The sequence below is a fragment of the Maylandia zebra genome, linkage group LG22 (genome assembly GCF_041146795.1).
Source record: "Maylandia zebra isolate NMK-2024a linkage group LG22, Mzebra_GT3a, whole genome shotgun sequence".
Taxonomy (NCBI): domain Eukaryota; kingdom Metazoa; phylum Chordata; class Actinopteri; order Cichliformes; family Cichlidae; genus Maylandia; species Maylandia zebra.
Window position 1 is genome coordinate 3236968 of NC_135187.1, and position 144179 is coordinate 3381146.

The 144179-nt window shown below is 42.5% G+C and overlaps 6 pseudogenes and 1 gene segment (V, D, J or C); 1 reads left to right on the forward strand and 6 right to left on the reverse strand.

Annotated features, from left to right (window-relative positions):
* Positions 1–4092: 4092 nt before the first annotated feature.
* On the reverse strand, positions 4093–12680 carry LOC112430221 (Ig kappa-b4 chain C region pseudogene; annotated as a pseudogene). The gene is made up of 3 exons (XR_013095454.1): positions 12536–12680; positions 5263–5370; positions 4093–4578 (listed from the first exon to the last, which is right to left on the reverse strand). The product of XR_013095454.1 is annotated as an Ig kappa-b4 chain C region pseudogene (transcript).
* Positions 12681–19132: 6452 nt separating this feature from the next.
* LOC106676684 (Ig kappa-b4 chain C region pseudogene) lies at positions 19133–20374 on the reverse strand (annotated as a pseudogene). Its single transcript, XR_013095455.1, has 2 exons — positions 20281–20374; positions 19133–19561 (listed from the first exon to the last, which is right to left on the reverse strand). The product of XR_013095455.1 is annotated as an Ig kappa-b4 chain C region pseudogene (transcript).
* A 27661-nt stretch (positions 20375–48035) lies between these two features.
* Positions 48036–98407, reverse strand: LOC106676793 (Ig kappa-b4 chain C region pseudogene; annotated as a pseudogene). Its single transcript, XR_013095457.1, has 3 exons — positions 98300–98407; positions 94218–94299; positions 48036–48520 (listed from the first exon to the last, which is right to left on the reverse strand). The product of XR_013095457.1 is annotated as an Ig kappa-b4 chain C region pseudogene (transcript).
* On the forward strand, positions 67564–73381 carry LOC143414749 (Ig kappa chain V region 2717-like). The segment is given in 4 exon segments: positions 67564–67594; positions 71897–71977; positions 72085–72157; positions 73135–73381. Coding segments are annotated over 4 exon segments (432 nt in total).
* LOC112430283 (Ig kappa-b4 chain C region pseudogene) lies at positions 92592–93839 on the reverse strand (annotated as a pseudogene). The gene is made up of 2 exons (XR_013095346.1): positions 93823–93839; positions 92592–93139 (listed from the first exon to the last, which is right to left on the reverse strand). The product of XR_013095346.1 is annotated as an Ig kappa-b4 chain C region pseudogene (transcript).
* A 3191-nt stretch (positions 98408–101598) lies between the features above and the next one.
* On the reverse strand, positions 101599–112311 carry LOC112430284 (Ig kappa-b4 chain C region pseudogene; annotated as a pseudogene).
* Positions 112312–132039: 19728 nt separating this feature from the next.
* On the reverse strand, positions 132040–133679 carry LOC106674679 (Ig kappa-b4 chain C region pseudogene; annotated as a pseudogene). The gene is made up of 2 exons (XR_013095345.1): positions 133664–133679; positions 132040–132585 (listed from the first exon to the last, which is right to left on the reverse strand). The product of XR_013095345.1 is annotated as an Ig kappa-b4 chain C region pseudogene (transcript).
* Between the last annotated feature and the right edge of the window lie 10500 nt (positions 133680–144179).

Genomic DNA, 144179 nt, shown 5'->3' on the forward strand with positions numbered 1-144179 from the left:
GGAGAGAGGGGTGATGTGGCTGTCAGTCATCTGGTAGTTAAGAGCTCTCTGTCCATCCAGTTTTCCAGTTTGGGAACAGGAATCAGTCAACCCAACCACTCAGCAGGCACCTGTGAGGGACGAGAGAGAAACACCCACACATACATCCTCTGATGGGAAGAGTCTGTCACGGCGGGGTGCGCCAGTGTGAAGAATGAGGTAGACCCAGATGCAGACACAGTGGAGACAAAACGTAGTTTCAAAAATAAAGCGAGCCTCTATCTGATTCAAAGAAAAATACAATTTATAAAAACTATATAATAAAGATTATTCCTCAAGCATTTACATTATAGCCATATGATGAATAACTGATTATAGTGAGTGCTTCAGTAACAGCTCTGAGCAGCATGTGTGTGTAATACCACACACAGGCCACAAGAGAGCAGCACTGTTATACAGCTTTACAGACACGTCCACGGCTGATCAATTGAAAGGTTTATTGTAGTTTATTAATAAATTAAATGCTTTACATGTGACACATTTCACAGAAGTCGAGCTCAATAAAGATGCTTCAAGAAAAAAGCATAGAGTCAAACCAAGGACATTACTCCTGCAACATGAGCATTGTCTATGCAGCCAGAGGTATTTATCTTAATTTTAATTAAAATCATCAAAGGTTGCTGAGTTTTCTTCTGATTTTCAAGCATTTTAGTTTTATACAAATGCTATAACTGTATTTATGACTTAGCTCAGTTTAAAATGAGTTTTAACTGACAGATTTGCTTCATCATTTTAAGGGATGAAGGGTCCTGTCCTGGCAACGTCTGACTAGAAACTAGAGCAGCAGATGAGTCACAGAGTCCCTCCTTACTCAGTATTATGTTAACAGTCTTTACAGAAAGACGTTTAGACATTTAGAGAAATTAGGATTACAGGAAAAACTGATAATTTAATTCATTGTGATCTTCAACATATTTTGGTTGGCTCGTGTGATGGGGCACGCAATCAATGGTGGATCAATGTCCCTCTTAAGGGAAAATCTGGGACTTTCCACCATTTGCCTTTTAGAACCAAAGAAACTTCTCGGATGAAACATCCTCAAGAACTTACAGAGGTCCAGTCGCTTTATTTCCAGACTCCTAAGATAAATAACTAATAACACATTTTACATTGATTTATGAATACTAAAGTATAAGTCCACGGTCATTAAGTGTGATCTTTTACATTAATTTTAGCCAGACGTAATGAATCCTATGTGGAGTGTGTCCCTGTTGAATATGGTCCAGTGGGTTGTACCTTCACCAGAGATGGGCAGTAACGCGTTACCTGTAACGCGTTACTGTAATCTGATTACTTTTTTCAAGTAACGAGTAAAGTAAGGGATTACTATTGCAAAATCGGTAATTAGATTACCGTTACTTTCCCGTAGGAACGCTGCGTTACTGCGTTACTAAAACCGTGATTTTTTTTGCGAGAATGTCTCATGACAGTGACGTAAGCAAGTGCGACGTTGGTGACAGCAGCTGTGTGCAGATCAACAATGGATAATATATCGAGTGCGGGAGAGAGTATGAGCGTGCAGCGTTTAAAGTGTGGAAGTACTGACCTTACTTTGAGTTTGATTCCATAAAAAGTGACAAAAACATTAGTGTCTGCTGTGCGTGGGAAGAAAACTTCTTTTTACAGCGAAAAAAACCCCTAAACTTCCGAGCAAGCACCGAGTAGCTACGACGTGATGGGAAACTCACAGAGACACTCGCGCGGATTCTTCAACTGACCGCAGCACACCTACACCAGGGTAACCCTCCGCCTACCCTGCTCCTGCTTTACAGGTGAAAATAGAGCAAAAGGACCGCTGAGTCTTTGACTTTATTTATTTTCTGCTGTGTTTTACTTGCATCTGTTTGAAAGAGTGAGTGAAAACACAAAAAATATTTTATTTTATGTGCTGGAATGTGTAGAAAATAGGTTTAAATGTTAAACTAATTTATTCAAGTCAGAGAATGTTGCATATAATTAAATGTTTTGCTTGATGCATAAAGTTAAAAGATTAAAACTGATAAAACAAGTTAAAAAAAGAGACTTTTCCATTTGATTACATTTTGTATGATGGATTATGTAGAAAAAGTAGAATTGGGCTGAAAGATCTATCACTTTATCACCTCTTCAGGTTGTAAATCGTGTTTTTAAAAAGTAACTAAGTAACTAAGTAATTAATTACTTTTGAAAATAAGTAATCAGTAAAGTAACGGGATTACTTTTTGGGGGGAGTAATCAGTAATTAGTTACTGATTACTTTTTTCAAGTAACTTGACCAACACTGACCTTCACTTACTTTTAGTCTGCAGCAAATCTATTACTATATTTACATATAAAGATTGTGTTATTCTACCCCACGCATATTCAGCAATTATAGCAGAATTTTTTCTTAAATAGACAAATGTGCACAAATTCTAATTATTAAATTACAGAAATGAAAGATTAATAACTAATGATATTTTCTTGCTATCTGAAAAATTTACACTTGGTGAAGTATTAACATTTTTGCGTTTTTCATGCAAATTTTTGTATATGGATGGATTACTGTGCAAAAAAGGCATTTCCATAGAGAGGCACTTTGCATCAGCAGCACCATGCTCCAGTGCTCTGGGAGAGTTTATAGTCCTGAGAGTTGAACACTGGATGACTGACAGCTGTCCTTCATCACAACAGAAGCCACAGAAATCCTCCTCATCAAAAACATGACTTTGATCTGCGTCCTCATCTGGACTCTCCTCTGCTGCTGCTTCACAGGTAAAGTCCAGAGAATCAAACTCCTCTCCTCTATCAACATCTGTCCCTCTGAAATGAAGCCCACAAAACCATGAAGCTGCTTTATGTTTTTGTCTCTGTGTCCTCAGAGTCCAGAGGACAGATCACAGTGACTCAGCCTGGAGCAGTGAGCTCTGCTGTGGGAGGATCTGTGAGCATCAAGTGTACGACCAGTCAGAATGTTCATGTTTATAGCAACAATCACTGTTTAGCCTGGTACCAACAGAAAGATGGAGAAACTCCCAAACGTCTCATTTACTGGTCTAGCACTCGACAATCAGGGATTCCAGCTCGTTTTACAGGCAGTGGATCAAACTCTGACTTCACTCTGACCATCAGTGGAGTCCAGGCTGAAGATGCAGCAGTTTATTACTGTCAGAGTTTTCACTATCCTAACAGTCAGTATGTGTTCACACAGTGAAAAACAGTCGTACAAAAACCTCCCTCAGTCAGACTGAACAGAAACTGAAGTGACTGCTGCAGCTGGAAGATACTGCAGAGACTGATACAGTTCACTGAGGGGACACACACACACACACACACACACACACACACACACACACACACACACACACAGATTTTCTCTCAGCGACATTCAGCACAAATTTGTGCTTTATTAACTAAAGAACAAAGGTGGCCCAGTAACAGAAACCAAGGTCAATCTTAGTCATGACCTTTGACCTTAGCAGTGGAGCAAAGCCACAACATCTATAACAAGCAACAAAAATCTGAAAATGTTTATTATCAGCAAGGGTGAAAATAAAAACAATACACCTGCGAATTTAAGATTTTACTGTAAACATATCATCAAACATGAACATGAGTGAAAAAGCTGTTATTGAAACTTTGTACTTCAGATTCTTTCTAATCACTCCTTGTATTCGTTGACTCTCCTGTCTGTGAGTTCTCCTCAGAACAAACAGCTTATTAGAGACACTAAAGACTCTTTCTTCTTTAGACTTGCTTTGTAGTCTGGTGAGGCTGTTTCCGTGGTAACCAGGTCCCAGCATTGCTTCATGAACCAGTCTGTCTGGTTCAGGTGAGCAACACCACCAACAACCTACCACACACATTTAAATAAACATAAAAATAACCTGAACAACTTTAAAACTCCTTTTTCAGCTTTTGCCAAAATGCAGATCTCCTTAGTGGTTCTTTCAGCCTGTGTTTTATTTTACCAGTGTAAAATAAAGACATCATGTTGGAGTGCAGAGTTGGTCTGAATTCTTCTAAATGAAACATATATTCATCAAGTGCAGGTTTGTAGATTTGAATAAAATTAAATGTCTGATTCAACCAAAATTCACTTTGCAAAACATCTTTATTACCTAAAACATGAATGTTGTCATTATGAGAAAGAAAATAACAGTTTTAGTCTTTATTTGTTCTTCAAAAAGAAAGATGGAGAGACAGTTACAGAGTTGAGAATGAGAGCATTAAACCAGTATCAGGTTGAGTCAGGTCAGGACTGGGAACACTGGTCTCTCCTCAGTGGCTCTGAGACCAGAGCCTGGCAGCCCTGGGTGGCCTCACAGGTCACAGAGCCCACCTTCATCCAGCGGTCTGCAGGGAGCCTCAGGGTGCTGCTCCAGCTGTAGAGGCCGTCGTTCTGCAGCACCACGGGGCTCCTGCTCTCCTCCCAGCTGATGCTGCCACTGCCATCCACCTTCCAGGACAGACTCCAGTCTGAGGGGAAGCCCTTGTTGGCCAGACATGTGATTGTTGCAGTCCCCTGCTGTAGCTCCTCACTGGAGGGGGGCAACACTGTCAGGACGGGACGGGCATCACCTAGGAGACACCAATCAGCTTAGAGCACAGGGAGCACACAGCTGTCAATCAAACCACAGACAGTCGGACACCTTTACTGTAAGAGCTGATTTTCTCCGTTAAGAAGTTTCTGTCAGGTGTTTTTTCTGCTCCACCAGTCATTCACTCACACATTGTTTCACTTCCCTTTAAGAAACCTCTCATGCATATCAGCACAGAGAGAATCATCACACAGTTTGAGCTGAAATATGTTCAAACTACACTGGAAATAAAAGAAGCAGATGTGGAAACATTTACAAAACAAGTTTAAAATCATCAATATTGTACATGACTGACATTAATATTAACTGGAAACAAATAAATAGAATAAATTAATTAATTCAGCGAAACGAAATGCTCTTCCTGTATATCTAAAACAATTTTTAAAATTCACACAAACTCAAAGTAATTTCAAGCAATACTTGAAAGTTTTTCTTCTTTATATTATTGTTGGATTTTTTTTTCAGTTTAATTTGACTGAAATGTAGACATAATATTTTGACAGAGCAGATCTGAATTATCCTCCATGACACAAGAGGATGATAAAAAATTCCAGCATCAAACTTATTGTAAAGCTACGTGCTTTTCTCTTAAAATCAGAAGAGAAATTGTTAAATGCACTTTAATAAAAAGACAGTATTTGATAGTAAACCAGAATAAACTTACGTCCAACATCCAGTCTGGTTCCTCCACCAAAAGTCCACCACAGTGATACAAACTCATTGAGGCGCCGTACAAAAACCTCTGACTGTAGAGAGACACGGCTCTCTGACTCTGAGACAAACAAACTCAACTAAATCATTCACTGTTTGCACAGCAGCCATGACTCAGCTGATGTGACTTCTTCAAATATCATCATACAATGTTAGTTTAAATACAGTTCAATCCATGAGCTTTTGGACGATCACATTTTTTTGTCCTGTCCCGTTCGGCACTGAAGCAATCAGAATTATTGTCTGAAGGCCAAGAAAAATTCTCAACAGATTTATTTTCTCAAGTGAATCAGTGCCATACTGGTCCACTTGATTGATCTTCATTATTTTTTTATTTTTTTATTTTTTTAAATGATTACAATTGGAACAGATATAACCAGGGGATCGTAAAGAGAAAGACAGATAAGAGAAGTTTAAGAAAAGGAGAGGGAAAGAAAAACAGAGGGGAAGAGGGACAGTGAGAAAAGACAATGAAAACCCATGAGATCACCTGCTGGAAGAAAAAGAAGAAAACAAGCAAAAAGAGAACAACACAGTAGGGAGACCACAGCAACAACCTAGATAAGCATAAGTAAGAGTAAATAATAAAGACTGAATGCTACTGAGCAGCACAAAAGACCGACAGCAGACGATATGCTTAGAGGCAGCATCCAAGGAAGACGGTGAGTGTCTGTGCACACCTGTGTGCGTGAGTGCGCTTGTTTCCAAAAGGTTTCTCCATGTAACTATCTAATAGTAATTGTGGGGAGCCATAGCACTGCCCCCCAGGACATGGAGCAAGCACGGAGGACATCCAGGACCCAGACATCTAGATTCCCCCCAGAGCACAAGAGCCCAAGCAGGACCACTGGAGGGACAGCCGCCTCCCTCCTAGAAACAAGCTGGGGAGAGCCCCAGACGGGTGTGTGTGGGGGGGCGGTGAGATGGAGTCTAAGACCCAACCAGACATATAAACATAGACAAAGCTCTTCATAAAGCATGCCTCATCCACAGACATTCATATAAACACTAAATCCTATGCCTGAGTGCTTTCTATCTAGCATTGAGACAAATGTTCAGCATTTTACTCTCACCAGTCAGAGAGTCTAAAATATTTGAAACTGTAGCCTTTTGTGTTTGTCACTGATCAATATCTGAGTAATATTATTCATAATTAGGCACTAACACACATGGTGTCTTGATGCACGCTCAATCATCCAGGTAAGTAAAACCCACAAGGTTGATTCTGTTCATCTGGACGCAGCGTTTTCAGGGGGAGAAACGTTTCGTCACTCATCCAGGTGACTTCTTCAGTCTCAGCTGACTGCAGGTTTCTCCAACCTTAGAAACAGCACATTTGCATAATAACTGAAACCAGCCCACTGAAGGAACAATGAGCTGGGAGGTCAGTTCCTTGATCATTAATATGCAAATTCTCATGACCATTAATGAACAGACACTGATCAATGGCCATGAGTAACACACATGGTCTGGTGCAAAGATTCAGTATAAGTTCTGATGATGTGCTGCTTATGTTTTTATGCTGTAATCTTTATAGTGTAGTACAGAGCACGATGAAGAAATGATGACTTTTCTTCGTGCAAATATTTACCAACTGTATTACCAGATTTTAAGTACGTCACAGAATAGCCTGCCCAATCCTCACAACCAAAGCTTGCTCAGCATAAGATGCACAATGTAAAACTTTAAAAAAATGCTTTTAAAAATAATCAACAAAACACAAATTGCTGAGTTTATGAATAACTCAATGGATTAATTAAAAAGAGAAAGAGGAAAAAAAAGATGAAATTACAGCAGACAGAAATACCAAATCACTGATTCTTGAACACAGAGTAAACCTTTTATAATGGACAAGGGCATTTCCATGATTTCCATAGAGAGGCACTTTGCATCAGCAGCACCATGCTCCAGTGCTCTGGGAGAGTTTATAGTCCTGAGAGTTGAACACTGGATGACTGACAGCTGTCCTTCATCACAACAGAAGCCACAGAAATCCTCCTCATCAAAAACATGACTTTGATCTGCGTCCTCATCTGGACTCTCCTCTGCTGCTGCTTCACAGGTAAAGTCCAGAGAATCAAACTCCTCTCCTCTATCAACATCTGTCCCTCTGAAATGAAGCCCACAAAACCATGAAGCTGCTTTATGTTTTTGTCTCTGTGTCCTCAGAGTCCAGAGGACAGATCACAGTGACTCAGCCTGGAGCAGTGAGCTCTGCTGTGGGAGGAACTGTGAGCATCAAGTGTACGACCAGTCAGGATGTTTATGTTTATAGCAACAACCATATTTTAGCCTGGTACCAACAGAAAGATGGAGGAGTTCCCAAACGTCTCATTCACTCTGCTAGCACTCGAGAATCAGGGATTCCAGCTCGTTTTACAGGCAGTGGATCAAACTCTGACTTCAGTCTGATCATCAGTGGAGTCCAGGCTGAAGATGCAGCAGTTTATTACTGTCAGAGTTTTCACTATCCTAACAATCAGGATGTGTTCACACAGTGAAAAACAGTCGTACAAAAACCTCCCTCAGTCAGACTGAACAGAAACTGAAGTGACTGCTGCAGCTGGAAGATACTGCAGAGACTGATACAGTTCACTGAGGACACACACACACACACACACACACACACACACACACACACACACACACACACACACACACACACAAATAAATGCTTTTTATACCTTAGTGAGGACATCTAGTTGACTTAATGCTTTCCCCAGCCTCTTACCCTAACCTTAAAAATGAATCCTGAACTCTAACACCTAGCTGAAATCTTAAATTAACTGTATCCCTGACACTAAACCCACATTTTGAGCCTTGTGGCTATTTAATAATAGGAGACCAAAAAAAGGTGACTTGACCATTTCTTCACCTGAGAAAGTCTTGGGTTGTCAGTGTTCTTTGGGTCATTATCTATTTGCACTGTGAAGTGCTGTCCAATGACTTTCCAACTACTCCAATGAGTAACATTGGCTCCAACATCTTTGACAGATGATGTGATATGCTTCAGATCAGTTTTCCTTCTTCATCATTTTCTTTTCTAATTATGCTGATAAAACTTCATCTTGGAACTGTTCCTGATTGTTCTGTGTTTTTCTGGCAAAGTCTAATCCAGTCTTCCAGTTCTTGAGTGTAACCAGCAGTTTGTAACTGGTAAGAGTTTCCTTTCATGAAGATGACTCTTGATCTCTTGGTAGTAGACTTAGACTATGATACAGCCACCTGGGGCTACTGTAGCTCAGAAGCATCCATCCAATGCATCCATCTCAGTCTAAATGTGTTTGAATGTTGTATAGAAAGCATTCCAGTAGGAAAAGCATACAAATTGTTCTTGTATTTCTTTATGGGTGAATGAGCAGAAAAGCACTATAGAAAAACCAGTCCATTTCCCCCTTAGAGAGTATTTTAGACTAATGAATATGACGTGTAAAGTACTCAAAATTAAGCTGTGGTAGAGTTTTTTTCCTTAAACTATGAATTCTGTCCTCATTCGTTTCAGCTTTCTTCTGTGGTCTTTTAGGCCTTATTTTTGTTGTGCTGGCCAATACAATCATTCCTTTTAAAAATGAACCAGGTTGTTGATTTGGTTTTTTTTTTTTTTTTTTTTTTTTTTGCCTGTCCCATTTGGTTCTTTAGCCATCAGAATTGTTGTCTGAAGACCAACAAGGATACCCAATGGATTTACTTTGCCAAATGGATCTTCGTGGCATTGCTGTATTGGTCCATTTGGTCGATCTTTGTTTTTATTATTTATTATATTTTATTTTCAGATGTTACAGACGGGACAGACATCAGTGAGGGATAGGAAAGGGAGAAAGAAAGAGGAAGGAAAGGAAAAACAGAAGGGGAGAGGGACAGTGAGAAAGGGGGGGAGAAAAAAAATAAAAATCTCCTGGATCACCTGTTGAGAGAAGAATAGAAGACAAAAAAAAACAAAAAAAACAAAGCAACATACTAAACACAACACCATCGCATTAATCTAGCTAAGTGTAAACAGCAGTAAATACTAAATATTCAATGTTGTTGTGCAGCACGCAGGACAGATGTGCTTCGAAGTAGTAGCCAAGAAAGGTGTAATTTAAGTCTACGAGCAGTGAACACCCGTGTGCATACCTGTGTGGATCAGCGTGCTTGTATTCCAAAGGTTTCTCCATGTAACGATCTGCTAGCGAGTGTGGGGGGGGGGGGGCCACAGCCCCGTCCTCCAGGGTATGAAGCAGGTATGGAGGAGATCAAAACTCCAGACATCCAGAGGCCCCCAGAACACAAGAGACCATGGAAAACCAACAGAGGGGCAACCGCGCCACTGTCCCAGCAAGAGCTGAGGAGAGTCCCAGATGAGGGTTCACTCAGCAGCCGCGGAGCAGAAGCCAGGGGGAGTTGCAGTGACGCGCCCGTGAGCTCCGCCGGCAGCCAGCTGTGCCTGAGTGACCGAGCCCCAGGCCGAGAGGCCGGGGGCACCCCACCTCCGAAGTGGCCCGAGCGAGCCCCAGGCTCCAGGCCCCGATAAGCGGCCGCCAAGGAGTGAGCCGGTGTGTACCTGGACGCCCACCCCCAGACACAAAGAACCACCAACGCACCGACACCTGAGGGAGTCCGCCACCGGCAGGGGAAGTGGTGGTGGGTGGAGATAGGCCTCCAAACCTTGGAGGGCCTGAGATGTCCCCAGAGAGGTGGTGTCTGATACCCAGCCTGACATATAGACACAGACATACAGGCACACACAGACACAAACATCCATTCCCACCCTCATGCTCTCATATGCACTCACTCCACACTCAACCAACGTGGAGACAGACATAAAGAGACGCTGTACACACGATCACACTCCCCAAGCGTACTCTACAAACCGGGTCTAGGTACCCTTGCCCCTGGAGGGGGGAACTGCACCCAGACCCAGGTGGTGTTACCCTTTTCCCTGCGGTGGGGAGAGGCAGACCACCCCGACTCCGTAGCAGCAGGGAGGCCCCACACTCCAGACCGCAGTCGGACGGCCAACTCCTCCTAGCCCTCCCGCTCCAGCAGGCCGCAGAGAATGGGGGTGGGAGAAGACTCCAAACCTCCCTCCACCCGCTCATTGTAGTGTTGATGCATGTGTGTTCTAAGGTGCAATTAAAACCCAGGAGGGCATGGAGCTACCTGCCAGAGAGCAGCAGGTAAGCGCATAGTCCCTCCTGATAGCCCTCAATGTCTAAGTGTATTTAAAATGGAGAGGTGGGCAACGACGCCAGGGGTGAGGTGTACACCCTGATGGTAATATGGACTCCGTGATTGTGCCCACCCCCAAGATCCTATATGTATGTGTAATGAGAGTGTGAATAATGTGAATGTCTAAGTTGTGGGATAAAATTGAGGCAGAGGCAGCCGGAAGGGGACAGAGGGGGGGTTGGTGATTTTGATAGTTCATTTGACCTCATATGCAGGGATCTAATTAACAACCAATAAATGCAATCAGATAATTTGAAATCAACTCATCTGTTTAATTTGTCTTAGAAAAATGACAGGACAGGCTTTATCTGTTGATGAAATGGCTTGAAGACAATTGCTCAGTTATTTTTGAGCCTCTGAAATTAAATAAATAAAAAAAGGAGTATCCTTGTGGCACAGACGTCCACATGTTATCTGCTCCAATACAGGACCAAATTTAGAGAACTTACTTTGAATTTCAGTAAAATGTTAATTTGATCGATCCATTACTAAACAGCATTATTTGACTGATCCAAGTCTGTGCTGACTTAGAGCCACAGCAACCAAAACAAAACTAGACCAGGGGATGTTAAAATATACTTTTCTGAATAAGTATGACTCATATCATTTAGATGATTTTACAAATGACTCTCAAACCATGTTGACTGATCGGAATGACACCTGTGAATTCACAATGTGATGACTGCTCGCGATGTAATCCTGTTGAAGTCAGTCAGATGATTTCCATAGAGAGGCACTTTGCATCAGCAGCACCATGCTCCAGTGCTCTGGGAGAGTTTATAGTCCTGAGAGTTGAACACTGGATGACTGACAGCTGTCCTTCATCACAACAGAAGCCACAGAAATCCTCCTCATCAAAAACATGACTTTGATCTGCGTCCTCATCTGGACTCTCCTCTGCTGCTGCTTCACAGGTAAAGTCCAGAGAATCAAACTCCTCTCCTCTATCAACATCTGTCCCTCTGAGGATACAGAGACAAAAACATAAAGCAGCTTTATGGTTTTGTGGGCTTCATTTCAGAATCCAGAGGACATGTCCTTGTTACTCAGCCTGGAGCAGTGAGTTCTACTGTAGGAGGATCTGTCACCATCAGCTGTACGACAAGTCCAAACGTGTATTACAGCAGTCCAGATCATCGTTTAGCCTGGTACCAACAGAGATATGGAGAAATGGCCAAACGTATTATTCATTATGTAAGCAAAAGAGATCCTGGGACTGTGGGTCGTTTCACAGGCAGTGGATCAAACTCTGACTTCACTCTGACCATCAGTGGAGTCCAGGCTGAAGATGCAGCAGTTTATTACTGTCAGGGTGGTTTCAGTGTAAACAGTCAGTGGGTGTTCACACAGTGAAAAACCGTCATACAAAAACCCTGAGACTGAACTGAAACTCAACTGACGCATTTCAACAAGGAAACACACACACACACACCCACACACACAAACCTGTCATGCATATCAGCACAGTCAGAATCATCCCACATTTTTACCTGAAGAATGTTCAAATGACATTAAATAAAAACATGAGATGTAGTAACATTAACATTACAAAATCATCTCCATAATCACATCACATTCTGTATTTAGAGGAAACAAGTAGAGAAAATATACAGTGGTTAAAATAAGTACTGAAAATGTCTTTTTTTAATGAGTATACATATTTCGAAAGGTGATGCTGACATGAAATTCTCACCAGATGTTGGTAACAACCCATCTAATCCACACATGCAAAGAAATCAGTGCTTTATATCCATCAGCTCTGGGGTGGCTGCGAAAGTCCATAAAAAAGGCCAGAAAGGACCACAGGGACAAAGTGGAGTCCAGCTACCACAGCTTTGACACCAGGCCACTGTGGAATGGACTACGCTGCATCACTACGAGAAGGAAAACAAAGACAGGGTTCAGCCCACCGTATCTCTCGCAGACGAGCTTAACAACATCTATGCTTGTTTTGATGCAGACAACAGAGAGCAGATCCTGTATCCTCAGGAGCACAGGGAGGCTGTAACTCTAACTCTCAAAACAGAAGCTGTGAGATGGCCTTTCAAAAAGGTCCAGGAGCAGAGTGTGTGCAGACCAGCTGGCAGGGGTGTTCACCAACATCTTCAACCTCTCTTTGAGGCAGTCGGTGGTCCCCACATCCCTCAAAACATCCACCATCATTGCTGTTCCTAAGAAATCATTGGTCTCCTGTCTGAATGACTACCGTCCTGTTGCACTGACATCCCTCATCATGAAGTGACTTGAGCCGCTGTTCAAAGGTCAGATCTGTTCCTCCCTCCTTGACACACTGGACCCTCTTCAGTCTGCCAATTGGAGAAACAGAGTCACAGAGGATGCCATCACCCTGACGATGCACACCGCCCTCACTCATCTGGAAAAAGGGAATGCTCTTCATCGACTACAGCTCAGCTTTAACACCATCATCCCCTCAAACTTGCCTTGAAGCTCGTCAACCTTGGGTGACACCGATCTGCAGATGGATTCTAAACTTCCTCACAAACAGGCCCCAGGTGGTGAGAGTTGGTAAGACACCTCCTCATCACTCATCCTAAACACAGGAACGCCACAGGGTTGTGTGCTTAGCCCCCTCCTTTATTCCCTGTTCACACACGACTGTGTTGCTAAACATAAGTCCAACACCATGATCAAGTTTGTGGATGACACAACCATCATAGGCCTCATCACAGGCAACGATGAGACGGCCTATAGAGAGGAGGTGATGGTGCTGTACGAGTGGTGCCTGGAAAATAACCTGACACTCAACATCAGCAAAACTAGAGAAATGATAGTGGACTACCAGAAACGACCAGTCAGGGAACACCAGCCCATCCACATCAACGGTGTCAAGGTCGAAAGGGTCAGCAACTTCAAATTCCTTGGAGTCAACATCACTGAGGATCTCTCCTGGATCCATCACACAGACACTGCTATCAGGAAAGCTCGCCAGCGACTCTACTTCCTGAGGAGGCTGAGGAAGTTTGGCATGAATGCTAAGATCACCTCAAATTTCTACAGGTGTGCGATGAAGAGCTTGCTGACGAGCTGCATTACAGTTTGGTACGGAAGCTGCTCTGCCAGCAGCCGTAAATCACTACAGAGGGTGGTGAAGGCAGCAGAGCACATCACTGGCTTGAGTCTTCCTGCCATTCAGGACATTTATTTTCAACGGTGCCTCCGCAAAGCACACAGCATCATCAAGGACCACAGCCACCCAGCACATCAGCTGTTCTCCTTGTTACCATCTGGAAGACATCACAGGAGTCTGTCTGCTCGGACTACAAGACTTAAAAACAGTTTTTACCATCAAGCCATACGACACCTCAACCACAATACAAACACACCACATTTCACAGGATGCACTCAGAAGCTGTCCTAGAGTTTCACGAGTACATTGTACACTATGCACGGGTCACTTCACTCTTATTAGGATTTAAAACAAATAAAAAAACTTACTCTGTGCAATACTATACTAACTGCCACTCAGAATTTTGTACTGTTCAGTTTGTACTGCTGCTCACTCCTGTCACTTTATCTCATGTGCAATATCCCAATGGCTTCATGATGCCTCCTGTTTGGAGAAATTAAGCGCATGCATTGCTCAGATGTAAATTTTGGCAATTCTTTGACACAAACAGTCTTCAAATCCTGAAAGTTCTCTGGGCCCCTGCTATAAACTCTGACCTTTAGTTCTCTCCATAGATTTTCAGTTGGGTTCAGATAAGCTGTTTGGCTTGGTGACTCTGGCAGCTTCATTTTCTGTCTCAAAAGCCAGTTGAAAGTTTCCTTGGCTGTGTTTGGGATCACTGATTTGCTGAAAACCCACCCTTGTTTCATCTTCATCATCCTGGTCGATGACAGCAGATTATTATGAGGAATACCTCGGTACATTTTCCATTCATACTTCCTTTAATTAAATAAAGCGTGTATGTGCCATATGCCGAAAAGGCCAACAACAGGATTTTATCCCCTCCAAACGTCACTTTTGGTATGTTTCTCAGGTGATATGCAGTGCTTTTTGACCTCCAAACATGGTGTGTATTATTGCATCTAAATACGTTTTTGGTCTCCATCCCCCATAGATGTAAAACCAATCATAGGGTAGATTAAGATAATGATATGTTCTGCCACCAACAGAAAAATGGTGAAACTTCTGAAATGCTCATTTTTAATGCCGACACTCAACGTCAGGGATTCCAGCTCGTTTTACAGGCAGTGGATCAGAAACTGACTTTACTTTGATCATCCACATGACTTTATTGATTCTATATTGAAAAATTCAGTAATTTTGTAATTGAAAAGAAAAATACATCATCAGCATCTAGTGAACATTTTTATGCTTGGTCTGCCCCACTGTCATTCTATAAATAAATGACTGTGATCATGTAGCTACTGAAAGAAATTTTATAGATAGTGCTATCAGCATGAACAGCTCTGATAACAGCCTCGTTTAAAAGATCCAATCCAATTTTATTTATAGAGCACTTTAAAATACCCGGCACAGGACCAAAGTGCTGTACAGAAAATAAGTTAAAAACAATAGAATAACAGAAAACAGCAAAAATAAATAAATAAAACACATAATACATAAAAATTAAAACAGCCCTATATTAAAAAAGAAAACAAGATGAAACAGCATAGAATCAGCTACAAACAACTAAAAGAAAATAAAAAAAATAAAAACCAACATCTCACGTGGTGGCAAAGGTCAGGGTAAAGAGGTGGGTTTTCAGGAGTGTCTTAAAAACAGGTAGTGAAATGGCCTGTCTAATCTTTAAAGGCAGATTGTTCCACAGTTTTGGAGCTGCTACAGCAAAAGCACGATCTCCTCTAATTTTACGCCTGGTCTTGGGTACATTCAGGAGCAGCTGATCAGCTGACCTGAGAGAGCAGGTGGGTGTATAAGGCTGTAGCAGCTCAGAGAGATAAGATGGAGCTAGGCCATGGAGGGCTTTAACAGCAAATGAAAGAATTTTATGGATAGCCAGTGACGTGAAGCTAAAATAGGGGAAATGTGCTCAAACCTTCGAGTGCGAGTTAAAAGACGAGCTGCGGCATTTTGCACCCTCTGTACATGAGTAATATATAATGGGCTGACCCCTATATAAAGTGCATTACGGTAATCCAATGCTGAATGCTAAGAAAGTCCTGGATCACTGTCTCAAAGTGCTGCCGTGAAGGAATTGGCTTTATTTTTGCAGCTGCCTGAGCTGAAAGAAGCTAGATTTTACCACTGCCTTAATCTGATTATCAAACTTCAGATCACAGTCCACTTTGACCCCCAGGTTTGTGACAGTTGGCTTAACATACTGGGCCAAGGAATCTAAATACACATTGGGGGTCTCAGTGGGGCTACCCAAAACCATCACCTCTGTCTTTTTATCATTGAATTTTAAAAAGTTAACAGACATCCAAGCCTTAATGTCATCGAGACACTGAAGTAATGGCTGTGTGAGGTATCTGCCTTTTTTCTTTAGAAAAGTCATCAGCATAAAAGTGGAAAGCAATGTTGTGCTTTCTCAGCACAGAACCGAGGAAGCAGATATAAAGAGAAGAGGAGGGGGCCTAGAACTGAGCCCTGTGGGACACCACACAAGAGAGGGGCGGAGGACAACACATGTTCACAGAGACTGACACAGAAAGTTCACCCCGCCAAGTAGGGCCTGAACCACTCCAGTGCCGTGCCCCTAATGCCCACCCAGTGCTCCAAATGAGAGAGTAAAATGCTATGATCCACTGTATCAAACGCAGCTGTCAAATCTAAAAGCACCACAACAACACAGTCCACAGCATCAGTAGCTAAAATATGCCATTAAAAACTTTTAAAAGGGCTGATTCAGTGCTATGAAAAGGTTTAAAACCAGATTGGAAAACCTATAAAACAAAAGATATTTAAAAGAGATCAAAAAGGAGTCATGAAACAAAACATTCAAATAAAAGAAGACAAATTGAAATAAGATGTATTCTGAAGAAAAAACGTAGATTCTTCCTAAATTTATTATGAAATGTCTTTGTTCAGTATTATGATGAATTGGCTGATTCAGTTATAAACAACACCATGAGCTCATGCTGCACCATGAGCCTGATCTAGGTCTTTGATGGAATCGGTCAGATGATTTCCATAGAGAGGCACTTTGCATCAGCAGCACCATGCTCCAGTGCTCTGGGAGAGTTTATAGTCCTGAGAGTTGAACACTGGATGACTGACAGCTGTCCTTCATCACAACAGAAGCCACAGAAATCCTCCTCATCAAAAACATGACTTTGATCTGCGTCCTCATCTGGACTCTCCTCTGCTGCTGCTTCACAGGTAAAGTCCAGAGAATCAAACTCCTCTCCTCTATCAACATCTGTCCCTCTGAAATGAAGCCCACAAAACCATGAAGCTGCTTTATGTTTTTGTCTCTGTGTCCTCAGAGTCCAGAGGACAGATCACAGTGACTCAGCCTGGAGCAGTGAGCTCTGCTGTGGGAGGATCTGTGAGCATCAAGTGTACGACCAGTCAGAATGTTTATAGCAACTATTTACACTGGTACCAACAGAAAGATGGAGGAGTTCCTAAACTACTCATTTATGCTGCTAGCACTCGAGTATCAGGGATTCCAGCTCGTTTTACAGGCAGTGGATCAAACTCTGACTTCACTCTGACCATCAGTGGAGTCCAGGCTGAAGATGCAGCAGTTTATTACTGTCAGAGTTTTCACTATCCTAACAATCAGGATGTGTTCACACAGTGAAAAACAGTCGTACAAAAACCTCCCTCAGTCAGACTGAACAGAAACTGAAGTGACTGCTGCAGCTGGAAGATACTGCAGAGACTGATACAGTTCACTGAGGACACACACACACACACACACACACACACACACACACACACACACACACACACACAGTGATAGAGTGAAAATGTTATTGTTGTTATTGGAAGTCTATCTGTATCTCAGTCAATCAAATTTTGACCTTTGACCTCTGCTTCATAGCGGCTCAAATACATGTGAACCAATTCCTGAATATTGCTCATTATGAAAACATTTCTTAAAGAAAGAGAAAAACACAATAAATCACCAAAATCAGTGAGTCACAATTGTCTCCATAACTTATATAAATACTTCAAATAGAAACTTTAAGTCCAATTTTCTCAGGTTTGTAGATTTTTTTCTTTTTTGCTGTTCAATACTAGTCTGATAACTTTGTCTTTGACATTATGTTATAAATACCTATCTATATTACACCTGGCAAAATAGCACAATTAATATACAATGTGAAAACTACCACAGTACATACCAAAGTTCACTATCAGTCCATTTGCTGCACTCTTCATGTAATAATGCAAATATTTATTGTGATGCTTTCAGCAAGAAGGGAGAAACAAGTTAAACGTGACAGACAGTTTATGTTATGATTACAGTTGATTTGACATATATTAGGATTACAGTTGATTTTACAGTTGATGATTACAGATGATTACAGTTTATAATATTTACACATCACCTTGTTTTCATTTCAGTTTGACAGAAATATTAATATAAAATTAAAAATTTATGCAAACCTGGTTTAGTAAGTTTCCACTGGGAATATTCATATTACTATATGAATACAACATCTTTGTGATGTTAACATTCACCCTTATGCATATTTAATTTTTACAATCAGTGTAAACGTAATTTCAAATTCCAGTCTGTTTCCTGCACCAGTTATGTTGGTTACAGTGCTCCAGTACAAACAGTAACAAAAGCAGACAACACAAAAAGTAAGAAATAGCACAATATATAGAATCTATACATATATATAAGTCACCTACTATATATATATAAGTCATGATCACTGTTTACTCACTATTGTTTTGAACCAATAGTTCCATTATTTAACTGTAACACTGCAGCATATATTAAGAGGTACTTATTAAAGCACAAAGTAACTAAACATTATGCCGGTAACACAAGTTTGATTGCTTGCAAGCTTCTGCACAGACAGCATGCTAATGCTAAACTAATCAAGAATCCAGGGTGATGTTAAGCTAAGTGAATGGATAGGATAGGGATTTATATTGGCGTGAGGGACTGTAGCCTATAAGTTCTTATTGTTAAATGATAGTTATGAGATGGTGTGTTTCAGGTGATTTTACAGAAAAACACCAAAATAATGTACTGCATTACTTTAAAAAAGTACTTTGCATAATAGAATACTTTAAGATACCGCAACACTGATCATTTGACTCATTCTTATATTGTGCTTTTCTACTCCACCTGAGAACTCAAATTGCTTTATATAACAAGCTACAACATGCTGAAACATTCATTAAACAGCATGCAATGACTTTGCATGAATAACGGCGGTGTCGCTCAATATTCTCAGTAATAAAATCATAATCTCTAAGTTCTTATCAATTCCCCTTCGCACTTACTCTTTAACATAAACTTTGCTTTACTTCATGTATTCAAAGTGACTTAATTCTACTGACTCATATTGACTACAGATAGCACACTGGTTTCCAATAAGAATCCTGGAAATCATTATTTAGAGTTTAATATTGACATCACCACAAAAGTAAGACAAACACTCGATTCTTATTTAATGTAGATTTTTTTTATTCTTTAAAACTTTAAACAAACTTTAAACTTTAAACAAAGCAATGAAAAATGAGAGAAGAAATTGGAAAAAAAAAGCTACAGAATGCAGTGTGAAAGTAAGACCAGCATAAAAGTCACATATAGTTCAGGACTGGGGACACTGGTCTCTCATCAGTGGCTCTGAGACCAGAGTGTGGGAGCCCTGGGTGGCCTCACAGGTCACAGAGCCCACCTTCATCCAGTGGTCTGCAGGGAGCCTCAGGGTGCTGCTCCAGCTGTAGAGGCCGTCGTTCTCCTGCACCACGGGGCTCCTGCTCTCCTCCCAGCTGATGCTGCCACTGCCATCCACCTTCCAGGACAGACTCCAGTCTGAGGGGAAGCCCTTGTTGGCCACACACATGACTGTAGCCTTCCCCTGTTTCAGCTCCTCACTGGAGGGACCCAGCACCTTCAGGGCGGGGCGGGTATCACCTAGGAAACACCAATCAGCTTAGAGGACAGGAGCCACAATTTGAATTTCTCCGTTAAGAAGTTTCTGTCAGGTGTTTTTTCTGCTCCACCAGTCATTCACTCACACATTGTTTCACTTCCCTTTAAGAAACCTCTCATGCATATCAGCACAGAGAGAATCATCACACAGTTTGAGCTGAAATATGTTCAAACTACACTGGAAATAAAAGAACAAAACAAAACAAAGATGTGTCAACAATTTTAAAAGATGTTAAGCTTCAACATCATCAGTTCTTCATAATAAACAGCTTGTTCTGGATAAGAAACTCAATACCACTACTTACCTCATGTGGTTTTTTATTGCTTACATTGTTGTAAATGATATGATACAATAAGAACACCAGAGATCTTTATCTTCACTATGTGCAGTTTAACTTTTTTCAAAACCTCTGACTGTAGAGAGACACGGCTCTCTGACTCTGTCAGACTGGATTAAAACTAAAAGCTCTCGAGACTTAACCAGATATATGTATATGTAAAATATCCTCAAGTCCACTCTGATGTTTCATATTGTGTTTAATATTCATTTTAACATTTATTCTGAAGCTAACTTTATGTCTTCATGAAAATGTATCTAAAAACTATTTTCCTGAGGTTTTTTCTGGCACACTGAACAGAAAAGTTAAGATAACCACAAGAAAGAAATTTGCTAAAGTAAATGAGGTTTAAGTTCGACTTACTTCCAAATTCCAGTCTGGTTCCTCCACCAAAAGTCCACCACAGTGATACAAACTCATTGAGGCGCCGTACAAAAACCTCTGACTGCAGAGACATGGCTCTCTGACTCTGTTAGACTGAACTAAACCTACAAGCCCTGAAAATACAACTTTACCATCAGAACTAGAAATAATAATGAATAATATGAAACATCCCAGATTTTCATTGGAAATTGTCCTGAGTGTCTGAATATTCATTTCCAAAGCTGACTTTGTTTCTTAGGACAAAATTTATGAATAAAATAATTATTCAGTTACACAAAAAGTTTCCTAGCCTTTCATATTAAATGAAATTAAAGAAAAGAGAAGAAAATTACATTAAAAAAAAAAAGCTCTAAGGCTGACTTACTTCCAAATTCCAGTCTGGTTCCTCCACCAAAAGTCCACCACAGTGATACAAACTCATTGAGGCGCCGTACAAAAACCTCTGACTGTAGAGAGACACGGCTCTCTGACTCTGAAACAAACAAACTCCATCCATCCATCCATCCATCTTCATCCGCTTTATCCAATGCCGGGTCGCGGGGGCAGCAGCCTAAGCAAAGAGGCCCAGACCTCCCTCTCCCCAGCCACCTCCTCCAGCTTATCCGGGGGAATACCAAGGCGTTCCCAGGCCAGCCGAGAGATATAATCTCTCCAGCGTGTCCTGGGTCTGCCCCGGGGCCTCCTCCCGGTGGGACATGCCTGGAACACCTCACCCAGGAGGCACCCAGGGGGCATCCTTGTCAGATGCCCGAACCACCTCAGCTGGCTCCTTTCGATGTGGAGCAGCAGCTGCTCTACTCTGAGCCCCTCCCGGATGGCCGAACTTCTCACCCTATCTCTAAGGGAGAGGCCAGCCACCCTTCGGAGGAAGCTCATTTCTGCCGCTTGTATCCGCGATCTCGTTCTTTCGGTCACTACCCACAGCTCGTGGCCATAGGTGAGGGTAGGGACGTAGATCGACCGGTAAATTGAGAGCTTTGCTTTTACACTCAGCTCCCTCTTCACCACGACGGACCGGTGCAGCGTCCGCATTAATGCAGCTGCAGCCCCAATCCGTCTGTCGATCTCCGGTTCCCTTCTCCCATCACTCGCGAACAAGACCCCGAGATACTTGAACTCCTCCACTTGGGGCAGGAACTCATCCCTGACCCGGAGTGGGCACTCCAACCTTTTCCGGCTGAGAACCATGGCCTCAGATTTGGAGGTGCTGATACTCATTCCCGCTGCTTCACACTCGGCTGCGAACCGTTCCAGTGCGAGCTGGAGGCCCTCACCCGATGAAGCCAACAGAACCACATCATCCGCAAAAATCAGAGATGAGATTCTGAGGCCACCAAAGCGAAAGCCCTCCGCCACTTGGCTGCGCCTAGAAATCCTGTCCATAAAAATTATGAACAGAACCGGAGACAAAGGGCAGCCCTGGCGGAGCCCATCACCCACCGGGAACGAGTCCGACTTATTGCCGGCAATGCGAACCAAGCTCTTGCAACGGTTGTATAGGGATCGAATGGCCCGTAGCAAAGGGCCAGACACCCCATATTCCCGCAACACCTCCCACAGGACACCCCGAGGGACACGTTCGAATGCCTTCTCCAAGTCCACAAAACACATGTAGACTGGTTGGGCAAACTCCCATGCACCCTCAAGTATCCTGGAGAGGATAAAGAGCTGGTCCAGTGTTCCGCGACCAGGACAAAAACCGCATTGTTCCTCCTGTATCCGAGGTTCGACTAGCGGACGAACTCTCCTTTCCAGCACCCTGGCATAGACTTTCCCAGGGAGGCTGAGGAGTGTGATCCCCCTGTAGTTGGAACACACCCTCCAGTCCCCCTTCTTAAAGATGGGGACCACCACCCCGGTCTGCCAGTCCACAGGTACTGCTCCTGATCTCCACGCAACATTGCAGAGGCGTGTCAACCAGGACAGCCCTACAACGTCCAGAGCCTTCAGGAACTCGGGGCGGACCTCATCAACACCAGGGGCTCTGCCACCAAGGAGTTGTTTAACTGCCTCAGTGACCTCGCCTCCGGAAATTGGCGGGTCATTCAAGGTTCAAGGTTCAAGGTTCAAGGTTCTTTATTTGTCACATGCATAGTTATACAAGTATAACACACAGTGAAATGTAGCCTGACACGCTCCTCGATAGGGATGGGTACCGGTGTCCGGTGCCATGATGGCACCGGTTCTGACATAAACGGTAGTAACCAGACCGAAAAGCAGCGCACATTTCGGTGCTTTAGTTCGGTGCTTTTTTTTCCTGAGCTTTCCTGAGTACGTACGTTCTGTTAGAGCAGAGCTACAGATTAAAAATGCCCAAGGCGAAGCGGTCAAAAGTCTGGCTGTACTTCACAGCAAAATATGCAAACTCAGCAGCAACAAGTGCTTTAAGCTGATACTGTGATACTGTCAAAGAAGGTAACACCAAGAATCCGATTAAACAGCTGGCGACGCATAGCGTTTTTTTTAAAAGCCGAGAAATGCGCCGTATTTGATAGCTTGCTGCGAGACCTCACACCGTGCACGTCGGGTGGGTTGCCAGTTATCGGACCCGGAGCAACATCCCCCAAAAACCCGAAGAACAGAGTCCTGGCCCCTAGCCCTGCCAGTGTAGCAGAAATGATGACGGATGATGATGGCAGCAGCAGCAGTTCTTCTCTGCATGAGTAGCTTAATGTTGTTCGTGTGTAATTTACGTTGAGTGGGCTAACCACGTTATTACATTAATGCATGTAAGGTGAACTAGCAAACATCATCATAGCTACATGCGGCTGTCTTCTTGTTTGATGGCAGATACTCCCTTCACCCTGGCCAAAAAGGCTAAAATGACCAAAGAAAAAGTGGGAAACAGTTAAACATGAGAGGGTTTAAGTTTGTGTTTTTTCCATTGTTTAAGCACTGCTTCCAGCCAAGAGTGATGCCATTTATATGCCACATAGCTGCAGAAAAGGCTAATATTGATATCTTTTTACAAAAAAAAACAGCTGAACATGAGAGGTTTTTGGACAAAGTTTGTGTTCTCCAGTCTTTAAGCACCGGTTCGAGCACCGTTTAAGCACCGGCACCGTTTCAAAAGTACCGGTTTGGCACCGGTATCGGATAAAACCTAAACGATACCCATCCCTACTCCTCGACATGTGCAAAAAAATTGGGGGGGGGGGGGGTGTAGAGGAAAAACATTATATATATATATATATATGTAGTATATACATTGGGTGAATGTGCAGTAGTAGCAGCAAGCAGGTGAATTCTGTACATTAATATGAATAGACATCTGACTATTTTACAGGATAGACAATATAAACATATTTAAAATTAAAGGAATTGAAATGTACATTGTGCCTTGGTTTAGTGTCTGGAAGAGTCCTGACTCAGTCAATTATAGATGATGTGAGAGGGCGGGTGTGTGTGTTTAGAGCACGGATGGCTTGGGGATAGAAGCTCCTCTTTTTTTTTTTTTTTTTTTTTTTTTTTTGGCCTGTCCCGTTTGGCTCTTTTGCATCAGAATTGTTGTCTAAAGGCAAAGAAAGATGCCCAATGGATTTACTTCACCAAATTGACCATCCCAGCCTTGCCGTAATGGTCCATTTGATTCACCTTTTATTGTTTATTTTATTTTCACTTACTGAATATGGGACAGACTTTACTGGGGGAAAGAAGGGGAGAAAGAAAGAGGGAAAGAGAAACAGCTGAGAAGAGGGACGGGGGAGAAGGGCAAAAACCAAAAACCAACAGAGTGAGCAGAAAAAGAAAAGAAAAAAAAAATGCATATATCAGTCACCTGGGTCACCTGCTGAGAAAGAAAAAAGAAAACAAGCAGAAGAGAACAAGAGTAATAGAATAAACAACATCACAATGATATATGGGAATATGACAGTAAATACTAAATATTACACATTATTGTGCAGCACATAAGATCAACACAACACAGTGTGCTTTGAGGTAGGAGCCAAAAAGGGTGTAGTTTGTGGATGTGATCACCCGTGGTACACCTGTGAGCATGGACGCGCTTGTTTTTTGTTTTTTTAAAAGGTTCCTTCATGTAATGATCTGCTAGAGGGTGTGGGGGGGCCACAGCCCCGTCCTCCAGGGCATGAAGCAGGTATGGAGGAGATCAAAACTCCAGACATCCAGAGGCCCCCAGAACACAAGAGACCAAGGAAGACCAACAGAGGGGCAGCCGCGCCACTGTCCCAGAAAGAGCTGAGGAGAGTCCCAGATGAGGGCTCACTCAGCAGCCGCGGAGCAGAAACCAGGGGGAGTTGCAGTGACGCGCCCGTGAGCTCCGCCGGCAGCCAGCCGTGCCTGAGTGACCGAGCCCCAGGCCGAGAGGCCGGGGGCACCCCACCTCCGAAGTGGCCCGAGCAAGCCCCAGGCTCCAGGCCCCGATAAGCGGCCGCCAAGGAGTGAGCCGGTGTGTACCTGGACGCCCACCCCCGGACACAAAGAACCACCAACGCACCGATGTCTGAGGGAGTCCGCCACTGGCAGGGGAAGTGGTAGTAGGGGGAGATAGGCCTCCATACCTTGGAGGGCCTAAGATGTCCCCAGAGAGGTGGCGCCTGACACCCAACCTGACATATAGACACAGAAATACAGGCACACACATATACAAACATCTATTCCCACCCTCATGCTCTCATATACACTTACTCCACACTCAACCAACGTGGAGACAGACATAAAGAGACGCTGTACACACGATCACACTCCCCAAGCGTACTCTAAGCCCCGGGTCTAGGTACCCTTGCCCCTGGAGGGGGGGAACTGCACCCAGACCCAGGTGGTGTTACCCTTTTCCCTGCGGTGGGGGGAGGCAGACCGCCCCGACTCCGCAGCAGCAGGGAGGCCCCACACTCCAGACCGCAGTCGGACGGCCAACTCCTCCTCCTAGCCCCCCCGCTCCAGCAGGCCGCAGAGAACGGGGGTGAGAGAAGACTCCAAACCTTCCTCCACCCGCTCATTGTAATGTTGATGCATGTGTGTTCTAAGGTGCATTTAAAACCCAGGAGGGCATGGAGCTACCTGCCAGAGAGCAGCAGGTAAGCGCATGGTCCCTCCAACAGGAGGGACCATGCGCTTACCTGCTTAAATACACGTAGCCCTCAATGTCTACGTGTATTTAACATTGAGAGGTGGGCAACGACACCAGGGGTGGGGTGTACACCCTGATGGTACTTTGGGTTCCGTGTATCGTGCCCACCCCCAAGATCCTATATGTATGTGTAATGAGAGTGTGAGTAATGTGAATGTCTAAGTTGTGGGAGAGGCAGCCAGAAGGGGACGGGGGGGGGGGGGGGGGGGGGGGGGGTGGCCTCCTCTGCACCCTGGTGACATACCCCTACTCCAAGGTCCTGCATGTGTGGGTGGTTGTGGTGGAGCGGGAAGAGGGAGGCAGCTGGAGATGGGGAGGGAAGGAAGGGAGGGGCAAGTGACCCCTCCCTGGGGCCAGCTCCCCCACTGACCCCAGTAGGCACCCCCATACTCCGCGACCCGCCAGGGAAAGGGGGCCCAGGCCCATCCAGACCGGGGCCCAGCGCAGCAGCGCCTCCCGGCCCCACAGAGCCCAGGACAGTCCACCCAACCCCACCACAGAGAAAACTGCACCCACCCCACCATCCACTCTTCTTCCAGACTACATAAGACAATAAACACCCAGGCTGAGATCTTCCTCCACCTCTCCTGTGTCTCCCCCTCCTGCAGAGAGAGCCCCTGAGGAGAGGAAAGCTCCTGCAAGATGTGACAATCTTCCCCACCAGTTGAAGAGCCCCCCAGGTGGCTCGATGCACCGGCGGCACCCTGCTCCAGGGCTGGGCCCCCATGTACCCACCCGCCCACAACCCCGGCAACACACCAACCAGGACCCAAGCCCCCGAGGCCCGGCCCGGGCCCCAGCCCAGAGACGGAGCGCCCCCAGAACCTCACGCCCATCCCGGACCCACCCAGGGGCAGCCAGGCTACCAGGTCAGTAACCCACGTCCGTCAGCACAGACCCTCCCCTAGTCCCGCTGCACGCAGCCGCGAGGAAACAGTCACCTGAGAGCCCACAGAGCCCCCAACCGGACATGACCGCTACCCAAGGAAGATGCCTCCGGGGAACCCCCCGATGCCCTAAGCCTGTCCCTACCCCCACACCAATCACAACAGTGAAGGCGGGACCAAACTATGACCCCCCACCCCCACTAGGTGATGGAGCTGATCAAAGGAGCCCAGAGCAATTGATCTGATGTGGTGGCAGAGGCTGTATCAAGACTAATGTAATCTAATAGATAATTTCTATATTGGTTAGAATTAAGATTATTTTTATTTTTCCAGTTCATGAGGACAGTTTTCTTGGCTATGCATAGGGCAGTGAAAACCATATGGGCAATATTCTTTTCTGAAGTGACATTATCTAAGCTGCCCAACAAACACACTAAGGGGGAAGTTGGAATGTTACATTTCAGACACTTCGATAAGTCTTCACATATCTCGCGCCAAAACTTCTGAACTGGTGGACAGAACCAAAGAGCGTGGATATAATTGTCCGGTGAATTGGTTTGGCAGTGTGAGCAGTTGTTGGTAGACATAAAGCCCATCTTGAACATCTGATGACCTGTATAGTGCACTCTATGTAATATTTTGTATTGAATTAATTGAAGACTGGGATTTCTAATTAGATGAAAGGTTTTTAAGCAAATCTGAGACCAGAAGTTTAGGTCTAAGTTAACTGATAAATCCGCTTCCCATTTTGCAATAGGAAGTGATATTGATTCATCTGTTTTAGAAAGCATTCTGTATATTTTGGATAGTAATTTGGGGGTTTTAAGAGTAAGAAATTGAACCACACTTGGTGGTGTTTGTAGTTCAACTTGACCCGGTTTAAATTTCTTTTTTACTATGGATTTAATTTGTTGATATTCTAAAAATCTTTTCTTGTTGATCCCATATTGTGTAACTAGTCTGTCAAATGAAATAAATTCTGTTCCTTCTAGTATATGTTCTAAATATTTGATTCCTTTGCCACTCCAATCTGAAAAGTTTATCATATTATTGTTTTGTAATATGTCAGGGTTGTTCCAGATAGGTGTACGTTTGCATGGGATTAATGAAGACGCCGTCAATTTTAGAAACTCCCACCATGCTGTCAGAGAAGAGCTGATGTTGATGCTTTTAAAGCATTCATGTCGTTGGATGTTTGAGCTGATAAATGGTAGGTCTGAGATCTCTAGATTATTGCAGAGTGCTTGTTCTACATCTAGCCAAGGTTCATCTAAGAGGGTATGTTTTAGCCATCCTGAGATAAACTGAAGCCTGTTTGCTAAGAAGTAGTGCTGAAAGTTAGGCAGTTCTAGTCCTCCTTTATCTTTGGTCTTTTGTAGTGTTTTTAAGCTTATACGTGGGGGTTTATTTTCCAAAGGAATTTGGACATACATGGGAGAAACATTAATACCTAAATATTTTATATTTCCCGATTGCAGTGTTGTAGAAGAGGAATTATGGAGGGAGCAATTAATCGGTAGAACTGTAGATTTTGACCAGTTAATTGAGTAATCTGATATTCTTGCAAAAGAGTTTATCAATTCAATCACCCCAAAGATATTGGTTTGTGAATTTTGGAGAAAGAGTAACACATCATCCGCATAAAGGCTGATTTTATGTTCCACGTTCTTGCATTTTATGCCCTTAATTACTGAATTCTGTCTAATTGCTGCTGCTAGTGGTTCAATAAAAATTGCAAACAGTGAAGGGGAGAGTGGGCATCCCTGCCTGGTGCCCCTCAAGAGACAGAAGCTGGAGGATGTCTGGTCATTTGTTCTAACACAAACCGTTGGGGAATTATATAATATTTTTAACCAGTTTATGAAAGAGGATCCAAAACCAAATTTGTGTAAAGTTGCAAATAGAAATTTCCAGTTAACTCTGTCGAATGCTTTTTCTGCGTCTAAAGAGAATATTGTAGTTTCTAGGTTTTTACTGTATGAGTAGTCTATCAAATTAAGTAATCTACGTGTATTTGTTGATGAGTGCCTACCTTTTATGAAACCAGTTTGGTCAGGATGAATTAAGAGGGGGGTTATTTTCTCCAGTCTCTTTGAGAGAGCTTTGCAGATTATTTTAAGGTCTACGTTTATAAGGGATATTGGACGATAGCTTGAGGGATATACAGGGTCTTTGCCTGGTTTTAGCAGGAGATTAATGTTTGCAGAATTCATATTTGATGGAAGTCTGCCCTTTTCTTTAATTTCCAACAACGTTCTGTAGAAAACTGGTGCTAGAATCGACCAGAATTCTTTGTAGAATTCTGCAGGAAAGCCGTCTGGACCTGGAGCCTTATTATTGGGCATACTTATCAGAGCTTCCTGGAGATAGAAGCTCCTCTTGAGTCTCTCTGTCCTTGCCCGGAAGATGCGGAACCTTCTACCAGATTGCAGAAGTTGGAACAGTTTGTTGCCAGGATGGGACGGGTCCTTCAGTATCTGCGCTGCTCTAGTTCGGCATCTCCTGGTGTAGGTGTCCTGAAGCGGGGGGAGAGCAATCCTGCAGCAGCGTTCTGCTGTACGGATCACTCTCTGGAGAGCTTTTTGGTCCTTCACACAGCTGTTCCCAAACCACGATGTTCTGTGTGAGGATGCTCTCCACAGCGCCTGTATAGAAAATCCTGAGGATCTTTGGAGAGACCCTGAACTTCCTCAGTTGTCGTAGGTGATACAGGCGCTGCCTAGCCTTTTTGGTCTGGACCTGAATGTGGGCAGCCCATGTCAGGTCTGAGGAGATGTGGACACCAAGATACTTGAAGGACTGCACCCTCTCCACTGGAGCTCCATTGATGATAATGGGCTTGTAGTCTCTGTGCTGACCCCTTCTGAAGTCCACCACCAGCTCCTTGGTCTTGCTGACGTTCAGCTGGAGGTGGTTGTCCTGGCACCACGATGCCAGATTCTTCACTTCATCCATGTAGGCCGCCTCATCGTTGTTGGAGATGGCACCCAACACCACTGTGTCGTCAGCAAACTTCACAATGGTGTTGGAGCCATGGGTGGCCACACAGTCTGAAGTGTAGATGGAGTAGAGCAGTGGCGAGAGGACACATCCCTGAGGTGCTCCTGTGTTGATGGTGATGCTGTTGGAGAAGCACCTGCCCACCCTCACCACCTGAGTTCTGCCAGTGAGGAAGTCCAACACCCATGCACACAGACGGCTGTTAAGTCCCAGATCCCTCAGCTTTGTGAACAGTCTGCAGGGCACTATTGTGTTAAACGCTGAACTGTAATCAACAAACAGCATTCGCACATAGTTACCCTGTTTCTTGTCCACATGGCTGAGAGTGGTGTGTAGGACGTGGGCGATGGCATCCTCTGTGGATCTGTTGGATCTGTAGGCGAACTGCAGCGGATCTGTGGTGTCTGGGATGGAGGAGGAGATGATGTTCTTCAGCAGCCTCTCAAACACCTTCATTACTACCGAGGTCAGTGCAACTGGCCGGTAATCATTCAGGGATGAGGGTTTGCTGTTCTTGGGCACAGGGATGATGGTGGATCTTTTGAAGCATGTGGGGACCACAGACTTCGCCAGGGACTCGTTGAAGATGTAAGTGAACACACCTGCTAGCTGATCAGCACAGCAGCGCAGCAGACGGCCGGTGATGCCGTCTGGCCCCGCCGCTTTCCTTGTGTTCACTCTCCTCAGTGCCGCTCGGACGTCATGCTCCGCGATGCTGGTCACCGGTCTCTCGCTGATGACGTCACTGTCCTCGGTAGTCAGGCGGTAGATAGCATTAGCCGCCTGGCTAACCTCGAAACGGGCGTAGAACTGATTCAGCTCGTTGGTGAATGCAGAGTCAGCGTTGATCAGCGCAGTGTCCCTGGCTTTGTAGTCCGTAATGGTGCGTAGTCCGTGCCACATACTCCGTGTGTCGCCCTGGTGGAAGCGGGACTCCACACGTTCCCAGTACCTGCGTTTGGGATCTCTCACCGCGCGCCGCACGCCGTATGAGGCCGCTTTGTAGGCGCTCATATCGCCAGTGGCGAGACCCGCGTTGTAGGAGGCGGTCCTGGCGTTTACTGCAGTGCGGATCGATCTGTCCATCCACGGTTTCTGGTTTGGGAATGAGGTGACTCTCGCAGTGGGGATAATCTCCTCCGCTAGCATATTGACGAAGCATACTGCTACTTCCGTAAACTCGTTGATGTCGACTGCGCATGCTCTGAACATGTCCCAGTCGACGTCGTTGAGTGCGTCCTGTAGCGTAGCTTCTGATTGGGCAGTCCACCGTTTTACCTCCCTCGTGGTTACTTCTTCCCTCCGTATGCTTTGTTTATACTGGGGGATGAGGAAGATGGCGTTATGGTCAGACTTCCCAAAAGCCGGGTGTGAGACAGCTTTGTAGCCCTGCTTGTATGGCGTGTAGCAGTGATCCAAAATTCGATCCCCTCTCGTTGGACACGAGACATGCTGGTAAAAGTTTGGCATGACTTGTCTGAGGTTCGCTTTGTTAAAGTCTCCTGCTACAATGAGGGCTGCGCCCGGGTCCTTGTTTTGAAGCGAGCTCAGCACATCATGTAATTCGGACAAAGCCATACCTGTGTCCGCTTGGGGTGGGATGTAGACCGCCGTGGCGATGACCGAGGTGAACTCACGGGGCAGATAGAAAGGGCGGCACTTAATGCTCAGGAACTCCAGATGTGGCGAGCAGCCGCTGGAGAGAGTAGAAATGCTCCTGGCATCACACCACTTTCTGTTTACCATGAAACACACTCCCCCACCTTTGGTTTTGTTTGACTCTGCCGTTCTGTCCGCGCGGAGCACAAAGAATGAATCCGACGGAGTTACGGCCTGGTCCGGCACGGTGGGGGTCAGCCATGTCTCCGTGAAGCACAGAATGTTGCAGTCCCTCATTCCCCTCATCCCCAGACTCTGCTTCCTCCGTATCAGTGGGATTAAGGAGGTCCTCGAAGTATTCCTTCCACCGCCTGACAATTTTCTCAGTCGACGTAATATTTAAAACTAATATTTATTAATAAACACAGTTTAATTAACTTACTTCCAACATCCAGTCTGGTTCCGCCACCAAAAGTCCACCACAGTGATACAAACTCATTGAGCCGCCGTACAAAAACCTCTGGCTGTAGAGAGACACGGCTCTCTGACTCTGAAACAAACAAACTCAACTAAATCATTCACTGTTTGCACAGCAGCAATGACTCAGCTGATATGACTCCTTCAAAAACCATCATACAAATATTAGTTTAAATACAGTTAGATCCAAACATGTTTGGATGATGACACATTTTTACAATTTTACTTTGTACATCAACAGAGTGAAATCTGACTTAAACAATTCAGACTTGACTGAAATCCAGACCTTCAAGGCCCATAAAGCTCCTTATCCACGTCGAGTTTTGTATCAGCTGTTTAGGAATGTCAGCCATATTTAGACATTGTCCCACATTTTCAGAGGCACACAATTAATTGGACAAACCGAGATAATTGTTAATAAAACAGTTTTTAATATTTGGATGAAAATCCTCTGTAGACATCACTACCTAATGCCTTGAATACATGGAGATCACCAAATGCTGTGTCCTTCTTTGAGATGCTCTACCAGGCCTTTACTGAAGCCATCTTCAATTTCAATTTCTGCTTCAGTTTCAATTTCTGATTTGACCATTGAAGAATATCCTATTTCTTTGCCAGAGTAAGTCGTGAGTGTTTTTTTTACAGTTTTCTTTGAGCCATTATCCATTTGCACTGTGAAGGGTTGTCCAGTGCTTGTGCAGCACTTGGTTGAATGTGAGCAGAGAGTAAAGATGTGTACACTTCATCCTGCTACCTGTATCAGCATTCACATCATCAATAAACACTAGTGCCCCAGCTACACTGGCAGCCATACACATCAGTGCCAGAACATTGGCTCTACCATCTTTGACAGGCGATGTGATTTGCTTCAGATCAGTTTTTCTCCTTTGTAATCCAATTGTGCTGAAAAATCTTCATCTTGGAACTGTTCCTGCTCTTTCAAATGTTTAACTGGCAAAGTCTAATCCAGTCTTCCAGTTCTTGAGGGTAACCACTGGTTTGCAACCAGTAACAGTTTCCTTTCATGAACATGACTCTTGATCTCTTGACAGTAGACTTTGAGTATGATACAACTGCCTGGGTTGGCTGTAGCTCAGAAGCATCTGTCCAGTGCATCTATCTGAGTCTGAATGTTTGTAAGAGTTATATAGAAAGCACCTACATAAGAAAAGCATAGAAACAATTCTTGTATTTCTTTGTGGGTGAATGAGACAAGTTGTGTAAAGTGTAGCCCAAAGCTCAGATAGAGGTCTGAGTGCTCAGACTACAACACAAAAGCACTGTAAAAGAACCAGTCCATTTCCCTCCCAAAGAGTGTTTTAGACCCATCAATGGGCTTCATAGTTTGTACATCAGGAGAAGACTTAACGTCGACCCCACCCCCGAATTTTTTTTTTCACAAAACACGTTGGCCAATTGAAATGACATGTATGAATTTACATTGTGATGACTGCTTATGTAATCCTGTTAGAGTTGGTGTGAAAAAACACAAACAAAGGGATGAACTGAAAAAAGGAGCTTTATTTGCTAAAACACAAAACTCTGAAAATAGGAACAAGGAGTAAAGTGGGTGTAGTGTGGGCCTCAAGGAAACACGGCTACAAGCAGAAATAAACTGAGGATTTAAATCAGGATAACGAGGGGATGGGCAACCGATGGGAACACAGGACGAACAAATGAGACATAAGCTGTGTCCCAAAACATCGGCTGCATCCTTCGGAGGACGCGGTCTACGTGGGCCGGGTCCTTCAAAGACCGAGAAGGCCGGAAGTGCGGGGCTGTGAAATGGGACGATCTAGCCTTCAGATCTGCGTCACCGCTGTGTCGGTGGTGTTTAATAAACTCGGCCGTCTGCTCCTTGTTATCTAAAATATAACAGGACACTGGCGTAAATTCTCGACCGTCTCACACTTCTGTTTAATCAGTTTTCTGTTTAACGTTTATTCAGCTGTGTGAAAATCCCGGCGGAACCCACCCGATGGATTAATAAAGTTTTATTCAATCTAATAATCTAATAACTTTGATCTCAGCCAAACCGATTTACTCCAGAACAAATAAAACACAGAAAAAGGCAAACAATTTCATTTTTAAGTTATCCGAGTGACTTATATCATGTTTAACCTGAGTAGCGAAAGAGCGGGGGTCTGAAAACGATGAAGCCGGGAGTCCGCTGCTCTCGCCAGCTGGAGTGACCATTGAACCCCCCGGCTTGCTATCGAGCTGGTGGGTAACAGACGTCTCCGAAAACGTCGGCACACTTTTGCAAATATGCGATGTCTTGATAAACCAAGCAGATATTTGTAATTTACGCAGCTACTTTCTCGCCTTAAAATATGTTAAAAGTTTATTTTGTGGCCCAGAAAGATTAATAAGAGTAATTTTAAAACTTAGTGCCATTGTTGGCAGCTGAAATTTGGCTGGGCCGCGCTATGAATTCTGGGATATGGTGGGCCACGAAGGACACACCCCACCCATCCTTCAAATTTGGGGAAATGAAGGACGCATTTGAAGGAGTTGACGAATTGGGACAGCCTTCGTCGCCTGGCTGTGACGTAATCGGCCTTCAAATGCGGCCTCCGGAGGATGCAGCCGACGTTTTGGGACACAGCTATAATGAGATGAGGGGGAAGCAAAACTATACACAATACACGTGAGACAAGGACTACCAAAATAAAACAGGAAACACAACATAGAGACAGAGAGCGAGGGACAGCGAGGGGGTAACATGATGGGCTGGAAAGACGACACAGACGAGACCAAGACAACCAGGACACGAAAGAGAACAGACTAAATAAATAGAAATATAAACAATTAAAGTAGGAAGCACAAATCAAGACTAAGAAACAAAATCACCACAATAATAAATAACCAAGTCCAAAAAAACACAAAAACACTGGGTCAAAGACACATGACACTCCTGAATAGTGGCGCTTGACAAGATCATCAGGCAGGTGTGTGATTGCCAGCAGGTGTTTGTGGTCCAGAAGTGGAAACTCCTCTCAAAGTCCTGATGCTGCACAAAGACGAGAACACCAGAACACACACACACAGTGATAGTGGAGGCAGAGAGAGAGCTGGTGGAGGAGAGAATGGCAGAAATAGCAGGTCAGACTGACTAGGACAGAAGGACCATGACAGTCTGCACGGAAAATCTACAGGGGTGTCGAACTCCAGGCCTCGAGGGCCGGTGTCCTGCAGGTTTTAGATCTCACCCTGGGTCATCACACCTGAATCAAATGATTAGTTCATTGCCAAGAATCTGGAGAACTTCAAGACACGTTAAGGAGGTCATTTAGTTATTTAAATCAGCTGTGTTGGATCAAGGATACATCTAAAACCAGTAGGACACCGGCCCTCGAGGCCTGGAGTTCGACACCTGTGATCTACACCTTCAACTTTCTTCAGATGTTAAACAGGAACCAAACCAAAACTTTAATTAGAAAAGTGAGAAGAATAAACTACATAACAGAGCAGATAAGAGAAATGGAAACACTGGGGAGGCTATAATACTACTACTACTAATAATAATAAAAATAACAAAATCACCACAAGGTCCAACGTGAACAAGACCTGAAACATATCACGAGGATAACTAAAGTCAAAACAGGAATCTAAAAACAAACACAAGAATCAAACAAAGTTCATAAGCACTAGCACAGTAATGAAATCAAAGCAGGATTAAAAGTGCAACTCTGGGAACATGAAAAACTCAACATTGATCATCTCCTCTCATCACAAAAAATGACCAAGGTCCAAAAAATATAACCAGTATTCCTGTTCCTTTAAATCAGGGGTCTCAAACTTAATTGAGCTGTGAGCCACTGCTGGCACTGTCATCTCGTTGAAGGGCCAATTTAGTGTTCAAGCAGTGAAAAAACACCATCCAAACAAGAAAACAAATATTTCTGAAAATGTAGTGTTTTTTTATTTTTTTATTTTTTTATGTCAAATATTGTTTAACAAGACAAAACTGCAAACATGAGCGCAGTACTTCACACTCTTAACGAACTGAAGCCTTTCATTGAACTACAAAGTAAACACATTGGTACTGTCTTTCTGGTTGTTTTAAAGAACTTATTGTAACATTGCACTCAACAGCACACAAACCCTCCCTAACAAAAAAAGGAACTTCAAGGGCCAAATTGTGTTGTAATTCTTTATGTTAGTGTGAGAGATACACATATTGACGGGGCCGGGTTATGTTAAAAAGTATAAATTGTTATACTTTGTTCATTGGTTCAAAGGTACCCCACACTTCTTTTTTTGTTTGCTTTTTTGTTCTGGTGTATTTTTCATTTGAACTGTTATTCTGCAAGAGTACTCATATTTACAAGATGGCATTGAACGCCCCATTGGTGTGTCAGGAAAACTCTTTTGTACATATGTTCCTTGAAGGGGATTTGGAGTCATTCTTTTTCCACCGCAGCAAAGGGCTAGGAGTAGGAGAGGAGCTGCTGTATGTTTTTGTTATCGATCTGATTGTGAAATAAAGCATATGCAGTGAGAAAGCAACTCCCGGAGTCATCCCTGCCTAAAAGCTGCAACATATCATGGCGAGCCAGCCAGGAGGAAGGTTTGAAGAACTTCCAGCACAAGAGTGAAGCAGAAGCCTGGTTAGCGCCATTAGCTGCTAACGTTAGCGCTACCGCACCACTGAAGAAAAACCTTTCTCCAAGCACCGGACCTGAAATCTGATGGGCTAAAGACAAGCTTGTGAGTACCCACAATGGAGGTAGAAGCCCTACGAGATAAGATCACCGGCAAACTCTGCCAGCTAAGTCGTGATCAGCTCATAGAAGTGGGTTATAATGTGAAAGGCTTTGCTACACCGCTAGATGAGCCTACAAAAGACACTTCCAGACGCCACCTGATGAAAGTTATAGAACATAAACTGGACGAGGTGGAAAACAGTTATACACCAGACGATGCTGTACAGTTTGTGAAGGAACTTTTATCATTTTTGGGCGAATATAAAGCTAAAGACAATGCGGCCGAGAGTGATTTTTCCCGCCCTTCAGACGCTAGAGACAAGTATGACGAGCTGCAGGAAGAAATTAGAGCGATAGGGCAGAAACTCAAGATGGCAGATGCTGCCCCGAGCCTCGGCCAGAACCTGCCGTCTTCTAAAGTACCAGAGGTGACAATTCGCAGGGAGTTTCGCATCTGTGGCCAAATAGGTGAGGGAGGGCAGCGCGATCGGCTGTCCTATACCAACCTGCTGCATCAGATGGAAAATGGACTCCGCAAAGGCCACAGTGAGTCAGAAGTTATTGAAGCAGTGATAAGAGCCATCAATCCAGGGGCCTGTTCTTCGTACCGTGCTAAGTGAGTTAGCTGGATGAGATTGTTGACGATTTCGCGTGATCCTGGATCGTTCGGTTCCCCGAAGCCCATCCGGGACTTGCTGTCATAGCAACAGAGCCGTAAGCGTAAACCTGCTGGGGAGCAGGTTTACTCTATGTAAACAGGATTAGATCGCGGCCACGCAGGTATGCCCGCGTCATTCATACGAAAGCAACAGCGATATTCCACCACTGTTTCACCATAAATAAATAACATCAATGTAACTAAAGACAATGCAGCACCTGATCCATTTATTGATTTCACACAGGTCATTTCCTAAAAAAGGGAAATGTACTATTAACATTCTATTACATGTATGTGATTATTACAGATTTAATTCATATTTCAGAGTAGCAATTGTAAATTACTTCGTGTAATCAAGATGAGAGACCACGGCTATAAAAGCGAAGGTGGATTTGGGAAGTCTGTCGCAGCCATGTCCTGTCCGTATACGCGAGCCACCCATTGCGGAAGGTGCAAGATTGATAAGGAGAGTCCTCAGAATTCAGCGTATATTGCGGGACAGACAGGATCCTTTAGCTCAGCGCGACAGTGTGCTCATAGAGAGATATCGATTTTCCCGTGAGGGTATTATTTACTTAACCAACTTGTTGACGAGGGGGTGCAGGACCACCACCTGTCTTTTGTTGCTCTGCCCTTTTCTTGGTTGCTGTTATAAACAAACAGATTATTCCAGGGTCTCTTTCCAAGAGACTAAAAGCAATATAAGTGATAAATATTACCATTCTGTAGAACATTCTTATATTTCACTTTTACCTGTTCCCATGTTCTAGTGGGTCCTGTCGTGGCTCTAATGTGAAAGAGGATAAAATATAACATATTATAATATAATGTAATATAATATTGGATAATATAGTGTAATATAATAAATCTACCCTACCGCCTACTGGTGTTGGCCAGAGGGGCCGATGGCGCGATATGGCAGCCTGGCTTCTGTCAGTCTGCCCCAGGGCAGCTGTGGCTACAACTGTAGCTGCCTCCACCAGTGTGTGAATGTGAGAGTGACTGAATAGTGGCATTGTAAAGCGCTTTGGGTGCCTTGAAAAGCGCTATATAAATCCACTCCATTATTATTGTTATTATTAAATTACTTACGAGTTTAATTTGTCAGCAACTTCCTGCCAGCCCTCGCTCCTTGCTTTTGCAGCCTTTGCAGTGTTCCCTTGCGTTCTGATTAAACTCTGAAACTCCTGAAATCCCTCACTCAAGAGTTCTTGCTCTGCTGCCGAAAAATACCGAGCCGAGCGCGCTCCGTCGACATTTTCGCCGACCAATCAGAGGGTTGCCGATCAATGTTTCTACTATCGATGCTTAGCCCCTTTTACGACACCCAGTGATGTCACATTACTGCGTCCAGCTGTACTAATCGTCAACAGCAGGTGTGTTCGGGGAACCGGATTAGCGCGCTCACGGTTAGCGCGATGGTTTGGTCTTGGATGTTTCATTTGATCTTGGATGTAGTAAGCGACGTACGAAGCACAGGGCCCAGGTCTCAAACTGCGTGATATGCTTGAAATAAAGACTGATTTGACACTCACACAGTTAAAGACAATATTAAAAGGACATTACAGAGAAGATGACACATCTGATTTGTACCAAAAACTGATAAATATTTCCCAAGATCCAAAAGAGTCAGCTCAAGACTTTTTATTCAGAGCCATTGAGCTTAAAGATCGCCTCCTGTACGCATCCAAGTACAAAGAAGCAAAACACTACAGTCGGGACCTGGTAAAAAGGAAGTTTTTGAGATCAGTGGGTACTGGGCTGCAAAATGACAACATAAAGTTCCAGATTAAAGCCCTTCTTGACAACCCAGATGTGACTAATGAAATGCTGATTGAGAAACTAAATGAGGCTGCCAATCTCGAGACAGAAAGACTGAACAAGTTAAAGAGGAACAATACAAAACCACCAAGAATCAATGAGCTACATACTAGGGATGAACCACGCAGCAACTCACAGATCCCCGCCACCAAGGAAGACAAGAAAAATCATCCTCCACCCGAAATGCACGACCTGGTGAAAGAGCTGAGGAACGAGGTTGCAGAGGTGAGGCAGATGGTTCTTGCTTCCCTGAACGCTGGCAAGTCGCAGACTACAAAGAGGACATCAGATGCTGGAGGACACCCGGAGGAAGAAAGGCTGCAGGACCTGCCAGAGCAACGGAGAGGGAGACAACTGCACCCACTGCTTTAAGTGTGGCCAGCCCGGCCACATCTCCAGAGGATGCCGAGCTCCACTTCAGCTGCAGGGAAATGCCAGAGGGCCACTGCCACGGGACCAGCAGTGACCCCACCGCCACCGCCACATCAGGAGTCCCGCCGCTGTGGTTGCTGCCACCAGAGAGAGTCGGTCAGCACCCCACTCCAGAGGTGTGCAGGCTGCTCATCTGTCAGTTACTGTTCTAAAGCCTGTCAGGGACAACACTGGCACCATCACAAACATGTATGTAAAGCGGTGAGGCTAGTTGAACAACATTTGAGGGAAAGAGAGAAAAAGGGGTGTTTGTCATACATGGGATATTCTGACCTTCTATCAGATAAGCAAGGACAAAAACTGGTGAAACTGATTGGTAGACGAAAAATGGTGAGATGCACTTTTGACAATGTACCAGTCACCGCATTGTGGGACACGGGTGCACAGGCTACCGTAATAAATGAGAACTGGAGAGTCAAGCACTTACCTCACACCACTATCAGGTGGATAGATGAACTCTTAGCAATCGCAGCTAATCAGACAGAGATACCATTTATGGGGTGGGTCCCTGTAGAGTTTAGACTGACGGGGGTGGAGACGACCAGCTCTAGTCTCCTAGTGCCCGTATTGGTCTCTAGTGACCCAAATGTAGCTCAGGATCCCATTATTGGATACAATGTTATAGAAGAAATCATCAACGAGCAACTTAAACAACAGGGTGTTAAAAACTGTGACTGTGCTGCAAATATTGTGAGTAGTGCTTTTGGTATTGACGTCGGATCTGCTAAGACTTTTATCCAGTTGATAGAGACACATCGAACAGCCGCGGAAGAGATCCAAGTCAAGACAGGGCGGAGTAAAGTTGTTTTAGGCCCTAGTGAAGCTACTACCATTCGCTGTCGCACACGCATACAGGGTGACGAGGACACTGTAATGTTATTTTGTCCTGTTCTGAACCCCAGCCTGCCTGAGGGGCTTCATTTGCAGGAAGTATTGTTTAAAGTAAAAAGGGGCAACTCAGCCATGGTCCCAGTATCTGTCACAAATACCACATGCCATAATATTTCTGTAGATCCGCGTGTTGTCCTGGGGCACATTGAGGGCGTAAAAGCAATATACCCAGCTGCCCTAAAACTTGTAGAAACTCCAACAACTAAAACAGCAGACGAAGCAGGTGTTGAAGTCCCATTAGCCCCCACAGGTGAGACAAGTGGTGTTTGGGATCCTCCTGTAGTTCTAGACCATCTAACAAGTGGGCAACAGTCGGCGGTGAGGCTGATGCTCAGGGAGGAATGCAAAGCTTTTGCAAAAGACGAAAATGATGTAGGCTGCATTCCTAGCCTTCGGATGCACATCACTCTCAACGACCAAACACCAGTTCAAAAGACTTACAATAGTGTGCCTAAACCTCTGCATCAGGAAGTAAAAGCTTACCTGCAAGACTTGATCAATAGGGGGTGGGTCAGGAAATCCAAGTCGCCTTATTCGTCACCGATAGTCTATGTTAGGAAAAAGTCCGGTGACCTCAGACTTTGTGTGGATTATCGAGAACTTAATCGCAAATCGGTGCCTGACAGACATCCTATTCCTAGGATACAGGACATGTTGGATAGCCTTACTGGTAGCTCCTGGTTTACAGTACTAGACCAGGGAAAGGCTTATCATCAAGGATTCCTAGACGAAGACAGTCAGCCACTCACTGCATTCATCACCCCCTGGGGTTTATACCAGTGGGTTAGAATCCCATTTGGACTCAGCTCCGCCCCAGCAGAGTTCCAGAGGAGCATGGAGGAGTGTCTTTGGGGTCTGCGTGATGATATCTGTCTACCGTACCTTGATGACAATTTGGTCCACAGTAAATCTTTTGAGGACCATGTTGAGCATGTAAGAGCCGTGCTACAAAGGTATCAGAGACATGGGGTCAAACTTACTGCTAAGAAATGTGAACTGTTCAAGCCTAAGGTCAGGTTTTTGGGTCGAGTGGTGTCAAAAGATGGCCATAGTATGGATCCAGCAGAGGTCGCCTCCGTGATGTCACTTAAAGAGAAACACCCTAGTACAGTGGGGGAAGTGAGACAGATTTTGGGCTTCCTATCTTATTATAGAGCCTATATACAGGACTTTTCACGTATCGCCAAACCTTTGTATGAACTGCTAGTAGCCCAAACAAATGCTAAAAGTAGCCCACAGGACTTAAAAACACAGAACAAGAGAAGGAAGGAGAAAAACAAACAGGCTAAAGGACAGTTGCCTTCATCAGCCCCTGTGAAATGGACAGAGTCACACCATCAGGTTTTGTCTTACTTAGTCAATAAACTGGCCAGTCCTCCGATCCTAGGCTACCCTGATCTAAACCAACCATTTGTGCTTCATACTGATGCTTCTCAAGCAGGGTTAGGAGCAGTGCTCTACCAGCGCAGTAATGGCAAGTTAAGAGTCATAGCTTATGGATCTAGAACGTTAACGCCGCCAGAAAAAAATTACCATATGCATGCTGGCAAACTAGAGTTTTTAGCTCTCAAATGGGATGTCTGTGAGCGCTTCAGAGATTATTTGCTGCATGCGCCATCTTTTGTGGTTTATACAGATAATAATCCACTCACCTATGTGTTAACGACAGCAAAGTTGAATGCATCAGGTCAGCGTTGGGTGGCTGAGCTCGCAGATTTCAATTTTACGATAAAATACAGGCCAGGAAAAACAAATGCAGATGCAGATTTTTTATCCAGGATGCCCCTCGATTTTGAGGACTATATAAACTGCTGTACACAGACGGTTAGCCAGGACGTGGTTGCAGCCTCACAGCAGGGCATATTAGTACAGCAAACAGAAGCTCTAATGTTTAACGCTGTCTCCTTCCCACACCCTTCAGCATCAAACACGAGCAGAGGAACTGCTGGACATGATTCAGCCAATACCAAGAGAGGAAATCTGTGCAGCACAGCGGCAAGACCCCGTGATGGGTAAAATGTACGAGTCTGTAGTGCAAAACAAAAGGCCCACCACACAGGAAATTAAAACTGAGAGCACTGAGTTTAAAGCATTGGCTAGAGAGTGGAGCAAACTAAAAATCAGAGAGGATGGAACTATGTTCAGAGAGACTCGACACAAAAAACAACTAGTTCTCCCCTCAGTTTACCGCCCACTAGTGCTCAAGGAACTACACCAACAGATGGGCCACTTGGGATCAGAAAGGACCCTAAATTTAATTAGGGATCGTTTCTTCTGGCCTAAGATGCAAAGAGACATTGAACACTTTGTCAGTAATGTTTGTGAGTGTCTCAAACAGAGGAAACCAAACAGACAGGCACGGGCACCTATGTTGAGCATAGAGACCACTCATCCATTTCAGTTGGTTTCAGTTGACTTTTTGCACCTGGAGCAATGCAAGGGGGGGTGTGAATACATACTTGTAGTTATGGACCACTACACCCGCTTCGCTCAGGCCTATGCAACTACAAATAAGTCAGCTAAGACTGTAGCAGAAAAACTATTCAATGATTATTGTCTCAGGTTTGGTTTTCCAGAAAAATTACACCACGATTTGGGGCGAGAGTTTGAGAATAGACTGTTGCACCATTTAAAAGAACTGGCTAGTGTTAAAGGGTCACACACTACTCCTTATCACCCACAAGAAAATGGGCAGACCGAAAGATTCAACAGGACCTTGCTCTCGATGTTAAGAACACTAACAGAGGAACAGAAAAGAGACTGGAAAAGCCACCTCCATAAAGTTGTACATGCCTACAATTGTACTGTTAATGAGGCCACTGGCTACCCTCCTTTTCTCCTAATGTTTGGTAGGTCACCACGGTTACCGGTTGACCTTCTCTTTGGCATTGAGCAGGAGGACAGTTCAGGCTCCTACCAGGACTATGTGGACAGATGGAGAAGGAGAATGGCTGAAGCTTACACTGTCGCCTCCAAAAATGCAGCTAAGTCAGCTGACCGAGGTAAAAGGCAGTACAACAAAAGTGTGCATGGTCCACCACTTCAAATAGGGAGTCGTGTCCTTGTTAGAAATGTTGTGGAGAGGGGTGGGCCAGGTAAAATCCGCTCCTATTGGGAAGACATCTACATCATTAAAAGACAAAAGGGAGAGGACAGTCCTGTGTTTGAGTTGGAGCGAGAGAATGGTAAAGGCAGGACAAGGATTTTGCACAGGAATATGTTGTTGCCTTGCGATTTTCTTCCGCTCCCAGCAGATAAGGAGGCAACCGTAACGAGTACTAAAACAAGGAAAAGACATTATAACAAACGGAAACAAACATGCATGACTCCAACACAGTGGGGAGTGAGGAGGAGGAGGACACAGATGAGTTTTCTGATGCGGTTTTCACCTGGCCTTATCCTGAGCCTCAGTGTTCACCTACATTGGACCCCACAGCGGCAGAGTTTATGCCACTAAGGGACGGGGGTGAGCCAGATGAGTTTCCTCACATGTCAGGAGATGGCCAGGGGGACCCCAGCCAAGCTGATGAGGAGAAAATGGACAATATGGAACCAGAGGATGTGGCTATTGTGGATGCAGGGGAGGTGGACAGCAGCTCTGATGTCGAAGAGGCTTTGGAAACAGACCAGCCAAGTCCATACCCAAAGAGAGAAAGGAGGAGACCACAGACTTTGACCTATAGTAAACTTGGACAACCAAGTCTTGAAGAAAGAATAGTGGCCACCAAATGTGTGAATATTCAAGGTTACTGGCGACCTTGGTAAAAGAAGAAGATATAATGTTTACACTTGGTACCCCTATTTCAGATTGTAACAAATGTACCTATGTTGATTGAAATATCGTGACACATGGATTGCAGGCCGAACATGTGTATGAGTAAAGGGAAGATGCTTAGTGTTCAGATGTGATGTGGACAAAGTTAATGCCCTTACAGGAGAGTACACATAGCATGGTAATTTGATAGAGTGAATGTTGGACTAAAAAAAAAAAAAAAAGAAAGCTAAACTGATTATTTCAGGAGTATACACAACTACAGTGCACGGTAGTTTGGGTAACTTAAAAAAAAAAGGGTGTAATGTAACCTGGTAAATAGTCCATGCCATTCTATTATTCCCTATGGATTGTAGATTATAAGGTACATTTATGTCGGGACGACATTTCTCGAGTGGGGGAGAGTGTGAGAGATACACATATTGACGGGGCCGGGTTATGTTAAAAAGTATAAATTGTTATACTTTGTTCATTGGTTCAAAGGTACCCCACACTTCTTTTTTTGTTTGCTTGTTTGTTCTGGTGTATTTTTCATTTGAACTGTTATTCTGCCAGAGTACTCATATTTACAAGATGGCATTGAACGCCCCATTGGTGTGTCAGGAAAACTCTTTTGTACATATGTTCCTTGAAGGGGATTGGAGTCGTTCTTTTTCCACCGCAGCAAAGGGCTAGGAGTAGGAGAGGAGCTGCTGTATGTTTTTGTTATCGATCTGATTGTGAAATAAAGCATATGCAGTGAGAAAGCAACTCCCGGAGTCATCCCTGCCTAAAAGCTGCAACATTAGTAAACGGGCCGCAAGTTTGAGACCCCTGCTTTAAACCATCACCTGATGATGAATTGAAGGTGATTTTGTGGTTGGTTCTACTCCACTTTTAAATGCACAGAATTCAAGGGCCCTTTGCACATCTCATTAAAAATGATAATAAAATTTTCTTTGTACCTGAAAAATGCATCACTGACCAAGAATTATTTAAGGATTTATGATTAAATATTCAAGGACCTGTTTTCACAGTGATGAAAGGGCTCTATTCTGTTTATTTGTACTGAAAAACTAAACTTTTTCATTTCAGAAGCTGATGAAAGCAAAACTGTGCAAAGAACAAATAATTACATGTCCTTGATTCAGATGATTTCCATAGAGAGGCACTTTGCATCAGCAGCACCATGCTCCAGTGCTCTGGGAGAGTTTATAGTCCTGAGAGTTGAACACTGGATGACTGACAGCTGTCCTTCATCACAACAGAAGCCACAGAAATCCTCCTCATCAAAAACATGACTTTGATCTGCGTCCTCATCTGGACTCTCCTCTGCTGCTGCTTCACAGGTAAAGTCCAGAGAATCAAACTCCTCTCCTCTATCAACATCTGTCCCTCTGAAATGAAGCCCACAAAACCATGAAGCTGCTTTATGTTTTTGTCTCTGTGTCCTCAGAGTCCAGAGGACAGATCACAGTGACTCAGCCTGGAGCAGTGAGCTCTGCTGTGGGAGGATCTGTGAGCATCAAGTGTACGACCAGTCAGAATATTTATAGTAATTGGTTATCCTGGTACCAACAGAAAGATGGAGGAGTTCCTAAACTGCTCATTTACTATATTAGCAGTCGACAATCAGGGATTCCAGCTCGTTTCACAGGCAGTGGATCAAACTCTGACTTCACTCTGACCATCAGTGGAGTCCAGGCTGAAGATGCAGCAGTTTATTACTGTCAGAGTGGTCACTATCCTAACAGTCAGTATGTGTTCACACAGTGAAAAACAGTCGTACAAAAACCTCCCTCAGTCAGACTGAACAGAAACTGAAGTGACTGCTGCAGCTGGAAGATACTGCAGAGGCTGATACAGTTCACTGAGGACACACACACACACACACACACACACACACACACACACACACACACACACACACACACACACACAATGAAAATGTCATTAATGCTAAAGGAAAAGAAAGTTGGAAATATATCATTTATTTTTAACAAATCATTTATGACCTTTGACTTCTGCTTCATACCAGCTCAAATAAATCTCAATTTCTAAATATCGATCATTATCAAAAATCATATTTCTTTAAGAAAAAAAATCTAACACTAAATGAACTCACCAAAAGTCAGTGAGTCATAATTATCTGCACAATTTAGCAAATACTTCAAATAGAAACTTTAAGTCCAAATCAGTCAAATGATCAAATTTCCATCTTTTCTTTCTCAGGTTTTTAGATTTTCTCTTTTTTGCTCTTCAACACTGCCATGGTCCAAAGACCTGTTGACTTCCTATTCATGTTTTTTGATTATTAATATGATTCGTTTCATTTATTTTCTGTTTTCCAGTCGCATTTCTTCGTCCCTCTGTTCCTTATGTTCTGTCAACCCGTGTCTCAGAGCTATTCTCTGGTTCCCTGTTTTATTTGGATTCTGCGTTCTGTGTGAGTGTATTCGTCATGTCTGATGAGGTTCAGCTGTGTCTGCCTTCTGTGGTGTATTCCCTCGTTACCCTGTCTTAACAGGACTATAAATACAACTATATACAGTCACATTTGTAAAAACAAAAAACTTTTATACTAAACACTTTTAAAATGTACAATGTGAAGAAGCCCAGGAGCAATCCCATTTCAGAACACTTAGAATAGCACAACTTCCTCCCAAAAGGCCACAGGTTTTAACCACAGCTTTCCAGCATCAGTTCATGTAAATGCAGCTACAGCTTTCCAAATCCCAGGAATCCTTTTAATGCAGTGTTCATAAGATCTTTAAATTGATCCTTGTATGCAACACGTCTCGGAAGATACAGGGATAAGCTGCACATCGATGCGTATCCCCGACTCCTGATCATAAAAGTCTATGTTGCAGGACCCCAGTGGTGGAAGTAAGTCAGCCCCAGTTATAAAGACCAGCAGCTCTTCAAACGTGTGGTCCACCTCTTGCTCTGTTAAAATACATACAACTAGTAAATAAAGCGTAATGTGTAGGTTCATGAATAAAAGATTTATAATCAGTTACACTGACTGTTATGTAGAGCGGTTGCATTAATGACAATTTAGGAGTCAAAAACAGGTTGTTAGGCAAAACTAATACTGCGAAGCATCGTATAAAGAAAAAGCAAAGCAATCCTGCCCTCCTAAGACACAGGACATTAATTTTTGTCCTCCGAGTCGGAGACCTGTATGTCAAGGACCCTTGACAGGTATTCATATACCTAAATGCCAAGAGAAAGAAAATATGTGTGTCGTCGTTAGGATAGGGATTTATGTTGGTGTGAGAGACTGTAGCCTACAAGTTCATATTGTTCAATGACAGTTATGACATGTTGTGTTTCAGGTGATTTTACAGAAAAAAAACAAAACAAAATAACGTACTGAATACTTTTAACAAAAAAACTCTGTATATTAAATTACTTCTTAAAATACCTGCCCCAACACTGATCACGAGAATAGACTCATTCTTGTACAGCGCTTTTCTGCTCCACCTGCTATTAGATTATTCTGTTATTATATGTTACCTTATATATGTAATCAAAGTAGTTGAATTAGAATACTGCTGTAGATCATATTATACCCTTTAATATAGAGTGTGTGAGCTGTATGTAGTTTAGTTCTCATTATACTTTTGAGTTAACAGAACATATTCACATATTAGTTCATTAGATAAATGTGCATCACTCTGTATCCTTGATCTGCTGGGAATGTGTTACACTGTTTTCTTGACATCCTTAATTGTTGAATCATGAAGAGAAGGTTGTAAGCAGGAGACTCTGTGTCTAAAGACAGGGGAGATAGATAGACCACATTCCACACCCCCACCTTACAGAAAGCAGAGAAACAACTGCCGAGGTCATAACTTAGGCGCTGTAACCGAGAAAAAATGTGATGTTTTGGCTTTTACGACTAGCTGGGGGCCACTAGAGACTATAAAAAGCTGAGCAACCCGTCACCATTTTGAGACATGCTGTCGAACCTCTGCAAGCATCTCTCCCGTCTGGACGTTGTAATGCTCTGACTGTTGAATTGTATGGAAATAAATGATTGTTGATTGAGCATTTATACACCGAGTATTGTCCCTCCTTCAGCCCAAAGATTCAAAGAATTGGGAGAATTCAACACTGCTCAGTGTTTTATACAACAAACTGCAACATGCTGAAACATTTCATTACACAGCATGCAATGAATTTGCATAAATGTAATGTCTTTAATATCCTGCTTAGTAATGGCAGTGTCTCTCAATTCCCCTTCGCACTTACTCTTTAACATAAACTTTGCTTTACTTCATGTATTGAAAGTGGCTTAATTCTACTGACTCATATTGACTACAGATAGCACACTGGTTTCCAATTAGAACCCTGGAAATCATTATTTAGAGTTTAAAATTCACATCACCACAAAAGTAAGACAAAGACTCAGTCCTTATTTAATATAGATATTTTTTTATTCTTTAAAACTTTTAAAACCAACTTTAAACAAAGCAATGAGAAATGAGAGAAGAAATTCGATTTTTTTTTTTTTAAAGCTACAGAATGCAGACTGAAAGTAAGACCAGCATGAAAGTCACAGTTAGTCAGGTCAGGACTGGGGACACTGGTCTCTCATCAGTGGCTCTGAGGCCACAGTGTGGGAGCCCTGGGTGGCCTCACAGGTCACAGAGCCCACCTTCATCCAGTGGTCTGCAGGGAGCCTCAGGGTGCTGCTCCAGCTGTAGAGGCCGTCGTTCTCCTGCACCACGGGGCTCCTGCTCTCCTCCCAGCTGATGCTGCCACTGCCATCCACCTTCCAGGACAGACTCCAGTCTGAGGGGAAGCCCTTGTTGGCCACACACATGACTGTAGCCTCCCCCTGTTTCAGTTCCTCACTGGAGGGACCCAGCACCTTCAGGGCGGGGCGGGCATCACCTAGGAAACACCAATCAGCTTAGAGGACAGGAACCACAATTTGATTTTCTCCGTTAAGAAGTTTCTGTCAGGTGTTTTTTCTGCTCCACCAGTCATTCACTCACACATTGTTTCACTTCCCTTTAAGAAACCTCTCATGCATATCAGCACAGAGAGAATCATCACACAGTTTGAGCTGAAATATGTTCAAACTACACTGGAAATAATAAAACAAAACAAAGATGTGTCAACAATTTTAAAAGATGTTAAGCTTCAACATCATCAGTTCTTCTTAATAAACAGCTTGTTCTGGATAAGAAACTCAATACCACTACTTACCTCATGTGTGTTTTTTTTATTGCTTACATTGTTGTAAATGATATGATACAATAAGAACACCAGAGATCTTTATCTTCACTCTGTGCGGTTTAACTTTTTTCAGTGGAAATTGTCCCGAGTGTCTGAATATTCATTTCCAAAGCTGACTTTGTTTCTTAGGACAAAATTTATGAATAAAATAATTAATCAGTTACACATAAAGTTTCCAAGCCTTTCATATTAAATGAAATAAAAGAAAAGAAAATTACATTAAAAAAAAAAAAAAAGCTCTAAGGCTGACTTACGTCCAACATCCAGTCTGGTTCCTCCACCAAAAGTCCACCACAGTGATACAAACTCATTGAGGCGCCGTACAAAAACCTCTGACTGTAGAGAGACACGGCTCTCTGACTCTGTCAGACTGGATTAAAACTAAAAGCTCTCTAGACTTAACCAGATGTATGTATATGTAAAATATCCTCAAGTCCACTCTGATGTTTTATATTGTGTTTAATATTCATTTTAACATTTATTCTGAAGCTAACTTTGTTTCTTCATGAAAATTTATCTAAAAACTATTTTCCTGAGGTTTTTTTAGGCGCATTGAACAGAAAAGTTAAGATAATCAAAAGAAAGAAATTTGCTAAAGTAAATGAGGTTTAAGTTTGACTTACTTCCAACATCCAGTCTGGTTCCTCCACCAAAAGTCCACCACAGTGATACAAACTCATTGAGGCGCCGTACAAAAACCTCTGACTGTAGAGAGACACGGCTCTCTGACTCTGTCAGACTGAACTAAACCTACAAGCCCTCAAAATACAACTTTATCATCAGAACCAGAAATAATAATGAATAATATGAAACATCCCAGATTTTCATTGGAAATTGTCCCGAGTGTCTGAATATTCATTTCCAAAGCTGACTTTGTTTCTTAGGACAAAATTTATGAATAAAATAATTAATCAGTTACATAAAAAGTTTCCAAGCCTTTCATATTAAATGAAATTAAAGAAAAGAAAATTACATTAAAAAAAGAAAAAGCTCTAAGGCTGACTTACTTCCAACATCCAGTCTGGTTCCTCCACCAAAAGTCCACCACAGTGATACAAACTCATTGAGGCGCCGTACAAATACCTCTGACTGTAGAGAGACACGGCTCTCTGACTGTCAGACTGGATTAAAACTAAAAGCTCTCGAGACTTAACCAGATGTATGTATATGTAAAATATCCTCAAGTCCACTCTGATGTTTTATATTGTGTTTAATATTGATTTTAACATTTATTCTGAAGCTAACTTTGTTTCTTCATGAAAATTTATCTAAAAACTATTTTCCTGAGGTTTTTTCTGGCACATTGAACAGAAAAGTTAAGATAACCACAAGAAAGAAATTTGCTAAAGTAAATGAGGTTTAAGTTTGACTTACTTCCAACTTGCAGTCTGGTTCCTCCACCGAACGTGTACCACAGTGATACAAACTCATTGAGGCGCCGTACAAAAACCTCTGACTGTAGAGAGACACGGCTCTCTGACTCTGAGACAAACAAACTCAACAATATGAATTCTTTAAATCATAATTTCATAACATATTAATATTATAATTTTTACATAAAAAACAACGAAACACAATAAAACTATATTCCAATAATCCAATTTGGTCATTTACATTTTACAACTGTTAAGATACATCACTTTAATGCTTCCACCTTCTTTCTCATAACTCTAAACATTAAATTTAATTTTCAAGCTACAATCACAAAACTTAAAACTCATCAGGTAAATCCTCACAAATGCATCAAAACAGTTTTATGTTCTCTCACAAACACTTAGTGTCTTCAGATCGCGCACAGAACCAGTTAAAATGATAATACTGCTGAGCATTACACACTACGTCACAAAACAGAGCATGAAACTCAGGTCTTTCCAGTCTCACAGTTTGTCCTGTTATTCTACAAAACATATAAAATGTCAACCTAAAACAGATGAATGATTCTGAGCAGGGCCGTGCAGAGATGCTGGAAGGGACGGGTGCTCAAAGTTCAAAAGGGGCACATGGAACCAGGCTGAATAACAACAACACTGTTGCTGTTGAGGGGTTGCTGCTGCTCCTGCTGCAGATAGTGATGGAGGTCTGTGTTGCTTTGAGACTGTAGACAGTAAAAAGTCCACAGCAGAGATGGTAGCTGATTAAAGAAGTGTTATGAGATGATAATAAAATGCAAAGATTGGTGACAGCGCTCGGAAGCATTAAACAACAAAACTGTGGGAAATGAACTCGGCTCTGCCTGTGAGTCACTCTTCCATCTCCTCATCTCATCTGTCACTCTCCACTTGCTGTACATCTCAGAACAGGGCACACTCTGGTGTTTCATTAATCTATTATTTAATTATCCATACTTAAAAGCTCATGCACCTAATCCAAAATAAAGTAATGATAGAAAAATGTTATAGAACCAAAGCATTGTGTTTATTATTGTTTTTATACTTGAGCACCTCTGCTATACAACAACTGGTACAGGCGTTATTGTTACCTGTTGTGACGGAGTTACACCGTCCCGGGCCGCAGACAGCTGATCTGGGTGCATACATGCACCACCACCATTAGTTTCTACAATTACTGCGCATCTTTTCGTCGACCGGGCAGATAAACAAAAGGGGTGAGAGGTATATTTTGAGCAGTGCAGAAGGTGGCCAACATATTTTCCCACTTACCTTTAATAAAGCCGGTCGCGGAGACTAGCTGTGATCGCCGATTATACGGGGGTTATGCAAGCCGATGGTATGGTGTTCTCGGGTTCAAATAGTGGGTTCGCGCGCGCTTGAAAGGTCACGTGAACTGCATTATTTTTTTTGTTTGTTTTTTTGTTATTGTGAAACACTGTAGGCTGCCTGGAATTGGCCATAAATGTCTGTATATACATATATGTATTGTAGGAATACAGCTGGAAATAAGCTGAGGGGGAAAGATTGTTTGGTAAAAGAAATAATAAAGAGATGACTATTATGCCTAGTGGGAGGGGCCATGGGGTATAAAAGAAGGCTGTCAGGGCCTACCTGGGTTCTTTCAGTGAGATGTTACAGAGAGGGTAACATGCAGACTGTGTTTTGTATATAGATATTTGTTTTGTGTTGACTTAAGTTAGTTTCCTATTTTCTTTGTAAATAATCTTTTGTGCACCTGGGAGGCCGGCAGAATAAATTATCCACACTGAATGCTTCCTGACTACGCCTGCATTTGTTCGGGAGAAGTTTAGGAGAGGACCCCGCGACATATGGTGTCAGAAGTGGGATTGCTAGTCGGAAGAGGAAAACGCGCCTCCCAGTTAAGCGCACAGGGCTGCGGTCCCAGCAGCATGAGCTTCCAGTGGAGAAGACAGCAGAGGAGCTGGCATGGGACACAGTGCCGGCGTCATCTTCTTCAGCAGAGGAGGAGGAGGAGGTTTCCGGCAGGATTTTTCCAGAATTGCCTACAGCTTCGACCTCAGCACGTGACCCAAATGGAGAGCTGATTGCGATGATGAGGGACTTCCTGGCGGGACAGCAAAGGAGAGAGGAGGTTTTTTTGACAGAACTCAGGGGGCTGAGGACTGTTTCCCCTCCCAACGCTCAGCTGCATTCAGATTTTGCTGGTCAGCAAAGTCCAGCCCAAGCACCAGCCGGAGCAAGCACCACAGCAGCAACGGCCACGCCAAGCACCGCAACAGCAAGCAGCCCCAGAATGGTACTGCCTACACCTGCACGTCAAAGAGGATACCGGGATCCCCCAGAGGAGGTTCCCTCTCGTCAGTCACAAGCAGTGATCAACAGCCTCAACCAGTCAGTCTCAGAGTGGATGCGATCTGCTGGGCCAAAAATTCCACCCTATCAGATGGGGGAAGACATTGAGAACTATTTGTTGCGTTTTGAGCGAGTTGCCAAAACCTGGAGATGGCCAGAGAGTGAATGGGCCTGTCGTCTGGTTCCACTGCTATCGGGGAAGGCGTTGGAGGCCTACACTGCAATGGATGAAGAAAGAGCCCATCGTTATGAAGATTTAAAAGCGGCGTTGCTAACCAAATTTGACATTTCCCCTGAGACGTATCGGCAGACGTTCCGGTCCAATACAGTTCCACCTGGTGAGAGCCCCACTGAGACCTATTATCGCCTGAAGGGCCTCTATCGGCGCTGGATCCGACCAGAGCAGCATACTAAAGAAGAGATGGGAGAAGCTATCATCTTGGAGCAGTTAATCCGGGTACTTCCAGGGGAGGTGAGGACCTGGGTGAGGGAGCATGAGCCAGCAGATGGACTGACCGCTACTAAGCTGGTGTCACAGTACTTCAATGCGCGTAAAGGAGCACCACCTGCATGCTCATCTGGGACGCCACAGCGACCACCACTCCCATCATCGGGTCTTCTGAAAAGGGAGAGCAACCCAGAGCCACCAGAAAACCCCAAGGCATCAAACTTACGAGGAGCGGGTAAGGACTTTCTTTGTTATTATTGCGGCTGGAGATGGAGCCCACAAGGGTCCAGCCAGTGGATGTGCAACGCTATAAAAAAGTAAAGGTCAATGGTCAATGGTCTGCAGGCTACTGCTTCTCTGGACACTGGTAGTTTTATGTCTTTAATTAAGCATAGTTTGGTACCAGTGAACAGTGTGGACTATAGCAGACAGGAAGAAGTTTTAAGGGCGATCGTGGCTCAAGAGTTGGGAGTTCGCCTTGTAATCGGAAGGTTGCCGGTTCGAGCCCCGGCTTGGACAGTCTCGGTCGTTGTGTCCTTGGGCAAGACACTTCACCCGTTGCTTACTGGTGGTGGTCAGAGGGCCCGGTGGCGCCAGTGTCTGGCAGCCTCGCCTCTGTCAGTGCGCCCCAGGGTGGCTGTGGCTACAATGTAGCTTACCATCACCAGTGTGTGAATGGGTTGATGACTGGATATGTAAAGCGCTTTGGGGTCCTTAGGGACTAGTAAAGCGCTATATAAATACAGACCATTTACCATTTACCATGTGTGCATGGTGATAAACATCCATACCCAAAAGTGGAGGTAACAGTGACTATTAATGAACAGCCATACCTGTTGTCAGTTGGGGTGGTACAGAACTTGCCTGTAGAGGTTATTCTGGGGATGGACTTGCCTGTACTCATGGACTTGCTGCAAGAAAAAGAAGAACAGTGGACAGAGACTGATGTGGGGGATAAGGGGAATACTAAATTAAACGTGTCTGGCCCAGTGGTCACTAGAGCCCAAATGAAGGCTGGATGCCAACCCTTGCCAGACGTTGACAGTACTCTGTGCGAGGGTGGCACTAATGGGACAAGAAAATCCCGCCGCCAACGCCGCATTGAGAAGTAGCTATGGTCAAAGGGGCCGGACACTAAGAGCATGAAATGGGATGTACCAGAAAATATCACTTTGTTGCAAAGGGAGGATGAAACGTTGAAAGTTTTCTTTGCTAATGTGACTGAAGGGGGAACTGGGAAATGGGGAGGGAAAGAGAAGTTCATTGTTGACAAAAATGTGTTGTATGCAGTTGACGGTGACCACCAATGGCTTGTGATACCTTCTAGTTGTAGACCCCTCATTATGCAATTAGCACATACCCTCCCCTGGGCAGGTCATCTGGGTCGCCAAAAAACCTATATGTGAGTTAGCTCACGTTTCTTTTGGCCATCAATGTACACAGACATACAAAAATATTGCCGTACATGCCCTACCTGCCAGAAAACTTGTCCAGCTCGCAAGTCAGACAGGGCCCTGCCACAGCCACTTCCGGTCATCTCCACCCCCTTCCGTAGGATAGCTATGGACATTGTGGGTCCTCTGGTAAAAAGTAGTCGGGGTCATCAGTACATTTTGGTGGTGTGTGATTATGCGACTCGTTTCCCAGAAGCGTTCCCCCTGCGTGCGTTCATGGCACCCAATGTTCTGCGTGCACTAGTACAGCTGTTCTCCCGGGTGGGGATACCAGATGAGATTTTGACCGACCAAGGGACTAACTTTACCTCTAGGTTGATGCAGCTCTTCCACAACCAGCTAGGCATCTCTGCCATCAGGACGTCACCCTACCATACACAGACAGATGGGTTAGTGGAGAGGTTCAACCAAACTCTGAAGAGGATGCTGCAGAAGTTTGTGTCAGACACTGGGAAAGACTGCGACCAGTGGCTACCCTTCCTGCTGTTTGCGTACAGAGAAGTTCCACTGGTTTCTCACCATTCGAGCTACTCTATGGTTGGGATGTGCAGGGGCCATTGGATCTCCTCCGGAAGGGTTGGGAGTCTCCTGCTTCTGCTCCAAATGATAAAGGAGTGGTGCAATTTGTGCTGGAAATGAGAGATCGGTTGGGGAGATACTATGGAGAGGTCAACCTGCGAGACGCTCAACGAAGCCAGAAGACCTGGTATGACCAACAGGCCCGGCAACGTGAATTTCAACCTGGTCAAAAGGTGTTGTTACTTCTCCCGTCAGCCAACAGTAAACTTCTGGCGAAATGGCAAGGGCCATACACAGTTCTTCGCAGAATGGGGCCAGTGACCTATGAGATTCATCATCCTGAAAAGAGGAAACCGAAGCAGACTTACCATGTGAATCTCCTGAAAGAATGGGAAGAGCGTTCCCACCAGGCCCCTGCGAAAGCTCTGATGGCAAGAGAAGTGCCAAGAGAAGGGAAGCCAGAACCCGAGCAGGGAGCCGATCCGATGTCTCCGGTGCTGACTCATCTTACCCCACAGCAGGCTGCTGAGCTATTCCAAGTCCTTTGGGAGACTCCATCTCTGTGTTCAGTTAACCCCGGCAGGACCACCCTTGTCGAACATGTGATACGCCTAAAGGATGGACATCCCATCCGCCAACGTCCATACCGGGTTCCACAACACCTAGTGGATAAACTGCGACAGGAGGTGGAGAAGATGCTGGAGCTTGGGGTGATAGAGCCGTCCTGCTCAGAGTGGTGTAGCCCGGTGGTCATCATCTTCAAAGATGGCTCCCTACGCATCTGCATTGATTTCCGGAAGCTTAATTCCATTTCAGAGTTTGATGCCTACCCCATGCCTCGAACCGAGGATTTGCTGGAGAAGATCGGAGCGGCCAGGTACATCACCACCTTGGATCTTTGCAAAGGTTACTGGCAAGTGCCACTGGAGGAGTCTTCTCGACCGTACACCGCCTTCAGGACACCTGCCGGCCTGTTCCAGTTCACGGTGATGCCATTTGGCCTACATGGGGCACCGGCCACCTTCCAAAGGCTGATGGACAAATTACTACAGGACTTTAATAGACAGTAATATATGATGAGTACATACACATAAAACACACACACACACACACACACACTGCAGTTATTTATATTTCCTATCACCTTAAATCTTCACTCAAAAGTGTATATACAGATGTATTATACATAAGAGACAAATATTGTTCGTTTAATATGTTGGCATTATTACATTTGGCTCAATGCTTACATACATGTGTAAAAAGAAAATGTACGAGCTGTGGTAACTGTGTCTGATAAAATGAAGAGTAGACTGATATAGTAAATATTCCTTTATTGGGTGAGAAAATCAGACCATGTCATAACTGCTGTAAGTCACACAGAATAGATATCAGAGCCTTAAACAGGCTGACGTCTGCTAAATGGGTCAAACTGGGCAGAAAGTCTACAAACACATAACATCCTTATAGAATATGATGTAACACTATAGATCAACTTAGCTCAGAATATATAAAGCATATAAACAATTACAGCAATATGATGCAACAAACACAGCAGCTACTGATCCAAAATACTCAAAGCTTCATAGAACTGAAACCAACATTTATTTTTACATACTTTAGGTTTCTGAACATTAAACTTGTTGCTGCCTTTCATAGTGTGTAACTTGAAGGCCCTGAGTACTTTCTCCCACACTGAAAACACTGGGATGATAACATTATGTGAACATTACCTAATAAGACTGATTCAGCACAGACAGTTATGTTAAACTTTCCTAGCAGTCCTTCACAAACAGGGAACAGTCTGTCTATTCTCTCCATCTGTCAGCAGACGGGGTCAAAAAAATCGGATTTTATGCGCTTTCGCCTGCAGTGTGAACGTAGCCTTAGTTCTATCTTCGCCATCCTCACTTTTTTTTGTGTGTTTTCACCTGTTGGAATAAAAGCTCACTCGCATCACAGCCTGTGCCTGAATCTTGGGTCCTTCATTCATAACACCATGCAGCTTGACTCAGAAACCGTGACAATAAGAATAAAATGAGACTAAAAAGTAAGTAATAGTAAAAGTAATAAATATAAAATAATGTATTTTTGATGATTCAATTTTTTTGACTATCCACTCTGTGCATAAGAAATGTTTAAACTGTAGAGATACAATCATTTTGGTGCTGTAAGATTAGCATTTTGTAATGTTTGAAATATTAATCTAATATAATGTGTTTCTGGCACTTCTCCCCCTGCAAATTTGTGTCTTTGTCTCATTTTCTCTGTATCTCTTTGTACAACTTTATAGTGACAAAAAAGGCTTTCTATTCTATTCTAACTTGCATGTTTCTGTCAGTCTGATCATTTCCATAGAGAGGCACTTTGCATCAGCAGCACCATGCTCCAGTGCTCTGGGAGAGTTTATAGTCCTGAGAGTTGAACACTGGATGACTGACAGCTGTCCTTCATCACAACAGAAGCCACAGAAATCCTCCTCATCAAAAACATGACTTTGATCTGCGTCCTCATCTGGACTCTCCTCTGCTGCTGCTTCACAGGTAAAGTCCAGAGAATCAAACTCCTCTCCTCTATCAACATCTGTCCCTCTGAAATGAAGCCCACAAAACCATGAAGCTGCTTTATGTTTTTGTCTCTGTGTCCTCAGAGTCCAGAGGACAATATACAGTGACTCAGCCTGGAGCAGTGAGCTCTGCTGTGGGAGGAACTGTGAGCATCAAGTGTACGACCAGTCAGCGTGTAGATAGTGGGAACCGTTTAGCCTGGTACCAACAGAAAGATGGAGGAGTTCCTAAACTGCTCATTTACTATGCTAGCACTCAACAATCAGGGATTCCAGCTCGTTTTACAGGCAGTGGATCAAACTCTGACTTCACTCTGACCATCAGTGGAGTCCAGGCTGAAGATGCAGCAGTTTATTACTGTCAGAGTGGTCACTATCCTAACAGTCAGTATGTGTTCACACAGTGAAAAACAGTCGTACAAAAACCTCCCTCAGTCAGACTGAACAGAAACTGAAGTGACTGCTGCAGCTGGAAGATACTGCAGAGACTGATACAGTTCACTGAGGACACACACACACACACACACACACACACACACACACACACACACACACACACACACACTGTAGATCTCTTAAACAAATACCATCATTTTTGCACAGCAAGCAAAAGTTGGAGAAAGTCTCGGGAAACAATCTCTCATCTTGCAAAAATTATTTCTCTGAAATGAAGCTCCCAAATCCATGATGTGTACGATTATGATAAAGAAAGCTGAGCAGTGTATTGAAAAAAGCTTGGCTATGACCTTTGAGCTCAGCTTAAAAATATAGATCTGTGAAGGCTCTCAGTCATCCAGGTGCTCGTACTCTAAGGAGCCAGCAAACCTACAAAATGTCTTTGGGGCAAGACTTCATTCCCTCTCACCTACTCGAGGATGACAGTGTGGAAATAAGTGTGCAGTCAGTTATTAATACTCGTCTTCTACCTGGGTGTTGTTGGGTCTGTGTTTCCACAAGCCCCGCTGGTTTAGAGACTAATTCATCATGAAGAAAACGAGACAGTCAGCGATCGATCGATTTATTTGCAATGGAGGCCTCGTCGGTGTCTACCACAAAATGACCCCAACGACGGCCTCCGCTTGCTGCCTTTTATTGGGAATTGTGTGTGTGTGTGTGTGTGTGTGTGTGTGTGTGTGTGTAAGCTGGTGCCAGGAGTCCAGCGGTCCACCTAAACAAAAGGCTCTTATACTTAAACAGATACAGAGTAGGTGTCCTCCCATACTACACTCAACAAAAATATAAACGCAACACCTTTGTTACTGCTCCCATTCCCCATGGGATGGACGTAGAGACCTAAAATTCATTCCAGATACACAATATAACCATCCCTCCCAAACAGTGGTCACAAATCAGTCCAAATGTGTGGTAGTGGGCACATCTGCTATATTGAGATAATCCATCCCACCTCACAGGTGTGCCACATCAGGATGCTGATCTGACATCATGAGTAGTGCACAGGTGTACCTCAGACTGCCCACAACAAAAGGCCACCCTGGAATGTGCAGTTTTGTCTCACAGCAAAATGCCACAGATGCCACAAGCAATGAGGGAGCGTGCAACTGGCATGCTGACAGCAGGAATGTCAACCAGATCTGTCACCCGTGCATTGAATGTTCACTTCTCAACCATAAGCCGTCTCCACAGGCGTTTCAGAGAATATGGCAGCACATCCAACCGGCCTCACAACCGCAGACCTCGTGTAACCACACCAGCCCAGGACCTCCACATCCAGCAGGTTCACCTAATAATAACCACTTCAGCCAAGAAGAGAGCCTGACAAGAAGAGAGCCTGACGAGCCCAGTTGTAAGTAAGCTATTAAGACTCGACTGTACACCGTGTTCGTGTTTTCCTCCGAAACAATAAGTTCCGTTGGAGCAGCCTTTCAACGCCTCTCTCTGTCTCTCGCAAGAAAAATTGACCCACACAACAAAGTAAAGCTATTTTTCGGCTACGAGCCGACAGGGACCCCGCCGTATTAGTCAGAGGTCCCTTTACTACAGTTCGGAGTCGCGGACCTTCAGTAATAGTAATAAATCACCCAGCAATAGTACATTCACGTTGTTGTAAAAAGCATGATAATATATTAAGTAATCCAAAGTATTCAGAATACGTTACTCTCATTGAGTAACGTAACGGAATACGTTACAGAATACATTTTGGGGCATGTATTCTGTATTCTGTAACGGAATACATTTTAAAAGTAACCTTCCCAACACTGGTCACACAAACAGCAAATATTGTCAAAAAAGTAAGAGCTATTTGGGGGTGCTTTGATTCATTTTGGGGGTGCTGAAGCACCCCCAAAATGGACTAAAATCGCCCCTGGTTAAAACTACTCAAAAAGCATCTCTAGTTAATGTTGTAATAGTTTGTGTTTTAAGGGAGGATTTGGGGAGTTTTTTTGTTTTTGATATTTTAAGCCACACTTCACATGAGTTGGTGGCCGCAATGCACCATATTCTGCTCTTGCTCTTGACGAAGGCGGTCGCACTTTTCTCCTCTCCTCCTCCTCTCCCTTAGCTTCCCTGCTTAGCCTCTTATGTCCTTGTCTAGTTCAAACCCCCACAAGGCTGCACGCTGGGATTGGAACGATGGGAGAGGTGTGACTTTCTCAAAATGGGCTCATTGAGTCATCACGGATAAGATCTTGGAGAGGCTACGGCTGCTGTGAATACTCAGAATAAGATCTCTGACTGCAGACTGGATACATCTCGGAAGGGCTCGCCCAGAATAACATCTCTGGGCGCAAATCGGATGACATCTCGGGGAGGCACACTGCCGTGAGTTCTCAGAATCGGCTCCTTGAGCACAAGAATGACAACATCACAGAACGCAAGTATGGCGAAGCTCGCGGCTCTCCAACGGGAGATTGAGAGACCAGTATTGGACTGTAGAACTGCTTTGAAATTCATATGAGCTGTTCGCACTAAAGTAAAAAATACCATCACTTATGCGGATACCCCCTTTGGTGCCAGCTCTGGTCTCAAGCCTGGAGCTGAACAACAACACCCTGATAACGACTGTGTTTAGTCTGTTCCTTCCCATTCCATGCAAGGCCACCTGGGTTGGCTGGAAGACTGTTTACTTAGCCTGGCAGGGCAAAAGACACTGTCTCAGCTGAACTCTGGACACGCACACACATACAGACACAGACATATGTACACATGCAGATGTGCACTCATCCCCCTCCCTTTCCAAACGCCTTCAACGCTTATTCCCTTCCGATGCTGACGGGGATCAAGGAGACCAGCGTTTATGCTGCAGGCCCGGATGCACTGTCTACACTAGCTGTCTCTCACCCTTTACCCACCCCTGTTGCTTGTCATGTGTTTCTTTGGTGTATCAAGAGTTTTTTTCATGTGCAGAGGTGTTTTTTTCTGTTCTCAAACTGAACTGTGACAGTTTAGTAAAAAGTTAGTTTTTATGTCCAAATTAATTTGTTCATGTTAATGAAGCTGTAAGTTTGTAATAAAATCAGCTTTTCTGATTTGATTGTTTTAGTTTTCTTTTAATTTGAGTAATAGACATTTTTAATTTTTCTTTTTTTAAAAGGATGCGTAATAGTGACCTCATTACTTATGAGTGATGTGATACTGTTTCATTTGTGACACCAAGAGTTTAGCTGACTCGTCATCCTGCTTGTTTTTTTAAGGACTTATTTCAGGTCATTAACTTATCATCTCATATCCAGTAGCTCTTTTTCTCTTTTGTGAGTCACTTTTTTGAGGAAATATTTGTTGAAGGACATTATTTTCCAGATGCAGTTTAAAATGTTGTGCTTTTTGAAGTTTTGTATTAGCAAAACTTTTTACACAAGAGTCATAAATGTGTTAACATAACATAAATAAATTAACAGGTGTTTTACAAGTTGAAACAAACCTACTTTCTCTCCACTAGATGTCATAAATGATTGAATTCTTCAGTTTTCACTGAGGGTAAAACACCCTGTTATGTTGAGGACAGCTCCAGCTGACTCTGTGTGTTTGCATATGTGTCCTGCCTCTCTGCTCACAGCTGTTAAGAGGCCAGTGTTGATCAGTGGCTGCCCAGGCCTTTCAGAGCCACTCACACACCAGCAGCACAATGATGATGTCACTGACTCTACTGCTGGCCACCCTGGGGCTCCTTGTTCAGGGTGAGACTCTCTGTGGAAACTTTGCTTCAGCATGCAGCCAGGTTCACCAGAAATTATCCTCGAATGTTTGGATGTTCATCATCTCAGTAACTCTTCTTCTCTTTTTCATGTTTTCAGGTTCATCAGGAGAACAAGTCCTGACTCAGACTCCTGGATCTCAGTCTGTTGTTCCAGGACAGACTGTCTCTGTCAGATGTAAATCCAGTTCAAGTGTTCACTCAAACCTCCACTGGTACCTTCAAAAGGACGGAGAATCTCCCAAACTCTTAATTTATTATGCTACCAACCGTCAGTCTGGCATTTCAGATCGTTTCAGTGGAAGTGGATCTGGGACTGACTACACCCTGACTATCAGCAGAGTTCAGGCTGAAGATGCAGGAGTTTATTACTGTCAGCACTATAACACGTGGCCGTTCACCTAGTGATACAATGCTGTACAAAAACCTCCCTCAGCTGAAGAGGAACTGAGAATAAAGAAAAGCGTATCTGAGACAACAGCTGCTTAGAAAAATTTAATTTTTGACAATTAAGTAATGATAACATTTTCCATATTTTTTCTGTGCTTTCTTTTCCTTTATTACCTTATTATCTTAAACTGAGTGAGAAAAAAATTACCTCAAATATTTAGTACATTTTTCCCCTTAAACAATAAAACTGCAGAAGTGTAGAGCTGCCACCCAGGCAGAAGAAAAGTAGAGCTATATCACGTTATCATGTGAAAACTTTATTGTTTTGACAATATAATTTTCATATTTGAACAACATAAAAGCATGTTATTACAGTATACATAATTATCACGTATTGTAGAAATGTAAAAGGTTTTTGTTGTAATGTGATAATTCACGATAGTTCGCGCTGACGTCTATCCCAACGTAGGAAGTGTTAGGAACCGCTGTGTTTCTGGAATATTATATTTTTGTTGCTGCAAGTGGTTTCTATGCAGTTTTTGCAAAGCTATATGTGGAAGGAAACCGTGACCCAGGGTAAGCTAATGGCATTACATGTAAGTACAAATCCTCCGGTTTCATATGCAAAAAAAATATTGCGCTAGCTTACATGGTTGCAGTTCTACCGGGATTTAAAAATAGTTATGCAAAACAGAGCGTGCCCGGTTTTAAAGGGATAACAGAGAACATGTGATTAAAAGAGCTCTCCATGCAGGTGAAATAATCCATCCTTAAACTGCAAAAAAAGAAAAAAAAAATACTGAGAGACTACAGTGTAAGGAGTGACGAAATCAGGAGCTTGGTACACCCTGAGAAAGAACACTGGTGAAAGCAAAATTATCCTTACCACATCATCTAGTGTGTGTCTTAGTACACCTGTGTGCGTGAGCGCACTTGGATTCAAAAGGTTTCTCCATGTGGCTATCTAATAGTAAGTGTGGGGAGCCATAGCCCTGCCCGCCAGGACATGAAGCAGGCATGGACGAGATCCAGGCACCATACATCCAGTACACGAGAGGCCAAGAGGGTCACTGGAGGGGACCACCCTCTAAAAAAGAGCTCAGGAGACCTCCAGCAGCCGGAGCAGACCAAGCCTCCGGGCCCAGAGACCCGAGATCTAAGGGCCCCACAACCCCAGGAAATTTTCTGCTATTTAACTTTTCCAGTTACTTTTGAACACCTAAAATGATGTGATTGTGTTAAAAAATGCTTTAGTGCCTCAAATTTTAATGTAATCTTTATGTTCAACCCACTGAATTAACGCTGAATGTTGTCTCTGTCCAAATATTTATGGCCTTAACTGTACATATGTCTGTATGTACCCTATCTAACCTTTAACAGATGGACGTTTGATGAGAGTTTATATAGTCTGACTGCTGCAGCTGGAAGCTACTGCAAAGACTAATAGAGTTTAGTGAAGACACACACACACACACACACACACACACACACACACACACACACACACACACACACACACACACACACACACACACTTCATTATCATGATTTTAAATATTATGGACCAGGTCCATGAAGCCGATTATAAATACGATAATTAATAAGAGCAACTTCTCCATGAACGTTATCAAAAATGAGAGTCTGAAAATAAATCATAAAGCAAGAACTTCCCCAGCAATTGAAAGCTTTCATTTTCAGAAACAATAAAATGCTCAAAATGTCCCTCTTCTCAGATTTTGGAGATTTAAGTTAGTTAATTTTCATTTACAACTCTATAAACTTTATGTGCTGTTTAAGGTCATGAAATACAAACCTGAGGATCAAATACTGAATGGTTTGTTTTTACACACAAAACCTACTTTTAAAGATTTTTAAAAGTTTTTTGAGCTCTAACTGAAGATAATTTCCTTTTTTCTTTTGCACACATTCATTCTTTATGGTTGTAATTTGTTGAGAAAGTTCAATTAGGGATCCTCAACTAAGTCTCCACCTGCTTCACCTCTGCCACCACCAGCTTCTAGACTCTTCTCTGCTTTGTTGCTTCATCAGAGTTTCACTGCCAAATAGTTCATTAATCAAACTTCAGCAAATCTTAATTTAAATGTCATTTAAATGATCTCTGTTTAATCATACAGATGACATCCTTCTCTTTAATTTACTTATTAGGTTTTAGGTCAGATTAAAATATAGATCATGAAACAGCCTTGAGACTATAAATTATGAAGAGCACACAGATAATCTATTGTTTGACCTCTAAATCTTATAGAAAATATTTAATATGTGGATTTAAAAATATATTAAGCTATTTAAACTGCACATTACACCTGACATTTTTTTTGGTCCTTCTAACTAAATTTTACAACATTTTTATTTTTTAATGTGCATTTATTAAACTCACAGAGTCAAAGAACATGTTTTCTCGTTATGTTTTTATTCTTTTAAGAGTTTGAAATATCAGCTTTACAACAGACACAAAAGGATGAAACTAGAGGAGATTGTTGCTCTGATTGTTGTCATTATGAGATGGAAACATGACTGTTTGATGAGTTTATTTTTTAAATCTGCAAACACAAAGAAACAAAGAGACAGAAGAAAATCAACATCAAAGACTCAGTGATTGACATCAGGACTGGGAACACTGGTCTCTCCTCAGTATCTCTGAGATCGGAGTGTGGGAGCCCTGGGTGGCCTCACAGGTCACAGAGCCCACCTTCCCCCACTGGTCTGCAGTGAGCGTCAGGGTGCTGCTCCAGCTGTAGAGGCCGTCATTCTGCAGCACTCCAGGAGTCCTGCTCTCCTCCCCTCTGATGCTGCTGCTGCCACTGCTGTCGCTCGTCTTCCAGGACAGACTCCAGTCTGAGGGGAAGCCCTTGTTGGCCACACACATGAGCGTGGCCTTCCCCTGCTCCAGCTCCTTGTTGGAGGGACCCAGCACCTTCAGGGCGGGGCGGGCATCACCTAGGAAACACCAATCAGGTTAGAGGACACAAACCACAATTTGATTTTCTCCGTTAAGAAGTTTCTGTCAGGTGTTTTTTCTGCTCCACCAGTCATTCACTCACACATTGTTTCACTTCCCTTTAAGAAACCTCTCATGCATATCAGCACAGAGAGAATCATCACACAGTTTGAGCTGAAATATGTTCAAACTACACTGGAAATAAAAGAAGCAGATGTGGAAACATTTACAGCAGAAGTTTGGCTTTAATAAGGTGTGGGGGTCGGGGACGCATGGAGCTATACTCTCCACTGCTTGATTTACAGCTCTTAAATCTTGAATCATGTGCCACGACTGTGAATCAGCCTTTCTAACTGGGAAGATGGGTGTGTTACATACTGCTTGTGGAGCTTCAACTAGTATCCCTGCTTTAATCATATCCTCTATTACTGGTTTAATGCCTTCTACTGCATCAGGCGTCAAGGGATATTGTTTCACTCTTGGCCTAAAAGACGTTTTGGGTTTTATTACTACTGGACTCGCTGTTGTTATTAACCCCACATCAGTCTTCCCAGTAGACCAGAGCTTCTCTGGGACCTGTTTAAGCTTCGGGTGATCTTTGACATCTACAACATATCATTCTGCTGTGTCATTCTCACTCCCCTTTAAATGTGTTTGTGGTATCGTATGTGTCACCCATCCCAGCTTTTTACGAAAGATGTTGTGCTGCACGTCTGTCTCCCAACCCCCTCCAGCTTGCTGCCACATTCCAACACTCTCCCCCTGTCTCACCACAGATGCTAAGTCTGTCCACTCAGCTGTGCCACTCTTTGTCAGTGAAATGTGTGGTGTTTGCCCTGTAAAAAGTTGTTGTGCAGCTTCAGAAAGGATCACACTACATCCAGCCATGGTTTCACCATCAGTATATATTGCTTTTATGGTGATTCTCTGTGGCCCTAATTTCAGCACTTTATCTGTGTAAGCCTCATCAGGCCCAGGCATGGTCTTAAATCTCAGTGTGACATGCAAATCATCTGGTGGCTGTATGTCATGGCTAGTTGTCAACATTTCCTCAGCTGCAGCTAACAGTTTACAGTTTATTTGATCAGGTCTGGAGGCCGACAGGTCAAGTGTCCAGTAATAATGCAAATCCCCACTGTCCTGATGAACCATTGTCTCAGCAGTTTCACCTTTTCCTGCAGCTATCATCCCAATGGATGTTGGAATTATTGAAATTCCAAGTTTCATCATCATATCTCTTCCCAAGAGGTTCACCGGACAAGTTGGGCATATTACAACTGAACTCTGAACTGCCTGTCCTGTGGTAGGATCTCTAATCCACACTGGTTTAGAGATTCTATGCTGATTTAACTGACCATTTGCAGACTTCACATAAATTGTGCCATTTGAAGGGTCAACTCCTGACACATGATCTTTTAAAACAGTTTTATCTGCACCTGAATCACACAGAAATTGAACAGTTTTGCCTTGCACAGTTAACGTGCGAACTGGTTTTACTTCTTTCCCTGACAGATTTAACAATACTTCAGTCAAATCTAGAGTTTGAAACACAGGCTGTTGTAAATTCTGGCAAAGTAAGGGATCATTTGTACATGTATGTGTGTTAGCAGTGTCAACAGGTGCTAGTCATTTATTATAATAAGGGTTTCTTGGATCAGGGCGTTTATACTCTTCAGGCATGCGATCAGGACACTCCCTTGCGTGATGGCCCATTTCCCCACATGCATAGCATCTATCATCTCTTTTCCCACGGTTCCTCCCAAATTGCCATGAGTCTGTATTTCTCCTATTCCTGCCTCTATTTTGCCCTCTTCCAGCCTGTCCCTGAAACAAAATTTCACCTGCTAAAAAAGCAGCGGCCTCAGAGCTTTGTGACTTCTTTTTTTTATTTTTAATGACTTCCTGTGCATGGCGGGCCCAGTTCATGCATTCAACGGACCCGTCAGTGTTATGACTAACATTTTGTTTTCTGATGAAATCAGCAATGGGTGAATGAAAGCCATTCATCAAAGCATGTTTTAACTGCTGCTGATATGGGCTGGCCTTCTCTGCACTCTCTTCAAGGCCACTATGTTCTTTGAAAACTTCCTCTAATCTTGCCCTGAACTCATGAACATCTTCTCCTGCCTTCTGAATGCATTGGGCAATTTTGTTGTAATCTACAGAAGCTTTAAAAGTATTTCTAAGACGCTCATAAACCCCGTCAACTTGGCCTCTTAAATTTGCATGGCCATAGGGTAGGACAGTATTACCATCCCTCCCTGTGTAGGTGCCTCGCACGTGAGCCCAGTTATATGTGAGACACTTCCTAAAGGTGGCTTCTGTTTCCTGACCGTTTAAACGGTACGGTTGCTTGTGTCGGGCGATAAATTCATCAACATTAGTCAACAGGTTTCCTAAATCTTTACATGCCTCTGCACATTCAGATTCAGTCCATGGCCTGTAAACACAAATAACACGGCTTCGGTCATCTTCAACACCAAAATGGGGATTCGCAACCTCCACCATGGGAAAGGTATCATGGAAAGGGGAGGCAGGCATACCAGATGCACTCGCCTCATCCATTTTAGTTTTGGATCTAGTGTTATAAGGGCTTAAATGTGCTGCGGCATCCCCAAACTCCTGCCGTACTCTGTCCTCCTCCTCTCTCTCCCTCTTCTCCTGCTCCTGTTTGTCTTCCTCCTCTCTAGCCTCTCTCTCTCTCTCTAATGCTGCTCTACGCTATTGGTCCTTTAAAGTCAGCACCACTGAAGTAGACCGCACCGTCTCATCTTCAGGTTTCACAGCTAAGGCCTGCAAAGCTGCTCTCTTCGCATTCACTGCCTCCTGTCTTTTCTGCGCCTGCTCTAACCACAATTTAGCGGACGCCAGTTGCAACTCTCTCTCCTGTTTCAATTTCCCTGTCGCACAAGCTGCTTTCACTGTCAACTGGTCTACTAACATTTGACATTGTCCTACAACCAATTTACCTCCAAAATCATATTTCTTGCGCCAATGTCCTAAATACTTTGTGCTACCGGGAGCGAATTTCATCATAAACTTCTCATCACCCTCTGGTACACTCTTGGTTGCTTGGGAACCCATAATAACAACAACAGCTGCTGACGTCACAGACCATGCGTCCTGCTCCGCACACACGCACACAACAACAACAACAACGATGACAACAATGACAACGACAACAACACAAAATAGGCCTATCGTCCAGCACACTCTGGACCCCGCGGAACTTCTCAACGCCTCACAAAGTGGCGGAGAACTCACCTCTCGCTCCACAAAGCAGCGAGGAACCTCTCGCTCCACAAAGCAGCGAGGAACCCAGTTATCGCTCCACAAAGCAGCGAAAAACTCATTTATTATTATAATTACTTATTATTATCACTTATTAAGTAGCGAACTTCTCAACGCCTCACAAAATGGCGGAGACTGCACAACGACACGGTTATAGAGTCGGCCTCTGTAAACTTACTTGGTGTTGCTCATTGCGTGTAGCATCAGTCCCGAATCCCGTCCATCGTCATCCATCGAGGAGAAAAAACAGACGGCTAATCCACCGGCCCGATGACGAATTCTAAAGCCTCGGGACTTTGCTGCAGGACCTCTATAAGTCCTGGCTGACGTCAGTCTTTCGGTGTGTCTCTTTTCCCCTCGGTGAACGTCGACTCTAGGGATCCGGCTCTCGAAGGACCAATTAATGATAGGTTTGTAGCATAAACCTATTCGCTGGAACGTTAAGGACAATCTGCTACGCAACAAAAAGCAAGACACAAGGCTCTGATTTACTCATGCATGAGGGAGGTATCTGGCTGGAGCCAAGTGTCGTCCCACCACTTGACCTCCGTCAGAGACTCTCAGCCAGGTTCCCCACAGCACTCCTTTTATTGTGGTTATATGAATATGCATAGGGTCATTAACATATAACATCTTACATAGGTATACATGTGAACAAAGAATACTCTGTGTGTGTGTGTGTGTGTGTGTGTGTGTGTGTGTGTGTGTGTGTGTGTGTGTGTGTGTGTGTGTGTGTGTGTGTAGGGTCAAGATGTGACCCTGTGAAGACTCTGGTGCTAGAAGTCTGGGTCCATCTAACAAAAGGCTCTTATACTCAAAGAAATATACGTGTGCTTGCTACACCATAAATCAATAAGAAAAGATAAACTCTCCTAGGGAGTATGTGATTTATGCCAGGACACTCTGTAGAGGAATGAATGCACTCCCTTCTACACAGAGTTGTTACAGACCTCCTAGGATGGGACATTCTTTCAATCTACAATTGACCATACACTTCTAAGCATATGTGAGTAAATATTTCTAAGCATAAATGACAATCAACAATACAAAACCTAACAGCTTTTCTCAGTTGCTTTGGTGAAAGTCTTACATCAGGAACGTCATTCTCACCACTCTTAATGCAGCTCTCAAAATATGTAAGGCCTTTTTAACCACACAGACTCATCTATGCAAAAGACACTTCATAAAACACTTTCACCGTCGTTTTAAGACATCAAAACAGTTTTTTTTTGTTTTGTTATTTTTCTCAAAACCTCACCTACTTTGGAAAGAGTACTGCAAAAAATGTAGGCCTAATGTCACAAGGGGCCAAAGGCCTGTACGAAACTGGACTCAAGTGCTGGACCACATGTGGAGACGGTTGAGTTTGCTTCACACAAATCTTTATTTGGCACAAAAACACAGAGTTATACTTGACGTGGGATTCCTGACAAGAAAATGTAGCGTGGTGGCCTAAGGTGGCGTGGTGATCAAGAAGGAGAGAGGAAAAGGGGGTTAGTGGGTTCTCAGACTTCTCCAGGTGTGATTGAATTTTAAAGAGGAGTATGGCTTATGTTGCAGGTGGAGTTGGTGGTACTTTGAGGGGAGTAGGTGAAGGTCCAGGTGAGCTGAACAAAGTTAAGATGTGCTGACCTGAGCTCCAAGTGATCCTGTGAGACGCAGTGGGAAGAGGGCAGCAGGTGTGATATTGAAATCCTTCCCAGGAGACGGAGCATGAAACTGCAGTGAGTATGGCCGAGTGCATAGACTTGGGCAAGGAGCATGAAGCATGGTAGCCTGTTAGCACCGTGGGTAAGTTGGCAAACTAGCAGTGAAGAGACGGCAACGCTGGTCTTAAATATCCTGAGTAGGTTGCTCCAGATTGGCTCCATGTGAGGAGATGACGGCTCTGCCCAGGGGCAGACACAGGAGAACATGGTGGAAATTTACCAGCAGCTCACCCGGACTGTGACAGCTAATGAGAAGTTTAAAACTGTTTTCAGGAACAAAAATTACATCTGATGGTTTTTTTGTATTTTTTTAACCTTACAAAACTGATGAAATGGAGAAAAGCAAAATAATACTCATTAAACTATATGTGTGTTCTGCTCACATCATCCACACATTCTCAGCCTGGCTGGGGGGCTTCTTTGCCCAGCCTGGAGGCTCCCGGTGCAGACGGCTCCCTGTGATAGTGTTTCCTCACCTGGCTCATGTGTGCCCAGCCCAATTTTACTCTTTAAGTGTATGTGTGTGTGTGTGTGTGTGTGTGTGGGGGGGGGTATGTATGTATCCATGATCGTTTATGTTAATGAGAGTGTGGGGAGTGAGTTGGGGGGGCGGGGTGTGCTGCTTTTAACCATGTAAAGCACTTTGTGCTACATTTCTGTATGAAAAGTGTTTTATAAATAAAGATTGATTGATTGATTGATTGATTGATTGATTGATTGATTGATTGATTGATTACTACAGTGCCGTGATCTTCCTCGTGCTGTGTGTGTTTTGTTAGATTCTTCCCAGTTTAGGTTTTGTGGAGTTTTCTGTTCAGCAATAAAAGCTGCCATTTTGAGTTCAGTCCTGTTTCCAGTGAGTTTGAGTTTGGGTCCAATTCCTGCCTGGACACAGCCCGATCACGACAGTTGTGAGCTGTGAGTTGTGGATCAATGAAGTAACAAATCCCTTTATTAGTGTAGAAACAACAGCAGTGTGTATGTGTGTATAAAACAATGAGAAAGGCTAATTTGATTGGGGAAAAGCATCACTGATTTGAGAACTGCACCAAAGCGACTGAGAGAAACTGTAATATATGTTGGAGGTGGATGGTACTGGAGGAATAGTTCTATATTGTGTATTTTGTTGTACAGTTATTTTATTTTCAACTTTAATTTATATATTTTATCGTATTCTTTCCCAGTTAAATTTACCCTTCATTCTAATTTGTGTTGTACAGTTACTTCATTTTTAACCTTAATTTATATTTTATTCCTTCCTAGTTAAATTTACCCTTTTTAATTTTTCATATTTATTTCTTATCTTATTCATAGCCTTTTCCTTTTTTTTTTTTTTTTTGTTGTTTGTTTTCTTTAGGTCACAAGCAGTTGTCCAAGCATTTCACTACATATCGTACTGTGTATGACTGTGTACGTGACAAATAAAATTTGAATTTGAATTTGAATTAAATTATCTCACTTAAAAATGATACAATATTGATTTTATCCAATTTGTTGAAAAGAGTTTAAAACGGTATGGAAACCATAATGTTGTAGAATTGTTGTAAAATTAAGCGGGTTTAAATAACAAACATTCATAAAGGAACAATTTCAACACAAATATGTCTAATTGGAAACTTTTGGTCAATATTATCAGAAAAGGGACTGAACCACTGATAGAAATCATCAGATTGATCCAAGTCTCTGTATCAGTCAGTCAGATGATTTCCATAGAGAGGCACTTTGCATCAGCAGCACCATGCTCCAGTGCTCTGGGAGAGTTTATAGTCCTGAGAGTTGAACACTGGATGACTGACAGCTGTCCTTCATCACAACAGAAGCCACAGAAATCCTCCTCATCAAAAACACGACTTTGATCTGCGTCCTCATCTGGACTCTCCTCTGCTGCTGCTTCACAGGTAAAGTCCAGAGAATCAAACTCCTCTCCTCTATCAACATCTGTCCCTCTGAAATGAAGCCCACAAAACCATGAAGCTGCTTTATGTTTTTGTCTCTGTGTCCTCAGAGTCCAGAGGACAGATCACAGTGACTCAGCCTGGAGCAGTGAGCTCTGCTGTGGGAGGATCTGTGAGCATCAAGTGTAGGACCAGTGTTAAGATTCAAGAATTGAGAAAGGGTACAAGAGGTGATCGAAAAATAACCACACTGGTCCGGCCGGGTGAAGTCAAACGAAGATTTTAATTCACATGTGGGAAGATCACTGAACACAGCAATTGATCTTCAACTTACTAAAGCACAAACAATTATTTTATAACATCAGGGTTTGTTTACTGACGCCCCTTCATGCGTCACAGATACATTTTATACATAGATCAGATCAACATCATCATGACTTTTCACCTAGAAAATCATCTTCTATTTTCGTGGCTAGCCCTTCCTGTCTACCTTTCAGTTCTTGTCTTGTTCCTCTTTCTTGCCGAGACACCAAGAAACGGTTCCTCTTTTACCAAGACAATTTTGCAGTTACAGCCAAACATAACTAACCTCTCCTCTAAATAAATCTAATTTAAAGTGTGTGTGTGTGTGTGTGTGTTGACCTCACATGCTCTTTGTGTCACCTCTTCACCTACTGTCTGTGTCTCGTCCTCAAATGCTCTTTCTCAATTCACCTGTTGCACTTCTGACCTTTTACCAGACCAGAAGCTCACTGAGACTATGTGTATGTCTTCTACTAAATAAATGTTTTAACCAAGAACCTCTACTAAAACCTTAATACAAGAATATGAACATATAAAAGATAATAAAATAAACTGATATAAGTGTTTTGTAAGCATGTATTGCAATTCCTTCTATGTTCTAGTTTTCCCTCAGCATGTATCACCTGAACAGTCACGTCAGTGAGGCTTACGACCTTTAAAGAACCTGAACATCAACTCAAATAAGCACAGATATGCAATATGTATAAAATGGTTATAACTGCACCTGAAATACAAAGTTAGCATCATCATAAACATCTTAAGGCCATCTTAAAGCTATCTGTTACATTGTTAAAGCAATGATCATACTGCAGATTATATTATGCTGGTAAAATACTTTTTGTTCATCCCCACACCAGTCAGGATGTTCGTGTTTGGAGCAACAACCACTATTTAGCCTGGTACCAACAGAAAGATGGAGGAGTTCCCAAACATCTCATTTACATTGCTAGCACTCGAGTATCAGGGATTCCAGCTCGTTTTACAGGCAGTGGATCAAACTCTGACTTCACTCTGACCATCAGTGGAGTCCAGGCTGAAGATGCAGCAGTTTATTACTGTCAGAGTTTTCACTTTCCTAACAGTCAGTATGTGTTCACACAGTGAAAAACAGTCGTACAAAAACCTCCCTCAGTCAGACTGAACAGAAACTCAAGTGACTGCTGCAGCTGGAAGATACTGCAGAGACTGATACAGTTCACTGAGGACACACACACACACACACACACACACACACACACACACACACACTGACAGATACTCGCTGTTATCTCTTAAACAACTACCATCATTTTTTGCGTAGTAAGGAAAAGTTGAAGAAAGTCTAGAGAATCTCCTCTTGCTTGCAAAATGATGATAGGGAAAGCTGGGCCATGTATTGAAAAAAGCTTAGCTATGACCTTTGAACTCAGCTTGAAAATATTGAAATATAGAGAACTGAAATATCTCATCAACTTGGCTTGAAAGAGTAAAATACAGTGTAAATATCATTGTTGAAAAAAAAAAAAAACTTTTAAGAGTAAATGTAGCAACTCCTTTCATTTTATTTTTATTAATCTTTGTTTTATAATGTCAGAAAGAAGCTTATATTATAAAAACATTACATTATAAAAGAAAAGTTTCTATTTAAAAAGCTTATATTTTATGATTTCAAAATGTTTGTATGCAGTGCCACTAATACTCTTGATAAATAAACATTTTGAATATCTTGTAAGTTGTTAAACATTCCCAGAAAACAACTTAACCTTCCTGCCTTCTTGGGACCTTTTTGTGCCACTGCTATGTGTTAAATGGCTGCCATTTCCACTGTGTTCAGTGGAATATAACCAAACTTGCCACAGGATAGTTTTTACCTGTCAATGTTAATATTCCAGTGTGAATTCCTTAAATCAGCCTAAAATGGCTGAGCAGCAGAAATCCCCACACCCATCACCCTGGGGACCATTTTCTGCCCATTGACTTCCATTATAAACGCTATTTTTCAACCCCAAATTATCATCATATGATTTTATTTTTTCTTCTTTTCTTGGATGTCAATGAAGACTCAGGGCCTTGAAGTTTTAATTTTTAAATTGCAAAAAAAATGCAAAAAAAATAATGGCAGGTCAAAATGTATCTTGGTGCCAATCTTTGGTCCATCTAAAGGCCTACTTATAATGACAATCACATATTACTTCAACTGGTTTTTTGTGGAAATATTTAGTTTCGTTTTTTGGTTTTTGGGGCTTATAACACAGGGCGCTCATGTAATAACACTGGGATTTGAAGGGTTAAAACAACGAAAATATAATTAAAACTTTACATGAATATTTCAGGGAGAAGTAGTTTTACAAGGTTGGCTAATTTAAAGTGGAATAAAATATGGATATATGGTCTTTTTATGGCGTGGCTGAGAATGGTCCCTAGGGTGATGGGTGTGAGTTTTTTAAAGGATGGCAGGAGGGTTAATACAGCACAATTCAGTATAGATACAAGTATGGTATTGTCTTGATTATTATTTGCTCAGTGCTGTGATGAACAAGTTAATCCATTAACAGGTATACAGAACAAAGTTACGGTGCACAGACGCTCTGCTTCCATAAAATGACCTTCTGTTGTGATTTCATAGCAGCTCTGATCTCCTTTAAAACACACGAGTTAAACATGGACACTTGCACATTACACTGACTGAGTTATCAGACTGCAAAATGTTACAGAATCTGACATTTTGTTATTGAACTCATTAACACCAATGGAAAAAAAAACATTTGAATTAAACAAGCGAAACCACATACGGCATCTATTAAACAGCATGGCTTCATAGTAAAAGTGTACAGATGGTGCACTGGCCTACCTGCAGTCCAGCCCTTTCTTTCTCAACAGTTCTTAGACTTTAATAGACTGTTGTTAAAGGAACAGGTTATACTACACAGTGCTGAACATGGCCCAGTCCCAATTGTTGTTTAGATGAGGTTTCAAGTGGGTAACTGCTTTGGCCAACAATGAAGGCAACAGCTGCTTGAAACTGTCAAAAGACAGACTGCAGACAATCCTGTCAACAAAATATTCAATAAATTCTCCCACATTCCTTAAGACTCTACAAGAGGAGCAGCACAAGGAGGATTAGCAACAGCGTTAAAACTGCTAAATAAGATATGGGGTCTGTTACACAACATCAGGAAAATGCTTCATGATGACAGCCTCCTGAGATTTAAGGATCTCGTAGTACAACATATGACGCCTGTTTCTCTTTCATCCATCTTCTCTCAGCTCTCCTATACATCTGTCTGATTGGTTGGGGAGCTGCATTATTTAGTCTGAGCTCAGCTTTACAGTTAAGACTCTTGATTATTTTTGAGAAAAGCAAGTTCAGCCATCACAGGCATGTGATTAGAAAAACAAAGATCAGAGATGTCAGTGCCACTGACGATGTGAGAAATGCTAAAGTCGTACAGAAAGCTATTACTTCAAATTATTCTGGGTTTTTAGTTGATTATGAGGGTAGTTTCCACACAATGTGTCTCCATTACACCTCAATTCTTCTTTAATAAAAGGTGATATCGTTTAATATGTTGTGGTGTTGTTCATCAGAGATTGTATTTAAATAATTTTCTAACAATGTGAAAATCTTTTTGTGTGTGTGTCCTACCATGTAGAGAATTAGAACTGAAGGCGAATGTACTTTCTTTGATATCATCACCTAATTTTATTTTCTGAAATGACAGCTGTGAACTACAAAAAACTGAAAATGTTACATTTGGTGAGTTTTAGCATTAACTGTATGTTACATATAAACATTTCAAGTTCTTGTTTTCAGTCAGATGATTTCCATAGAGAGGCACTTTGCATCAGCAGCACCATGCTCCAGTGCTCTGGGAGAGTTTATAGTCCTGAGAGTTGAACACTGGATGACTGACAGCTGTCCTTCATCACAACAGAAGCCACAGAAATCCTCCTCATCAAAAACATGACTTTGATCTGCGTCCTCATCTGGACTCTCCTCTGCTGCTGCTTCACAGGTAAAGTCCAGAGAATCAAACTCCTCTCCTCTATCAACATCTGTCCCTCTGAAATGAAGCCCACAAAACCATGAAGCTGCTTTATGTTTTTGTCTCTGTGTCCTCAGAGTCCAGAGGACAGATCACAGTGACTCAGCCTGGAGCAGTGAGCTCTGCTGTGGGAGCAACTGTGAGCATCAAGTGTAGGACCAGTCATACGGTAGATGGTGGGACAGACCTATATTGGTACCAACAGAAAGATGGAGGTGTTCCTAAACTACTGATTTACTATGGCAATCGAGCATCAGGGATTCCAGCTCGTTTTACAGGCAGTGGATCAAACAAAGATTTCACTCTGACCATCAGTGGAGTCCAGGCTGAAGATGCAGCAGTTTATTATTGTAAGGGTGAATTCTGGCCAAGCAGTCAACTTCTGCTCACACAGTGAAAAACAGTCGTACAAAAACCTCCCTCAGTCAGACTGAACAGAAACTGAAGTGACTGCTGCAGCTGGAAGATACTGCAGAGACTGATACAGTTCACTGAAGATATAGTCAAGTGGCTTATTTGTCATTCCAACCATATGCAGTGTTACAGTACACAGTAAAATGAGACAATGTTCCTCCAAGACCATGCTGATACATATACCATATATAACAGAAAATCAACACAGAAATACATAAACTGCAAGTGTATAAAAATTGAAAAAAACAAACAAAAACAAAACAAAGAGAGTGCAACACCAGACAGAACAGAAAGATACAGACACAAGACAGTACAATAGAAAAGTGCAACAATGACAGTGGATTGTGCAAAAAATAACTTGATGTATGGAGATGTGCGTGTTTCTGTGTATGAGAATGTGCAGATACGTGTATGTCGTGTATGAAGGTGTGTGTGTGTATGTGTGTCAGGCTTGGGGGAGGAAACTGCTTTGCATTCTGGCAGTGAGGGCCTGATTGCTCTGGTACCTCTTGTCAGAAGGCAGCAGGGTGAAGAGTGTATCTGCAGGGTGTGTGGGGTCCTTCGCAGCGTTTTACAGATGCAGCAGGTGCAATAGGTGTCTGTGATGGAGGGAAGAGTGGCTCCAATGATCTTCTCAGCTGGTCTCACCATAGACAGAGGTGGAAGACAAACATGACCAATACTTCTGCTAAAAGTAAATCTGTGCTCTTTGTGTCTGCAGCAGTATCTACAGAACAGTGAGGAATATTCAAAGGGAGACAGGATGGATGCATCTTCTTCCTTGAAATAACCTTCTTTGTCATTTCGTAGCATTTCTCACCTGCTTTAAAAACCAAGGCCTAAACATGGACACTAACACATCACACTGACTGAATATCAGATTGAAAAATGTTACAGAATGAGACAATTTGTTCATGGACTCATGAGCACAAATGATTTAACCATGTTTTTCATTCTTTCCTTTTTGTTATCTGACACAGGCAGATGTGGCTTTTTTGTCAGCCTACTGTAATACGTTTAGAAAGTATGGCCTCCGTTATTTGATCAGTTTGGCTTAACAACATCTTGATGAGTATTTTAATGAATCAGATGCTGGCCATTCTCCCTGGATCTCCGGTATCAACAAGGTATTTTTGCCCAGAGAACTACTGCTCACTGCACATTTTCTCTTTTCCTGTCCGTTCTCTGTGAACAGTAGAGACTGTGGGAAAATCCAAGCAGTTTCATAAATGTTCAGAACAGCATGTCTAAAATCAACAATCATGCCATGTTCAAATTCATTTAAATAACTTTTCTTCTCCAGTCTGATCCTTGGTTTGAACAGATCATCAGCCATATTTCCCCATGGCTAAATGCACTGAGCAGATGTCATGGACTTAGCGTATTATACCTTTACATTAAGGAGCAGATGAATAGAAGTAATTCAGTGTTCAGTGAGTGTAATAATATCATTATCAATAATTGCTATGGAACACAGAAAAACACAAAACTACATAACAGAGCCACAAATCACAGTTCACTATCAGACCATTCAGTGCCCTCTACATGTACAATTCAATTCATTTCAATTTTATTTATATAGCGCCAAATCACAACATAAGTCGTCTCAAGGTGCTTCATAGATACAGAGAAAAACCCAACAATCATATGACCCCCTATGAGCAAGCACTTTGGCGACAGTGGGAAGGAAAAACTCCCTTTTAACAGGAAGAAACCTCCGGCAGAACCAGGCTCAGGGAGGGGTGGGGCCATCTGCTGCGACCGGTTGGGGTGAGAGAAGGAAGACAGGATAAAGACATGCTGTGGAAGAGAGACAGAGGTTAATAACAGATATGATTCAATGCAGAGAGGTCTGTTAATACATAGTGAGTGAGAAAGGTGACTGGAAAGGAAAAACTCAATGCATCATGGGAATCCCCGGCAGCCTATGTTTATTGCAGCATAACTAAGGGAGGATTCAGGGTCACCTGGTCCAGCCCTAACTATATGCTTTAGCAAAAAGGAAAGTTTGAAGCCTAATCTTAAAAGTAGAGATAGTGTCTGTCTCCCGAATCCAAACTGGAAGCTGGTTCCACAGAAGAGGGGCCTGAAAACTGAAGGCTCTGCCTCCCATTCTACTTTTAAATACTCTAGGAACAACAAGTAGGCCTGCAGAGCGAGAGCGAAGTGCTCTAATAGGGTGATATGGTACTACAAGGTCATTAAGATAAGATGGGGCCTGATTATTTAAGACCTTGTATGTGAGGAGCAGGATTTTGAATTCAATTCTGGATTTAACAGGAAGCCAATGAAGGGAAGCCAAAACAGGAGAAATATGCTCTCTCTTTCTAGTCCCTGTTAGGACTCTTGCTGCATCATTTTTTTTTTTTTTTTTTTTTTTTTTTTTTTGGATTTTTTTGGATTAGCTGAAGGCTTTTCAGTGAGTTTTTTGGACATCCCGATAATAATGAATTACAGTAGTCCAGCCTGGAAGTAATAAATGCATGAACTAGTTTTTCAGCGTCACTCTGAGACAGGATATTTCTAATTTTAGAGATGTTGCGCAAATGGAAGAACGCAGTCTTACATATTTGTTTAATATGTGCATTGAAGGACATGTCCTGGTCAAAAATGACTCCAAGGTTCTTCACAGCGTTACTGGAGGCCAAGGTAATGCCATCCAAAGGAAGAATCTGGTTAGATACCATATTTCTAGGCTTTTCAGGGCCGAGTACAATAACCTCAGTTTTATCTGAATTAAGAAGCAGAAAGTTAGCGGCCATCCAGGTCTTTATGTCTTTAAGACATTCCTGCAGTTTAACTAATTGGTGTGTGTTATCTGGCTTCATGGACAGATAGAGCTGGGTGTCATCAGCATAGCAGTGTAAATGTATGCTATGTCTTCTAATGATGCTGCCTAAGGGAAGCATGTATAATGTAAACAGAATTGGTCCTAGCACTGAACCCTGTGGAACTCCATAATTAACCTCAGTGTGTGAAGAGGACTCTCCATTTACATGCACAAATTGGAGTCTATTAGATAGATATGATACAAACCACTGGAGTGCAGTACCTGTAATACCTACAGCATGTTCTAATCGCTCTAATAGGATATTATGGTCGACAGTATCAAACGCTGCTCTAAGGTCTAGCAGGACAAGCACAGAGATGAGTCCACTGTCAGAGGCCATAAGAAGATCATTTGTAACCTTCACTAAAGCTGTTTCTGTGCTGTGATGAGCTCTGAAACCTGACTGAAACTCTTCAAATAAACCATTCCTCTGCAGATGATCTGTTAGCTGTTTGACAACTACTCTTTCAAGGATTTTTGATATGAAAGGAAGGTTGGAGATTGACCTATAATTAGCTAAGACTGCTGGGTCTAGAGATGCTTTTTGAGTAAAGGTTTAACTACAGCCAGCTTGAAGGCCTGTGGTACATAGCCGATCATTGGAGATAGGTTGATCATATTTAAGATCGAAGAATTAATTAATGGCAGGACTTCTTTGAGCAGTTTTGTAGGAATGGGGTCTAAAAGACACATTGATGGCTTGGAGGAAGTAATTATTGAAGTTAACTCAGAAAGATCAATTAGAGAAAAAGAGTCTAACTTAACATCAATGGTACTAAGAGTAGCTGTAGATAATATTACATCTGTGGGATGATTACTGGTAATTTTTTCTCTAATGATAAAAATTTTATTTCTGAAGAAGTTCATGAAGTCATTACTAGTTAACGTTAAAGGGATGGTTGGCTCAAAAGAGCTCTGACTTTTTGTCAGCCTGGCTACAGAGCTGAAGAGAAACCTGGGGTTGTTCTTATTTTCTTCAATCAGTAAGATGTTCTGGCCTCTCCAGATTACGAGTCATCTGCTTTAGGGTATGTGTTTGAGAATTATACCACGGAGTCAGGTACTTCTGATTAGAGACCTTAGTTTTCACAGGAGCTACAGTATCCAGAGTCGTACGTAGTGAGGAGGTGAAATTATTAACAAGATAATCGACCTCTGTTGGGGTAGCGTTCAGATAGCTGCTCTGCTCTGTGTTGGTACAGGGCATTGGAGATGATAACAGTGGGTGGATTATATTCTTAAACTTAGTTACAGCGCTTTCAGAAAGACATCTACTTTGATAAAGTCTACTCTCCACTGCTGTGTAATCAATTATTGTAAATGTAAATGTTATCAGGAAATGATCAGACAGGAGAGGGTTTTCAGGAAACACTGTTAAATGTTCAGTTTCTATGCCATATGTTAAAACAAGATCTAGAGTGTGATTAAAGTGGTGGGTGGGTTCTTTTACATTTTGAGAGAAACCAATTGAGTCTAATAACAGATTAAATGCCATGTTGAGGCTGTCATTTTTAGCATCTACATGGATGTTAAAATCACCCACAATAATTATTTTATCTGAGCTCAGAACTAAATTAGATATAAAGTCTGAGAAATCAGACAGAAACTCTGTGTAAGGCCCAGGTGGACGATAGATGATAACAAGTAAGACTGGTTTCTGAGTTTCACATCTGGGGTGGACAATATTAAGCATCAGGCTTTCAAATGAATTAAAAGTCTGTCTTGGTCTTTCATTAATTAATAGGCTGGTGTGAAAAATTGCTGCCACACCGCCCCCTCGGCCTGTGCTTCGAGATTTGTGGTAGTTAGAATGGCTCGGGGGTGTTGATTCATTTAAACTAACATAATCATCCTGCTGCAACCAGGTTTCTGTAAGGCATAGTAGATCAATTTGTTGATCAATTATTAAGTCATGTACTAACAGGGACTTGGAGGAGAGAGACCTAATATTTAATAATCCACATTTCACTGTTTTACTCTTTGGTTCAGATGTGGATACTGTATTGTTCTTTCTTTGTGATTGTTTATGTTTAAGTTGTTTGTTGCTGGTTTTTAGTTTGTTTTTTGTCTGTTTGGGAGCTGACACAGTCTCTATGGAGATGGGTTTTTGGGGGGGTAGCAGGAGGAGAGAAGCTGCAGAGAGGCGTGTAAGACTGCAACTCTGCTTCCTGGTCCCAACTCTGGATAGTCATATTTTGGGGGGTTTAATAAATTTGTCCATATTTCTAGAAATGAGAGCTGCTCCATCCAAAGTGGGATGGATGCCGTCTCTCCTAACAAGACCAGGCTTCCTCCAGAAGGTTTGCCAATTATCTATGAAGCCCACATCGTTTCTGGGACACCACTCAGACAGCCAGCAATTTAAGGAGAACATGCGGCTAAACATGTCACTCCTGGTCTGATTGGGGAGGGGACCAGAGAAAACTACAGTTTCGCTAAGTTTCTATACTGTTTCGCTAGCTAAACAGTACAGAGACAGTGAGTGAATACTTTGGCTATAAATTAGGTAGTGAGTACACAGAAAGTGTGCTTCGGATGAAGCACGTGAAGATTATACTATGAAAAAAGTTGTTAATTAAATTGCTAAGCAAATAAGCTACTCAGAAACACAACTGTGTTTGAGCAGGAACAGGAAGTGATACTCTACCGCAGAGCGAGCGAACACCAAGTGACAGCGCCACCAAGAGTAATGGGTGTAACATGTAATAATGTTAATATGAAGGGTGATGCTCCGAGGAGGAAACAGCTGCAGCTGACTGACTCTGTGTGTTTGCATATGTGTCCTGCCTCTCTGCTCACAGCTGTTAAGAGGCCAGTGTTGATCAGTGGCTGTCCAGGCCTTTCAGAGCCACTCACACACCAGCAGCACAATGATGATGTCACTGACTCTACTGCTGGCCACCCTGGGGCTCCTTGTTCAGGGTGAGACTCTCTGTGGAAACTTTGCTTCAGCATGCAGCCAGGTTCACCACAATGATGTTCTGCTATGATGGAGAAACTCTGAAACCAGCAGCACTGACCTTCTTCCATCTGTTCTCCATGTTAGAGAAATGATCCTCTAATGTTTGGATGTTCATCATCTCAATAACTTTTCTCCACTTTTTCATGTTTTCAGGTTCATCAGGAGAACAAGTCCTGACTCAGACTCCTACAGCTCAGTCTGTTGTTCCAGGACAGACTGTCTCTGTCAGATGTAAAGCCAGTTCAGGTGTTAGCAACAACCTCCACTGGTACCTTCAAAAGGACGGAGAATCTCCCAAACTCTTAATTTATTATGCTACCAGCCGTCAGTCTGGAGTTTCTGATCGTTTCAGTGGAAGTGGATCTGGGACTGACTTCACTCTGACTATCAGCAGAGTTCAGGCTGAAGATGCAGGAGTTTATTACTGTCAGCACCATAACAGCTGGCCGTTCACACAGTGATTCAACGCCGTACAAAAACCTCACACAGCTGGAGAGGAACTGAGAAAAAACATCATCTGAACTGACAGCTGCTCAGAAACACACATTATTTTACATTGATAAAATATTTTGAGAATTTTAAAAATAGTTTTTAAATTTTGTTATAATAACATTTTATAAATGTTAATCTCAGTTCCTCATGCTCAAAATAAAATGATATTGCTGCAATTAATTATCTGTAAAACAGAGTGATAAGACTGAGTTTGTGTACCTGGCCAAAAAATAAATATATATTTAGTGTAAGAATGAATAAGATTACAGACTTTGTTTTACAGACTCTTCACTTCATGGTGACTTGACTATATTATGACTCTTGTTATTTTACAGGAGATGAAACAGTGTGTCTGTGTTTTGTCAGGCTTGTCAGTGATCATTGCTCATCTGCCTTCACACACATATGACCTTGAGTGAAATCCCCTTCTTAATCCAGAGGGTGATGTCAGCCCACCCTTTGCAACTATAACAGCTTCAACTCTCCTGGGAAGCCTTGCCACCAGGTTTAGGAGCAGGGCCGGCTGTACGCTGGGGCAAGAGGGGGCCACACCCCTTTAAGCCAAGCTTTTAGAAGTTGAGAAAGAAAATAATAGATTGCCCACAAATTGAATATCGACAAGAGTTACTACAGTAAATTTCCCTGAAAAAGGCCAGTGTTGGGACTAACGCGTCATTAAGTAACGCGTTACAGTAACTACGTTATTATTGTGGTAACGAGCACGGTAACTAGTTATTATGCCAAAATCAGGAACGCGTTACTCGTTACTGGGATTTAGATAGGGTCGTTACTCGTTACTTCGTGTGGTGGCTATCGCGGAGCTTCCACAGATTCAGTAACATTAGCAAGTGGTGGAGGCAGCAGGTGGATGAAGGGAAAGGGACGCAGAAGGAAAAGAGACCCGAGGCGGTCCAAGTGTGAACTGAACTTCAAGTAAGAAGTTATGACCTGCAGTCTCTCTGGGTCAGATATAAACCAAGTTTAGGTGGAGTTTATTTTTGTTATTCTGACTTTTTCCGTACTGCGTGCTAGCTAGCATGACGGAGTTTCCATACAGCTGGGTGGGTGCTATGAAGTTAATGATGTTGAACTTTATTTTGTTCATAAGTTATTAGAGTTGCCAACCGTCCCTTCTGGTATTCAGAGAAAATATTACGCGTTTCGTATTGAGGTGAAAAGGAACAGTTTGTCCCGGACTTCAGCTACAATGAAAAAGGCACAAAGCTGGAGTTATTCTGTGTCTTTGCTGCACAGCTGCCTCTTCGTCTCTCATCCTCTCACCCTCCCTCTCCTGTTTCTACTTCAATCATGAAACTGATCAATGATCAGCTGATCGGCTTTTCTCTCTTGTTTGTTTATCGCTCACTTTGTGCCGAAAGAGGAAACCAGCGAATGTCGCGTTAAACAACAGCAGCACGTTTAAGCTTGATCAGCTATTGTTAGAATTTATTTAATATTAATTTCTAGTATCAGCTGATGTTTGCTGGAGCCACAGCTGCAAAAAAGCTGCTGGTCATGATGTCGGTTTGGTTATCTGGTGAGAGGGAAACATGAAGATGAAACCAGGAGATGTCCTTACTGAATCATCAGAGCTGAACAGGTGATGGAGAAACAGGTTTACCTTTTAGGTGACATGAATGGGTTGAAGGGAAGTTATGAACTGTTTCCGAGAGACAAATAACAGCAGGATCCTTTTTTAGGTAGCTGACAGCTGGTAACTGTGCAGGGGCGGGTCTAGCAAAGTGTTGCCAGGGGGGCAGGTAGGGCATTAACAGGGAGAGGTGGGCACAAAGAAATACTTTTCTTTCTTATTCTCATTTAAAATGTCTCGCTTTTAAAAAATAATTATCTGAGTCTTACAACAAACGATTGATAGATTGATGCATGTATACCATCAGAACAGTGTACATCACTGTCACAACAGTGTTTGTTTTCACTCAAAGGCTTTATGATTTTTCCTATAATGGTGGGCCGGTCTCTAGTCAAAATGTCCGGGCCAATTTTCTGTCCCAGTCCAGCCCTGTATGCAGCTCATCTGCAGTCTGGTGTTACCAACATCTTCCTATTCAGAAGGCAGAATTTCCGAGTTCTGAGTACAATCGAAAGCACCACGACTGCAGTTTTTGTGTTGGATGTAAAAGGCGCACATGACGCTGTGACGTAGGCTAGAATCATGGCAGCAGTCAATGACGGTCCAGGCGTGGGATTTCTCTCGTGGAAATATGCACATTATCTTTTCCTTTCTATTGGTAGGTGGCACAGTGCACTTGTGGCAAGTAAGCAAGCTAGAAGACTGGCAAAGTTATGGAAGCAACACATTAACAAGAGAATTCTGAGTAAAACCAAAGTTACTTTCCCTAGTAACTAGTTACTTTGAAAGTAACGAGTAACTTGAAGTAACTGAGTTACTTTTTAGAGAAGTAACTAGTAATGTAACTAAGTTACTATTTTAAAGTAACTTACCCAACACTGAAAAAGGCACAAATGAGATGGTAGGTTTCACGTCTCGTTCGCTCTTTCACTCTGTGTCCTGTTTGTGCGCAGGCTCACAGCACTCGGCAGAGAACACCCACTCACCCTCCCCCCCAGCTAAACATCTGTAAATAACCCGTGTCAGGTTTTTCAGTGGGCAGGGCAGAGCAAATGTGACCAGCTAATTTCTGTTGTCAAAATTATAATGACTGTAACTGATAGTGAATTATTTTAATGTTCTTCATTGTATTTGTAAGAAATATATAAATATTTAATTTTCCTTTAATTGAAGGACTTTTTTGTGAAACTTGGTGGAGCGGAAGTAATGTTGAGAATAGACTCGTTTTTTAGTGACACAAAGCAAGTAAAGCACAGGTGCACCGCGGGTGTTGCTGTGATGTTTCTACATGTAACTGCCTTTATTTAAATTAGCTCTCATGAGGACGATGCTGAACGATCCTGTTGGGAAACTTGGAATAAATCATCTAAACAAACAACTTGTCCACGTGGTGGCTGATGGGAGTAACAGTGACTCGTGAGATTATTAACAACTGAAAAATACATCTACATTTGTACAGTGAGTGGGGGACTAGGCCATTGTTCTTCTTACAGTTTCAGTCTGGTAGAGACGTGTTTCTTTCTCAATCCCACAAGCACCACTGCGAGCCTGTCTGCTGCACAGAGCCGACTCGAGGACCTGTGTCAGTAAGACCCAACACAAAGCCCCGCCCAATTCCATAACAAATAACTTGGATATGGATAAATCTGTAAGAGTTTTTGGAAAGGGAAACAGGAGACTGTTGAATTAAGGAGAAAGGAGAGTTGAGCTGCAAACGGAGTTGAGTTCCTTACAAAACAAATAAGCTTAAAACAAGAAGAAATCTGTTGAGTTCTACAAATTAATTTGAGAATTGTTGGGTTTGAATATTTTTAAAATAGGCCATCCAACTCAGGTAAATGTCATGTTTTTAGTTGTTAGAATCTGATTTGCAATATTTTATTTTACTTTTTGTTGTTTTAATTTTCAGTTTTGAGGCAGGCAAACCCCCTGATGACGTTAAGGTGGCAATTCCTCAGGGGGGGAAACTAAAAGTGCAATCAATTACATGACAAACACAGTTATCCAGAGCAGAAGACTCATCACTCTAGAGAACACGTCTACACTGCTCTAGAGTCTGAGCTGCAGACTAAAGTGCTGTACAATAATAATAACTCACTTTTACATATTTTTCTCAATAGAAGGAAATATCTAAGGAATAACGATCAGTCAGTTATTTGTCAATGATGGAATTTGAATCACTAAATTATTATCAGTTCGCATCTTTAATTTTGAATCAACTTTTCAGGCAGTTTTTAGGATATCCTGATAATAACGAACTCCAGTAGTCCAGAGTCAGTCAGTTCATTTCCATAGAGGCATTTTGCATCAGCAGCACCATGCTCCAGTGCTCTGGGAGAGTTTATAGTCCTGAGAGTTGAACACTGGATGACTGACAGCTGTCCTTCATCACAACAGAAGCCACAGAAATCCTCCTCATCAAAAACATGACTTTGATCTGCGTCCTCATCTGGACTCTCCTCTGCTGCTGCTTCACAGGTAAAGTCCAGAGAATCAAACTCCTCTCCTCTATCAACATCTGTCCCTCTGAAATGAAGCCCACAAAACCATGAAGCTGCTTTATGTTTTTGTCTCTGTGTCCTCAGAGTCCAGAGGACAGATCACAGTGACTCAGCCTGGAGCAGTGAGCTCTGCTGTGGGAGCAACTGTGAGCATCAAGTGTACGACCAGTCAGCGTGTAGATAGTGGGAACTGTTTAGCCTGGTACCAACAGAAAGATGGAGGAGTTCCTAAACGTCTCTTTTACTACACTAGCAGCCGAGTATCAGGGATTCCAGCTCGTTTTACAGGCAGTGGATCAAACTCTGACTTCACTCTGACCATCAGTGGAGTCCAGGCTGAAGATGCAGCAGTTTATTACTGTCAGAGTTATCACAGCATCAACAGTCAGCGTGTGTTCACACAGTGAAAAACAGTCGTACAAAAACCTCCCTCAGTCAGACTGAACAGAAACTGAAGTGACTGCTGCAGCTGGAAGATACTGCAGAGACTGATACAGTTCACTGAGGACACACACACACACACACACACACACACACACACACACACACACACACACACACACACACACAGCATTAACATTGAGTGTATTGCTGTAAATTAAAAGACCACCAAATACTTTGAACACACAGAAAACATCAGTAGATAAATTAAGTATTTATTAATTAGCTGCTGTAGAAATTTAAATAGTAAACTTTTGAATCCAGCATTCGTTTCCTCTTTCCCATCATTGCTTAGACTCCACTTTGTTAATTGCTTTATCAGAGCATAACTTTGAAATCTTTAAATGATTTTATTAGTTTGAATCTTAAGTCTTAAATTTTAAAGCAACATGAATAAATAAGGAGCTACAGAAAAACCACATTACTGCTCACAGACGTTCCTACATGATAGAGAACAAATAAGTTTAGAGTTCAGAGTTATCTCAGCACAGATGTGTTTACACATTTTAATATTATTTTACCTCAGACTGAATAAGAGCTGAACTGACTGCTGCAGAGACTGATGGATTTCCTCCAGATTTACCTTAAACAGCATCATAACCACTCATAACAACACTATTAATAGAAGCAGTAATAAACATGCATTTCACTCTTTATACAATGTAATCAGAGTATACAATGAATGCATTGTAACTGTATTTGGTATCAATAAACACAGACTTGTGTGTGATTGTGATTCATGACTTCAACTTGGAAGCTGATCTTCTCTGAGCTGAAGACTCTGCCTCTCATTCCACTTTTCAAAGTCGTGCCAGGTGGTCCTTGGGCACTGTTCTCGGCTCGTGCTAGGACATCCGACTGATGCCTGTTGCCTCTGGTTCTCTGAGACTCTCACCCTTTGGCTCTGGGTGCCTCATCTGGGGCCTTCCTCCTTCTCCTGCTGTGGGCTCCTGGATCTCCTGGCTCTGGAGGTTACTCAGGGGTCCGTGAGCAGTGGTTATTATTATTGTTGTTATTATTATTATTACGACTATTATTTGGGGTCTGTCGTCTACTGTTCTGTCCACGTTTGTATGTATGTGTCTGCTTCTCTCTCTCTCTCCCCCCGTCCTCGGGGCTGTTGACGGAAGCGTGCGTCGTGGAAGAGGCGTGTCCGGGCGACTGTCGTCATCGGGAGTCCCTCTTTGCTGTTGCAGCTGATTACCTGACCAGCTGGTGGTGATCATCCCTCCCAGCTAGGAAGAGGTATTTAACCTGGACTCGCGGTGACAGTCGACGTGGGATTATTACTCTTGACCGGTATAGTCGGCTAGCGTGTGTGGCTTATTGTGGTTTTTCCTTCTTCCTCCAGGAAAGTCGGGCGAAGAAGCGAGTTGGGGAGCACACAAACTAAGCGAGCTACAGCACGGGACGCACTGGGAGCAAGGGATGAGCACCATTGGCAAATTACATCTCTGAGTTAATTGTTGGACTTACCTGTCTATTCACTGTAAATAAAGTGCACTGTGGCATCGCAGAGTCCTGCGTTTTGGGTCCTACTTTCCTCATCCCCACGGTCTGCCAGCCAGACCGTGACACTGCCTCTGACACCCAGGAGGGCATTATTGCACCTCCCTGCCCTCATTATTGTCTACCTTTTGTGACAATGACACACACCACAAAAAGATTGTTAATTTATGTATCTGTGCATTTTCATATCTTTGTGTTCCAGGTGCTGTATGTTTTTGTTCCCTTTGTTTTTTCTTACAGGTGCAGCAGTTGGTGACACATTGTTGGACAACACGACAACAGGCAGAGGAAACAAGAGGAACCATAGAGAACTTATAGAGCTGATCTTGCAACATGTTTTTGGCACCACAGTGCATTCAGATCATAATTCAAATTGCATAAACTGCCAGACATGACAGGATTAAACAACATATATTAATAACATGTTTCTGTACAGGAGTATTTGAGTAAAGTAGCTCAGAGGTAAGGCAGGACAAAACCATTTAAGAATTTAAAAAGAAACACAAAAACATCAAATTACCAGGACAATGTCTCTGTTTCCCATTTTAATATCATGATTCAAACAGGAATTAAATGCAATTTGTAAACATTTAGATATAAAATTAACTAAACTGAAGCAAAGTGGTAAAAAGTAAAATATTTATAGCTTTCAGGCTCTCGGACGCTAAAAGTTTAAATACACTGATATCCTGGAAAGATGAAATGGATATGGATATCGTGAATAATTAAATGAAGTGCTCACTCAGGTTAAAACACCATCACATGAGACACATCACACTTCTACATCTGGCTGGCTCTGTGTATACTAATGTTTGTTATTCAATGTCCTGTCATGTTTGCTGTATGGCAGGCAGCATGAAGGTTCCTGGATTCAGGATTCTTACACGGAAACAAATTTAAAGCTTTATTTGTTGGGAAATAATGCACAAAATAAACATTTACGAAAAACAAACCAAAACTTGAACATGGAAAATAAGAACTAGACTCTGGGGGACTAGAGACAGAAACACTAGGAAATAAGGAGCATGGAACTAGGAATGATGGACAGAAACATGGAGAAACTTACAGCACATGGGACAACACGACAACAGGCAGAGGAAACACACAAGGGAATGACACACAGGAGGAGAGCACAGATGGAAATAATCACACATAAGGAGACCAAGGGGAAGCAAAACTGAAAACTGAACACAGGACAAGGACTATCAGAAGAAAGCAGGAAGCATGACGAATATGTAGATGCAGAAAAGACACTGTGACTGGGGGAACAAAAACAGAGACAGACACTAGACACTGAGACATGGAGACATGACTGCCTGTGCAACAGAGGGAACAATAAACATGGAGACAAGAGCTTATACACAGGCTTGAGATGGACACTGAGGGAGGGAGAACTAGGATCACTAAGAACTTAAGAAAAAAAGATAACCAAAACCATGAATAAAAGTAATCCAAGAATATAAATTAACAACACAGACAAAACACTGGGTCACAGATCCAGCACTGTGACATGTCCGCTTCTAAACAGGACTTTTTTTTTACATACTTAGCATGCTAAAACAAAAACAGAAGGACAAAGTATTGTTTAAAATACTCATTTAAAATTGATTTATTTCCAGACATCCAGTCTGGATCCTGAAAGAAAAGAGTTTGTATCATCATGATTGAGCTAAAACCTCTGAGTGTAAAGAAACACAGCTTTCTTCTTAATCGTACAGTTTGGTTGTCTGAAATCAAAAATGAAAAAACTGTAATAAATAAATGCAAAATAAGAAGGCATTTTACTATTTTGTTATTATATCCACATTATCACATGCTGATGATCTGACAATAATAATGAAACTATACATGCATCCCATCCTATTCCAGCTGTCTTAAGGTCAGAGGCAGGGTACACCCTGGACAAGTCAAATAGTGAAACTAATAAAGACTTTAACAAAAAGAATGAATAATTCAAATAATGTCACGATCTGCAGCAGCAGATTGTGTGGAGCGGAGAGTGAGAGGACCCAAAATCAGACACGTGGAAACAGGATGGAATTTACCAGAAAGCGAGGCGTTCATTGAGACTGCATGAAAAATACAAAGCAAAGGAAAAACAGGACTAAGACACAAATACCTAAACTGGGCAAAAACCAACACTGTGAATGTCGTGCATGAAGCATGAAACATGAAACCTGTAACTTCAATAACTCTGATATTCTTTATTATTAACTGGGAGAAAAAGTGCCGACTCAGTCTTTTGTTCCAGGACAGACTGTCTCTGTCAGATGTAAAACCAGCAAGCGTCCTCCTGACAGACCGTGGTCTTTTTCTTGTGTTAAGAGGTTTAGTGAAGTGAGTTTCTCTCATTTTGCTGTGAACACTAGAAGAGATTAACTTCTATATAAGTTGATTAAAGCAGACCTGTAGTCTCTCATCTGCCTGCATTCCTGTGTTTGTTCTGTTAGTCTGTTCTTAACATCATGTCCACTTCAAGCTCAATTCTGTCGTCATTATTTGAGTCCAGTTATTGTCTCGCTGCCTTCTGTGAGTTACTCAGCCTCTGTTTTGTGTGCTTTAACTCTCAGACTCCTGATCTCCACCTCATCCTGACAATTAGAGATCCTCAGCTAAGTCTCCACCTGCTTCACCTCTGCCACCACCAGCTTCTAGACTCACCTCTGCTTTGGTGCTTCATCACAGTTTCACTGTCAAATAGTTCATTAATCAAACTTCAGTAAATCTTCAATTATACTTTTTTTAATGATTTCTGTTTAATCATACAGATGACACCCTGCTCTTTAATTTTACTTATTAGGTTTTAGATCAGATTAAAATGTAAGCAAGTAAAGTAATTAAAATTGTATTTATATAGCACATTTCTAGATAGAGATCACAAAGTGCTTTACAAGATATAACAGATTAAAAAGACAAAATACAAACAAAGTTAGCAAAAAGCAGTTTTAAAAAGATGTGTTTTTAGCTGTTTTTTAAAAGTAATCAATGAATCAGCGGATCGTAAGTCCTGAGGAAGGGAATTCCACAGTCTGGCGGCCACAGTAGCAAAAGCTCTATCACCCCTAGTTTTCAGTCTCGTATACTGAATGACAAGTAGGCCCTGACTACTCGACCTCAGAGACCTACTAGGGGCATAGGGCTGTAAAAGTTCAATAATGTATGGTGGTGCTTGTTGTTGAAGAGCCTTAAAAGTTAAAACCAAAATCTTAAAATGGACTCTAAATTCGACAGGAAGCCAATGTAACTGTATAAGCAACGGTGTTATATGTGAATATTTAGAAGCTTTCGTCAAAAGTCTTGCTGCAGCATTAAAATGTAGATCATAAAACAGCTTTGAGACTAGAAATTATGAAGAGCACACAGATAATCTATGGTTGACATGACCTCAACATCTTATAGAGAAATGTGGGTTTAAAAATATATTTAACCATTTTCACTGCACATTACACTTGATGTGTCTGTTTACATTTTTATTTTGGTCTGGTTTTACAAATATTACAAAATCTTAATTTTTTAATGTGCATTTATTAAACTCACAGAGTCAAAGAACATGTTTCCTCGTTACATTTTTATTCTTTTAAGAGTTTGAAATATCAGCTTTACAACAGACACAAAAGGATGAAACTAGAGGAGATTGTTGCTCTGATTGTTGTCATTATGAGATGGAAATATGACTGTTTGATGAGTTTATTTTTTAAATCTGCAAACACAAAGAAACAATAAGACAGAAGAAAATCAACATCAAAGACTCAGTGATTGACATCAGGACTGGGAACACTGGTCTCTCCTCAGTATCTCTGAGACCAGAGACTGGGAGCCCTGGGTGGCCTCACAGGTCACAGAGCCCACCTTCCCCCACTGGTCTGCAGTGAGCGTCAGGGTGCTGCTCCAGCTGTAGAGGCCGTCATTCTGCAGCACTCCAGGAGTCCTGCTCTCCTCCCCTCTGATGCTGCTGCTGCCACTGCTGTCGCTCGTCTTCCAGGACAGACTCCAGTCTGAGGGGAAGCCCTTGTTGGCCACACACATGAGCGTGGCCTTCCCCTGCTCCAGCTCCTTGTTGGAGGGACCCAGCACCTTCAGGGCGGGGCGGGTATCACCTAGGAAACACCAATCAGCTTAGAGGACAAGAACCACAATTTGAATTTCTCCGTTAAGAAGTTTCTGTCAGGTATTTTTTCTGCTCCACCAGTCATTCACTCACACATTGTTTCACTTCCCTTTCAGAAACCTCTCATGCATATCAGCACAGAGAGAATCATCACACAGTTTGAGCTGAAATATGTTCAAACTACACTGGAAATAAAAGAAGCAGATGTGGAAACATTTACAGCAGAAGCTTTAAAATGATTAGAAGTCTAAATCATGGACGACTGAAGACATTAGTGGACACAAGCACAGAGCAGCTACTCATTCATGTAGATTTGAAATGTTATTGAACAGCTCACATGATTTCAAACTAAATCTGAAACATCTGACACGATAAAAACATCAGAAAGCAAACTTTGACTCATCCAAACAGCAGCTGATGTGGTGGAAATTTACAAACTAATCATAAGATGATGAAGTTTACTCTTGTCTACATTTTACTGTGACAGAAATGTAGATTAAACAAGAGAAACTCGCAGAGCTCATCTGAATTAGTCCAGTAAAAAGGACAAACATCAAAAACTAAATTATTTTAAATAAAAAAAATACTTTTGTCTCATCTAAGCAGTCTAACAAATAATTATTAAATAAAATGATACAATATTTAATAATAAACACAGTTTAATTAACTTACTTCCAACATCCAGTCTGGTTCCTCCACCAAAAGTCCACCACAGTGATACAAACTCATTGAGGCGCCGTACAAAAACCTCTGACTGTAGAGAGACACGGCTCTCTGACTCTGTTAGACTGAACTAAACCTACAAGCCCTCAAAATACAACTTTACCATCAGAACTAGAAATAATAATTAATAATATGAAACATCCCAGATTTTCATTGGAAATTGTCCTGAGTGTCTGAATATTCATTTCCAAAGCTGACTTTGTTTCTTAGGACAAAATTTATGAATAAAATAATTAATCAGTTACACAAAAAGTTTCCTAGCCTTTCATATTAAATGAAATTAAAGAAAAGAAAATTAAATTAAAGAGAAAAAGGGCATAGAAGTAACTTTGTTTTTGACTTACTTCCAACATCCAGTCTGGTTCCTCCACCGAACGTGTACCACAGTGATACAAACTCATTGAGGCGCCGTACAAAAACCTCTGACTGTAGAGAGACACGGCTCTCTGACTCTGAGACAAACAAACTCAACAAAATCATTCACTGTTTGTATCATTTATTAATATTATAATAGTGTAATTAAAACAAATAAAGCCCATTACAACAATATTTAAAGAATCTGATTTCAAAATGTAGATTTTACAGCTTTCACATGTGAAAACATCTCTTGAAACCTGGCACTTATTTTTTCACAGCTCTAAACACTGAAACTAATTCTCAGCCTAAAATGCTTCAAAAACACTTCAGATTCATGTAGTTATGTTTTGAATTTCACAAAAATATTAAGTTCTGGAAAGTGTACCAGCATTTTTTTCTATAATTTTTTTTTAATTTCCGAAGGAACATGTCCATTGTTACGACGCTGCCTACACATACAGGGTTTTTTTTAATGAGTTTTTATTTCTATTTTGGAATTCTGTCTACAAATAATGGTGTTTTAGGAAGCTTTGAAAATTCCTTCCAGGTAGAGAAGACGGTGCTCTGTGCTGTTCTCACTGTGAAGGCTTCTAACTGGTAAACATTACCATTCAATTCAGGTTTTATCACCATGTGTTGCTTTGGTTTACTTTTGACATGTTTCACACACACACACACGTTTTCAAACGACTTCACTGACATTTATTCGTGAACACTTAAATGAACTCCAGTAAATGTTTCCCCATCACTGCTTTTCTCAGTTGCTTTGGTGAAAGTCTTACATCAGGAACGTCATTCTCACCACTCTTAATGCAGCTCTCCAAATATGTAAGGCCTTTTTCACCACACAGACTCGTCTATGCAAAAGACACTTCATAAAACACTTTCACCGTCGTTTTAAGACATCAAAACAGGTTTTTTTGTTTTGTCATTTTTCTCAAAACCTCACCTACTTTGGAAAGAGTACTGCAAAAAATGTAGGCCTAATGTCACAAGGGGCCAAAGGCCTGTACGCAACTGGACTCAAGTGCTGGACCACATGTGGAGACGGTTGAGTTTGCTTCACACAAATCTTTATTTGGCACAAAAACACAGAGTTATACTTGACGTGGGATTCCTGACAAGAAAACGTAGCATGGTGGCCTAAGGTGGCGTGGTGATCAAGAAGGAGAGAGGAAAAGGGGGTTAGTGGGTTCTCAGACTTCTCCAGGTGTGGTTGAATTTTAAAGAGGAGTATGGCTTATGTTGCAGGTGGAGTTGGTGGTACTTTGAGGGGAGTAGGTGAAGGTCCAGGTGAGCTGAATAGATTTAAGATGAGCTGACCTGAGCTCCAAGGGATCCTGTGAGAAGCAGTGGGAAGAGGGCAGCAGGTGTGATATTGAAATCCTTCCCAGGAGACGGAGCATGAAACTGCAGTGAGTATGGCCGAGTGCATAGACTTGGGCAAGGAGCATGAAGCATGGTAGCCTGTTAGCACCGAGGGTAAGTTGGCAAACTAGCAGTGAAGAGACGGCAACGCTGGTCTTGAATATCCTGAGTAGGTTGCTCCAGATTGGCTCCATGTGAGGAGATGACGGCTCTGCCCAGGGGCAGACACAGGAGAACATGGTGGAAATTTACCAGCAGCTCACCCGGACTGTGACAGCTAATGAGAAGTTTAAAACTGTTTTCAGAAACAAAAATCAAGTCTGATGGTTTTTTTGTATTTTTTTAATCTTACAAAACTGATGAAATGGAGAAAAGCAAAATAATACTCATTAAACTATATGTGTGTTCTGTTCACATCATCGACACATTCTCAGCCTGGCTGGGGGGCTTCTTTGCCCAGCCTGGAGGCTCCCGGTGCAGACGGCTCCCTGTGATAGTGTTTCCTCACCTGGCTCATGTAAAGATTGATTGTTTACTACAGTGCCGTGATCTTCCTCGTGCTGTGTGTGTTTTGTTAGATTCTTCCCAGTTTAGGTTTTGTGGAGTTTTCTGTTCAGCAATAAAAGCTGCCATTTTGAGTTCAGTCCTGTTTCCAGTGAGTTTGAGTTTGGGTCCAATTCCTGCCTGGACACAGCCCGATCACGACAGTTGTGAGCTGTGAGTTGTGGATCAATGAAGTAACAAATCCCTTTATTAGTGTAGAAACAACAGCAGTGTGTATGTGTGTATAAAACAATGAGAAAGGCTAATTTGATTGGGGAAAAGCATCACTGATTTGAGAACTGCAGCAAAGCGACTGAGAGAAACTGTAATATATGTTGGAGGTGGATGGTACTGGAGGAAATCATGTTGTATCATGATGTCTGAACCATATTTAATTTTGGATCACAGCCATCTGAATGGTGTCCTACAGCAATATTTTAAAATTGACATTGAAGTTATTTTAAAAATAATCAGTTAGTAGTTCTTCAAACCCATCAGGATCTGCGTGGCGTACAGAATGTTGTAAAAACATGTAGTGAAGTCCAGACCTTTACTTTTTCACATTGTGCCTCTAAACTTGGTCAGATGATTTCCATAGAGAGGCACTTTGCATCAGCAGCACCATGCTCCAGTGCTCTGGGAGAGTTTATAGTCCTGAGAGTTGAACACTGGATGACTGACAGCTGTCCTTCATCACAACAGAAGCCACAGAAATCCTCCTCATCAAAAACATGACTTTGATCTGCGTCCTCATCTGGACTCTCCTCTGCTGCTGCTTCACAGGTAAAGTCCAGAGAATCAAACTCCTCTCCTCTATCAACATCTGTCCCTCTGAAATGAAGCCCACAAAACCATGAAGCTGCTTTATGTTTTTGTCTCTGTGTCCTCAGAGTCCAGAGGACAAATTACATTGACTCAGCCTGGAGCAGTGAGCTCTGCTGTGGGAGGAACTGTGAGCATCAAGTGTACGACCAGTCAGCGTGTAGATAGTGGGAACCGTTTAGCCTGGTACCAACAGAAAGATGGAGGAGTTCCTAAACTGCTCATTTACTATGCTAGCAGACGAGAATCAGGGATTCCAGATCGTTTTACAGGCAGTGGATCAAACTCTGACTTCACTCTGACCATCAGTGGAGTCCAGGCTGAAGATGCAGCAGTTTATTACTGTCAGAGTTATCACTACATCAACAGTCAGTATGTGTTCACACAGTGAAAAACAGTCGTACAAAAACCTCCCTCAGTCAGACTGAACAGAAACTGAAGTGACTGCTGCAGCTGGAAGATACTGCAGAGACTGATACAGTTCACTGAGGACACACACACACACACACACACACACACACACACACACACACACACACACACACACACACACACACACACACACACACAGCATTAACATTGAGTGTATTGCTGTAAATTAAAAGACCACCAAATACTTTGAACACACAGGAAACATCAGTAGATAAATTAAGTATTTATTAATTAGCTGCTGTAGAAATTTAAATAGTAAACTTTTGAATCCAGCATTCGTTCCCTCTTTCCCATCATTGCTTAGACTCCACTTTGTTAATTGCTTTATCAGAGCATAACTTTGAAATCTTTAAATGATTTTATTAGTTTGAATCTTAAGTCTTAAATTTTAAAGCAACATGAATAAATAAGGAGCTAAAGAAAAACCACATTACTGCTCACAGACGTTCCTACATGATAGAGAACAAATAAGTTTAGAGTTCAGAGTTATCTCAGCACAGATGTGTTTACACATTTTAATATTATTTTACCTCAGACTGAATAAGAGCTGAGCTGACTGCTGCAGAGACTGATGGATTTCCTCCAGATTTACCTTAAACAGCATCATAACCACTCATAACAACACTATTAATAGAAGCAGTAATAAACATGCATTTCACTCTTTATACAATGTAATCAGAGTATACAATGAATGCATTGTAACTGTATTTGGTATCAATAAACACAGATTTGTGGGTGATTGTGATTCATGACTTCAACTTGGAAGCTGATCTTCTCTGAGCTGAAGACTCTGCCTCTCATTCCACTTTTCAAAGTCGTGCCAGGTGGTCCTTGGGCACTGTTCTCGGCTCGTGCTAGGACATCCGACTGATGCCTGTTGCCTCTGGTTCTCTGAGACTCTCACCCTCTGGGTGCCCCATCTGGCGCCTTCCTCCTTCTCCTGCTGTGGCCTCCTGGATCTCCTGGATCTCCTGGATCTATCTCTGACTGCCTCTGACACCCAGGAGGGCATTATTGCACCTCCCTGCCCTCATTATTGTCTACCTTTTGTGACAATGACACACACCACAAAAAGATTGTTAATTTATGTATCTGTGCATTTTCATATCTTTGTGTTCCAGGTGCTGTATGTTTTTGTTCCCTTTGTTTTTTCTTACAGGTGCAGCAGTTGGTGACACATTGTTGGACAACACGACAACAGGCAGAGGAAACAAGAGGAACCATAGAGAACTTATAGAGCTGATCTTGCAACGTGTTTTTGGCACCACAGTGCATTCAGATCATAATTCAGATTGCATAAACTGCCAGACATGACAGGATTAAACAACATATATTAATAATATGTTTCTGTACAGGAGTATTTGAGTAAAGTAGCTCAGAGGTAAGGCAGGACAAAACCATTTAAGAATTTAAAAAGAAACACAAAAACATCAAATTACCAGGACAATGTCTCTGTTTCCCATTTTAATATCATGATTCAAACAGGAATTAAATGCAATTTGTAAACATTTAGATATAAAATTAACTAAACTGAAGCAAAGTGGTAAAAAGTAAAATATTTATAGCTTTCAGGCTCTCGGACGCTAAAAGTTTAAATACACTGATATCCTGGAAAGATGAAATGGATATGGATATCGTGAATAATTAAATGAAGTGCTCACTCAGGTTAAAACACCATCACATGAGACACATCACACTTCTACATCTGGCTGGCTCTGTGTATACTAATGTTTGTTATTCAATGTCCTGTCATGTTTGCTGTATGGCAGGCAGCATGAAGGTTCCTGGATTCAGGATTCTTACACGGAAACAAATTTAAAGAGGCAGCTTTATTTGTTGGGAAATAATGCACAAAATAAACATTTACGAAAAACAAACCAAAACTTGAACATGGAAAATAAGAACTAGACTCTGGGGGACTAGAGACAGAAACACTAGGAAATAAGGAGCATGGAACTAGGAATGATGGACAGAAACATGGAGAAACTTACAGCACATGGGACAACACGACAACAGGCAGAGGAAACACACAAGGGAATGACACACAGGAGGAGAGCACAGATGGAAATAATCACACATAAGGAGACCAAGGGGAAGCAAAACTGAAAACTGAACACAGGACAAGGACTATCAGAAGAAAACAGGAAGCATGACGAATATGTAGATGCAGAAAAGACACTGTGACTGGGGGAACAAAAACAGAGACAGACACTAGACACTGAGACATGGAGACATGACTGCCTGTGCAACAGAGGGAACAATAAACATGGAGACAAGAGCTTATACACAGGCTTGAGATGGACACTGAGGGAGGGAGAACTAGGATCACTAAGAACTTAAGAAAAAAAGATAACCAAAACCATGAATAAAAGTAATCAAAGAATATAAATTAACAACACAGACAAAACACTGGGTCACAGATCCAGCACTGTGACATGTCCGCTTCTAAACAGGACTTTTTTTTACATACTTAGCATGCTAAAACAAAAGCAGAAGGACAAAGTATTGTTTAAAATACTAATTTAAAATTGATTTATTTCCAGACATCCAGTCTGGATCCTGAAAGAAAAGAGTTTGTATCATCATGATTGAGCTAAAACCTCTGAGTGTAAAGAAACACAGCTTTCTTCTTAATCGTACAGTTTGGTTGTCTGAAATCAAAAATGAAAAAACTGTAATAAATAAATGCAAAATAAGAAGGCATTTTACTATTTTGGTATTATATCCACATTATCACATGCTGATGATCTGACAATAATGATAATAATGAAACTATACATGCATCCCATCCTATTCCAGCTGTCTTAAGGTCAGAGGCAGGGTACACCCTGGACAAGTCAAATAGTGAAACTAATAAAGACTTTAACAAAAAGAATGAATAATTCAAATAATGTCACGATCTGCAGCAGCAGATTGTGTGGAGCGGAGAGTGAAAGGACCCAAAATCAGACACGTGGAAACAGGATGGAATTTACCAGAAAGCGAGGCGTTCATTGAGACTGCATGAAAAATACAAAGCAAAGGAAAAACAGGACTAAGACACAAATACCTAAACTGGGCAAAAACCAACACTGTGAATGTCGTGCATGAAGCATGAAACATGAAACCTGTAACTTCAATAACTCTGATATTCTTTATTATTAACTGGGAGAAAAAGTGCCGACTCAGTCTTTTGTTCCAGGACAGACTGTCTCTGTCAGATGTAAAACCAGCAAGCGTCCTCCTGACAGACCGTGGTCTTTTTCTTGTGTTAAGAGGTTTAGTGAAGTGAGTTTCTCTCATTTTGCTGTGAACACTAGAAGAGATTAACTTCTATATAAGTTGATTAAAGCAGACCTGTAGTCTCTCATCTGCCTGCATTCCTGTGTTTGTTCTGTTAGTCTGTTCTTAACATCATGTCCACTTCAAGCTCAATTCTGTCGTCATTATTTGAGTCCAGTTATTGTCTCGCTGCCTTCTGTGAGTTACTCAGCCTCTGTTTTGTGTGCTTTAACTCTCAGACTCCTGATCTCCACCTCATCCTGACAATTAGAGATCCTCAGCTAAGTCTCCACCTGCTTCACCTCTGCCACCACCAGCTTCTAGACTCTTCTCTGCTTTGGTGCTTCATCACAGTTTCACTGTCAAATAGTTCATTAATCAAACTTCAGTAAATCTTCAATTATACTTTTTTTAATGATCTCTGTTTAAACATACAGATGACACCCTGCTCTTTAATTTTACTTATTAGGTTTTAGATCAGATTAAAATGTAGATCATAAAACAACTTTGAGACTAGAAATTATGAAGAGCACACAGATAATCTATGGTTGACATGACCTCAACATCTTATAGAGAAATATTTAATATGTGGATTAAAAAATATATTTAACCATTTTCACTGCACATTACACTTGATGTGTCTGTTTACATTTTTATTTTGGTCTGGTTTTACAAATATTACAAAATCTTAATTTTTTAATGTGCATTTATTAAACTCACAGAGTCAAAGAACATGTTTTCTCTGTACGTTTTTATTCTTTTAAGAGTTTGAAATATCAGCTTTACAACAGACACAAAAGGATGAAACTAGAGGAGATTGTTGCTCTGATTGTTGTCATTATGAGATGAAAATATGACTGTTTGATGCTCTTTTAAAAATCTGCAAACAAAAAGAAACAGAGAGAAAGAGGAAAAACAGCATGAAAGACTCAGTGATTGACATCAGGACTGGGGACACTGGTCTCTCCTCAGTATCTCTGAGACCAGAGACTGGGAGCCCTGGGTGGCCTCACAGGTCACAGAGCCCACCTTCCCCCACTGGTCTGCAGTGAGCGTCAGGGTGCTGCTCCAGCTGTAGAGGCCGTCATTCTGCAGCACTCCAGGAGTCCTGCTCTCCTCCCCTCTGATGCTGCTGCTGCCACTGCTGTCGCTCGTCTTCCAGGACAGACTCCAGTCTGAGGGGAAGCCCTTGTTGGCCACACACATGAGCGTGGCCTTCCCCTGCTCCAGCTCTGCACTGGAGGGACCCAGCACCTTCAGGGCGGGGCGGGTATCACCTAGGAAACACCAATCAGCTTAGAGGACACGAACCACAATTTGAATTTCTCCGTTAAGAAGTTTCTGTCAGGTGTTTTTTCTGCTCCACCAGTCATTCACTCACACATTGTTTCACTTCCCTTTAAGAAACCTCTCATGCATATCAGCACAGAGAGAATCATCACACAGTTTGAGCTGAAATATGTTCAAACTACACTGGAAATAAAAGAAGCAGATGTGGAAACATTTACAGCAGAAGCTTTAAAATGATTAGAAGTCTAAATCATGGATGACTGAAGACATTAGTGGACACAAGCACAGAGCAGCTACTCATTCATGTAGATTTGAAATGTTATTGAACAGCTCACATGATTTCAAACTAAATCTGAAACATCTGACACGATAAAAACATCAGAAAGCAAACTTTGACTCATCCAAACAGCAGCTGATGTGGTGGAAATTTACAAACTAATCATAAGATGATGAAGTTTACTCTTGTCTACATTTTACTGTGACAGAAATGTAGATTAAACAAGAGAAACTCGCAGAGCTCATCTGAATTAGTCCAGTAAAAAGGACAAACATCAAAAACTAAATTATTTTAAATAAAAAAAATACTTTTGTCTCATCTAAGCAGCCTAACAAGTAGTTATAAAAGAAAATGATAAAACATTTAATAATAAACACAGTTTAATTAACTTACTTCCAACATCCAGTCTGGTTCCTCCACCAAAAGTCCACCACAGTGATACAAACTCATTGAGGCGCCGTACAAAAACCTCTGACTGTAGAGAGACACGGCTCTCTGACTCTGTCAGACTGAACTAAACCTACAAGCCCTCAAAATACAACTTTATCATCAGAACCACAAATAATAATTAATACTATGAAGTATCCCAGATTTTCATTGGAAATTGTCCTGAGTGTCTGAATATTCATTTCCAAAGCTGACTTTGTTTCTTAGGACAAAATTTATGAATAAAATAATTAATCAGTTACACAAAAAGTTTCCTAGCCTTTCATATTAAATGAAATCAAAGAAAAGAAAATTACATTAAAGAGAAAAAGGACATAGAAGTAACTTTGTTTTTGACTTACTTCCAACATCCAGTCTGGTTCCTCCACCGAACGTGTACCACAGTGATACAAACTGATTGAGGCGCCGTACAAAAACCTCTGACTGTAGAGAGACACGGCTCTCTGACTCTGAAACAAACAAACTCAACAAAATCATTCACTGTTTGTATCATTTAATAATATTATAATAGTGTAATTAAAACAAATAAAGCCCATTACAACAATATTTAAAGAATCTGATTTCAAAATGTAGATTTTACAGCTTTCACATGTGAAAACATCTCTTGAAACCTGGCACTTATTTTTTCACAGCTCTAAACACTGAAACTAATTCTCAGCCTAAAACGCTTCAAAAACACTTCAGATTCATGTAGTTATGTTTTGAATTTCACAAAAATATTAAGTTCTGGAAAGTGTACCAGCATTTTTTCCATATATTTTTTTAATTTCTGAAGGAACATGTCCATTGTTAAGACGCTGCCTACACATACAGGGTTTATTTAATGAGTTTTTATTTCTATTTTGGAATTCTGTCTACAAATAATGGTGTTTTAGGAAGTTTTGAAAATTCCTTCCAGGTAGAGAAGACGGTGCTCTGTGCTGTTCTCACTGTGAAGGCTTCTAACTGGTAAACATTACCATTCAATTCGGGTTTTATCACCATGTGTTGCTTTGGTTTACTTTTGACATGTTTCACACACACACACACGTTTTCAAACGACTTCACTGACATTTATTCGTGAACACTTAAATGAACTCCAGTAAATGTTTCCCCATCACTGCTTTTCTCAGTTGCTTTGGTGAAAGTCTTACATCAGGAACGTCATTCTCACCACTCTTAATGCAGCTCTCCAAATATGTAAGGCCTTTTTCACCACACAGACTCATCTATGCAAAAGACACTTCATAAAACACTTTCACCGTCGTTTTAAGACATCAAAACAGGTTTTTTTGTTTTGTTATTTTTCTCAAAACCTCACCTACTTTGGAAAGAGTACTGCATAAAATGTAGGCCTAATGTCACAAGGGGCCAAAGGCCTGTACGAAACTGGACTCAAGTGCTGGACCACATGTGGAGACGGTTGAGTTTGCTTCACACAAATCTTTATTTGGCACAAAAACACAGAGTTATACTTGACGTGGGATTCCTGACAAGAAAACGTAGCGTGGTGGCCTAAGGTGGCGTGGTGATCAAGAGGGAGAGAGGAAAAGGGGGTTAGTGGGTTCTCAGACTTCTCCAGGTGTGGTTGAATTTTAAAGAAGAGTATGGCTTATGTTGCAGGTGGAGTTGGTGGTACTTTGAGGGGAGTAGGTGAAGGTCCAGGTGAGCTGAATAGATTTAAGATGGGCTGACCTGAGCTCCAAGGGATCCTGTGAGAAGCAGTGGGAAGAGGGCAGCAGGTGTGATATTGAAATCCTTCCCAGGAGACGGAGCATGAAACTGCAGTGAGTATGGCCGAGTGCATAGACTTGGGCAAGGAGCATGAAGCATGGTAGCCTGTTAGCACCGAGGGTAAGTTGGCAAACTAGCAGTGAAGAGACGGCAACGCTGGTCTTGAATATCCTGAGTAGGTTGCTCCAGATTGGCTCCATGTGAGGAGATGACGGCTCTGCCCAGGGGCAGACACAGGAGAACATGGTGGAAATTTACCAGCAGCTCACCCGGACTGTGACAGCTAATGAGAAGTTTAAAACTGTTTTCAGAAACAAAAATCAAGTCTGATGGTTTTTTTGCAAAAGCAAAATAATACTCATTATTATTGTGTCATGTGTCAGGAAAAGAAAATGTATACAATCTGAGACCACAGCACCAACTACTGTATAGTCCAGTAAAGTCATACTGCATATGTTTATTAGGTTATTAAGTACACCTGTTAAACTGCTTGTTAATCCAAATATCAGCCAATCACATATCAGCAGCTCATAGCATTTACACATGTAGACATGTTGGACACAGCCTGCTGAGGATTAATTCAAACATCATTAAGAAAGATAATTAAAAGTGTCATGGTTGTTGATGCCAGACAGGCTGATCTGCTGGGATTTCTTTACACAGCCATTTGTAGGGTTGATGGGAACGGTCTGAAAAATGTTGATGTCAAAGGCCAGAGGAGAACGGCCTGAAAGTTTTGAGTTTATAGGACGGCAACAGTAACTCAATCAACCACTCGATACAAACAAGACGCAGAAGAGCATGTCTGCAAGCACAACATGCGACCTTGAAGCAGATGTGCTACAGCAGTAGAAGACTGCACTGCAGGGCCTGTCACCTAAGAACAGGAAACTGAGGTTATAATTCACATGAGCTGACCAAACTTGTAAGAACAAAAAAACAAAAACACGGTGCTCCAATGGCCTCCACAGTCACCAGATCTCAGTTGAAGACAGCATTTTTGGGATGTGGTTGAAAGGGGTGTCCAGCTGGCAAATCTGCAGCAATGATATGATGCTATTATGTCAATGAGGGGCAAAATCTCTGACTTGTTGAATCTATGCTACAAAGCATTCAGGCAGCTCAGAAAGCAAAAGGGGGTCCAGCCCGGTACTAGCAAGGTGTACCTAATAAAGTGGTCTGTGAGTGCATATAGTATATGTTTCTGTGTAATTACAGTAGCAGTGCCATGGCATGGACGTGTGACACAAGACTGAGATTATGCATTTCCAAATGTTTCAACTTAAACGTCTTCTGAGAACATGTGTCCATATGTGATTATAATTGAAGAGCAATTTCACTGCTTTGAAGTCATTTGAGTGGAAACACTAATGCAGTGTTGGACAGTATTCAGCAAAGTGACAGATCTGGAGTTCTGTCTGACAAAACTGTTTCGAAGAGTTGTGAGATTCAAGTGGATCAACAAAGTAACAAATCCCTTTATTAGTGTAGAAACAACAGCAGTGTGTATGTGTGTATGAAAACAACGAGAAAGGCTAATTTGATTGGGGAAAAGCATCACTGATTTGAAACTGCAGCAAACTGACAGAAACTGTAATATATGTTTGAGGTGGATGGTATTGGAGGAAATTATGTTGTATCATGATGTTTGAACCATATTTAATTTTGGATCACAGCCATCTTAATGGTCTCCTATAGCAACATTTTAAAATTGACATTGTCATCAGAAACTTTAATAATCAACAACATCGCAAACAAAACCAATAAAATGTTATGCTTAATTAAAAAATGTGTTTCCAATAAGTCAAACAGCATGTCTCACTCAATAGTACTTTACATACAGTGAGTATAACTGCATTCATACAAATAATATGGGGTATTACATTCTTTCCAAATACCAGCACAGTGGCACAAGTGGTTTAGAAAACACTTTCTCCACAAAGTCTATTGTATTCCCACTGTGAAGCTTTCAGTTAGGTCACATGATCTTCACCAGCAAGTAGAATTTACTCCAAAAAGTTACTTGATTCAATGTAACTGTACAAATGTTAAGTGTGACCCACCACTGTACACCATCATAAAGTCACTGACTAAATGCTTTCCATGAAATATTTAATGCTACAAACATGAACGAAGGAATTCAGAAAAAATATGAATTTCTTACTTCTCTACATCTTAGCAAAGAGCAACTGTTAAATGAACTTATTTCAAATATAATCAGTTAGTAGTTCTTCAGAACCCATCAGGATCTGCGTGGCGTACAGAATGTTGTAAAAACATGTAGTGAAGTCCAGACCTTTACTTTTTCACATTATGCCTTTAAACTTGTTCAGATGATTTCCATAGAGAGGCACTTTGCATCAGCAGCACCATGCTCCAGTGCTCTGGGAGAGTTTATAGTCCTGAGAGTTGAACACTGGATGACTGACAGCTGTCCTTCATCACAACAGAAGCCACAGAAATCCTCCTCATCAAAAACATGACTTTGATCTGCGTCCTCATCTGGACTCTCCTCTGCTGCTGCTTCACAGGTAAAGTCCAGAGAATCAAACTCCTCTCCTCTATCAACATCTGTCCCTCTGAAATGAAGCCCACAAAACCATGAAGCTGCTTTATGTTTTTGTCTCTGTGTCCTCAGAGTCCAGAGGACAATATACAGTGACTCAGCCTGGAGCAGTGAGCTCTGCTGTGGGAGGAACTGTGAGCATCAAGTGTACGACCAGTCAGAATGTTTATAGCTCCAACTGTTTAGCCTGGTACCAACAGAAAGATGGAGGAGTTCCTAAACGTCTCATTAAGTATGCTAGCAGTCGAGAATCAGGGATTCCAGCTCGTTTTACAGGCAGTGGATCAAACTCTGACTTCACTCTGACCATCAGTGGAGTCCAGGCTGAAGATGCAGCAGTTTATTACTGTCAGAGTCTTCACTGGCTGAACAGTCAGTATGTGTTCACACAGTGAAAAACAGTCGTACAAAAACCTCCCTCAGTCAGACTGAACAGAAACTGAAGTGACTGCTGCAGCTGGAAGATACTGCAGAGACTGATACAGTTCACTGAGGACACAGACACACACACACACACACACACACACACACACACACACGTGCACACACACACGTGCACACACACACGTGCACACATTTGATTTCAATCTAAAAATAGTTTCTTTCTCGTTTTCCTTTACATTTAACTAAAAATAAGTCAGATGTTCCAAAGTCGAACAGTTATTGAAAAAACGCTTCATCATGACCTTTGACCTCAGTTTCATACTACAGCCGCCGTAATATAATCTATGATTTGTTAAATTTGAACAATTATCAGTAAAATAAGACCTTCCTGTTAACATATACAAAATACAATCATTAAATATCATACAGCTCGACATAAAAACTACATTTTATTTTAAATAATCTAAACATAAGTTTGCGGCTCAAAAGCAGAAGTCATGAGTTGCTTTCATGATTAAATCACATGTGTCCATAACTACACATACATAACATCCAAATCATATGCAGTGACATATTTGTCACATATATACAACCCTTACTCTGAGATTCAAAGTTCATCCTGCACTTTAGACTTTCAGATGAAACAATCTCACCTCGAGTTACAGTCAGTACCTGTTGAGGAGCTTTCAGTGACAACACACGATCAGATAGAAGCGTCCATTTATTATTGACATGTATGTGCTAAAAATAGCTTTTGTCCAGATTCACTGAGAAGTTTGTATCCCAATCTTTAAACACATGAAGGATCAAGCGCTAACACTTCTAATTTTAGCAGCCACACCACCACATGTAAACTACTGCGTCCATCTGGATTTTGACGTGACCGACACAATGCATTATGGGACTGTTGTTCACGCAAATCTGAGTTTATAATGGAAAAAGGAGCCAGAGGTTGGTTTGGTGTTTTAAAGTTAAAATTTGGAGATTAGCTGCTCTGCTGCAAAATGATGCAGTCGCTCATCTGACCGAACAGAAGCATTTTATGTAGGGTGACCAACCGTCCTCTTTTCCTCAGACATGTCCACTTTTCACATTCTGTCCGGGGCGTCCGAGGGGATTTTCGAGATTGATGAATATGTCCGGGTTTTCCTGTAGTCCGACAGAGGACCCATGTGTGAGACGTCATCCCCGAACTGCTGTTTTGTGAGGGCTTGTTCTGCGCTCACAGACGGGACTGACAGCACGCAGCAACGCGTCTAATGATGTTTAAAAGATCCCAAAGCGCATACCGAGCATTTACCCGGTTAGCCGATGGCACTTCGCTCTCACTCTGCAGGCCTACTTGTTGTTCCTAGAGTATTTAAAAGTAGAATGGGAGGCAGAGCCTTCAGTTTTCAGGCCCCTCTTCTGTGGAACCAGCTTCCAGTTTGGATTCAGGAGACAGACACTATCTCTACTTTCAAGATTAGGCTTCAAACTTTCCTTTTTCCTTAAGCATATAGTTAGTGCTGGACCAGCTGACCCTTAGTTATGCTGCAATAGACGTAGGCTGCCAGGGATTCCCATGATGCATTGAGGTTTTCCTTTCCAGTCACCTTTCTCACTCAGTATGTGTTAATAGACCTCTCTGCATTGAATCATATCTGTTATTAATCTCTGTCTCTCTTCCACAGCATGTCTTTCATCCTGTTTTCCCTCTCTCACCCGAACCGGTCGCAGCAGATGGCCTGAGGGTTCAGCTTTTTTTTTGTGTGTATATGGTGTTACGGATTCAAATATTGGGGATGGAGACAAGAGAAAAAACCACAATAACAACACTGGTCCGGCCGGGTTGAGTCAAACGATGATTTTAATGAACACACGCGTGGGAGATGGACACTGTATGCAGATAGCCTCGGATCTCAAAATGGTGGAGCATTGCTCAAACTCTTATAGCCTCTGGTGCCCCCACCTTATCATAAAAAGCCTAAACATTCACATGCTTTCTCTCACACAGCGCCTAAGCTACGACCTTGGCTCCCCGTCTATCTGCTCCTGCTGAGATGGGGCAGAAAACTCCAGTATATTCTGTTCTCTTCTAATCAGACAAATAAGGCGATGACTTTCTGCAAACAGTATTTCTCATAACTCAGCAGTATAATGCATCATAAAACAATATCATTCATCCACAATAAATCAGCAGTCTAATGTAATGCAAATCAGTTTAACTAATGCAATAGTTATCGGCTTCTTCTAATTCAGGAGAATAATGCCAACTAAAACTACATAATAATTCCCAATCTTTAATTAGGGGTCTAACATGGCATAAAATAATATTATAATCTAACAATTCCCCCTGATGAGGTCATTAGAATAATGACCTCACCAACACCCTTCAATTCAGTGTGGCCGGGTTCATCTCTTCTCACTCCTGAGGTCCTTTGTCCCCCTGATGGGCGAACCATATGTGAGATGACCTCTGTGTTTGCGCAGTTCAGATGTAAGAAAAACTATTATTACAACAATAGCAGGTACAGATGACACTCCCCAGTTCTCCCACAGCTTTATTTTGGTGCTACCTTATACCCTTCAGACGTACTCAGACTAGAACCTCTGTCCAAGGAGCTTTTAGCCTTTTATTTTATTGCTGCAGCTACCAGTGTCGTCCAGTTGGGTGATCCTCTGCTCTTCATTCTTCAACCTTAGGGGTTAGACAACCCTTCAGTCGTGGCACAGATCAGGGGATTATTCTGCCCCGATTTCAAACAACGATCTGTGTATCCTCCAGAAAAAGGAACAGGAAGGTGTCCCCCTTTTTGCCCAAGAGCCTCTCGAACCTCGTTGGTCTGGTGTTCCTGGATTTCCGCCAACCCCTTCATGGTTATTGCTGTGTTTATGGGATCCATCCTTTTGTGGTGACTAGCTGGAGCCCAAACGCCATGACCCTTGGACCCAGTTGATGTCTCGGCAGTCACTGTGTCTGTCTCTGCTGCGGAGGATCCTCGCATATCTGTGACCTCGTCTGGTGTCTGTTCCTTTCTCTGTAAGAGACAGAAAACCAAAACACCTCTCTTCCTAACCCTAATAATCGGGCGACCGTGGCTCAGGGGGTTGGGAAGCGTATCTGTAACCGGAAGGTTGCCGGTTCGATCCCCGGGCTCTCTGTCCTGGTCGTTGTGTCCTTGGGCAAGACACTTTACTCTACCGCCTACTGGTGTTGGCCAGAGGGGCCGATGGCGCGATATGGCAGCCTCGCCTCTGTCAGTCTGCCCCAGGGCAGCTGTGGCTACAACTGTAGCTGCCTCCACCAGTGTGTGAATGTGAGAGTGAATGAATAGTGGCATTGTAAAGCGCTTTGGGTGCCTTGAAAAGCGCTATATAAATCCAATCCATTATTATTATTATTATAATCTAATGTTGTTATCTACTGACCTACTAGTGATTCAGAATTGGTTTAAAAACATTCAGAATGTCCCAGGGACTTATTCTAATCATATCCTATGTGTGTGTAAGCGTGTTTGCATTTAGCCCTCTGCACTCAAAGTCAATACCTACAATATATCAGTCCGGACCATCACGCCGAACGAAGCTCATGACCTTCAAAAGACCAAGTGCCAACTCATTATAAGCACATTTGCAAGGTGTGTCTGAAAATTATTGAAACCCCTCTTTTTAACAAAAGACAAACAAATTAACAAATCTTCTAAACGCTATTCAGTTCATTTCAATGATTAATGCTTAAACATGGACGTGATGATCTATGCTTCTCACTGATTCTCTACAAAGGACCAGAAACTTCTCGGACCGCTATTAGCTTAAGCTTTACCATACCTAAGGTATTAAAGACACAAATAAAGTTATAAAAAGTTATGTTAAAACTCAACTTCCCCCCCCTTTTTTGACACATCCCAATGTGTCAAATCAACGGAGCTAGAACATTCAAAAAAGAAAAGGTTAGGCAGCTACAAGGTTTCCCAGATTGTTATGGTGATCTGCGTGTAACGTTCTGACTCAGGTATTTAATATTTTAATAAATGTCGTTTAATTAACTGCCACTACTTAAACTTAGCAAAAGGCATAATTGAAAAAAAGATCACAAACAATAACATGATATCAGTGTTTTGTAAGCGCGTGCGGCCTTCTGTGCTCGAAGCCTTTTCCCTCAATAGATCAGTCAGACATTCACGCTGACTGTAGCTTTTAACCCTTATTAACTTGAGCACAACTCTACAATGAGCAACAAATCGCGATATGTATAAAAATGATCATGGTTACACCTGCAATGAAAAATTATATCATTATCCTAACACCTGTAAATAGAAGATTCATCAGAGGTTATAACCATCACAGGAACACAGATGTTAGTATAAGGTCAAAAGCTTCAATAAATGATCATCGATGCAATGCTGTTACATGATTCTCATACAATAATACTGCTGATATTAAAATAACAGTAAAACACCCCCTTTTATCCCGTTTCACTTGACCCATAAACGTGTATAGATGCCTCTTTTAAATTTTATTTCCCCCTGATTTCTCCCTCACTGACCACAGCAGGGGGATCTTAGTTTTGACTCAGCCATGAATCCAGCTCACCTGATTCATCAGTGAGCTCCACCATCACTGGTGTCTGACAGGGTGGTGCTGCATACTCTTCCTTTAATGTCACTATTTTCAACCTGTTAATTAGAGTGCTTAAACCTGAAGTCGACTACGTCCACAACAAGTCAATACAGCTGTAAATGTGGCCAATTATCAATCTATTACCAATCAATAACAACAGATAACTTCTATTTTATGCACGCTTTTAATCAACCACTCACCCAGAGGATCTCCAATCCCAGGAAATTCCTTCTCCTCATTTAATGAGTCTGTCCTCCTTCCATGCCCCGGTAACTGGTCCATCCAGAGCCATATGATCTCAAAATATACATACAACAAGCCAAACCACACCTTGGTCACACCAACCCTTTTCCGCCCCGAAGATGTCCAATGCCATCCTAGTCTGGACTGCCAAAGGTGACTTTAACGCTGACTGTTCTGACAATCCATTTTATAACGTTTCCTGGTCAGATTTGCCAATCTCTGCACCAGGGTTTTAATCGTTTTGCCATTTTCATTAGTTGTTATTTTTATTTAGTTTCGACTCCAGATTTTCAATTTTTACCAGTTGTAATTAGTTTTTACCAATTCTTTGCTAGTTTAGTCTAGTTTTTATTTTCTGAAAATCCTTAGTTTCAGTTTAGTTTTAGTTGTGTTTTGCAAAAATTAAGTGTAACAAAATCTCAGTTCCATCATATCAATCATGCTCTTCTGGTTATCCTTGGGTGTTGAGACTAATAACTATTAACTCTTGCCGCACCGAGTGTTCCTAATTTTGGTTGAAGTGAATTGATAACCTTTTTGAAGGCGATTGATTCACACATTTATTTAGATGTCCCAGTCCTGTTGTCTCGGGATACATCACGCTGCCTTATCTGGGGTTAGCTGTTTTCTGGGGATGCGGGTTGAGTGGGGGAGCTCCTCAAGGAGGGGGAGTGTGCTCCCCCTGATGAGCTCTTCAAGGTAAGCTAGGTTAACCTTCTTGTGTGAGCTTTTCAAGTGCACTTCGAGGTTTGTGGGATTTTTAGTTTTATACATGTCCCTCATAACCCCCTAATCACCCAATATTTCATTTTTGCACACTGTAGTACACATTTAGTTTTTGCTTGTAGCTCTCATACTCTACTTGCCACTCCTCTAAGTCCTGATGTTTCTTAGAGAGGACAACAGTATCTTTAAAATTATATCACATGTGTGGGGGTGTGGCCTTGCCAATTGTTTTTCTTTTTTTTTTAACTCAGGTTTTGTTTAATTTTTAAAAATAAACATCTAGTAAATAATTCGAGGGGTCTTTAAGGATTAAGCTTATTTAGTTTCACGGAGAACATGACTAATTTATTAATGTGTGCTCTACACATTGGGACTTTGTACTTATATTTATTTCACTTTTTCCTAATAGACAACTCTTTGACAAAGGCAGAGAGAATTCATAATTCAGGGGGAATTCATAGCAGAATAATTGAGCGAGATTCAAACATAGATTCTTCTGAGGATGCGAGTCATGTGAGCCAGATACGAGAGGGTCACAACCCAATAAGAACCACACAAAGATTATCGAGATGCAGTGGCAGATGTAATAGAGAAAAACACAGGGCCACCTGAAAACTGTCGTCCTATCTGGTCCAAAACCAACATGTAGGAGAATCTGGAATTTTTGATTTTGAGTTAAAAATAAAATATGGGTAAAATGCAGAAATGTTTTCCAGTAAAGTAAAAATAAGAGTCGCAATTATAGCTGAATCCATGACACCTAATTGTTTCTACAAGATCACGTTGTTGCTAAAAGTTATCAGTGATCTCAATGTGCGAACAGAACTCCCAGTATCTGGAGTTCAAGCTCCTCTTGGCTGAGAAACCAGGGACAAACATGTGAACAAGACCTGAATAATACCAATAATGAAAAGTTCTCTCCGAAAATCAAGAAAAGGAAGCCCCAATCAGATAAGAGTGTAGCAAAATATGGTTCACTCCACTTGCCTGACATGGTTAACAGTCCAAGGCATTTCAGTTGTAGAATGGTTGGGTGCAACAGTAAAACATATGTGAGATGTGGGAAGTGCCAAATGTTCCTTTGTGTCTCCAAATAAAAATCACAGTACTTCCTCAGATATCATAAATGAATTGGCTTTTGTGAAATAGAAAGCCCAGTGCAATCACTTGTTCCTGAACCAATGGCTTACAGCTAGTGAAGTGTCAGTGACTTCTAAGTTGATCCCTGATCTACATTTTTATGATAATGTTATATAAATAAGTTTTAATATCCTGCTTACAAAAATTTCAGAGGAACATGTAATCTTCTTAAATAGCTCTTGAATGTTGTTAGTTTCACATTCGTGATCAATGAACTCCCCTTGTGCACTGTAGTGCACATGTTGTAAAATTTAAATAAAATTAATTAAAAACAATTTTGTTTTTGTAATGTGTTTATTTTACCGTCCCAACACTTGATTTATCTTAAAAAGAAAAAAGAAAAAAGAAAAAGAAAAAATGAAAATACTTATCAATGCAACTAAACACATTTTGCTATAAATCTAGTTAATTTTAGTTAGTTTTGTGAACATTCATTACAGTTTTGGTTAGTTTTCCTTTTTGTCTTGATTTTATTTCCGTTAACGCAAATTTTCAACTTCTAATTTTCGTTATTTCATTTGTTGTCTTTGATAATAATAACCTTGCTCTGCACCCTGGAATAAACATAATCAACTTGATCAACATTTTGCTGCGTGTCAATTCACCATCTTATCGATTCAAGTGCTCCATCCTTACGTGGTTTGTGACATTATGTTTATCTAAATCTCCACTTCGTCTCTAAATGTTTGAAGAATTTTTCAAGTTCGGGGTCAAATTTTGAGAATTTGACCATAAGTGAAAGTTATGGCGTTATCACCCCCTTTGGGGATTACCTTTTTCCAGTTTTGATGATATTCCTCCCCATTCTCTATTTTTTGCAAGTACCCCTCTTCGGTGGCGAGAAACTGTTGGTGTGGTCAAGCGGGTCCTGTAAAAACAAAAGCTCAGGACAGAACAGTCACCAATCATGTACTTCATTCAAAATTAACATATATTGAACTTCATATTGATCCTCTGAGTGTAATGGTACATTTTAATTTGCACTTCTCAAAACTAAAAACAATATTTTCTTTATTTTACTCTTGTTCTTGTGCAGCACCACCCCTCAGCACATGCCCCTGTTATTTTATCTTCTCTCCGAAATAAAACTCACACCATTCACTCATGATTTTCACTCTATACCACTGCTCCTTATCAGGCTGTGTGAAGCACAATAAACAATTCAGTGGAGGCCTTAAGCCATACACAGACATCACGCACAGACATTGTTTTCACAACCAAACTACTTTAGACCCTGTCTCCTAAATCTACACAAATGCCCTCTGTGTGGCATGAAATGCATTTAACCAATAAACAATCAATGGCTTCTTATTGTTGTAACCGACTCCGTATTTGGATGTTTGTGTGCAGCATTTGTTAGTAAAGCATTCTTCATTGCATCAGCGTGTGTGTGTATCACTTCTCAGTGAATTGAATCAGCATTTCGATTTTTTTGCACGTGTGTGTGTCATTTCTCACTCAGTCAACGAATGTATAGGTTCATATGTGTGTTTCTCTTCATTCTGAGTCAATGCATGTAGATGTGTGTGTTTGTGTGGGTGTTTGTGTTCATCACTTTCCTGTTCTGGTGTTCTGGGTAAACCACGGCCTGAAGCGTGCCCTGGGTCCTGCCCTCCTCCTTTTCAGTCCGTTTGCATCCGTTGGTGCTGCTGCTCAAAGTTCTGTCCATACTGGTTCTGGCCCCAGTTGAGGCAGTCCTTTTCTCCAGTGTCCTGCATCTTCTCCTTGTTCTGCTCCTCCTTAACTTGACCCTTTTGCTTCTGTAGCTCCTTCAGGGCTTGCTCCTGCTGTTGGAGCTTTTTCGTCAGGTTTGGCGGCCTCCTGCTCCTGCAAGCTCCGGCCTGATTTCAAGTCCTGTGTCTGGGACTCCAAGCCTGATGGGTTCGATTATCAGCCAGCTCCTCCTGAGCCATGGTCAGTTTCTGCTCTGATGCCTTGAGCTCTTACTGAGGGCAGAAACCTCAGTCTTTTCCGTACAGGTCAGATTGAAGTCCATAGATGTTTCCCTTGCTTTGCTCCACGGCCTTTTACGGCTCTGCTGTTCGGCTCTTCTCAGAGTTCAGCTCCTGGCCGAGCCCCGACACCTGTGCCTTCAGCTTATTTTCTCCTGGTGTTTTGTCCATTCTGAGGTGCCTCCTGACCTCAGTTACTCCTCCTGTCTCTGGCACGCCCTTTTTGCTGCCCGATGATCATTGTTGGTCCATCACTGTCCTGCACAGCTTTGATGCAGAGTGGTTAAGGTCAGCATTGTTTTGCTCGGCCTCACTTTTCATCTGGGCTTAATGGGCGTCTCGTCACAGCTCTGTCAGCTGAAGCTGTCTTTTTTCATATGGCAAGAGTGTGAAGAGTGTGTGAGAGGGGTGTGTCCGATCAGGCACAATGCTGGTGGCTTTGCGAATGCCTCGTTTTCCAAATTCAGATTTTTATTTGTCACGTACACAGCAACAGAGAGAACAGTCTGTTGTTGGGATGGCTGAGGTCCTTCACGATCTTCCTGGCCTTGGTCCAGCACCGCCTGCTGTAGATTGAGTGCAGGTCAGGGTGCTCGGAGCGGATGGTGCGCTCAGCTGATCGCACAACCCTCTGTAGAGCTCGTCTGTCCGGCATGGTGCTGTTCCCGAAGCCTTTCTCAGTCTTCTCAGAAAGAAGAGACGCTGACGGAAATCTCCCCGTGTAGTGAAACGGGCCTTGGATTTAACTCTCTCCGTCTCTGCTGCATGAGATCATTTTCCTGCAGCACTGTTGACATTTTCAAGTTGTTGTTGTGGGTCCAGCTGCTTTAGCATTTGGTCAGGGTCACATCAAAGATGGTAGAGGAGAGAGCAAATATGGTAGGGGAGAGCAGGAGTCCAGGGTCAGCCTCGGCTTTCCGGCAAAGCAGCCTGTAATCAAGCATAAAGAGAAAAAACAAAACAAAAACAAACGAACAGGAAAATGATGTTATTTTGGCTGCGTTATTCAGAGAGGGGAGAAACAACGGGACCAGGCCCTGTGTCAGCCTTCTCTCCCCCTTTTTTTGTTTTTTCTCACCATATAATCCACTCATGACCCACCAAGCTGACAGGACATCACAGGTACATGTTAAAATTCTTAAGATCGTGTTTAAAAGCACAAAAATTGGAATTTTCTTTCATCTGGTAATCACTTGTATTAATCAATCAGCAGAAAACATGTCACAATTTGACTTTTCTAACCACTAAATTTGTCGTGTTATCACTGGTTGGTCAGACCAGTGCCTTTTTTTCAAGTTAAGTTGTTGTCCTGAAACCCAGAGAGTTTATTTGTTAGTAGTGGATAAACTTTATTCTTTAACGGCGGGTGTATGTTAAGTTTCACTGCTTGAAACTTGCTGGAAAATCTTCACGTGTTCATGAATGTAAGCTGTTTCTTGGCTAATTTAACGTTTTTTTTCTCAAACAAGGCATTTCTCTAACATGTGCCTCTCTCTCACATTTCTCTGCTTGTGTGTTTTGTTTCACCTTTTGTTGTGATGCTCCGGCCGCCTTCCCAACCTCCACAAGTCTGTTGGCCCCAATTTTATGTTTAAAAGCTTCTCTTAATTTCTCCTTTAATTCTCTGCTAGCTGCTGTCTTTTCCACAGCTGCTGATTCTTGCTGAGTGTGGTTTCCATTACTATAATTTGCTTCGGCTGCTGTGCTTGTGGGGGCAGTTGGTCCAGGCCCGTAGCCACCTGTATCAACACACTGAGAGATTTATTTAATATCATTTTTATCACAATCTTACTCTGCCGGCTGAAGTGCCGGTCTTAATCATGCTCGATTTATCTCTTCTATATCAAAACCCAGCCAAACATCAAACATTCACCCTAGTCATTCATAACCTTATTGGTAATATTATAATCAGCAAAATCAGCGTTTTAATTACAGGCATGTATCATTATTTGCAAATCATTATTATAAAACTCAAAAACACGCTAAACAGCAACAAAAGTCCTCTGTGCACGTCATAGCTCATTTGCATGCTCACACAGTCTAAAAATAGCTCGCAGCGCTGCAGTGCGCTGTCGTCACACACAGGGTCACACAAAGCTCAGACAAAACTCTATTATTTTATATTACAAAGACGTCTTATATTTACAACCACTGACAGGCCTGACAGATTCAGCGCCTAACAATTTTGACAAATTTATCATAACGGGTCCAACCGAAGAAAGTTAACTTTTTTGTAATCAATTAACCAGTATCTGTTTCCACAGTCTCTGGCCTAAATTCTAAAGTCCCTAACTCAATTTAACTTTGTCCAAAAAAGCACATGACACCGTTTCCAACGATGAGGAGACTCGGTAACTCCTAGCTTATTTCAGGATGCCCTGTACCCCACAGATAAGCCAAACTGAACTAACCCTGTTCGACGACAGGTCAAAGCCGCGCGTCCACGGCCAGGAGGGGGCGTAACCCCCGGGCTATGCGCTTCTTAGCAGTTTCCGACAGCCGTCCTATAATAATTTTCACCTAACCGATTTTGACAAATTTATCATAACGGGTCCGACCGAAGAAAGTTAACTTTTTTGTAATCAATTAACCAATATCTGTTTCCTCCAGAACAGCCTATGGCCTAATTTCTAGAACAACACATAGCCAATTCCCTACCAAACTACTTGAGACTTTAACTCAATATCCTGGGACTAAAACCCAATATTTCTTCCTAGCAGTTTCCGACTGCATTAAACACTCATTAAACCATTAATTAACCATTAACCGACTTTAACTGCATAACACACACGGTGATTCTCATCAAAATCAAAACAGACCCTCTACCAGTAATTTCAGTGAGTAGACTTTAATTTAGTCATATCCAATTTGGCACACTTTGGAAATAATTCAACAGGTAGTGCCTTACCTTTAGATAAGCCGGCTTATGCCCACTCACGTCAGACCACTGGCTTGTGCCTGTCCGTTCGACAACCTCGGACCGTCCAAACCTCTAACTTCCACCCCAATACCACAGGACGAGCCCCCAAACTGTTACGGATTCAAATATTGGGGATGGAGACAAGAGAAAAAACCACAATAACAACACTGGTCCGGCCGGGTTGAGTCAAACGATGATTTTAATGAACACACGCGTGGGAGATGGACACTGTATGCAGACAGCCTCAAAATCTCAAAATGGTGGAGCATTGCTCAAACTCTTATAGCCTCTGGTGCCTCCACCTTATCATAAAACCTAAACATTCACATGCTTTCTCTCACACAGCGCCTAAGCTACGACCTTGGCTCCCCGTCTATCTGCTCCTGCTGAGATGGGGCAGAAAACTCCAGTATATTCTGTTCTCTTCTAATCAGACAAATAAGGCGATGACTTTCTGCGAGCAGTATTTCTCATAACTCAGCAGTATAATGCATCATAAAACAATATCATTCATCCACAATAAATCAGCAGTCTAATGTAATGCAAATCAGTTTAACTAATGCAATAGTTATCAGCTTCTTCTAATTCAGGAGAATAATGCAAACTAAAACTACATAATAATTCCCAATCTTTAATTAGGGGTATAACATGGCATAAAATAATATTATAATCTAACAATGGATTCACTAAAAGTCTTTAAATGTGTTTTGAACAATCATCATCAGATCAACCAAACTCCCTGTTGGAGTCAGTCAGTTCATTTCCATAGAGAGGCACTTTGCATCAGCAGCACCATGCTCCAGTGCTCTGGGAGAGTTTATAGTCCTGAGAGTTGAACACTGGATGACTGACAGCTGTCCTTCATCACAACAGAAGCCACAGAAATCCTCCTCATCAAAAACATGACTTTGATCTGCGTCCTCATCTGGACTCTCCTCTGCTGCTGCTTCACAAGTAAAGTCCAGAGAATCAAACTCCTCTCCTCTATCAACATCTGTCCCTCTGAAATGAAGCCCACAAAACCATGAAGCTGCTTTATGTTTTTGTCTCTGTGTCCTCAGAGTCCAGAGGACAGATCACAGTGACTCAGCCTGGAGCAGTGAGCTCTGCTGTGGGAGGAACTGTCACCATAAAATGTACAACTGGACAGAATGTTTGGAGCTCCAACCTTTTATCCTGGTACCAACAGAAAGATGGAGGAGTTCCCAAACTGTTCATTTACTATGCTACCACTCGAGCATCAGGGATTCCAGATCGTTTTACAGGCAGTGGATCAAACAAAGATTTCACTCTGACCATCAGTCAGATTCAAACTGAAGATGCAGCAGTTTATTACTGTATGGGTGGATTTGATAGCAGCTACTGGGAACTGCGCACACAGTGAAAAGCCGTCGTACAAAAACCTCCCTCAGTCAGACTGAACAGAAGGTGAAGTGACTGCTGTGCCTGGAAGATACTGCAGAGACTGATACAGTTCACTGAGGACACACACACACACACACACACACACACACACAGCTTTTCAGGAAACTTTCACAAAATGCAATGATATTCAAATCTCATAATCACATCAATTTAAACCAGGACCTTTTTGTTTTCTATTAAATAAATATTAGTGTTTTTATTTTTTTATTTTCGATAAAGTCAAAAATATTTAAAGTCTTGTAAAAACAATGAGTCTCCAAACACTTTTCAGATGGCTGATCCCCAATCAAATAGCAATAATGCTAATACTGATATCAAAGATATTCATTAAAGGCAGAAAATAGTTTGTATTCAGTCTGAAAATGTACAAATTGCAACATTACTTCATTGTTTACTTTGATGCTGTTTATTAGTTGTATCTCAATACTGGTACGACCTTTTTGACAACACAAAATATTTGCTTCATTCATTAAAATGTTGAAATAATCAGTTTTAATAAGCTGTGAAAAATCAAGGGAGAAAATTAATGATTAATAAATATAATATTTTTATTTACAAACATTATCATTGTTATCAAGATAATACATAGGAATACAAGTTATTTACAAACAAACACGATTTACTGTGTGTTAACACAGTAAATCTAATTAGCCTGTTGATTTATCCAATATATGTCTTTTTTTCTTTTTTTTTAACTAGTTTATTTATTTCAATGAATCAGTATGTTTGTAACCAGATCAAAACTGTTGTTTAATAAAATGTGTTAAATGTTTTTTTGTTTTTTTTTAAATCCATGTTAATGTATTTATATACATATATAACAAACAGCAGAAATAACAGGACATGTTCTGTTGAAAAATCTTTATTGTTGTAAAATCTTGAGACAAGTTCATAAAACAGGCAACAAAGAGATGAAGAATAAAGAGACTGAGATTGAAAAAGACTGCAGACTGAGAGCTGTAGCAAATTTAAACAACAACAACAACAACAACGTCATGTCCCCAGTGAATCAGCTCAGGACTGTCTGCTGCACCCCGGGGCTCCTGCTCACTTCACAATCAATGCCGCTGCATCTGCGGCCGTCAACGATCCAGGACAGACTCCAGTCTGAGGGGAAGCCCTTGTTGGCCAGAATTCGTTTACAAACACAACTCACTAAAACAATTTTCTGCATAAACAGAGATATTTACTATACAATTAACCTTAATCTGAAACCAAGGAAGATGATGCAGAAGAATTTTTATTCATGTAAAATTTAGTTTATCCACAACTTACTGTGAAGATCATACAAAGAAAAATCATTGAAGGAACTGGTTTATCAACAGCAAGTAGGTAAAAATTTCAAACACAAATTTAGACATAAATTTCTGTCAGCCTCCCTGTGATATCAGGAAAAACAACAAAATAAAGTTTGGATGTTTTTTATCTCACCCAACAGCCAACAACTGAAGCAAATATAACATATTATTGTTGGAGATTTTGCGCTCAAAGAGCATTTGTTAACTGTCTATAAATTCTACAGGGTTCATGTGTGTCACATGCTAAATATGCTGTGAAAAACTTTTTTTAAACAAGTCCTGCTGGAGTCAGATGATTTCCATAGAGAGGCACTTTGCATCAGCAGCACCATGCTCCAGTGCTCTGGGAGAGTTTATAGTCCTGAGAGTTGAACACTGGATGACTGACAGCTGTCCTTCATCACAACAGAAGCCACAGAAATCCTCCTCATCAAAAACATGACTTTGATCTGCGTCCTCATCTGGACTCTCCTCTGCTGCTGCTTCACAGGTAAAGTCCAGAGAATCAAACTCCTCTCCTCTATCAACATCTGTCCCTCTGAAATGAAGCCCACAAAACCATGAAGCTGCTTTATGTTTTTGTCTCTGTGTCCTCAGAGTCCAGAGGACAGATCACAGTGACTCAGCCTGGAGCAGTGAGCTCTGCTGTGGGAGGATCTGTGAGCATCAAGTGTACGACCAGTCAGAATGTTCATGGCACCTACTATTTAGCCTGGTACCAACAGAAAGATGGAGGAGTTCCTAAACGTCTCATTTACTACACTAGCAATCGAGAATCAGGGATTCCAGATCGTTTTACAGGCAGTGGATCAAACTCTGACTTCACTCTGACCATCAGTGGAGTCCAGGCTGAAGATGCAGCAGTTTATTACTGTCAGAGTTTTCATGTTATCAACAGTCAGTATGTGTTCACACAGTGAAAAACAGTCGTACAAAAACCTCCCTCAGTCAGACTGAACAGAAACTGAAGTGACTGCTGCAGCTGGAAGATACTGCAGAGACTGATACAGTTCACTGAGGACACACACACACACACACACACACACACACACTGACAGATACTCGCTGTTATCTCTTAAACAACTACCATCATTTTTTGCGTAGTAAGGAAAAGTGGAAGAAAGTCTAGAGAATCTCCTCTTGCTTGAAAAATGATGATAAAGAAAGCTGGGCCGTGTATTGAAAAAAGCTTAGCTATGACCTTTGAACTCAGCTTGAAAATATTGAAATATAGATAACTGAAAAATCTCATCAACTTGGCTTAAAAGAGTAAAAAACAGTGTAAATATCATTGTTGATAAAAAAAAACTTTTAAGAGTAAATGTAACAACTCCTTTCATTTTATTTTTATTAATCTTTGTTTGATAATGTCAGAAAAAAGCTTATATTATAAAAACATTACATTATAAAAGAAAAGTTTTTATTTAAAAAGCTTATATTTTATGATTTCAAAATGTTTGTATGCAGTGCCACTAATACTCTTGATAAATAAACATTTTGAATATCTTGTAAGTTTTTAAACATTCCCAGAAAACAACTTAATACAGCACAATTCAGTATAGATACAAGTATGGTATTGTCTTGATTATTATTTGCTCAGTGCTGTGATGAACAAGTTAATCCATTAACAGGTATACAGAACAAAGTTACGGTGCACAGACGCTCTGCTGATGATATATGATAAACTTTTCAGATTGGAGTGGTAAAGGAATCAAATATTTAGAACATATATTAGAAGGAACAGAATTTATCCCATTTGACAGACTAGTTACACAATATGGGATCAACAGGAAAAGATTTTTAGAATATCAACAAATTAAATCCATAGTAAAAAAGAAATTCAAACCGGGTCAAGTTGAACTACAAACACCACCAAGTGTGGTTCAATTTCTTACTCTTAAAACCCCCAAATTACTTTCCAAAATTTACAGAATGCTTTCTAAAACAGATGAATCAATATCACTTCCTATTGCAAAGTGGGAAGCGGATTTATCAGTTAACTTAGACCTAAACTTCTGGTCTCAGATTTGCTTAAAAACCTTTAAATTGATTAAAAATCCCAGTCTGCAATTAATACAATACAAAATACTACATAGAGTGCACTATACAGGTCATCGGATGTTCAAGATGGGCTTTACATCTTCCAACAACTGCTCACACTGTCAAAGCAATACACCAGACAATTACATTCACGCTCTTTGGTTCTGTCCACCAGTGCAGAAGTTTTGGCGCGAGATATGTGAAGACTTATCGAAGTGTCTGAAATGTAACATTCCAACTTCCCCCTTAGTGTGTTTGTTGGGCAGCTTAGATAATGTCACTTCAGAAAACAATATAGCCCGTATGGTTTTCACTGCCCTATGCATAGCCAAGAAAACAGTCCTCATGAACTTGAAAAATAAAAACAATCTTAATTCTAACCAATATAGAAATTATCTATTAGATTACATTAGTCTTGATACAGCCTCTGCCACCACATCAGATCAATTGCTCTGGGCTCCTTTGATCGGCTCCATCACCTAGTGGGGGGTCATAGTCTGGTCCTGCCTTCAATGTTGTGATTGGTGTGGGGGTAGGGACAGGCTTAGGGCGTCAGGGGGTTCCCCGGAGGCATCTTCCTTGGGGGGCTCAACCCGGGGTAGCGGTCATGTCCGGTTGGGGGCTCTGTTGGCTCTCAGGTGACTGTTTCCTCGCGGCTTCGTGCAGCGGGGCTAGGGGAGGGTCTGTGCTGACGGACGTGGGTTACTGACCTGGTAGCCTGGCTGCCCCTGGGTGGGTCCGGGATGGGCGTGAGGTTCTGGTGGCGCTCCGTCTCTAGGCTGGGGCCCTTGCCGGGCCTTGGGGGCTTGGGTCCTGGTAGGTGTGTTGCCAGGGTTGTGGGCGGGTGGGTGCATGGGGGCCCGGCCCTGGCGCAGGGTGCCGCCGGTGTGTCGAGCCACCTGGGGGGCTCTTCAACCGGTGGGGGAGATTGACACATCTTGCAGGAGCTTTCCTCTCCTCAGGAACTCTCTGCAGGAGGGGGAGATACAGGAGAGGTGGAGGAAGATCTCAGCCTGGGCGTCTATTGTCTCATGTAGTCTGGAAGATGAGTGGTGGGGGGGTGGGCGCAGTTTTCTCTGTGGTGGGGTTGGGTGGACTGTCCCGGGCTCTGTGGGGCCGGGAGGCGCTGCTGCACTGGGCCGCGGTCTGGATGGGCCTGGGCCCCCTTTCCTTGGCGGGTCGCGGAGTATGGGGGTGCCTACTGGGGTCAGCGGGGGAGCTGGCCCCAGGGAGGGGTCACCTGCCCCTCCCTACCTTCCCTCCCCATCTCCAGCTGCCTCCCTCTTCCCGCTCCACCACATCCACCCACACATGCAGGGCCTTGGAGTAGGGGTATGTCACCAGGGTGCAGAGGAGGCTATCCCCCCCCTCTGTCCCCTTCTGGCTGCCTCTGCCTCAATTTTATCCCACAACTTAGACATTCACATTACTCACACTCTCATAACACATACATATAGGATCTTGGGGGTGGGCACGATACACGGAGTCCAAGTTACCATCAGGGTGTACACCTCACCCCTGGCGTCGTTGCCCACCTCTCAATTTTAAATACACGTAGACATTGAGGGCTAGCAGGAGGGACTATGCGCTTACCTGCTGCTCTCTGGCAGGTAGCTCCATGCCCTCCTGGGTTTTAAATGCACCTTAGAACACACATGCATCAACACTACAATGAGCGGGTGGGGGGAGGTTTGGAGTCTTCTCTCACCCCCGTTATCTGCGGCCTGCTGGAGCGGGAGGGCCGGGAGGAGGAGTTGGCCGTCCGACTGCGGTCTGGGGTGTGGGCCTCCCTGCTGCTGCGGAGTCGGGGCGGTCTGCCTCTCCCCACCGCAGGGAAAAGGGTAACACCACCTGGGTCTGGGTGCAGTTCCCGCCTCCAGGGGCAAGGGTACCTAGACCCGGTTTGTAGAGTACGCTTGGGGAGTGTGATTGTGTGTACAGCGTCTCTTTATGTCTGTCTCCACGTCGGATGAGTGTGAAGTGCACATGAGAGCATGAGGGTGGGAATGGATGTTTGTGTCTGTGTGTGCCTGTATGTCTGTGTCTATATGTCAGGTTGGGTATCAGACGCCACCTCTCTGGGGACATCTCAGGCCCTCCAAGGTTTGGAGGCCTATCTCCCCCCACCACCAGTTCCCCTGCCAGTGGCGGACTCCCTCAGACATCGGTGCGTTGGTGGTTCTTTGTATCTGGGGATGGGCATCCAGGTACACGCCGGCTCACTCCTTGGCGGCCGCTTATCGGGGCCTGGATCCTGGGGCTCGCTCGGGCCACTTTGGAGGTGGGGTGCCCCCGGCCTCTCGGCCTGGGGCTCGGTCACTCAGGCACAGCTGGCTGCCGGCGGAGCTCACGGGCACGTCACTGCAACCCCCCTGGCTTCTGCTCCGCGGCTGCTGGGTGAACCCTCATCTGGGACTCTCCTCAGCTCTTTCTGGGACAGTGGCGCGGCTGCCCCTCTGTGGGTCTTCCTTGGTCTCTTGTGTTCTGGGGGCCTCTGGATGTCTGGAGTTTTGATCTCCTCCATACCTGCTTCATGCCCTGGAGGACGGGGCTGTGGCCCCCCCACACCCTCTAGCAGATCATTACATGAAGGAACCTTTTAAAAAAACAAGCGCGTCCATGCTCACAGGTGTACCACGGGTGACCACACCCACAAACTACACCCTTTTTGGCTCCTACCTCAAAGCACACTGTGTTCTGTTGATCTTATGTGCTGCACAATAATGTTTAATATTTAGTATTTACTGTCATATTCCCATATATCATTGTGATGTTGTTTATTCTATTACTCTTGTTTTCTTCTGCTTCCTTTCTTTTTTTCTTTCTCAACAGGTGATCCAGGTGATCGATACACGTATTTTTTTTTCTGCCCATTCTGTTGGTTTTTGTTTTTTGCCCTTCTCCCCCGTCCCTCTTCTCAGCTGTTTCTCTTTCTTTCTCCCCTTCTTTCCCCCAGTCAAGTCTGTCCCGTATTCAGCAAGTGAAAATAAAATAAACAATAAAAGGTGAATCAAATGGACCATTACGGCAAGGCTGGGATGGTCAGTTTGGTAAAGTAAATCCGTTGGGCATCTTTCTTTGCCTTTAGACAACAATTCTGATGGCAAAAGTGTCATGGTCCTGGGCCATGTTGGCCCAGTGTTCTTAGTTTCCTTGTATGTTTGTATTTTATTCCATGCTTCCCCTGCCCATTATGTCTAAGTTCTCCCCGTGCTCTCTCTTCCCCCTGTGTGCCCTCTATGTATTTATGAGCCCTCGTCCCCTTTCGTGTTTATTCCATGTCTCCCCTGCCTGTTACGTTGGTGTTCTACTCGTGCTCTCTCTCCTCCTGTACTTCCTGTTTCACCTCTCCCGTCAGTGTTCAGTTCACCCCGCCCTGTCTCGTTATGATTATCAGTGTCACCTGTGTTCCCCGTGTGTTCCCACTTCCCTCGTTAACCCTCTGTGTATTTCTGTCTGCGTCTCCCTCTGTTCAGTGTGACGTCGTCCCTCATGTTGTGTGGATCTCCCTGTGTCTCTCTGCGTATGTTAGTTTACTTTTCCCAGTTTAGTTTTGTATTTCCTATGTTCTGCCATTCCAGCATTAAAGCTGTGATTTTGAGTTCATCCCCGTGTCTGTGAGTTTTGCGTTTGGGTCCTCCTCCTGCCTGCCACACAGCCGAGCCTTGACAGTACGACGTCACCAGTAATGGACCCAGCAACTCACAACCCCTCCGCTGAGCTCCGGGAGGATTTGATCTATACGGTGGAGTACCACTGTCAGGAGTGGGAGGCGCTGCCAGGAGACGAACACCGGGAGGTCGTAGCCGCCCGTCTACAGCGGATGGTGTCCGGACTCCCGTGGCTGTTCGGCGCGCTGCACCCCCACATCCGGGACTTCCTTGTTTCCACCGTAGGCGTCCGCCCGGAGCTGCCTCTCCAGTGTGAGGGGTCGGAGGACGTTCAGCCCGGTCCGCTGGAGGATTCGCGGCCCGGCTCATCTCCTCCCCCCTCTCGGCGAAAACGGCGCTCACGCCGCCGCCGCCCTAACGTTTCTGAGCAAACTCCGGTGGTGAGTGACACTAACTGTTTCTTCCATGCCACTTCCAAGTCGGACCAACTCGGACAATATTCTGCTCCTGAGTCCGCTGTTTTTCAGGTCCGTAACACATCAGAAATGAATAGTGAGTTTGAATATGACTGTGTTTCCAGGGCTCATAATGTTTCTAAGTTCACCTCCGCACCTTTTAAGCACGAGACTGAGTTCATTACCCCCCCAGAGACTGCTGTTCATGCTGAATTAAAGAATCCTGGCACTGTAAGCTCCATGCGCGTCATCCCAGAGGCCATTAACTCCGTGTCTGGTAATTCTGGGTCGGTTAATCCTGAACCTGCATTGCCTACCCTCACGCCCATGTTTCAGTGTGACTACTTTTCCTGTGCTCCTCCCAGGTCAGCAGCAATTAACACACAGACTGATAATCTCACCTTAGAGAAGCAAAAGACTATTGTTGAGCTGCATACTCATGAACAACACCGTGAAGTTAACAGTTCTGAGGTCCCTGTACCTGCTGAGTATAAGACTGTGAATGGTGTTTCTTCACTCCTGGACTATGCTGCTCTCCAACCTATATACTTAGAAACCGTTTGTGTGAATGCTCCTGTGTCCGCAACGGATCCCTTTGTGCTCGGTATTACTGACTCTGCTAAACCTGGATCTTCCTGTGCTGTGACTGTTTTAGAGACTGCTACTCCTAACATGGACAGCTTAAGGCCTACAGAGTTGCCAGGAGTGACTCGCCATGAATCTCTGTTAGCCGCCCGGCCCGAAGCTCAGTCGCCACCTCCACCACATTCAGCCTCGCTTCCCATAGCACAGTCACATCCACAGCCTGACTTACTACAAACCTTATTTCAATCCTTAGCCCAGTCAATAGCTCAGTTGGTAGAGGAATCATCGGCCTTATCGTCAGCTCGGTTTCCAACTTCACAACCATCATTTTCCCGACCCACAGCCACTTCAGCCACTCCTTCACCCGTTACACCTCCACTACAACCATCACTGCAGTCTCCAGTGTCCCCAGTGCAGTCTCCAGTGTCCCCAGTGCAGTCTCCAGTGTCCCCAGTGCAGTCTCCAGTGTCCCCAGTGCAGCCTCCTTTAGCACAGTCACCCACTCAACCACCAGCACCACAACCGTCACTACCTCTAGTTCATTCCCCTGTGGAGTCATTAACTCCACCACCTACTCCACTCTCACCACCACCGTTACTACAGACATCAGTTCAGGTCCCCGTGTGTCCGGCAGCTCAGGTCCCCGTGTGTCCGGCAGCTCAGCTCGCACCTGAACCTTTGGCCCAGTTCCCCGTAGCAGTGTGGTTTTCTAGCCAGCTTAACATTGAGCCCGGGGTCCCAATCCTCTCTGGCTCTACATCGGCTCCTGCTGGAAGCTCGGATGAGCTCATCCAGGACTCCGCGGCTCCCACGCCGCCATCTCCCTCGTCCGCTGGGGGTTCCAGTGAGCCCGGCCAGCACCTCCCTGTCTCCGCTGGAGGGTCCGAGGGGCCCGTTCAGCCTCCTGTCTCCGCTGGAGGGTCCGAGGGGCCCGTTCAGCCTCCTGTCTCCGCTGGAGGGTCCGAGGGGCCCGTTCAGCCGCCATCTGCGACCGCTTCATCATCGCCTGGGCCAGCCTCTGCCTGTGCTTCTGCTACGCCTGGTCCGGCCTCAGCCTCTGCAGCTCCGCCTGGCCCGGCCTCAGAGTCTTCGTCTGCTGCAGCCTCCTCAGAGTCTTCGTCTGCTGCAGCCTCAGCCTGTGCTTCGCCTGGTCCCGTCTCGACTGGTCCTGTGCCCACCGGGCCTCGGCCAGTACGCCTGACACTGGAGAGCCGCCGCCGCTGCCTTCCGCGCGGCCGGCCCCCTGAACTGCACCGTCATCGCCTGAGTGGCCGCCGTCGCCTTCCGCACGGCCGGCCCCCGGACCGCCTTCGCCTGGGTGGCCGCCGTCGCCGCCGCCTCCCGCGCGGTCGGCCTCCTGAACTGCACCGTCATCGCCTGAGTGGCCGCCGTCGCCTTCCGCACGGCCGGCCCCCGGACCGCCTTCGCCTGGGTGGCCGCCGTCGCCTTCCGCACGGTCGGCCCCCGGACCAGCGCTGTCATCGTCGCCGCCGCCTCCCGCGCGGTCGGCCTCCTGAACTGCTCCGTCGTCTCCTTCGCCGCCGCCTCCCGCACGGTCGGCCTCCTGAACTGCTCCGTCGTCTCCTTCACCGCCGCCGTTGCCTTGCGCACGGCCGGCCTCCTGAACTGTTTCCGCGTCGCCGCCGTTGCCTTGCGCACGGCCGGCCTCCTGAACTGTTTCCGCGTCGCCGCCGTTGCCTTGCGCACGGCCGGCCTCCTGAACTGTTTCCGCGTCGCCGCCGTTGCGTTGCGCACGGCCGGCCTCCTGAACTGTTTCCGCGTCGCCGCCGTTGCCTTGCGCACGGTCGGCCCCCTGAACTGCTCTGTGTTTGGGTTATTTTCTTGGGCTCCGGTGTTTGCTGTGCTCTTTTGTTTTCTGTTCCGGGCCCTCCGTCCTGGGCCCCCGCCGCCCGCCCTGGGTTGTTTTCTGTTTGGTTTTGTTTTTCTGTGTTTGGGCTGTCTGGAGCCAGCCCTTGAGGGGGGGGTACTGTCATGGTCCTGGGCCATGTTGGCCCAGTGTTCTTAGTTTCCTTGTATGTTTGTATTTTATTCCATGCTTCCCCTGCCCATTATGTCTAAGTTCTCCCCGTGCTCTCTCTTCCCCCTGTGTGCCCTCTATGTATTTATGAGCCCTCGTCCCCTTTCGTGTTTATTCCATGTCTCCCCTGCCTGTTACGTTGGTGTTCTACTCGTGCTCTCTCTCCTCCTGTACTTCCTGTTTCACCTCTCCCGTCAGTGTTCAGTTCACCCCGCCCTGTCTCGTTATGATTATCAGTGTCACCTGTGTTCCCCGTGTGTTCCCACTTCCCTCGTTAACCCTCTGTGTATTTCTGTCTGCGTCTCCCTCTGTTCAGTGTGACGTCGTCCCTCATGTTGTGTGGATCTCCCTGTGTCTCTCTGCGTATGTTAGTTTACTTTTCCCAGTTTAGTTTTGTATTTCCTATGTTCTGCCATTCCAGCATTAAAGCTGTGATTTTGAGTTCATCCCCGTGTCTGTGAGTTTTGCGTTTGGGTCCTCCTCCTGCCTGCCACACAGCCGAGCCTTGACAAAAAGAGCCAAACGGGACAGGCAAAAAGAAAAAGAAAAAAAACAATGAATAATTCCAATAATGTCACGATCTGCAGCAGCAGATTGTGTGGAGCGGAGAGTGAAAGGACCCAAAATCAGACACGTGGAAACAGGATGGAATTTACCAGAAAGCGAGGCGTTCATTGAGACTGCATGAAAAATACAAAGCAAAGGAAAAACAGGACTAAGACACAAATACCTAAAATGGGGAAAAACCAACACTGTGAATGTCGTGCATGAAGCATGAAACATGAAAGCTGTAACTTCAATAACTCTGATATTCTTTATTATTAACTGGGAGAAAAAGTGCCGACTCAGTCTTTTGTTCCAGGACAGACTGTCTCTGTCAGATGTAAAACCAGCAAGCGTCCTCCTGACAGACCGTGGTCTTTTTCTTGTGTTAAGAGGTTTAGTGAGTTTCTCATTTTGCTGTGAACACTAGAAGAGATTAACTTCTATATAAGTTGATTAAAGCAGACCTGTAGTCTCTCATCTGCCTGCATTCCTGTGTTTGTTCTGTTAGTCTGTTCTTAACATCATGTCCACTGTCGAGCTCAATTCTGTCGTCATTATTTGAGTCCAGTTATTGTCTCGCTGCCTTCTGTGAGTTACTCAGCCTCTGTTTTGTGTGCTTTAACTCTCAGACTCCTGATCTCCACCTCATCCTGACAATTAGAGATCCTCAGCTAAGTCTCCACCTGCTTCACCTCTGCCACCACCAGCTTCTAGACTCTTCTCTGCTTTGGTGCTTCATCAGAGTTTCACTGCCAAATAGTTCATTAATCAAACTTCAGTAAATCTTCACTTGAACTTGATTTAAATGATCTCTGTTTAAACATACAGATGACACCCTGCTCTTTAATTTTACTTATTAGGTTTTAGATCAGATTAAAATGTAGATCATAAAACAGCTTTGAGACTAGAAATTATGAAGAGCACACAGATAATCTATGGTTGACATGACCTCAACAGCTTATAGAGAAATATTTAATATGTGGATTAAAAAATATATTTAACCATTTTCACTGCACATTACACTTGATGTGTCTGTTTACATTTTTATTTTGGTCTGGTTTTACAAATATTACAAAATCTTTATTTTTTAATGTGCATTTATTAAACTCACAGAGTCAAAGAACATGTTTTCTCTGTACGTTTTTATTCTTTTAAGAGTTTGAAATATCAGCTTTACAACAGACACAAAAGGATGAAACTAGAGGAGATTGTTGCTCTGATTGTTGTCATTATGAGATGGAAACATGACTGTTTGATGAGTTTATTTTTTAAATCTGTAAACACAAAGAAACAAAGAGACAGAAGAAAATCAACATCAAAGACTCAGTGATTGACATCAGGACTGGGAACACTGGTCTCTCCTCAGTATCTCTGAGACCGGAGTGTGGGAGCCCTGGGTGGCCTCACAGGTCACAGAGCCCACCTTCCCCCACTGGTCTGCAGTGAGCGTCAGGGTGCTGCTCCAGCTGTAGAGGCCGTCATTCTGCAGCACTCCAGGAGTCCTGCTCTCCTCCCCTCTGATGCTGCTGCTGCCACTGCTGTCGCTCGTCTTCCAGGACAGACTCCAGTCTGAGGGGAAGCCCTTGTTGGCCACACACATGAGCGTGGCCTTCCCCTGCTCCAGCTCCTTGTTGGAGGGACCCAGCACCTTCAGGGCGGGGCGGGCATCACCTAGGAAACACCAATCAGCTTAGAGGACAGGAACCACAATTTGAATTTCTCCGTTAAGAAGTTTCTGTCAGGTGTTTTTTCTGCTCCACCAGTCATTCACTCACACATTGTTTCACTTCCCTTTCAGAAACCTCTCATGCATATCAGCACAGAGAGAATCATCACACAGTTTGAGCTGAAATATGTTCAAACTACACTGGAAATAAAAGAAGCAGATGTGGAAACATTTACAGCAGAAGCTTTAAAATGATTAGAAGTCTAAATCATGGACGACTGAAGACATTAGTGGACACAAGCACAGAGCAGCTACTCATTCATATAGATTTGAAATGTTATTGAACAGCTCACATGATTTCAAACTAAATCTGAAACATCTGACACGATAAAAACATCAGAAAGCAAACTTTAACTCATCCAAACAGCAGCTGATGTGGTGGAAATTTACAAACTAATCATAAGATGATGAAGTTTACTCTTGTCTACATTTTACTGTGACAGAAATGTAGATTAAACAAGAGAAACTCGCAGAGCTCATCTGAATTAGTCCAGTAAAAAGGACAAACATCAAAAACTCAATTATTTTAAATAAAAAAAATACTTTTGTCTCATCTAAGCAGCCTAACAAGTAGTTATTAAATAAAATGATACAATATTTAATAATAAACACAGTTTAATTAACTTACTTCCAACATCCAGTCTGGTTCCTCCACCAAAAGTCCACCACAGTGATACAAACTCATTGAGGCGCCGTACAAAAACCTCTGACTGTAGAGAGACACGGCTCTCTGACTCTGTCAGACTGAACTAAACCTACAAGCCCTCAAAATGCAACTTTATCATCAGAACTACAAATAATAATTAATAATATGAAACATCCCAGATTTTCATTGGAAATTGTCCTGAGTGTCTGAATATTCATTTCCAAAGCTGACTTTGTTTCTTAGGACAAAATTTATGAATAAAATAATTAATCAGTTACACAAAAAGTTTCCTAGCCTTTCATATTAAATGAAATTAAAGAAAAGAAAATTAAATGAAAGAGAAAAAGGGCATAGAAGTAACTTTGTTTTTGACTTACTTCCAACATCCAGTCTGGTTCCTCCACCGAACGTGTACCACAGTGATACAAACTCATTGAGGCGCCGTACAAAAACCTCTGACTGTAGAGAGACACGGCTCTCTGACTCTGAGACAAACAAACTCAACAAAATCATTCACTGTTTGTATCATTTTGTCAGCTCATGTGAAAACTGAAAATATTACAGTGCATCACATTTAAATAATGAATAATTTATTTGGAATGTAAAACTTTTGACTTTGATTTCTTGGGACTTTTTCCATCCATCCATCTTCATCCGCTTTATCCGAGGCCGGGTCGCGGGGGCAGCAACCTAAGCAAAGAGACTTGGGACTTTTTCTGATATCAAAATCTGAGAATAACAGAGTGGATCCAATTTACAGAAATGTAAATGTTAATTAATATGCATCAGTGTAAATGAAGACTTTGTGATTTCCTACATTTTTAGAGACTATATTCATAAATATAGAAAAATCAGATATATTTGTGTTTGATGCTCTGATAAACTGGCTGATCCACTCCATACAAAGATGCATATATATTGACAAAGGACACAAACATACAACGGTACTGAGCCAGCACTGAACAGCAAGACTAAGGCTACGTTCACACTGCAGGCGAAAGTGCATCAAATCCAACTTTTTTGACCCTAAGCGACTCATATCCGATCATGGTATGACAGAAAGCACAAATCCAATATTTTCCAAATCCGATCTAGTTCACTTTCGTATGTGGTACTGAATCCGATACATATCTGACGTTTTAGAAAGCGACTGCTGTGTGAATGGTCATGTTGCATTAAATCCGTCTTTTACATCACTGACACAAGACAGGTGCCAATTATCAGCGCCAGAATAGACAAACGAGAAAGCATGACAGCGGAAACTGGAGACGGAGCGAGTCAATGGACAAAAACTGAGGTTTTCGACTTTATTAGCATATGGGGAGACAATTCTATTCAAGCTAAACAACACGGCCATTGTTAAAGCACAAGCTCTCTTTTTTCTCAGTGTCCTTCATTCTCTAATTAATTTGTAAAATTCTGTTGGCTGTGCAAAAGTTGATAGACTGCTGCAACAACACCTACTAGCTCTGTAGCCGCCATTTTTACTTCCGTAAACAGAGCGCGTTGTGTGTGACGTCTTCTTTTGCTCATGCGGGCCGATTCGAGGGCCGTGAACCGTTCACAGTAGAGTGTGTTTGATGTCACATTTTATTTGTAGTGTGAACAACCAGACAAAAAAATCGCAATTGAGCATTAAGACCTGCAGTTTGAACGTAGCCTAAGACTGTGAACTCTACTGGAGGGATGAAGGCCATTTATGGGCTCAAATTGTGGTCATAAATATTTTGTACTTGTGAATCAAATGCATAGTTGTGAACTGAGTTTTGTAACCTTGTAAACCAAAATATGTGAAAGTTTTATGTTTGTGCATCTACAGATAAAAATTTGTGTGTGTGTAAAAAAGATTTGTGTTTGTAAACATTTTTTACACGAGTTATAATTTTTTTTGTTGAGGTCTGGTTACAGATATAAAGCAAAAAACTATGTGCAAATCTCTGCGCTCATGTGTGTGACTCTCAACTTACAAATTTTGACCCGATTTTTCTTCCTTTCAGCTAATTGGTCAATGTCATGTCAATCACAAATTTAACAATTCAATCAGAGAACAGATGGGTTTGGCTGTCGGAGGGGCGCTTTACTGAGCTTCAGGTCCTGGAAGGGTAATACAGTTGGAAGCTGGAGGATCACTATATAAATATCAGATAAGCTTCATACAAACTAGGTCGCTTAATGATAGCTGTTGAAAGCATAAAGTTGTGGTATACCAGCAGTCAGAACTACCACTGCTTTTCTAGTACGCCAGTTATCTTAGCCACAGTTTCTCATGAATGAACATCATGTTTCCATGTGTAATTTGACATTTTTGGGAAGTTTTTTCTTTTTATCATTATTGTTATCTTTTGCATATGGAAGTTTAGGCTATGAGGATGATTGGAGATGAACAAAAATGTTGATGTAATATATACAGAATGTCAGAAAAGAAAAGTCTGTTATTGATGTGATTAGCAGAGTAATCCAAAGAGTGGAAATGTGCTGGAAATTTATTTTATTTTATGAATTTGTCACATGTTTTAGTAATATCACTTTTGGGTCACTTCAAGGTTCACATGTGGGGAAGCATTCAGCTTTAACTCTATTGCACAAAGTCAGACATCGTGAGAAAGTTGGTGACACCCAGAGGGGGAGAATTCAACAGGTGGTGAAGTCTTTTGTTAATCAGGTCTTTGAGGATGGGGAGAAGAGGCAAGGAGCAGTCTCTATGTGACACTGGAAGAGGAGACAAGGTTGTAAACTCTCTCTCTCTCTCTCGGACGGGACAAGGGTGTGAACAACAACTGTTTGACTGTATTTAAAGAGGGCTGTGCCATTCATCTTCAGGCTACGTCCACACTAGCCCAGATAGATTTGAAAACGGTGTTTTCATCTGAAAACACTCCACGTCCACACTAGGGTTTTCAGTCGTTTTCACAGAGTTGCGGGTCCACGCATGTGTGAAACGCAAGAAGATTCGACCTGCTTCATTTCTGTCTGCCGCGTATTTACTTTCCAGCTCTTTAAACGTCACGGCAAAATGTTGAGGAAAAGCACAGAGTTTTTTAAATGGACTAACAAGGAGGTGGAGTTGTTGCTGCGAGTAACACAAAAGTACAAAGTTGCAAAAGCGAGTAAGAGTTAAAGAATTTGAAGAAAAGCTATCTGGAGCATGTACAGACTGATATGAGTCTTAATAGAGCAAACAAAACAACTGCTGTATAATGCCCTCCGCTATCTTAGTTTAATTGGTCAAATGACTGCATCACATGACTAACATGCATCATCGTTTTAGAAAGTCTCCGTTTTCGCTGTCCGCACATGATGCGAACACACCATTTTCAAATGTATGCATTTTCGAGAGCACAGCATTTTTCTTGAGCGAAAACACTGTCTCAGTGTAGACGGGACGCCAAAACAGAGAGAAAACGATGTGTTTTCCAATGAAAACGCATTAGTGAGGCCGTAGCCTTAGAGACTGTGTTTCAGTGCCCCACTGAATGTCCTCTCTCTCACCTGCTTGGGAATTAAAAGGTGTTGGCTACATCTCATCGTGTCTGTGGACTGTTAATGAAATTTCCATGACATCATTCTGCAGTGACAAAGTGAGGTAAGTAACTCACAACAAAAGAGCAAAAACTGAACAAGTGTTTGTTTACATTGTTGAGTCAACATTGATTATAAAACCTTTGGTGCTCTTTGGCACTGATTCTGCTGTTTGTTCTAAAGTCTTTTAATTATGATTATGTCGCCTCATTCAGTGTCAATGATGGTGATGATACAGGAGGATAAAGGTGAGCTCTAACACATCTGTTCAAATTCATACAGCGTTCACATCCCCTCACTGTAGGGGTCGAGTTATATTTTTCCCTAACACCAGAAAAAGTCGCCAGATTTGTCGCTAGTCGCTTTTTAGAAAAGAAGTCGCTAAGGGGGTCTGAAAACTTGCTAAAAATAGCTACAAAGTCGCTAAGTTGGCAACACTGGACTGACGTTTAGTCCGTTTACAGCATCCTGCCATGCGATTGCATTTGCCCCTAACCATTGGGAACCCTCACATTAACTTTTATCGAGTGGAAAAAAGTCCTCCGTTAGCGTTCGTCCTCCAGCTTCACTGTTTATGTTATGCTAACATAGCTTTGTCGTGCTAGCGATCACGTAGCACATCATTATATACCAGGTAGTCCAACTTCAGTAACCCTACAAACGTCACTGCTGTTTAGTTTCCTGTCTTCATTTATGTTGGAAGTGATAGCAGAGCTGTACATTTTAATTTGTTTCATAAATCTCTCAGTCAGAACATGGTGTAATATATTTAGATGGAAGTCTAAATATAAATTCTGTTTTCATGGATGCCCGGGTGTTAAACTTAATTGTTATACCTGGTAGAGCAGCCACACTGATCATTTTATTAAAGATGAAAGAATTTATAAAGTATTTCAACTCTCAGTAATACTGCAGTGATCATTTGACTTAAGGACCTGCAGCGGAGTTTGGGCCCAGGCATGGCTAACGACATCAGACTTAAAGAACGGATACACAACATGAGGCGAGAGAAGGAGAAAAAAGCTCCACCCAGACTGAGCTCCTGATGGGTGAACAGTTTGAGGACAGAAAAAAAACCCACCTCAGCACAAAAGCACATGAATCTTAATACACCATAGAAGCACATGACAAGAAACAGGCATGAGTAAGGGGTGAGAGTAAGTCGGTCTAGACAGCACATCCGGTCCTGCAGCATGGGCTGGGACTAGACCCGCCGTTCGACCTCAGCCTTGGAGATAAGCGTTCAAAGGTGTTTGGAATCCAGGATGGGAACGAAGAGTCTACAGAGTCTGTCATCAGAAACAGTTTTTTGTTGGTCAGCTCCAACCTTGAGACCACAGCTGGCGCCGATATGGTAGTCACATGAAATGATGGTGGTTTCCTTTAGTGCGAACAACTGCATGTCAATTTTACAGTCGATCTAAATGTCCATCAATCTCCCGTTGGAGATTTTGCGCTCAAAGAGCATTTGTTAACTGTCTATAAATTCTACAGGGTTCATGTGTATTACATGCTAAATATGCTGTGAAAAACTTTTTTTAAACAAGTCAGTCAGATGATTTCCATAGAGAGGCACTTTGCATCAGCAGCACCATGCTCCAGTGCTCTGGGAGAGTTTATAGTCCTGAGAGTTGAACACTGGATGACTGACAGCTGTCCTTCATCACAACAGAAGCCACAGAAATCCTCCTCATCAAAAACATGACTTTGATCTGCGTCCTCATCTGGACTCTCCTCTGCTGCTGCTTCACAGGTAAAGTCCAGAGAATCAAACTGCTCTCCTCTATCAACATCTGTCCCTCTGAAATGAAGCCCACAAAACCATGAAGCTGCTTTATGTTTTTGTCTCTGTGTCCTCAGAGTCTAAACCTCAGGTCCCAGTGACTCAGCCTGGAGCAGTGAGCTCTGCTGTGGGAGGAACTGTGAGCATCAAGTGTAGGACCAGTCAGGATGTTTATGGCAACAACTATTTATCCTGGTACCAACAGAAAGATGGAGGAGTTCCTAAACTGCTCATTTACTATGCTAGCACTCGAGCATCAGGGATTCCAGATCGTTTTACAGGCAGTGGATCAAACTCTGACTTCACTCTGACCATCAGTGGAGTCCAGGCTGAAGATGCAGCAGTTTATTACTGTAAAGGAGAATTTAATGTCAACTCTTGGGAGCCCTTCACACAGTGAAAAACAGTCGTACAAAAACCTCCCTCAGTCAGACTGAACAGAAACTGCAGTAACTTCCAGCTGCAGCAGAGACTGACACAGTTCAATGAGCACAAACACAATTTCATGAAGGGACTGAATTTTTCATCATATCACTCAGAAATCTAAAGTTCACTATTAAATGATTATTATGGTGGAAACTTCTTTCTACCCACTCAAAACTCAGGAAATCTCAAACTGTCACGGTTGTTGCTGTGAATCTTTGAGTAGTTAGAAGATGCTTGATCATGAACTTTGACCTCAGCTTCATAATGGATCAAAGACACGCTGTCTTTAAATAAAAGAAACAAATCTCAACACTCAGTCACTCTGAAGCTCAACGATTTGTGAAGATTATATCGAATCAGTTTAAAGTCAAATACATACAGGTTTACATTCAGCTCTGATGACACCAGAGTTTTTCAGTTTTTTCTCGTCTTCATGTTCAGACAACAAACATTTGAAAGTGAGGCCTTTAGCCTGCATGTTAGCAGCTTTCAGCCAATCAGAGCAGAGTTCAGGATGAATAAAGTCACTTAGTGCATTAGTGTGAACTCATCTGCCTTCTGCAAAGAGGACCTTCTGTTCATTTAGATCAGCCACAGAAGAGCTCAGGCACACATTTCATAAACAGCTTCACTATCATTAGGTCACACACTGATGCTAAATCAGTAGCATTTCAAGCCAAGCAGCCATCAACAAGGATTCCTGTCACTCTGTTGACGTCAGAATGAGTCTCATGTCATGTTTTCTTTAGGCTTCCAAGTTCACACAATTCTACCTTTGAGTTTAAATTTTCTTCAGAATTCTGAAAAGGGCATGAAACCAAATATTTACTTTGTTTTTTTGTTGTTTTTAATAATTACTTTGCTTCACTTCAGAATTTTTTTTATAATCTACAATTAACTGTCAGAACATTTGATGTCCTCAATATGTAATAATGTAAAGTGGAAATGGCTTCAGTACTGAGAAGGAAACAGCTGCAGCTGACTGACTCTGTGTGTTTGCATATGTGTCCTGCCTCTCTGCTCACAGCTGTTAAGAGGCCAGTGTTGATCAGTGGCTGTCCAGGCCTTTCAGAGCCACTCACACACCAGCAGCACAATGATGATGTCACTGACTCTACTGCTGGCCACCCTGGGGCTCCTTGTTCAGGGTGAGACTCTCTGTGAAAACTTTGCTTCAGCATGCAGCCAGGTTCACCACAATGATGTTCTGCTCTGATGGAGAAACTCTGAAACCAGCAGCACTGACCTTCTTCCATCTGTTCTCCATGTTAAAGAAATGATCCTCGAATGTTTGGATGTTGATCATCTTTCTCTGAGCTCAATTTGTCTCAATAACTCTTCTCCTCTTTTTATGTTTCAGGTTCATCAGCAGAAATCGTCCTGACTCAGACTCCTAAAGCTCAGTCTGTTGCTCCAGGACAGACTGTTTCTGTAAGATGTAAAGCCAGTTCAGGTATGGGTAGCTACCTCCACTGGTATCTTCAGAAACCCTCAGAAGCTCCTAAACTGCTTGTTTATTATGCAACAAACCGTCAGTCTGGAGTTTCTGATCGTTTCAGTGGAAGTGGATCTGGGACTGACTTTACTTTGACCATCAGTGGAGTTCAGGCTGAAGATGCAGGAGTTTATTACTGTGGACAAAGTGGTTACAGCCGCCCGTTCACACAGTGAAAATCTGTCGTACAAAAACCTCTCAGCTGAAGAGGAACTGATCTGAAGCAACAGCTAATATTTACTGTGGAATTTCATTTGTGTGCACTGTGAGATTATTATATTATCTTATGCCGCGTTATACCCCTAATTAAAGGTTGTGAAATTATTATGTAGTTTTAGTTTGCATTATTCTCCTTACAAGAGTAGTCCATCAGTCTGACTCATTCTTAGTTTCTACATTTATAATAATAGACAGTCTGTCCAGAGAGAGAAAATAGACTTTAGAGAAACTGAGAGTTCAGATAAAAAGACACAAGCTCTTTTCTATTTGTAAGCTGTTAAATATTAAACTGATGCTTCTGTGGAGCTCAGCTGCAGTCCTTCATCACACAAATCCAGAAAATCATTGTAGTCACATCACAACTAGTGTCTATAATATTCTAATATTCTGCTGATTAACAAATCAAGCAGGCTGTTATAACAGTGTTTGTAGGGAATGTGTTCAGTGAAGATTTAGCCTCATTTGGATATTTCCAGCACAAACGAATCACTGTTACTGTTGTAAAAACCTAAAGTTATTTAGTCAGTTTCCAAAGTATTAATGTAGACAGAACAAAGAAGTAAAAAGTTTCTCTTTAAAATAATATCTTACTAATGCTTAAAAGTGTGACATTAATATAAAGTCCTACCTAAATCTGAAACCAATTAAAATAAGATGTGATCATCATCCTGACAGACCGTGGTCTTTTTCTTGTGTTAAGAGGTTTAGTGAAGTGAGTTTCTCTCATTTTGCTGTGAACACTAGAAGAGATTAACTTCTATATAAGCTGATTAAAGCAGACCTGTAGTCTCTCATCTGCCTGCATTCCTGTGTTTGTTCTGTTAGTCTATTCTTAACATCATGTCCACTGTCGAGCTCAATTCTGTCGTCATTATTTGAGTCCAGTTATTGTCTCGCTGCCTTCTGTGAGTTACTCAGCCTCTGTTTTGTGTGCTTTAACTCTCAGACTCCTGATCTCCACCTCATCCTGACAGTTAGAGATCCTCAGCTAAGTCTCCACCTGCTTCACCTCTGCCACCACCAGCTTCTAGACTCTTCTCTGCTTTGGTGCTTCATCAGAGTTTCACTGTCAAATAGTTCATTAATCAAACTTCAGTAAATCTTCACTTGAACTTGATTTAAATGATCTCTGTTTAATCATACAGATGACACCCTGCTCTTTAATTTTACTTATTAGGTTTTAGATCAGATTAAAATGTAGATCATAAAACAGCTTTGAGAGTAGAAATTATGAAGAGCACACAGATAATCTATGGTTGACATGACCTCAACATCTTATAGAGAAATATTTAATATGTGGATTAAAAAATATATTTAACCATTTTCACTGCACATTACACTTGATGTGTCTGTTTACATTTTTATTTTGGTCTGGTTTTACAAATATTACAAAATCTTAATTTTTTAATGTGCATTTATTAAACTCACAGAGTCAAAGAACATGTTTTCTCGGTACGTTTTTATTCTTTTAAGAGTTTGAAATATCAGCTTTACAACAGACACAAAAGGATGAAACTAGAGGAGATTGTTGCTCTGATTGTTGTCATTATGAGATGGAAATATGACTGTTTAATGAGTTTATTTTTTAAATCTGCAAACACAAAGAAACAAAGAGACAGAAGAAAATCAACATCAAAGACTCAGTGATTGACATCAGGACTGGGAACACTGGTCTCTCCTCAGTATCTCTGAGACCAGAGACTGGGAGCCCTGGGTGGCCTCACAGGTCACAGAGCCCACCTTCCCCCACTGGTCTGCAGTGAGCGTCAGGGTGCTGCTCCAGCTGTAGAGGCCGTCATTCTGCAGCACTCCAGGAGTCCTGCTCTCCTCCCCTCTGATGCTGCTGCTGCCACTGCTGTCGCTCGTCTTCCAGGACAGACTCCAGTCTGAGGGGAAGCCCTTGTTGGCCACACACATGAGCGTGGCCTTCCCCTGCTCCAGCTCCTTGTTGGAGGGACCCAGCACCTTCAGGGCGGGGCGGGTATCACCTAGGAAACACCAATCAGCTTAGAGGACACGAACCACAATTTGAATTTCTCCGTTAAGAAGTTTCTGTCAGGTGTTTTTTCTGCTCCACCAGTCATTCACTCACACATTGTTTCACTTCCCTTTCAGAAACCTCTCATGCATATCAGCACAGAGAGAATCATCACACAGTTTGAGCTGAAATATGTTCAAACTACACTGGAAATAAAAGAAGCAGATGTGGAAACATTTACAGCAGAAGTTTGGCTTTAAAATGATTAGAAGTCTAAATCATGGACGACTGAAGACATTAGTGGACACAAGCACAGAGCAGCTACTCATTCATACAGATTTGAAATGTTATTGAACAGCTCACATGATTTCAAACTAAATCTGAAACATCTGACACGATAAAAACATCAGAAAGCAAACTTTGACTCATCCAAACAGCAGCTGATGTGGTGGAAATTTACAAACTAATCATAAGATGATGAAGTTTACTCTTGTCTACATTTTACTGTGACAGAAATGTAGATTAAACAAGAGAAACTCGCAGAGCTCATCTGAATTAGCCAAGTAAAAAGGACAAACATCAAAAACTAAATTGTTTTAATTAAAAAAAAAGTTTTCTCTCATCTAAGCAGCCTAACAAGTAGTTATAAAAGAAAATGATAAAACATTTAATAATAAACACAGTTTAATTAACTTACTTCCAACTTGCAGTCTGGTTCCTCCACCAAAAGTCCACCACAGTGATACAAACTCATTGAGGCGCCGTACAAAAACCTCTGACTGTAGAGAGACACGGCTCTCTGACTCTGTCAGACTGAACTAAACCTACAAGCCCTCAAAATACAACTTTATCATCAGAACCACAAATAATAATTAATACTATGAAACATCCTAGGCTTTCATTAGAAAATGTTATGAGTTTTTGAATATGCGTTTTAAAAGCAAACTTTGTTCATAGGCCAGAAAATATTATGAAATTATAAAGTAATGATTCGTTAATATAAATTGTTTCCTAGTATGCTGAATATTAAAGGAAATGAAAGGAATGAAAAAAAAAATATTTAAAAAAGCTCTAAGTCTGACTTACTTCCAACATCCAGTCTGGTTCCTCCACCGAACGTGTACCACAGTGATACAAACTCATTGAGGCGCCGTACAAAAACCTCTGACTGTAGAGAGACACGGCTCTCTGACTCTGAGACAAACAAACTCAACAAAATCATTCACTCCTTCCTTTTCAGTTTTACCAACTTTTCTAAAAAAAATGAAATTATTTCAGTGCTACATATTTAAAGAAGATATATTTTTATTTTGAATATATTAGTTTTGAAAATGGGACTTCTTCCTCTGATGATATCAAATCAATCAGTAATGAAATCATCAATTTAAAATGGAATCTAAAACTTGATTTAATATGTGTCAGTATAAACTGAGACCTTTTTGATTCTCTCAAATATCTTCTTTTTTTTTTTCA